General features: G+C 39.6%; 3 protein-coding genes and 1 long non-coding RNA gene across 11 annotated transcripts; 3 read left to right on the top strand and 1 right to left on the bottom strand.

The window, feature by feature from the left end:
* Positions 1–9708: 9708 nt before the first annotated feature.
* Positions 9709–60929, top strand: KIAA1614 (KIAA1614 ortholog). Of its 7 annotated transcripts, none has more exons than XM_039337133.1 (10): positions 9709–9791; positions 13288–14256; positions 16263–16326; positions 31091–31234; positions 32986–34568; positions 39034–39220; positions 45480–45738; positions 47309–47436; positions 49016–49200; positions 59356–60929. In XM_039337133.1, exons 2-10 carry the CDS (start codon positions 13317–13319, stop codon positions 59547–59549), a joined length of 3684 nt encoding a protein of 1227 aa, XP_039193067.1. In that variant the 5' UTR covers positions 9709–9791; positions 13288–13316; the 3' UTR covers positions 59550–60929. The 7 variants fall into 7 exon arrangements, with proteins under 7 accessions (XP_039193067.1, XP_039193069.1, XP_039193064.1 ...); XM_039337135.1 differs by lacking the exon at positions 9709–9791 and adding an exon at positions 11248–11937 and having other exon boundaries at positions 14113–14256; XM_039337130.1 differs by lacking the exon at positions 9709–9791 and adding an exon at positions 11248–11937 and having other exon boundaries at positions 13291–14256.
* Positions 60930–64871: 3942 nt separating this feature from the next.
* Positions 64872–90542, bottom strand: STX6 (syntaxin 6). 2 transcript variants are annotated; one of them, XM_039337126.1, is made up of 8 exons: positions 90277–90542; positions 87422–87591; positions 83211–83305; positions 80918–80980; positions 78929–79051; positions 78005–78111; positions 76685–76779; positions 64872–65110 (listed from the first exon to the last, which is right to left on the bottom strand). In XM_039337126.1, exons 1-8 carry the CDS (start codon positions 90309–90311, stop codon positions 64998–65000), a joined length of 801 nt encoding a protein of 266 aa, XP_039193060.1. In that variant the 5' UTR covers positions 90312–90542; the 3' UTR covers positions 64872–64997. The 2 variants fall into 2 exon arrangements, with proteins under 2 accessions (XP_039193060.1, XP_039193061.1); XM_039337127.1 differs by lacking the exon at positions 64872–65110 and adding an exon at positions 71122–75938 and having other exon boundaries at positions 90277–90536.
* Positions 90543–90594: 52 nt separating this feature from the next.
* LOC120305377 lies at positions 90595–108864 on the top strand. The gene is made up of 3 exons (XR_005556024.1): positions 90595–90654; positions 91374–91475; positions 106782–108864. It is a non-coding gene; the product is annotated as an uncharacterized LOC120305377 (long non-coding RNA).
* Positions 108865–112055: 3191 nt separating this feature from the next.
* On the top strand, positions 112056–114478 carry IER5 (immediate early response 5). Its single transcript, XM_039337125.1, has one exon. It carries the CDS (start codon positions 113073–113075, stop codon positions 113862–113864), a length of 792 nt encoding a protein of 263 aa, XP_039193059.1. The 5' UTR covers positions 112056–113072; the 3' UTR covers positions 113865–114478.
* Positions 114479–130033: the final 15555 nt, after the last annotated feature.

Below are 130033 nucleotides of genomic sequence, written 5' to 3'. Positions count from 1 at the left end.
TGTGCCAATACTGTCGCTGTTAATATTGAATCTCCTTTATGTTACCCCATTGTAATATTGTTTCTGGCACCCTCAGTTGGGATAGGAGCAGCAGAGTAAAACATGTTCTGATCAACTTAATGCATAGAGGAGAATTGTAGTCGTTTGTTTTTAAGGTGTAAAAATATTAAAACAATCATTTAGCACTTGGACACTGTACACAATGAAATACATATATAGCTGTACATGTAAGGCTGGACAGTGTTTTTTCCTTGAAATTTGCATTCCTTGGGGGAAATCTGTAATTTCATGCCAACTATAAAAGGGTCCAGAGACTAAATTGGCATGGGTCCATCGACTTCATCATTTTAACTGTTATCTTTGCATCTCCCTTTTAAAACATTCCTTCAGTCTGTTAATCAATCTCATTGGCCAGAATCTAAATTATTTAAATTGATTATTTGTACAGATAGTCCTCGATTTACAACCATTCATTCAGTGACCATTTGAAGTTATAATGGCACTGAAAAAAGTAACTTACCACCGATTTTCATACTTATGAGCATTACAGCATTTCCATGGTATCACATGATCAACATTTGGGCCCTGGGCAACCGGCATATATTTACTACAGTTGTAGTTCCCCAGGGTCATGTGATCACCATTTGCAACCTTTTCAGCCAGTTTCCAACAACAGAGTCAAAGGGGGAAGCCAGATTTGTCTAATGACTGCATGATTCAGTTAACAGGCAGTAGTTTGCTTAACTACCATGGCATGAGTCGTAGATTTGACTCACTTAACAACTGCCTTACTTAGCAATGGAAATTCTGGTTCCAGTGCTGATTGTTTAAGTCGAAGACTACCTCTGTTGGGGTTTGTTTCTAAAGGCAGAAGTTTCAAAGACTTGAAAGGGCACAGACTTTGATAAAACTTCTTTTCCTTCAGTAAGCCTGAAGGCTGCAAAAATTCCTACTAAAAACTTTGCAGCCAGAAATGAATATTTTATCTTACAAACAGCACATACCTGGATGACAAAGTATGCATTTCTTCTGCCATCCTTATATATTAAAAACCCAAAACAATATTGTAATTTCCCTTACTATTCTGTCACACTTGTCCTCCAACATTATAAGCATGCTGACAAAATTCTGCAATTGACGCTATTCCATCCTCACTTTGATTTGATGACATTTGGAAGTGGGGAGAATACTGGAAATCGAAGCATTTTTTTAGAATTAATGAATGGAGGAAAAGACCTCACATTTAGCAGAATTTAACAGGTTTGATATCAGGCAGGCACGTTTTTAGAAAGCAAAGCTAATTGGCAGCATTTATTGTAGCATTCCCTACACACTGAAGTCAACAGTCATGGAAGGGTCAGGAGTGGATTAAAACAATTTCATAATCCTAGTGATTTTCTTTTTTTATAAGGATTATGAAACCAATCATGAATATCAAAAGCCACAGCTTAAACCAGCCCCTTGGGACATATGCCTTGTAGTGATGGGTACAGGAGACAAAGCAACCAGTAGGGCAAGAATGAAAAGCTACTCACTTTATTTAGTGAGATTCCTCTTTTGAATTCAAAACAGTTTGAGGGTTGCTGATTTAATTGAGGTAGCTGATGATATCCAGGTAAGACACTTTAAATTATTACATTGTTCTTCTTGCAACAAAGCCAAGGCCCAGAATGAATATTGCTTGCTGAATTGTTTTGCATTTAGGATTTAGGAAATCTAAACCATTCCACAAAGAGTGATCTTTTGATATCAGCTTATCAGTTGTGGCAAAGCTACTGATATAAGCAAAATATTTCTATACTGAGTCTAAAAAATAAATAATGTATCTAAATATTGGGGCTATGTAAATATACTTGTTAGGAATAATCTAGACATTACAACTTAAAATATTGTTCCCACATTACACCATCTTAATTGATCACTAACAAACCATACACATATTTTATAGCTGACTATGAAATATTACCTTACATAAATGCCTTATTGTCCTACTATTTTTTTAAAAAAATCTCACTCTTACTGTAGTATACTTTCCTATGGGAGACAAACACTGTACAGTAAGAAGATGAAAATGCCAAATTGAATTAAGAGTAAAAGGGAGGATGCATGCAAAGTAACCTCATCTGGTCATTAACACTGTTTGCTAAAATAAATAAATAAATTTGAGCATTGTTTGTACCCTTTTGCCTAGTGTGAATATGACTACTGTCTCTATTGAACTGCTGCCTTTAAAAGTTAGCTCTCATAGGAAAGGTCCTCATCAGTGTTACTCGAACAGCACTAAAACCTCTTATTAGGGTTACATTAGGAGGAAGCGCATTTAGACATTTTAAATACTACTGTACATTAAGTGTTGATTTATAGCCCACCTTTTTTTGTACAAGCAAAGTGGCTTCTAAGAATGTTTTTTAAATATCATATCAGCAAAACCAATGCAATTAAAATCAGCATTAAATCAGTTAATAGGTAAAAGCCTAACAAAAGAGATGGGTTGCTACTGTTTTTTGTTTAAATATTAGGAGGGCAGGATCCATCTTCCACTGCTTGGGAACTCCCCAGGAAAATGCTGTCTCTCACATACTTCAAGTAACTCACTTCTGGCAACAGCAGAGGCATCTGAGAAGAGCCTCCCCTGCTGATCCAAGGAATCAAAAAGTTTCATAAAGGGAGAGGGGGGCCTGTAGATAGTAAAGCCCTAAATTAGTTGGATCTGAAAATTAACACAAGCATTTTAACATGTACTTTACAAGCAAGCAATAGTCAGCACAGATCTTTCAGTGTAGGCATCTGTTAGCTCTGAGCCTTTTACTGCTGTCTGCACCAAATACAATTTATAGACTCTTTTCAAGGATAGCCCAAAGTAAAATTTACTGCAGTGGACAAGGTAGGTTGCAACCAAGGTATGGATGTCTGTTGCTGAGTCTGAATGACTGAAGAAGGGTTACAGTTAGCACTTTATGCAAATGCATCCTTGCTGTAACTGCTACCTTCCCATCCACAGATAAGGGATGCTCAAAGAGCACTCCTAAACTTACCTTGCTCTTTCTGGGGCATCCCCCAACTCAGATTAATATTTGGTTATTAACTTCTATACACTGTATTTTATGCATCTAAACATGGAGAAGAAGCTCTGTGTTCAAACTCAGTAAGTTACTTGAAGCCGGATGAATTGTAAAGATCTTGGTGTGAATCTTATCTGTGCTGTGGTTTCACTAGAAGTCATTTTGCGTTACAACCCCTGAAACTCATAACCGAATGATACCTAGCCTAAGTATGTGCTACTGAAGCAAATGCATTATTTCCCTCCTGAACACTCTTGCCCCGGCTCCCCTTTCTTGGTGATTTCATTTATCATTCATTTTTTATTTTAAGTTACTCTTAAATCCAAGACACACTAATGTGTACTTTTAAGAGATCCATGGCCCCAAATGTAACTTTCTTTTCCATTTACATGCCTAATATTGCTATCACAAATTTTCAGATTTTCTTTGCAAAGAGAAACCAAATTAAAATGTTACAGATCAATACCTGCTCCTTCATTTGTTTTAGAAAAATGCAGTTACTTAAGAAGGTGTAGTATTACATAAACAAGCCTTAGTTGTTTCAGAATACTACATTTCTTTTTGAAACAAAGTCTCAGAGTTGTGTGTATTGTCATTTAGTTGTTGCCGATTTTTCATGACCCAATATGGAAATAATTTCATCATATTACTAACTCTTTGTGATATTTTGTAAGCTTATGCTTAGTTATCAATTGTACAATCTAGAAATCTTTTCTTCTGTCAGACTCTTCCAATTGCCTTCTATTTTCCCCAAATCAGGATCTTCTCTTGCATTTGCATTGTATATCCTAGATATCTGAGCTTTAGCTTCATTTAGCTTTTGTTTAGCTTCATTTTTGGAGAAAGCTACCGAATGATTTCTCCTTGTAGCACAAGGTATTTGTCAACAATTTTCTTTAAGTACCATTTTTTTCTTCATCTAACTTTGTCTTTTAAATAGTAAATGTTATTAAAAATAGAAGCAAAACTAAAAAAAATGATTTAAAAAAGGAAAATGACTACCCTTTCATCACAAGTATAAACAGTTTTGGTAACATTACCTTCTCTTAAAATATAACAAATGAGCTTTTCTTCCATATCTCATCTCTTATCTATAAACAAACCTATAAAATCTCATTATTTAGTCCTAATCAGCAAAAGTCCAATAAGGCTTAGCAGAGTTAACAATATCTCAATTTTAACCTTGATCAAATAAACCAACTTTATATTCCTTTTTATTTTAACAATCTTAATCTTTAATGCTGTAGGAGAAGAGCAGGCAGAGCTGGGGGGCAGAGTAAAACACCTCATCAGTTTTCGATTTTTTGTGTTGTCACAAGAGATCCAAGTCCAATCCCCCCTTGAATTCCATTGATCCTTACCTAGTGCCAATTTAGTGCTTACCATTAGTTGACCAGATATTTGTGTGTAAGCTTCAATAAATTGCTTATGCTGCGATCTACATGAATGGTCCTGATTCTTTACACTGACAAATCCCTTCCAATAATTTCCTAGAATTTGATTTCTTTTCATTATTTTGGTTCCTTTTCACAAAATTCTTCAAAACTTTAATAAGTTTTTTTAACAAGTCTTGTGAATCCAGTTTATTTATGTATTTTGAAAGTAAAATTCTACAGAGTAGTCTGGCTGCCAGCAGTTGCTAGTGCATTTCGTTCCATCTGTCATGCTTTCCAGGATGCACCACGAGGAGGCAAATTAGTTTTACACCCCTGTAAATCCAGTATGGCAACTATCTTTTAGTTTATTATTTGGATATCTCTTATTATGAAAACAATAGTATGCCCTGTATAGCATTTTCTTTCCATATCATTCTTGTAGCCTATTATTTTTAAATCCACATTTAAAACAGTCTCTGTCTTGACTGGTAAAACTTGCTCCTCTTCCATATCATTTTTAAAACACAGTCTACCTACAAGTATAGAAGGACAAGTATAGAAAGTCGAAAGAGGGACACATAACTAAGTCAGAACATCAACAAATAGCCTGAGCCTGCAAAGACGAAGTGAAGTCAAAAATAACAAAAAAAGCTTCTTTCAACATGTAAAAAACAAGAAAAAAGTGAAAGAAATGATTGGTCCACTAATGGGTGAAAGTGGCAAGAAGGTGACAAGCAACAGGGAGAAAGCAGAACTATTTAACTCGTTTTTTGCATCTGTCTTTACACAAAGGGAAAAAAACAGACCAACCTATCAAAAATAGTGCCATAAAAAATAAAATAAAAATGCAAGTTAAGATAGGCAAGAAAATGGTAAGTGAGCACCTATCCAGCCTAGATGAGTTCAAATCACCAGGACCAGATGGATTACACCCCAGGGTTTTTAAGGAACTGGCAGATGTGATCTCAGAACCATTGAACTATATTTTTCAAAGATCCTGGAGCACTGGGGAACTACCAGAGGACTGGAAAAGAGCTGATGTAGTTCCCATCTTCAAAAAAAGGGGGGGGGAAAGGACCCAGGAAATTACAGACCTATCAGCCTGACCTCAATACCTGGGAAGATTCTGGAAAAGATAATCAAACAATGAATCAGTGAACACCTACAGGCAAACAAAGTCATTACTAAAAGCCAACACGGGTTTGTCAAAAACAGATCATGCCAGACAAATCTTATTGCATTCTTTGACCAAGTCACAAAATTAGTGGACCAGAGGACTGCTGTGGATATAATTTACTTGGACTTCAGTAAGGCATTTGACAAAGTAGACCACAACCTACTATTGGAGAAGATAGAAAAATGTGGGTTAGATAGCATCACCACCAGATGGATCCATAGCTGGCTGACCAGCTGTACTCAGCATATGGTCCTCAATGGAACTGCATCTACATGGAGGGAAGTGTGTAGCGGGATGCCCCAGGGCTCTCTTCTGGGCCCAGTGCTCTTCAACATCTTCATCAACGATCTGGACGAGGGGATAGAGGGGGAACTCATCAAATTTGTAGACAATACCAAGCTGGCAGGAATAGCCAACACTCCAGAAGACAGGCTTAGGATACAGGAAGATCTGGACAGACTTGAACACTGAGCACTATCTAACAAAATGAAATTCAATGGTGAAAAAGTAAGGTTCTACATTTAGGCAAGAAAAACCAAATGTACAGGTATAGTATAGGGGGTACCTTGCTCAATAGTAGTAACTGTGAGAGGGATCTCGGAGTCCTAGTGGACAATCATTTAAATATGAGCCAGCAGTGTGCTGCAGTTGCCAAAAAACCCAACACAGTGCTAGGCTGCATTAACAGAGGGATAGAATCAAGATCACGTGAAGTATTAATACCACTTTACAATGTCTTGGTAAGGCCACGCTGGGAATACTGCATCCAGTTTTGGTCACCACGATGTAAAAAAAGATGTTGAGACACTAGAAAGAATACAGAGAAGAGCAACAAAGATGATTAGAGAACTGGAGGCTAAAACATATAAGGAACAGTTGCTGGAATTGGGTATGTCTAGTTTAATGAAGAGAAGGACGAGGGGGGACATGATAGCAGTGTTCCAATATCTCAGGGGCTGCCACAAAGAAGAGGGAGTCAAGCTATTCTCCAAAGCACCTGAAGGCAGGACAAGAAGCAACAGATGGAAACTAATCAAAGAGAGAAGCAACCTAGAACTAAGAAATTTCCTGACAGAACAATTAACCACTGGAACAACCTGCCTCCAGAAGTGGTGAATGCTCCAACACTTAAGAAGAAACTGGACAGCCATTTGTCCGAAATGGTATAGGGTTTCCTGCCTGAGCAGGGGGTTGGACTAGATGACCTCCAAAGTCCCTCCCAACTTTATCATTATAATTATTATTATTACAATGGCAGATATTCTTAAAATTAATTCCTGAGTCCACTGTTTACAAATATCCTCCAACATGGAAGTTTTGTTCCATTCTGTATTAATGAGTCAAATTTAAGTATACTTCTCTTTAAATGTAATCTTTAGTTCCTTCTGATCTTGCTAATATCCAATCTTCAAAATCCCATTCTATCACTTTTTTAAAAATTCAAAACAACCAAGATCTTTTCCAAAATCAAAGTTCTTATCACCATTTGCTGTTTATTTTAATATATATATATATATTAGTCCTTAAGTCTGTTTTTAAAATTTATTTTGCTGGTATTTTTTTAAAAAAAAACTTATCTTTTTGAAGATTCCTAATATCTGAAAGGCAATTAACAAGCAATTTCTAAAAGTGATTAGAAAAAGAAATATGCAAACTCTGTGTCCATAAAGGTTCTAACCATATTTGGACAGAAATGGTATGGGCAAAAATGGTGTTCCTTCATTTCCCAGAGTTCTAAGACCACTGAAGATCACTGTCTTGCGGTCTCCTCATGAGGAACAGCTGTCTGGAGCACTTGTGGGAGATCCCAAATCCTCTTTTTGTCCAGAAAGGTATTTCAAAGAGCTGATTTATTTGCCAGCTTTTCATTATGCCACCAACTTTAGTTCACCACATCTTCTCTTTAAGTCCATCCAACTTTGTCTTATGCTACAACTGGGAAAACCATAGCTTTGTCAATACAAGTAATCTTTAACCGGCAATGATAATGGAGCCTGTTCATTACAGTCACAAGTGTGATAGCTATTAAATGAGGCGCCCACATGATCGCTTTGCTTAATGACTTTCCCCAATGGGGTTATTAAACAGAGCATAGGGTGCCTGGGTGTGGGGAAGACCCTAGGGTGCCTAATGCAGGCCTTGCTCCTGACCTTCCAAGGATTCTCCCACCCCAAGGGACTATGTGCTCCAGTTCCCATCCCTCAGGGTCCCCACAAAGGCCATCCTCTGTGGGCACCCCAAGGTACCACATGCTCAGAACAGCCACAATTCAAAGAGTTTCTTTTTAGCCCAGGATGGGGAATGAAGGCTGTGTGCTATGGGGAGAAATCACTACCATCTCTCCTCTTCCAACTGCCACAACAGATCCCAATCATTCAAACCAAGACTTTGAGAAAGCAAAGGCAGATCACGGGACTGATGGGGGGTGGTAGGAGGAGGCCACCATCTTTATAGGCAGGTGGAGGCAGAGAGCAGGAAATAAGACATCAAATGGATTCAAGTGAATGGCATCAAATTCTGCTCAGGGTCCTGCTCTGAAATTCCTTGACTCTCTAGCAATGGCTTAATGTTTGTAAGCCACCCAGGGTTGCTCAAAGTGAGATGGGTGTCAAACAAATCAAATCAAATAAATAAATAAATATTACTTGGCACTGAAGTAGCAGTTAGGAGAAGTTGGAAGCCTGTCTGCTTTGCCTCCACCAAGTAACTCCCTTAGACATTACCTCTCTTCTTCTAACCTCACGTTCACTAAGGGATGTCTTATTCCCTGCTCTCCATTTGCAGTGCTTGTAAGGAACTTCCACAAGATAAGGTCTGGAGTTTCTAGGTGATGGGGATGGGACGTGAGAAGGTGGGAAGCAGGTCCAAGACCTGTGGGGGCCCCAAATGGCAGAATGGGGGGGGGGTAAATAGGCAGTTAGGGCTGCTGCAACCTCCCTATCATCAATCCTAAGGGCAAATAAATGTGGGGATGCTGCAGAGGCCATATCTTTGAAACCAGGTCATAAGTAGCTTTTTTGGGGGGGGAATATAAGTTTGAATGGTCATTAAGGGATCAGTTATAAGTCGAGGACTACTTATGTATCTTTGTTGTTGTGATATCTCTGCACTTTAATATTTAACAGTTGGAAGGGACCTTGGGGGTTGTCTACTCCAATCCCCTGCTCAAGCAGGAAACCCTATACCATTTTAGATAAATGGTTGTCTGGTCTCTTCTTAAAAACCTCCTATGTTGGAGCACCCATAATTTCTGGAGGCAAGTTGTTCTACTGATTAATTGTTCTAACTGTCAGGAAAATTCTCCTTAGTTCTAGATTGTATCTCTCCTTGATTAGTTTCCATTGCTTCTTGTCCTGCCTTCAGGTGCTTTGGAGAATAGACTGACCTTCTCATCTTTGTAGCAGCCCCTTAGATATTGGAACACTGCTATGTCACCCCTAGTCCTTCTCTTCATTAAACTCGACATATCCAATTCCTATAACCATTCTTCATATACTTTATCCTCTAGTCCCCCAATCATCTTTGTTGCTCTTCTCTGCACTCTTTCTAGCGTCTCAACATCTTTTTTATATTGTGGTGACCAAAACTGGATACCAATATTCCAAGTGTGGTCTTACAAGGCAATATAAAGTTGTATTAACACTTCATATAACCTTGATTCTATCCCTCTGTTAATGCAGCCTAGGACTGTACACATAGTCCTCAACCTATGATCACAATTGAGCCCAAAATTTATGTTGCTAAGTCAGATATTGGTTAAGTGACTTTTGCCCCATTTTATGACCTCTCTTGCCATAGTTGTTAAGTGAATCATTGCAGTTACGTTAGCAACATGGTTGTTAGGTGACTCTGGCTTCCCATTGACTTTGCAGGTCAGAAAGTCTCAAAAAGTGATCACATGACCCCAGGATACTATAACTGTCATAAATATGAACTAATTGCATCTGAATTTTGATCACGTGACCACGGAGATGTTGCAGTGGTCATGTGAAAAATGGTCATAAGTCACTTTTTTCAATGCTGTTGTAACTTTGAATGGTCACTAAATGAACTGCTGTAAGTCGAGGACTAACTGTATTGCCTTTTTTGGCAGCTGCAGCACACTGCTGGATCATATTTAAGTGATTGTCCACTAGGACTCCAAGATCCCTCGCACAGTTACTACTGTTGAGCCAGGTACCATCTATTCTATACTTGTGAAATTGGTTTTTCTTGCCTAAATATAAAGCTTTATTTTTCTCACCGTTGAATTTCATTTTATATATGCTTGTCAGATGCTATATTTTTTCTATCCTGCTCTATGGAGTAGAGAGTTGGTCTCTGACAGAGGGCCACCTGAAGAGACTAGAAGCATTTGAAATGTGGATTTACAGGCGGCTGTTACGTATAAGCTGGGTTGACAAGATCAGAAATGAGGAGGTGATAAGCTCCCTGGGAAAGCCAAGGGAAATCCTCCAAACAATTAAAAAACGAAAATTAGAATATTTCGGACATGTGATGCGACACCCAGAAAAATACGGCATACTCCATTTAATCCTCTAGGGCAGTGGTTCTCAACCTGTGGGTCAGGACCCCATTTGGGGTCGAACAACCATTTCACGGGGGTCGCCAAACAACGCAGTCCTGCCATTTTTTCCCCCCTTTTCCTTAGCTGTGCTACTCCCTTTTATTCTATTGGCTTTTGAAAGCCAATAGACTCTCTTGAATAGAGTCTAATTCTATTGGCTTTCAAAATAGGAGCCAATAGGAATTGTCCAGGCTGTCTCTGCCCTGCTGAGCCCACCAAAAGTCCCATTCTGCAAACGGTGCTGCACCAGTTGAGTAGTCCTCGACTTACGACTGGTTGAGTAGTCCTCGACTTACGACCGGTTGGGGGTCGCGGCATTAAAAAGGTTGAGAACCACTGCTCTAGGGAAAGATTGAAGGCAAACGAGGTCCAAGCAGAAGAAAAACATCGTGGCTTCAAAATCTAAGGGACTGGTTTGGACAAAACTCAGCAGCACTTTTTCGTGCGGCTGCTGATAAAAACAGGATCGCCAACATGATCGCCAACGTCCGATAATGGCTATGGCACAAGAAGAAGAAGATATATATATCTCGCATATAAATTAAACACGTGTATTAGGCTACTTACATATGTTAGATTCTTTCCTTCCTGCAAAACTGCCTCTACGTGTTGTTGTTTTTCTAAATCTTTGAATTTAGAAAAAAATATAATTCTAGCCAGGTTTTTATTAAAAAAAAAAAGGAAGCTAAACTAAAGAGCATTCCTGAATAGCACTCAGAGATGGTCTAACTTGCCCTCACCCCTCCTTTTTGTCTGCTGTATCAAAATGCTCCTCAGTAGACTAGGAAAGAGATGTGGCCTTGAAGTATAGTTACAGGCTGTAAATATGTTAAGAACATTCTTTGGCCAGTCAAGGGGAATATATTTGAATGAAATTCCCTGGGCCACATTGGCACCTTTTTCCCACCCACCCCCGGCCCTCCTCCTCCTTCTTCTCCTTCTTCCGCTGGACGGCTCCACTGAGCCGTCGCCATGGCAACTCAGAGCCCTGCTAAACAGGCAAGGCTTTGGGAGCAGCCTGTTCTTGTGGTTAGCGGGAATGATTGTTGGTTGGATTGTCTGGTATGCAGCTTCCAGCAGTCCAAACGCCCGTTCTGGCTCCCAAGCCGAAGGCTTTCCTTGTACACAGCTGGCTGGCTGGAAGAAGCAGAGGGGGGAAGAGGGGGGGGAAGTAGGAGGAGAGGTCATACTGCTGCTGAGAAGAGTTACTCCAACTCCAGCCAAGGAGGCGGTTCCCCCCTCTCCCCACTTTTGCCTGCCTTCGCATCTCGCTTTCTTTGAGGGAGGCGACGGGCCGAAAGCCCCTGCAGGAAGCAGCGTTTCTGCGCGTCGACACGGGCTAAGGCCTAAAGGGGGCTCTCCTAGTTCACTAACTTTGGCAGAGCTGTAGATTTCCCCCCCCCCCCCCCGAGGATTGGAGGCTTAAGCTGCTCTGTTTTCTCGCTTGTTATCGGCTCCAAACGCTGCGTTGAGGCCTCTTGCCAGGGTCACGGGCACTTTTTCTAATGAACAGCCTGAGCGATCCGAGCGTGGGCCGTCAGCGGGAGAAAAACACACCTCGCTCGGCAATATTCATTTGAAAAGATGATCCGCGTCTCGGAGAGCCGGAAGGAGGAAGCTCGAAGAAAGTCCTCTTTTTCTTGAGAATTAATTTAGTGCCTCCTTTCTTCAGTAGCCAGTCTCTGAGAAATGGGCAGCCATTCTCACAAACCTTTTTGGCTTGGATGAACTTAGGAGAAATGTCTTCCCAAGAAGGTGAGTTTTAGGAGCGGGCGCTGATGCGCTCCTTCCCCTGCTTTTCCTAGGAAGGAACTTCCAAAAGCTGGGTGAGTATTTCTGCTGGTCTCCTTAGGAGATGGTAACGTTGTTGCTCTTCCACTGAAACTTTTCATCTCCTGCTCTTTCCTTGCTAAAGTGCATGGAAAAAGTTTCCCCTAGTTAGAATCTGGGCAAGGATTGGAAGGAGAATGCCCCATAAGTTTATAAATTAAGAATTAGGTTCCCTAAACAAAAGGTGTTGAGTGTTAAACCAATAATTTTGCAGTCCTTTAGAGAAAAGGGAGTCTTTTTAGTGCTACAGAGTTGAGTCTTGCTTAGTTTGGGTGTAGGCAAATTTCCTCTCTAACTTCTTTGGGAGGTAACCTGGCCCCAGAGACAGAGTTGCTGAAATTATTACTGGGCCATATCCAATATTTACAAGAGTTCAGCCCTTATTTCTAATCATGAAGTAGAATTCCTATAAAATGTTCCTCTCTTTTGCATTGCTCCTCGGCTCCAATTCCACACTTTCACATCTTGCTCCTGAAATATGCTTGAGAGCACACTTCCTTTAACTGTTTTCCCAATAACATCCCTTGTTAAGATGGTAAATATGTTTCATCCCAAGGCATCTCAAATGTCTTACTTCTGAGTCACTCTACCTTTGAAGAAAGCTATTTTAATTACCTTATTATAACCTTATAATATGGTGGCCCAGGGCATTGTGTCCAATGGCCAGAAACAAGCTTTTGTGATGCAATAACTTCAGATACATATTTGCTTCAATAACTATAGATATATACTCAGAACCATGCCTGCCTACTGGGTTGTGGAGTGTAGGAACTGAATAAAGGAAAAGCTTAGGGCCCCGAAAAATAATAGGGCTCTGGTTAGCAGAACCAGAGTAGACTAGGTAAAATATTAATATACAAAATAAACATAGAAAATTGGAAGTTTTTAATTTGTATGAGCTGTACAGGTTGTAAAGTTCAGATTTTCTTGGCAAAAATGTAATGTAATGTTAATGTAGTTATTTAAATATTTTAGCATGCAATAGAAGCATTGTTGTCAGCAATAATGAGAGAGGTCTTTAGGGCACCACACTTTTCCCTTTAAGGAAATTAGAATACAGTGTACATAATTAATGACGTGAATTTGCTGGAGGTCAGCTTATATTGTACAGAACTTTGCATACTTGGGAGTATTAGTATTTTTCAATATACAGCTCTGTTCAAAGGTCTTTCCCCAGACAGCAGATATCAGCTCATTCTAGCAGATATTAACTTTGGAAAATGTTCCCAAGCAAAGCAAGCAGGTTTTGCTCAAACAATTTTTGTTTTCCCCCAGAAGGTTTGTTATCAGCTGGACACAAGACCATGGAGGAAAATTTCTCTCCTGAAGAAAGAATAGGCAGCCTAAAGCAGTGTGCTAAAAATACTTCTAGACCCAAACAGCCTGACAAGTGCCCTGAACACGTAAATAATTTTTCTCTTAGTGGGCCAACTTGGATTCCAGTGGGACACAAAGGGTCTGCAAGTAAGTCCACCTCTGTTTTGGAGTCCAAGGTTAAAGCTCTTAAAGAGAAAAGGAACCTCATAAACAGGCGAACTGAAGCAACATCCCAGGAAGAGGCTTCTCTAAAGAAGCTTAAAGCATGTGAGGGAAAGCTACCAACAGACACTGCTCTTCAAAATACAGTAGTGGAGCCACAAGCTCAAATCCGCACTTACTTGACAGATGTGCTCTTGGACAGCACTGAGTACCCACATCAGATGCAGGAGGAATCTCAGGGAACAGTCCTTCCAGAGCCATACATCAATGATTTTGAACCACAATCTGTGGAAACAGGAGAGCCCACAGGCATGAGCTTACCAAAAGAATTCAGGAGGCTGCCTGGAAGAGACATACCATATAAAAAGTGTTCTTTAGAAAATGCCACAAAAAAGGCATCTTTAAGTGCCATCTCTGGAATTGGCTCTTTGAAGGACCTTTCCTTTATTCCAAAACCTTTTGAAGAAACAAATGGTGAAGAAATTCGCCCTAAGGAGTTTGACGGCAGTTCTTTTATGAAAAAGAATGACACGTCTGAGATGGCATCAGCTGGGAGGATTTGGAGAACAGAGAGCTGGGACAGTCTTGGCGGTAGCAGCAATGTCAGTACTTTATCTTTAGCAGAGAGAGTGGAAAGAAACCGGACTAAGTTGCAGGAGATGCTGAACACATCACAGTTGAACAGCCGTTGCTCACAGGAACCACATACTTTGGATACTTACCGGAAGGAAACCCAAGACCTTGGAAAAAATGGGCCTAATAATGGTATGTTGATGTGATGAAAATGGGGTGATAAAAATTGAAGTTTGGGTAGGTGATAAAATGTCTCAGAAACTATTACAGCAAGAACATCTGTAACATAACCAGCTCCCTCTCCTTTTTCTTTCTTTCTTTCTTTCTTTTTGCACAGTTCATCTTTTGAGTTATTCTACTGTTGGGTTTTGATCTAAACTTTGGGGATTTTTTACCTCTTTCTCTGGATCTCCAAGAGAAGTAAAATCTGATGATAAAACCAGAATCCATTTTACCTTGCATTTGACCTTTTCTTGTGTCCATTGTGGTTCTGACCAATCCCTCCATTTAAAAAAAGACAAAAAAATATTTGATTCTAAACTCAATAGGTAGGGAAAGGAAGGGCAACACGTAGACGTTATGAACTTGAATACTGACATTTCCCTGTTATCTTTCTCATGTTATATCTGGGGAATACTTGAAAATGTCGACAATTGGTTAAAATCTTTCTATTCTTTCTAATGGACATGGTCACACACACACACACACACACACACACATGCAAGAGAGTTTTCAGCATCCTTCATATAGGATTATGAGATAAAGTATAACTGTGCAGTTACTTGAGATAATTTGAGTGAAACTTTTAGATCTGATGTTGAAAATAAGTGACTAAAAGTGTGAACTTCTGTTTGAATTTTTATTTATTGACTTGACAATTGACATATAATGTTCTATCTAATTTAATACTTGCATGATCCTTCAGTTCATACCATTCAAAAACTATTCAAAATAATTGCTTCTGTCCACGTCCAAGCATTCAAACAGCCAAATGTTTTCCAGGATTTTACACAAGACTTAAAGAAGGCATGAAAGAAAAATGAGCTGCTTTAAATGTTACAGTGTAAATTCTGAAAAATCTGAAGCACTTCTGAATAATTGTCAAAGTATCAACAGCTCTGATAACAATTTCAGTGGGCATATTGGTAGTCTAACAATAAGTTCCAAGGTAGCTTAGAGGTGAAGACACTTGTCTCCCATTTGGAAGATTGAGAGTTCAATTCTAGGCAGTGACAGATGTTTCTTTATCAGAGCATAAAGAAATATCTGCTAAGTGAAGGAGGACTGATACAAGATGTTTTACTGGTGGTATGTTACTCCAGAATTGGTTGCTGAAATTGACATTTTATTATTTAAATATTTTTGTAGAGGTAATAGGTTGGATAATTTTATCCAAATTTGATAGCAATATGGTAAAATTCAACAATCTTTGGAAAATTATTTATAATAGATTGACACACATTTTAAAAGCTGAATTTCAAACCTTCTATTTTTCTATTACATATTACTAAATTTGACATTCCCACAAAGTATAGTGAATTAGCTCTGTATAAGGCAAGTGCTATAAGGGTACTATTGGAAAGAATGCTAAATTCCTACTGCAGAAGAATGGTTAAATAAGCTGTGAGAATATGCTTCAATGTTTAAAATAACTTTGTATTTCAGAAGTAAATCTGATATAGATTTTAAGTAAACTTGAACACATTTTGGAGTTATAATGTTATATATCAGCTTGTACTGTATGAAATTTAAGTTTCTCTTTACTCTAAAATCTTTTTCTCAGAAAAAACTTACTCTCGCTTTTTTATTTATATTGTATTGACTATACTGTTGCTATTAATGAAATATGGACATGGGTAACCTAATTCTAGGAAATTTAGACATTCCCTGTTTATCTATTTTGTACTTTATTTTTCCTTTTTTTTTCCTTCTTTCTCCTTATCTTAAAAAATCTTAATGTAAATAAAACCAATGATTTAAATAATTATTGTTGGTGGCAAATATCTCCTTTGTAGGGAAATTATTGAGTGTGGATGGCCAAAAAGATCACTAGGTCCACATTCACATTAAAAAATGGAGAAAATATATTGGCATTGAAGAACACTGAAACAAAGAGTATATTTTGAATGTCCTGCTATGTTTCTTCGGATTAAAATTAACAAAATTAATTAAGTACTTCTTTTGTCACATGATTACAGAGATTGTGCCAAACGATGGAGCCTGGGATTCTAATGTCTCCTTACAGGATTCTGAAGACTATCGGTAAGATTCCAGAGCTACTAAACTAAGGTTGTTTGTTTGTTTGGTTATATGCCATGAAATCATTTTTTTAAAAAATTTTTATTCATAGTACAATTAAAACAACAATGGACAAACATGACATTCCAGGGTGAATTTTCCTATCAGTTCCTATCATAGTACAAAAATTTAATACATTGTTCTTAACCTCTATATAAGCCTCATCTTTTATACAATACAATTATATATACAATTATATGTACAGTTATGTATATCTTTTAATTCTACCATTAGCTTGAAATCTGAGCAGTTCTTAATTCATACCAGCGGTAAAATTTGCCCCAGATTTCGAAGTATTCGTGTTCCGTTTTGTCTTTCAGAATCATTGTAAGCCTGTCCATCTCAGCACATATTAGAATTTTATGCAGGATCTCTTCTTCCGTTGGGGTTCCCTTGTTCCTCCAATTTTGAGCAAAAACCAGCCTGGAAGCCATTAAAATGTGTAGCATTAAATAAAGTACGCCTTTGTCATGTTTTTGCGTAGTTAAACCTAATAGAAAGAGTTCTGGTTTTAGTTCTACCGCTTGCTCTAATATTTCTTCCAACCATATTTTAATCCTGTTCCAAAAATCACAAGCTCGCGTGCATTTCCACCACATATGATAGTAAGTTCCACTTTTCAAATTACATTTCCAATATTTAGAGGAAACATTGGTATACATTTTAGACAATCTTGTGGGTGAGAGATGCCATCTATAAAACATTTTGTAAAGGTTCTCTTTGTAAGAGGTGGCCAAAGTAAGCTTCTTGTTTCTTGCCCATAGTTCTTGCCATATGTGCAGATCAAAATTAAGACCAAAGTCCTTACTCCAATTCAACATAGTCACTTTTACTTGTTCCTCGTACATTGCCTGATCTAGCAAATAGTAGTATAATTTTTTAATCATTTTATCCTCCGACCCCAAAATTATTTTATCCAATTCTATTGGTTCTAATTTAATGCCTAACTCTTTTTTGTCTTTCCGATATCTCGCCTGCAGTTGCAGGTATGCCCACCATTCTAATTCTATCCCTTCATCGTGGATGGTTTTCCTGGATTTCAATTCCCCTCTTTCATCTAAGATATTTTTATATGTTATGGTCTTGTCTAATTGAGTAAATTTTGGGTGTACATATATTTCTAACGGTGAGATCCAACTAGGTACTTGGGTATAATTTGGTTGCCAAATTTTTGTCCATACATCAATAAGAGCTTGCCTAATCAAGTGACTTCGAAAATATTTATGTACTTTATATTTATGATCCCATAATATGGCATGCCATCCTATTTGTAGGTCATGGCCCTCCAGACACAATAGTCTCCTATTTTTTAGTAATATCCAATCTCTTACCCATACTAATGCTGCGGCCTGGTAATATTTCTCCAAGTCTGGAAGACCAAATCCCCCCCTTTCCTTTGAGTCCTGCAGTAATTTTAATTTAATCCTTGCTCTTTTTCCTTGCCAGATGAATTTACACATCATTTTATTCAAATTTTGAAAAAATTTCTTGTCTAATTTTATAGGTATGCATTGGAACAAAAATAAGATTTTTGGCAACACATTCATTTTAATCACCGCAATTCTGCCCATAAAAGAGAGCTGTAGGTTAGTCCAAATATCAAACTCTTTTTGAATCTGTTCTATTAACTTATCGTAGTTGTCCCTTTTAAGCGTAGCGCATTTGGCAGTCAGTTGTATCCCTAAATATCTAATTTTATTTGTGATTTGAACACCAATTCTATCAACCAATTCATTTTTCTGTATTTTAGTCATATTTTTGACGAGCATTTTAGTTTTTTCTTTATTTATTTTTAAACCTGCTATTTCCCCGTATCTATTCAATGTTTCCATCAGTCTAGTCCCTGATTGTAGTGGTTCTTCAATTATAAAAACTAAATCATCTGCAAAGGCTTGTATTTTAAATGTCTCTTTCTTGATTTCTAAACCTTGGATCTGTTCATCTTGCCGGATTGCTCTAGTTAATACCTCAAGAGATAATATAAATAACAATGGTGATAGTGGGCAACTTTGCCTTGTACCTTTTTTGCATTTGGAAACTCTCAGTCAATTCTCCATTGATTATTACTTTGGCCACCTGCTTAGAGTAAACTGATTTAAACATATTTAAAAAATTTTCCCCAAAGTCCATATACAATAATTGGTTAAACATAAAATCCCATTTTACATTGTCGAATGCTTTTTGGGCATCAAGAAAAATTAAACACATTTGCTTTTCATTATGTACTTCATAATATTCCAATATGTCCAAAACAGTCCTAATATTGTTTCTTATATATCTTTTAGATAGAAAGCCATTTTGATCAATATGTATAAAATCCACTAAGAACCTTTCCAATCTTTGTGCCATTATTGCCATGAAAATCTTGTAATCCGAATTCAAAAGAGAAATGGGTCTATAGTTCTTAATTTGTGTCAGGTCTGTGTTTTCTTTAGGAATCAACGTGAGGAAGGCTTCTTCCCATGAAGCTGGTATTTTAGCTTGGGTTAAAACCTCATTAAATAAGTCCAACAGCATTGAGCTTAAAGATTCTTGTGCAATTTTATACATTTCTGCAGGTATACCATCTGGCCCAGGTGTTTTATTATTCTTCTGTTTCTTAATTGCAACCGAGAGCTCTAAATGTGTTATCTCTTTATTTCTTCTGGCACCTTGGGTAAATCGACTAATTGTAAATACTGTACTATGTCATAGTTATTTCTCTTTTCATCGTCCTTATATAAATTCTTATAAAACTCATATGCCACTAGCTTTTTTCCTTCGTTCTGGCACACCATATCACCTTTGGCGTTATAAAGGTTAGTAACTCTCTGCTTATTGTTGTGTTTTTTGATTTTATAAGCCAACCATCTTCCTGGTCTATTGGCATTTTCAAAGAAATTTTGTTTAGTACGTTTTATCTGCTATCCTAGATCTTCCTTCATAATAATATCCATCTTATGTTTAATTAAATCAATCTGTTGTTTCAAATCACATCTTTGTGGTTCATTTTGCAGGTTATCCTCAACTTTACGTAGTTCTTCTTCTAGTTGTCTTTGGCATCGTGTTTTGATTTTGTGTTGCCTAGCCATATAAGAAATTACAACGCCTCTCATGTAGGCTTTGGTTGTATCCCATAGATTTTGGCAATTTGTATCCTCCTTCTTGTTTGACTTAAAAAACAGATCCAATTGTTCTTCTAATTTTGATTTGAATTCTTTATGATTTAAGATTGCCCTTTTTAGAGTTCATCTCCTCGTGTTTTTTTGCCCCTTCCATCTAATTCTAATCGGATTGTGATCAGCCCAGGTGTTTGTATCAATTACAATCTCCTCTACTGCCATGAAATCATTTTTGACCATGTAGATTTTTTCCATGAAGATGTGTATCTAACATGGTCTTTCAGGTCTTCTAATAGTGTATCTATTGCACCTAATTTAGTTATAATTAAGTTACTCTGCTGCTGATTGCCCCTCTTTTTTTATTTCTTCCACCTTTCCCAGCATTAGAGCCTTTTCTAGTATTTGCATAATGTATCAAGAATAGGATAATTTGATTCTGGGGATTTGTGTCTTGAGTGGGTTGATTTGTTCAATGATCCATTTATTTGTTTTTTTGGCTGTCCACAATATTCTCAGGAGCCTTTTCCAATACAACGTTCAAAAACATCAACATTCTTCCTGTCCTGCTTCTTCAAAGTCCAACTTTCAACTAAGCTAAGATATTATGGGTTTTCCAGTTCTCAGTTAGGGAAAAAAGAGTTTTTCTAAATGACAGTGGCCACTATACCAACATATCTTAAAACTCATTAACGAAGGCAAATATACGTATCCCAGGATCCAATCTGAGTCGAGAACCGGGACCAGAGATGTAGTCTTCCGAGCTTTCAGACTCATGCTGAAGTCCATCCTCAGGAAATGTCTCTCTCACCAGGATGTGTGGTCACCAGGACGCATCCTGGTGAGAGAGAAGTTCCCTGAGGATGAGCTCCAGCACAAGTCTGAAAGCTCAGAAAACTAAACCTCTGGTTCCGGTGACTGATCCAGATTGGATCCTGTAATATTTTAAAAGTTTTTCAGCTTGGTGTTTGCCCTAAATATACATTTATCATGCAGAAAAAATTGTTTAACTTCTTTCAGGCCACATTAGGAATTCTGAAAAAAGAGAGATTGATGGTCCAAAGGGCATAACTTAGTTGTTTTTTAATGTACCACTCTTCCTTGTTGCTTCTGATTGTTTACCTAATCCTAGGGGGAAAAATAGAACTCTATATTTTAATACAGAGCTGAAAGACTTTGTTCCTGCAATTCTGGAGGGATGGAAACCACCTAATATGTCCTTCATCATTGCTCCTTTTACAGAGACGCACAGATTTATCCTCCCTCTGATCAGCAGATACCCTGGTTATTCAGACTTGACCTATGTCCAGATGCTGCTGATAGAACTCTTTTATTACAAAGTATGTGGTTAGGTTTTGTACAGCAGCATATAACATCTGCTGGAATCTGCTGTGCCAAGTTCCTGCAACACAGATGCATTTTATGTGGTTTTAGATTTTATCATATTTTATGTAATTTTACACGTCACATTTTATATGGATTTTAGATACCATCACATTTTTCTAATTTTAGACATTACTACATTTTATATAACTTTAGATACTTCCTTAAAACCTAAACATAGATTGCTCCTTTTGGACTTTGCTCAAGGATTCTAGTAGGTTGTTTTATAGATGTATTTTAATTTTGTTTTAAAATTTATATATTGTCTCTTAAAATAAATTCACAGACCACTCAAGGGCACATTGTACTTCTTTCAGAGTGTAATGAATTGACTAAACTGAAATAATTGAGAAATAAATGGGAGAAAATGTTTGCAAAGTAGCACCATAGAACAGCTATAGGCAAAGCTTTGATACTAGAAAGCATGTACAGAATTTTGAGAGCATGTAGATTTGACTCCAGAAGATGATAGAGGACAGAAAGACCTGGAGGAACGTTGTCCATGGGGTCGCGATGGGTCGAACACGACTTCGCAACTAACAACAACAGCAAGATTTGCTTGCAGATTGGTTTCCACATAAGGTTGGCAGGCCCAAAATACTGGCATCACTATGAACTGTCAAAGTTGCCTTTTCATGAATGGCATCTAGTTCCCTGGGATGTCATTCCAGATTATTTCAGTCATTTTATTCTGGACAGATAGCATCACTTCCAAACTAAGCACTGAATTGCAGCCATCCACTTTTTATGCATATTAGCAATGTTTAAGGAACTTAGGTCGAATCCACAGCCATTTTGTAAATGAAGATGTTGTCCTAGTTGATATTTTGTTTTGTATCATACCTGTTTCCCATTTAATATTTTTGAACTAAGAAACAGCAACAATAAAAAAAATCAGGATAAGGAGGGGGAAAGGTTAGAAACACTTAAAGTGTTTATGGACTCATTTTCTGAATTTGGGAGACAAGGGAACATTGGTATAGATATTTGTTTATTGAGTTTAATGTATTATCTCAAGATGACACTTCTATAACTGACATTCATATCAAATTTATGAATATGATAAGAGGTTTGTTGGAATACAAACAATTGCAAAATGAGCAAAGGGTAGTATTCTAGAAATAAAGGATATACAATGCTGCAAATACTTAGCATTCATTTCTAGGAAATGTATGTAGAATATTTTAATTGAAATAATTTTTAATATATAATCAAATGTCAAATCAAATATACTGTAGCTCTAAAATTATATAATTCATGCATAGCTATCTGCTATCAAGCACCCTTCCATCTTGAATTTATAAATATCTTCAATTTTTATACTTGAAAAGCAGCAAAGCTTCCAACAAAATATATACATGTGTATCATTTCCCTTTTAAATCTAAAGTGTATCATTGATTAAACAATACTTGGACTTTGAACATTTTATTTAAGATTTTACAAAGTGCTTTAAATGCAATTTTAATATGACTTCATGAGATAATCCAACAAAAAGAAAAGTGCATTCACTAGACACAGTAAAATTACAGATATTAGTATCCAATTTTATCCAAATTGTAGATAAAGAGAAATATTAGTATCCAATTTTACCCAAATAATTACCTAATATATCCAGATTAGTAATCCGGTCATAAAATGGTTACCTTCTGATAGCATGTCCTTATCTGTTTTTAAAATTTTATTAAATTTCAAAAAAGTATAACATACAACAAAGCAAAGAAAAAAGAATTAAAAAGAAAGAGGGAGGGATAGAGAAAAAACAAAATTGGGGTGTGTTTTTTATAATATGTTATATTATCTAACAGACAGTACTTCTATTATCATGAACAAGTCAAATCATTAAAACCCAAGGTTTAATGGGATATCCTTATCAATAGGTAGTAGAATTTGACAATTTGATAGGTAGCTTTCATATTTTGTCTCATATAAAGTAAAATGTACACTGTAAAATATCTTGGGCAGTTTTTTAAAAGTTACTGAAGTAATATTTCTTTTGGTTAGAATAAAATATGCAGCATAGAAAATGCTCCTAAAGCTCCTAATTCAGTTTTGCTTGAGTCAAATGGGCACAATCCCCATATAAAGGATTTTTTCTGAATATATATTCCAAGATTGTTGAGGGGAAAGAGTTAAGAGCTTGCAAGAAGGCCTGTTCATGGTTGGCTTAACTCATTTTGAAACTCAGTAGTGTCAATCCATTGCTTAATTATTTCTTTGGCCTTATCCAGCTCAAATATTAGGGAAAACAGGTGACAAAAGAACATAGTTTACTTGTAATGTTCACCCACCATATAGGTATACAATTGTCCCTTGTGCCTACTGTAAACAGCTCAGTGGAATCCTCTCTAGCAAACAATGTTACCTTGTTGGACCCAGGAATCATGCCTGCTCTGTGGCAACACCATTCCTGTAGAACACCATCCTCCCCGAGACCTTGAGGCTGTGAGGATGGCCACCTATTTATTAGCTCCATGCCTCTCCTGGTTGGTTAAAGCATCTTGGGAGACAGGTAATTGTTCGCTTCCAAGTGGTTGTGAATTCAGCCTTGAGTGAAGGGGTCGTTCCACTGTCTCTTTAAGAGACCCTTTGGTAAGAAGGTTCAAGAGAATGGGATTGGGCTGCAGCTTCAGAGGACCCTGGAGTAAATGATTTATGTGCACTATAATAAATTATACTGTAATCTGCAGCTGACAATTTATCATCTGAGTAGGATGAGAATTAGCCAGAGTGGTCACTCAGAATAACTTCATTCAGAATAAATAAATCTAGTCTGAATGACATTTGCACAATCCATATGGTAGATTATTCCTATTGTCTAGGGAGGACTTTGAAGACAGAGTAGGCCCTTTGCCAGCTCTGGGACCAATTTTGAAAATGCATAAATGATCTCATTTGAAAGGCTCATTTTAGTCTTTAAATCGCCTCTGATAATCATGTAAGTTTGCAGGTGCACTTAGTTCTTTTCAGTGTGTAATATTATATATCACTCTAGGTCATCATTATCCAAAAATTATTGCTGTGAAGAGCTGAGGCTAGAAGCAATGGCTTGCCAAATGCCACAATAGCTGGTTTATGGCCAAAGCAAAATTTCAATCAAGACTTCTTGAATTATTATGTAATATCAACTCCAATGATAAGTCATTCTGTAGGCCTAAAAGAAACAAACATTTTGTGTGAAGAGTCATGTATAATTGTCCATTCCTAAATTCAATGATGCAGAAATAACAAGATCTTTGTTGTATTATTACAATACCAGTTTCGCCCTTTTGTACCTGTGTTGTGACATTGCAAAATAGATTTAATCACTTGCCCCATTCCTGTAATGTTAGTAGTAGTCACATCCTGTGGTCACTAGTCACTGGCTGCGTTCTATTTTGCATAGTATGCCATGGGCCCTAATCAAAAATCAGCAGGGCAGAGTTGGACTGGGGGAGGAAATAATAAGGCGAAGAGTACAGGTTAGAAATTACTATGTAATAAATATAAACATATTTATTTTTGATGCTCAAATATCATCCAGAAGAAATGCATAACAATCTTAGCACAGAAATTGACATGTTTCCATTTATTAATGCAGTGGTTCTCAACCTGTGGGTCGGTACCCCATTTGGGGTCGAACGACCATTTCATGGGGGTCGCCAAACAACGCAGTCTGCCATTTTTTTCCCCTTTTCCTTAGCTGTGCTACTCTCTTTTATTCTATTGGCTTTTGAAAGCCAATAGAATAGACTCTCTTGAATAGAGTCTAATTCTATTGGCTTTCAAAAGCCAATAGGAATTGTCCAGGCTGTCTCTGCCCTGCTGAGCCCGCCAAAAGTCCCATTCTGCAAACGGTGCTGCACCAGTTGAGTAGTCCTCGACTTACGACCGGTTGAGTAGTCCTCGACTTATGACCGGTTGGGGGGTCGCGGCATTAAAAAGGTTGAGAACCACTGTATTAATGTATTCAAGTATTATATATAATTGAAGGTGCAATATATATTTGAAATAAAAATCAAACATAGCCACTATCCATCAAATAGGGCATTTGAAAAACTAGAAAATGTCCAACTTAAAAGGTCAGTTCTAAAATATTTCTGAAATTTGGCTTTATATGAAGTTCATCCTAAGTGTTTGATCAGGGCTAGTTTGATGTACTGATTAAGGCAACAGGTAAGAAATTGGGAAACTGAGTTCTATTCCTGTTTAGGTATGAAGTGAGCTGAATTTCTCTCAGCCTTAGGAAATAGATAAGGGCAAACCACTTCTGAAAAAATTGCCAAGTAAACTGCAAGGACTGGCAGTTGCCAGGAGTCAACACTAACTTTAGAGCAGGGGGTCCCAACCAGGGGTGCTCACACCCCTTGGGGTTGGAGACGATATTCCAAGGGGTGCGAAAACTTGGGTTTTCAAAATTATAGTGTATATACATAATTCATTGCTGTTATTTCGAACTTTTGTAAGGGGTGCAAGAATATATAAGAAGCATTCTAAGGATGCGGGGTATAGAAAAGATTGGGAGCCACTGCTTTAGAGGTATTTTATTGTCCCAAACTAAATAAAGAGAGCTAAGCAAAGATAATAAAATAATATCCATATGGTCATTTCATATAAAGAACAATTCCAAAAATCTGACTCAATTGTTTCTTCTTCCTCTTATCTCTAAACCAGACACCTATCTCAAAGTTAATAAAGCATACATAGCAGCAGTGCAGTGCTGCAGAGATTGGGTGTCTCTCTGGAGAGATGTTTGATTGTTTTTTTCTCTCTTTGTGAATCCCTATAAGGAAGTAATGTACAGTACACCATGAGTTCAATTCCTGGCAGAGATTTGAGCCCCATAGAAAGATCCCTAGCTACTTATGACTGATGAGTCCCAAGTAAGGACAAAAGCTGTCATATGCTGCCTCCTGCCATTGTGTTTGAAACGGGGGAAATTCCTGCCCCCTCCCCAAGAAGGAAAGCGGAAGTCCCATAAAATCTCATAAAACAAGGGCATGGTATATGCGTCTTCTGTATGGTCTGAGAGAGTGCAAAAAGGCAGGTAGATTGTACATGTAATTCTAAAGATGAACTCTATGAAAAGAAGCTTTCTGAAACTATACATTCAAGAAGATTGGAGATCTGGATAGTACAAATGACACTAGAAATTAAGTCATAATATGACCTAGACTAGAGCCTCGTGTGTGTGTGTGTGTGTGTGTGTGTGTGTGTGTGTGTGTGTGTGTGTGAGAGAGAGAGAGAGAGAGAGAGAGAGAGAGAGAGGGAGGGAGGGAGGGAGGGAGGGAGGGAGGGAGGGAGGGATGGGGGTATTTGAAACAAAGTGTTTTGAGGGAAAATGTATCATCATAGTGTTATTTGGGATGATAAAGCTAAGTCTCTCATCTAGTTAGCCTTCTGGAAGACACCGGAATGGCTTTGGGCCATTCTTTCTCTCACCATGACCTACATCCTAGAAGAGCTATCCATTCTACCTTGAGCTGCTGAATAAAAGGCTAAATATTAAATAAACATACATAAATAATCAGTCCCTCCTGGACGCATTGGAGGTGTTTCTTTGGGATCAGTGTCTGAAGAATTTAAAGGAAGTATGATATTTCAGATAGGTGGCCAAGCATCATTGGAGACATGCTTTATCTGTTCATATCTGAACGAGACCTGCAAAAACAAGCAGTATGCATATTACTAGCCTCCGTGTGCAATCACATTCTAAGCTGAAAGAGTTAAACTTGCATCAACCAAAGTGACTCACTAAGCTGATTAAAGTAATTATAAAGATTATGATCAAGACAAATGGGAAATGTCTGAGTATACTGGTAAGCTTGGTAGGGGAGAAAATGGGTCACATGATAAGATGGCAAACCACTATAGGGCAAATGTTTAAAGAAGCAGCAATATGTTTTAGGAACAATGAAAAGCTGAGGTAATATTCATAGGGGAAGAATTAATTTCCTGAAGAAAAAAGAATAATATAATAATAAATTTATAATTATAAAAAGACATAGTAAATGAATATATTGTACTATTCTGTTTATATTTTGCTGGTTAGACAAGCCATACATTACAAAATGTAGAAATAGGCAATATTCAGAAGTTCTCTTTTACATTTTATCTGTGGGAAAACCATTTGTTTTTTAGTTTTATCCACTATTTTATATTTGTTCTTAAAAGATCACAGCATATTGTGTTTGGTTGTCTCTTTGGCTGTTGTGGGCATATATAGATAGTATTATCTGCAAAATACCTGCCAAAGAATATTTCTATGCATAATGGAGCCTGCAATAATGGTCGTAGGTCATGACTGCCATTAAGTGGCTTACCATGTGATCCCATTGATCCTGAGGCCTTAACAATGCCACAGTTGTTAAGGTAAGCCATTGTTTGCTATGTGACAATTTTTGCAGGAAACTGGAAGTAAATGTCCGGTTTCCAGTAAATTTGTTGTAAATTGCAATCACATCACTGCGGGCCCTACAAACAGCCATAAATATAAAGGCACATGACTTCAAGAGAAGCCCAAACATTGGAACTTTGAAACTGGCTCATAAGTCCCATTTTTAGAGCCCTGGTGACTACAAATAATTGCTAAATTTATGTATGTATGTATGTATGTATGTATGTATGTATGTATGTATGTATTTATGTATATTCTTAAGAATGCTAAAAACGAAAAGGTGATTCCTGGGTAGACTTATGTTTAACTAGCAAAAATGCAAGAACACTGGGAAATATAAAACTATAAAAAGTTTTAATAAGTTAAAATACCAAGCTTTCGCCGGCAACTGCCAGCATCATCAGGGTAGCTTCCAGTCGATGGGAGAGGCTATGGATATGGCGTTCTTTGTGCCCAGCTCCTGGACCTCGTTACAGGTCCCAGCCAATCCACTTGCACTCTGATCGTAGTTTCCGTGTTGCTGATTGTTATTTTCTTGCTTTCCTTGTTTGTATCTATGTCCCCACCCCCCTCCTCATGTGGCATGGATTGGGGGAGCCTGTACATTTTCGCTGTTTGTTTTCCTCATCCTCCTTCCTTATACTCCCCCTCCTCGTTCTCCTCCCATCTTCCCTCTTTCCATAGTCCTTTTTCACAGTTGCCACCTCATTGCTTTCTCCTGCGTCACAAGATTTCATTACAGTTATCTTATCGTAACCCCCGTTCTCCAATGTTGCCCCACTAACTTTCATTTTCTTATCAATGGGAACGTTTCCAACGGCATTGCTAGGGCTCGTAATATCTTTAGGTTGACTGCCATTCTCCCCTCCACATAGAGTCCTTGGTATGGTGGTCGTCCCCTCTATCGTCTTCAGGGGGAGGAAAGGGGGTGGGTTTTCCAATTCTCGGTTTCTCACTCCTTGCATGTTTCCAGGGTGGGTCACCCCTCTTAGGTGTTTCCTGGAGTGTGCAGAGGCTATAGCGTTGTGAATGATCGCCTCATCGCCCTCCCATGGCTTACTCACATTACCAAAGTGAAACCACGTTGTTGAAATAATATCGTGGGTGGGATTAATCGCGGAATCGCTGATGGGGGTGGGGGCGATGTTACAGCCCTTCCATTCACGACCACTCCACATCTGGGTGTTGGTACGGGACCGCGTCATTACCCAATTGCTCATACGGCACGGAGAGACCTCAGACCCATCAGCAGTAGGCTCACAGCTGTTGATACGTTTTTCCACTCGTTGGGGGTCAGCACATGCCTCCACACTCAGAGGGTTGCTCAGTTGCAGGCTATTCCCTATCTGGGCACTTTCGGGGCTCTTTTTCTCCACCAGCTCTCCTCCCAGAAGGCACGTTGTGGTATTAAATCATTTCTTTCTAGGGGACTGATTACTCCTGGCCCATGCTCTTAACATTATGTGTACAGGACATAAGTCTATATGCCAGTTGATGGACTATCGTTAGAGAGCCAAGCTTCCTTAAGGAGCCGGCCCCCCTTCGTGTTGTCATTAGCCATCACCTGGACGTTGTCGAAGTTGAACCTATGTCCTGACTCCAGCATATGTGCCCCGATCTGGGAGTATTGTTCGCCTCTCCTTGCAGCCAGCTTGTGCTCATGGATCCTGGTTCTAACCCGTTTGGACGTCTCTCCCATGTAATTCGTGGGGCAATCTTTACAATTAATCTTATAAATGATGCCTGAGCTCTCTCTGATGGGAAGTGGATCCTTTGGTCTCATCACCTTAGATTGTAACATCTGGTCCTTAAGGTGTGCAGACACAATGGATATCCTATGCAATTCATCAGGCACCATAGCCTACCACTTAGACCCCCTGTTAGGTCTCAAATGGAGGAGTCATCACCACAGATTGCCCGGGTTACTCTCCCTTATATTAGTAATGTCTCAGAAGCCACAGCTAGGTTATTGGCATCCTACAACTTGAGGGTGGCACATAACCCGAACCAGACGTTACGATCTAAGGTGATGAGACCAAAGGATCCACTTCCCATCACAGAGAAGTCAGGCATCATTTATAAGATTAATTGTAACAATTGCCCCACAAATTAGTGGGAGAGACGTCCAAATGGGTTAGAACCAGGATCCACGAGCACAAGCTGGCTGTAAGGAGAGGCGAACAATACTCGCAGATCGGGGCACATATGCTGGAGTCAGGACATAGGTTCGACTTCGACAACGTCCAGATGATGGCTAATGACAACACGAAGGGGGGCCGGATCCTTAAGGAAGCTTGGCTCTCTAACGATGAGTCCATCAACCGGCATATAGACTTATGTCCTGCGCACATAACGTTAAGAGCAGGAGTAATCAGTCCCCCAGAAAGCAATGATTTAATACCACAACATGCCTTCTGGGAGGAGGGTTGGTGGAGAAAAAGATCCCCGAAAGTGCCCAGATAGGGAACAGTCTGCAACTGAGCAACCCTCCGAGTGTGGAGGCATGTGCTGACCCCTAACGAGTGGAAAAACGTATCAACAGCTGTGAGCCTACTGCCGATGGGTCTGAGGTCTCTCCGTGCCATATGAGCAATTGGGTAATGACGCGGTTCCGTACCAACACCCGGATGCGGAGTGGTCGTGAATGGAAGGGCTGTAACATCGCCCCCACCCCCATCAGCGATTCCGCGATTAATCCCACCCACGATATATTTCAACAGCGTGCTTTCGCTTTGGTAATGTGAGTGAGCCATGGGAGGGTGATGAGGTAATCATTCACACGCTTAGCCTCCGCACGCTCCAGGAAACACCTAAGAGGGGTGACCCACCCTGGAAACATGCAAGGAGTGAGAACCGAGAATTGGAAAACCCACCCCCTTTCCTCCCCCTGAAGACGATAGAGGGGACGACCACCATACCAAGGACTCTATGTGGAGGGGAGAGCGGCAGTCAACCTAAAGATGTTACGAGCCCTAGCAATGCCATTGGAAACGCTCCCATTGATAAGAAAATGAAAGTTAGTGGGGCAACATTGGAGAACGGGGGTTACGATAAGATAACTGTAATGAAATCTTGTGACACAGGAGAAAGCAATGAGGTGGCAACTGTGAAAAAGGACTATGGAAAGAGGGAAGATGGGAGGAGAACGAGGAGGGGGAGTATCAGGAAGGAGGATGAGGAAAACAAACAGCGAAAACGTACAGGCTCCCCCAATCCATGCCACATGAGGAGGGGGGTGGGGACATAGATACAAACAAGGAAAGCAAGAAAATAACAATCAGCAACACGGAAACTACGATCAGAGTGCAAGTGGATTGGCTGGGACCTGTAACGAGGTCCAGGAGCCGGGCGCAAAGAACGCCATATCCATAAACAGCCTCTCTCATCGACTGGAAGCTACCCTGACGATGGTGGCAGTTGCCGGCGAAAGCTTGGTATTTTAACTTATTAAAACTTTTTATAGTTTTATATTTCCTGGTGTTCTTGCATTTTTGCTAGTTAACATATACAAACAACTTTGGGCCATCTTTACTTTGATCTTTTTATATAGAATAACAGCTTCTTGCCATCATGCATCTCTTTACTCATACATGAACAAATGCTTGCCTTTATATTTATTTTATTAATGTTTTGCATATATCTTTCTCGAACATTTTAGCATTGCTACTGTCTTTCTACTGTTGATATTCTGGCTAGCCTGCTGTCAGATCATTAATCTGCTTGAGAATATATTGGCCATTAAAAATACCATCTTCTACAACTATGTTGTCTTTCCACAATGCTACCACTCTCATCATTAAATCATTCTTAATCTGTATTTTCCCCTCTCCCCACTAATCCACCATTGTTTGTTCCTCATTGCCTTGCCTGCAGGGTTTTTGTTCCTATCCAAAAGCTGGAGCTGAGCCCCAGGCATGAACAGGCCAAGCAGCTGCTACAAAGAGCACGTATGAAGGCCAGGACAAACCCACTCCGAGCTAGCCATAACATCCTACTTACTGCCCCCCCAGAAAAGAGGTAAGTGTGGTCATTTTCATTTGGTAGCCTTGAAGTTCTGGACTGGATTGACATGAAAAGGAAGAAGCTAGTCAAGCCTGTGTGAGTTATTTTTCCAGTATATGCCATTTGGTTCTAGTTGCTTTCCAGCCTCTTTGTTCTTGACATCTGTAACCATTTCAAGTTTTCATCTTACAAATGAAATGCTGTACAAGAATAAAAAAGATAGATTAAAGAAATGTATGTGTGTTGATTCAGAGCTCAAAAATTATGTACCTGAAAGAAACAGTGAAAGTAAACATATAACATTTGATTCAAATTTTGCTACAGAATAGAGTGAGATTCAAATGAAATTATTTGTCATGTGGCTTGATGTCCTTTGCAATATTATTTAATGATGAGGATGCATAAGACTTAAATGTTTTCTGACATCACAGAAGTTTTATAAAATTCAGTTTTTCAAAAATAGTGGACAGTTTAAACTTTATAAAAATTGCTATTTGTATTGTGAACCACATGCTTTAGTGCTTCAATTTTCTTTCTGCACAAACCTTCTCATGCACGAAGTGCATCAACATTTATTTTAAACCCAAATAAAACAAATATTTATTTGCTAATAGTTATATCTCATTCAGTTCCAGAGACTCTGGGCAGCTATCATCCAAGTAAACTCATTAAAATAATCATGGTGACATAATTACTGCAATAATATAAAGATAAGAAATCGGCAAAAACAAATATTAGAGATAATCCTTGTCGCATATTTTAACAACTCCAAATACTAATACTTAAAAGCATCTACAGAAGGGGGAGGCCATATGGATTTCAGGTGATGGTATATTTTACAACAGACATGTCAAACCCGCGACGTCATGTGACATCGCACAATGTATCGGGACGGTTTTGCCATTGCCGGCAATGGGGTGGGTGCGGCTCCCAGATGACGCGTCTGGCCTGTGGGGCGGCAGTTTGACACCCCTGTTCTACAATGACAAAGCAGCTAGTGAAAAAACTGGTTTCCATGTTTTTTTCCCTTTTCCCCTTCTTTAAAAAATGACAGAACACTTCAATTCCTGGAAAAAATATTTTGGAGCCCAGCTAATTGTGAAAAACAAATTAATATATAGCTGTAAAATACACTTCTTTAAATGCATTCACAAGCTTTCATCACTGTAACATATATTCTACCAGAGTCTGATATTTGTTTAGTTTTGCCTATAAAAGTAAATAGATCTGAATTTGGTTTGCAGCTGAATGTGAGCCCTACCTGAGACTATTTTTTGTCCTCAGATATTACCTGATTATGTCTTATATTATTTCCAAGCAATTTAAACTGTTTGTTTTATTACTTTCCACAGCATATCCCTGCCATTTTCCAGTCCTATGTTATTCTTCATTTAGAAGTATACATTCATCTTGCTGATTTGTTACACAGTATCAAGACCAGTTTTAGATTGCGAACAATGCTCCTGACCCAATCAGTTATTTGAGTCAGCAGTTTCCCACGTTATTAGGACTGTAACAAAATGCTAGATCTCTTGTTGATCTGATGACTAGATGTATATTTTTTGTTTTATTTTTGCTCACTGGCAAAATAAGTTTAGGTAGTGAAAACCTGAGCAATGTTGGAAAGCTTGGTTCTTCATTAGGCTGCAATGGGTGGCCATTAAGACAAACAGTGCCTTCTGCTAAAGGTTTATAGATAGATGAAAAGAGTAGCAAAGTGGATAATTTCACCAAGTAATAAAAAATAATCCTTTTTTGTTCATCAGGGATACCTGTAGGTCCTCTGTTGCAGATGCAAAAAATTTTGTTTTGAAGGATGAAAATTTACACACTAGTGGGAACCAGAGTGATTCATCTAGTGGTGAGTCCAGCTATGGGCAGCAGAGGAAGCAAGGGCTATTGTCTCGAGTGCGTTTTGAGGATGAATCTGCAAGGGACGCTGAAGTTCGCTATTTGGAACGTCTGCAGCAACGTCAGAAACGGCCCTTAGATTCAGTTCTGTTATCTCTTGGCCAGGGCCCACTGCTCTCCAAACCAGATCTTGCTGGCTATATAAATGGTGACCTCCAGCGTAAAGAGAGTAGCATCAAGAAATCTAGCTGGGAACATCAAAGCATGGGACAGGGAGCAAAAATGCGTACTCACCAGAGCAATGGAGGATGTTTTGAAAAAGTCAATAAAGAAAGGAAGTGTAGTGCCTGTGGGTCTTATATCAACAATTCAGCAGACACTAGAATCAACCAAAATGGGAATGGCAAATATGAAATTGCCAATGTCCTTCCTGGAGGCAGTGATACTGTTCATACTAACGGAAACAAAGAGCTTGGTGCTTCCCAGGAGAACTCACGGACAAAGCCTCTAGGTCCCAAAAGGACTCCATTGTGGATCCTTCCTTCTCGGCAGCGTGTTTTTGCAGAATCCATCAGGGAGACGTATATTGGTGAAATTACTAGTGCTGAAGATGTGGACTCAGCTTTAGGTAGCACCACTGACACATCAGACAGCTACAGGACAGACAGTGAAGAAGCTGGCATCAGCAGTCAGCAATTTGTAATCAAAAATTGTCATGGTGTCCCTAGGCCATCGTGTTCTTCAGAGAAGAAAGCCAACAGTGTTAACAGGGACAGGGAATGGGGAAATGGCAGCTGCAAAAATAATAAAGAAATTATTTGGGATAACGTTCCTAATGTAAGCAGATTGGAAATTGGGTCAGGTGCTGACGAAGCACAAATTTGTAGCTTGCAGGGAGGCTCTGAGGTAAAAGATCAGGAGACTCAAACAGCCATTTCAAGAAGCAACCAGCTAATGAATCTGTGTCAAATGGAGAAAGAAGACAAAGACAAAGCACAAACAAAGGTACATGGTGCCCAGTTGAGAGAATCTGTATCTTCCATCTATTCTCAGCAGTTGCTTTTTCAAGGTGGTATAAAAATTCCTATGAACAGACCAGTCATTAATTTATGCCAAACCAAGCAACATACAAAACAGATGGCCACTACCAACAATTTAACAAATCTAATACCAACACCCCCTGCTACTGGAAAAGTCCACTCCTCCCCAATGTCTTACAGGAGAGCTGTTTTAACAGGCAGCCACAAATCGATCAAACAGGACCCTGGACATATAAATAACGAACTGTCAGTTTCAGCTGCCTCTCCTGGTTTCCAGGATGTGGGTGTATCTGGGCTAGAGGAGCATAATGGCCAGCAGAATCCAGGGATATTCTCCGAACATTTGGCTTTGTCCTCCAATAATCACAATAACATATCTACCAAGTCAGAGCCCAAAACCATAATAACTGGCAGAGATGAGCAACTTCAGGAGAGTGAGAAGATGGGAAAAAATCAAGGTAAGAGATCATGTTGACTTGGCTGTAAAAAAGGGAATCTCTCCAACAAGGACATTAAAAATGTGTGCTCAAATTATTGTTTTATTGAAAGATACCTATTTGGTCTGAAAGTGAGTATTTGGGATATTTCCACAAATTTGAATAGGACGAAATAGCGAGAGTATATAAGAGGTAAGCAACAGTGAGAAAACGAAGTTAGTAAAACATATTTAGAGTAGTTGGAAGAATATTTAAAAGAATGTAAAGCCCATATCTCATTAGCATCTACTTTCCAAAGTAGATAAACAAAATCTTAAGAATGCCCCAAAGCAAGACATAAGGGCCATAACTTTCTTTTTCTGTTGATTTCCAAGATGCTGTGGCATGCAGCTGGATTCTGAAGATATTAACAATAGGTAGCCATCGATAGTCTTCTCCATTAATTTGTGTAATTTGCTGCTAATTCTTGTTGTAACGTACCCTGTTTTGTAATTATGCACTACATAGACTATGCAAGTACATTAAACAATGCAGTTTTATTGAGTATTTTGATGGTTTCCCAATTTTATTATTACAATCAAAATGATTAGAAAGGTAATTATTCATCATTCATCAAAGAATAAGAGCTAAAATACATATTGCACATCTGTCAGACTATGGAAGATAATTAAATTTTCAGAGTTCAATATCCAAAGAGGTAGTTAGCAGCATCAGTTCGATGTAGCAAAAAGAAAGAATATGATAGGTCCTTAAAGATTAACTGGTTATTAATCTAATAAAATGATTATCTTTTTATGGATTATAAATGCAAATAGTAGTAATGGTATTTTTATTTAGTAGGCACTTAAGCATAGTATAAAGAAGGAAATAATTTGTAATACTTTATAAACCAATGTAAACAATAAAACAATATTATAATCAATTTAAAATATCAAATCCCAACACTATCATACTTTAATTAACATCATCTACTGATATTGAAAAGTTCTTTCAATTGTGTAAAGGTCCTGAAAAAAGAAGCATTTTAAAGTATTTTTTAGATCCTAAGTGTAGTTCAAGGGGGAATAACTTCCAAATGGGAGGAGCTAGATGGGAAAAAGCTCAGAAACATGAGATGGCTGTTCTAAGGCAGAAAAGAACTGGACAGCGCTGATTCTATGTGTGAACTGAATACACAGAACCATGATTTCATATTAGGTTAATCAAGAATTGGATGTTCTTGTCAACACAAGCAATTTAAACTGATAATGTTCCTGGTAAATAACTGATGAAAAAAAAATAGGGGTGATTTAAAAGAGGTCCATAAACTACACAGACCGTTCTAGACCCAACCAGAGGGATGGAGCAATTTTACGAATAGCTATCAAAAAGCTACTTCAGTATTCTTAGCCTTTTCAGTAGTAAGAAATAAATGAATTCAGAAGTTGTACATAAAAAAAAAACCTTGTAGTTTTATCAACTTTAAGTAAGTTTCTCATTCCCAATTATTTTCCCACAGAAGATGCCTACAATTGACAATTCTCAATTTTTTAAAAAAAAGAGGAAAAGGAAAAGAATGTTAATAGGGAAGAAAAACAATAGTTTGTTTGTAAATCTCATTTAAGGCTGGAGGAACATGTTCAGAAAATCTTTATATAAAGGGGTACCTAGAAAGGAACCACGATGAACACTGTCAAATGAAGGAATGGTTGACAGCAAAGATTCTCCTACTTAAATGAAAATGTATGATGGAAAATGTAAGACATGAATCATTGAGAAACTGCAAATCATTGATAAGCTAAGTCAGTCCCAATCCAGTGGAAAGATCTGCACAATGCTTTGATTGAAATCGGTTAGTACAATTATTTGCTGCAGGGATAATCTTAGGCAAAAATAAAAGTGAAGATGCTGGCCAAAAATAAATAAATAAATAAATAAATATTCTCTTCTCTTCATCTTCTCTTATCTTTCCTCAAAATTAAAAATACAAATATTCAAATACAGGTAGTTCTCAACTTATGACTATTCGTTCAGTGACCATTAAAAATTATGACAGCATTGAACAAAGACTCTTCTTTGTTCAATGCTGTCATAATTTTTAATGGTCACTGAACGAATAGTCATAAGTTGAGAACTACCTGTATTTGAATATTTGTATTTTTAATTTTGAGGAAAGATAAGAGAAGATGAAGAGAAGAGAATATTTATTTATGACCCCTGCCCGACGTTACAGCCATTGCAATTCTCCTGCAGCCATGTGATCAACATTTGGGTGCTTGGCAGCACGCTGGCTCTTACAACTGGATGGGTGCTTCAACTCTTCCCTACCGATCTCTACCCCACTTCTCAGCTGCCCACCTGGCCCACTAGCACATGGAAAGTTGCTGATGCCCTGGAGGTCTTAGCCTGCCTACCTCTCTCTATCCCACCACATTTGGAAGGCCCTGGCCTTCTCCAAGCCTTTCTACCCTTCAGAAACAATGCCTTCCCTAGCTTTCCAGCCAGAAAATGTTTCTGAAGGGTAGAAAGCATAGCACACAGAGGAGAGGGGGACTCCTGGAGCGGGGCAGAGAAAGGAAGCCTGGATTCTGAAGGTCTGAGCTTCCTTTCTCCAGACCAGTATAGCGGTTCCTTTCTGCACACAGAGGGAAGGGGAAGGGCCTGTGGTGGGTTGGAGAAACAATGTTTGGCTCACAAAGATCTAACTTTCTAGGTTCCCTTCTGTGCTTAGAGGGGAGGGAAACTTCAGCACTGGACTGGAGAAACAAAACTTAGATCACAAAGATCTGAGCTCCTTTTCTACAGCCCAGTGCAGGAATTCTCTTCTGTGCATGGAGGGGACTTGCTCCACCCACTTAATGACTGCAACTGAAAGAGCCAGGATTGTGATTGTTGAGTGAAGCTCTCATCTGGGCATCTCACTTAACAACCACAATGATTAGAACCAAAATTCCAGGTCATAAATTAAGATTACCTGTATTTGCTTCCCTCATCTACATTCAATTAACATGTTTTAGTTCAATCCATGTTTAATTTATCAGTGTTACGATTGTTTGCTGCTCAGTGTCACCAGTTTGAGACGGGTGACTGTAGAAACTGAATCAATCAATAAATCATCCTGCTATTTTTGCTTATTCCATTTGTAGGAGGTTGAAATTTTGCAAAGCAAAACCTTTTCTACTTGAGTGTAGAAACTGTACATATTTTCAAAATTAGATGATCTAAATTCTAAATCAAGAAAAGAATTTTTTTTTCCCCCAGAACACCAGCCCCCAGGATACCATATGGGGCCACACAAATGGTAATGGAACTTTCCCCATTCTTCTCCTTATGCTAAACAGATGCGAAACATGATCTCATTTTTTTAGACATCAATGAAATTTTATATACTAATATTTTCTATATAATATTTTACACTTGCCAAACTGTAAAATTAATTGTCCAATTTTCTTCAGTCATACATTTCTTGCATTTATGCATCCCTCAGTCTGCAAACTTGAATCAGGATGGACTTACTTATTTCCCAACCTTTTCAGAGAATTTTAAAAAGAAACTTCAGATGAAAACATTTTAATTGGATTTTTTTGTCAACTAATTTTTCTTCAGGCTTATTTACTCCTCTATTCCATGGAAGAGACTGCTTAGAATTAGCTGCCAGAAATTTCTCTATATGCTTGTAGGTTGTTTATGTTATCATTCTGAAAGCCACAACTGTTATATATGTTGTGATGATACTGGTGGTTATGTAGTTTGCATAAGTTTTATAAGCAGGAGAGTTGTTAAATTTTTGTAATATCCTAGTTAAGGTGCTATCTTCAGTTATGAAAACTAGCATTATGTCTTAAAGAAATCTTGATATGGAAGATAGATGAAAATTAAGAATATGATATAATAAAATGACTTTTACCAGTAGAAGAGAATATTTATAGCCCAGGGTTGAACTGTGACGTCCTTAGTGCTCTCTGACCTTGGTTGTTTTCTTGCAGATGTTTCATTACCAAACTAGGTAACATCATCAGTGTGACTTCTTTTACTTCTTCTGGCCTTCTGTATAACAAGTCCATTTTAAACTTGTTTCTAGAGCAATCTGGAAATCAAAAAGCCAGAAAGTTTTTGTGACAATTTAATGCCATGCCTATATTATTGCCAAATTGGATTAATTATTACTACATCTCTAAAGAATGTAGAGAATTCAGAAGGATCTAATGAAATTCTCAGTATCTTCAAAGAACCTCTGTTTCTTAGCATTTTATGTTGGGGGAAAGAGGTACAGTATGTGTAAATGTAAGATCTCTCCCTAGATTTTCCAATTTGTATCATGCCACTGTACAAGGTTGGCATCTGATATATGTTAAGAACATTTTCTTTGATAAAAGGATGTATATCAGACATTATTTTATGTGCTAAGCCACAATTACTTGTTATGTCCTGTCATACTAGCTGAAGGTGGAAGTCCACCCCAAAGGTGTTCTAAGAACAGCAATTGGACGTATCTGTATCGTTGCAGTAGGTCCATCATCCTCAACATGTGGTGTTCCCTCTGTTGCTCCCAATGTCATCAGTTCCACTGCTATTAATATCTCCCTGACAACTGAAGAGACCAACTTCACAATCTCCACTCAGTCAATCAGTAGAGAAGCTCCAGTAGCAACTATGCCGAAGATAAAACCTGGACAAGTAAATATTATTCAATGGTGAGTAGAAATATATTGTTAGAAAGGTTAAATGGGATCTCATAGAACAGGGCTGTTTGTAAGATCAAATGTCATTTTTCTAAAACTAAAACAAATTAATACATTTCCAAATTAATCCCTCTTTACATGTTGGAATTTCTCAGCCAGCATGGTCAAATGATCTGCTACTGAGAGATCCTCCCCATCAGCCTTCCTAACTTGATTTTCTCTAGGTTAACAGAACTTCATCTCCCACAAGTCTGGCAAGTGAGGGGTTATTACTGCCACTTAATAATCCGTTCTGATGAAGGTTAGCCCAAACTGGTTTTTGATGACCAAGACACAGTTTAAGCAAAACTGTTTTTGCTTTGTTCCTACCACAAGCTCTTTCTTTACGATGGCATATACTAAAGAAGAGCCAGATTGTTGTAGTGGTTAAGGCACCAGGCTAGAAACCAAGAGACTGGTTTAGTTCTACTCCTACCTTAGACACAAAGCTGTCTGGGTGATTATAGGTGAATCAATCTCAGCCCTAGGAAGAAAACAATGGCAAACCACTTCTGAAAAACCTTGCTAAGAAAACTGGAGGGATTTCTCCAGGCAGTCTTCAAGAATCAGACACAATTAAACAGAGGAAAAATATAAGAAACATACTAAAGAAAATAAACAGCAGCTAGTTAATTTACAGCTCCTCATCTCATCCTCATATCTCCCTCCCTCCCTTTTATAAAGGAAAGGCCTCCAGAGTACCAACTTGTTGGAAGTGGAAAAGGTTGTCAGAAAGAAAGTAATTCTATTTGGTGTGGCTAGCAAGCTTAACCAAATGCTTTTTAATTTGTGTTTTCCCAGTTTTTATCCTTGGAACAATTTTGCAAGGTAGAGTTAGGATTTGAGGTACTTCTCCAAGACTACATAGCATCTGAACATTATTTGTGAAAGATATACTTTCCATGTAGGATACACATTTCCTTCAAAAGGAACCTGGACATTTTCAGTTAATTGATAGAGTGGATTGGTTGAACCTCCCTATGTCTTGCTATACTGTCTCATATGGTGGGAGGTGCTCGTAGGAGGGATGAACAAATAATGCTGGGAATGTATGCCAAGAATAATTACTCCCATCAGGGTCATCCAAGGCTTTTAAACCACTACAGTTAAAGCAAACAGGGACCTATATTGGCAGCAGCAAAACATGAAGAAGATGAATAGGCAGATGACAGCTTTAGTGACAGTAGCAAAGGCATTGTTACACACTGCACATGATAAGGCAATGGTAAATAACTCCTGTAATTTTTTCAATAAAACCGCATGGATAGACAATATAAAGTGACTCGTAATATAGTGCCAGATGGTGGCCCTTTGGATTGTTCTTGAGCAGGGCTTTTCAACCTTTTCACCCATTGTACCACTTTTAGGATATGGCAATATCTGAGTACCACCAGTCGCCTAGTAAGGTGTCAAAAACATGATAACCCCCCCCCCCAAAAAAGGAAAAAAGTGATAAAGTACAGGTAGTCCTCGACTTACAACAGTTCACTTAGTGACTGTTCGAAGTTACAATGGCATTGAAAAAAGTGCCTCCCAAGCCACAGCCGAGCAAGACACCTGCCTGCCCACCCAGCGGCACTCTTCCTCCTGTCCGAGGTTTTCATTGTTGTGAGCATTTCTGTTGAGGATTGGCAGCGCAGGTGGGTGGGGGATATTTGGTTTTTATTCCCCCTATCTGCTGGGTAGTTGCAGCAGGTTTTGGTCACTTCACATGACCCTGGGACACTATGACCGTCATAAATATGAATCAGTTGCCAAGCATCTGAATGTAAATCACAAGACCCTGGAGATGCTGCAACATTCCAGCTGATTGGCGCTTCTTCTGGGCTCAGCAGAAGCATCAGGATCAGCACCAAGCTCCAGTTGGAGCCTGGCGCTGATCCTGGTGCTTCCACTGAGCCCTGACAGGCCTGAAGCTCCAGCCATCTCTCACTCAGGCTTGTGCAGTGCTGCCACCGGTTCAGCTCATTCCCCTCCCCTGCTACTACTTTTCTAAGATGGTCACGTACCACCTGCCAGGTGCCAATGTACCACAGATGGTACCTGTACCACTGGTTGAAAAGCCCTGTTCTTGAGGATCTTTCGGAGTGTTAATAGTGTAGTCATGTTAAATATTTTCTGATAACTTGGTGCTGATATTGTTATGCAGGAAAAGCTCAATCTGAGATCAACAGATTATGCAAGCTTTCTTACTTGAAGTTGGACACTAGAATGTTAGTACTAGTTGGAAATAGTAAAGAGGAAAATGTAGTTGTACTGGCTTAAGAAATGGGTAAGTGGGAGAATGATTCGTCTGTTTCTTCCAATCTAATTATTTCTGAATTACTACACAGTGTTTAAATAACCAAAATTATATCTACGTACCTGGACATCACAGTTAAATAAATCAATTTTACATTAATCGATTAAAATGACCAGGCTCAATTTATCGTATTTTCAACACATTATGCAAAGAGCTTCTCTGATGAAGTCTGTGGTAGGGAGAAAAGTTGAAAGAAAGGGAAGAGAGATCAGCAACAAGATAGATGGAGTCATTTACAGGGGTGATGGGTGCGTCATTGAAGGGCTCTGTTGGGGAAACATTATCCTGGAGAAGGACTATTTATGTGTTCACTAAGAGTGAACCTCAAGTTCACATCCAGATTCAGCCATAGTTTCATTCCATACAGCATTAAGCTTGTGAACTCTCAAACTTCCTCCTTCCATTATATATTCAAGCTGGACCGTATTTAATATTTATTTGCTATGTATATGTAGGGGTGCGGATCTATACATACGTTGTACATAGTATGTTTATGTGTTGTGTCATGTATGTGTTTCACTTTGAGAGCGGGAAACTAAATTTCATTTTTGATGCGTGCTGTTGTGCCCACAGTAAAAAAATGACAATAAAGGTTATCTTATCTTATCTTATCTTATCTTATCTTATCTTATCTTATCTTATCTTATCTTATCTTACTGTACCATACTTTACCTTACCTTACCTTACCTCTTATCTACAGCAGTGGTTCTTAACCTGGGCGATGTTGCCCCCCAGGGGGCGATTTCATTTTTCAGGGGGGGCAATGGAACAAAAAGGGGCAACACGGGGGCGAAGGAACGAAAAGGGGGCAATATGGGGGCGATAGAGTGAGAAGTTTTGGGGACACTTTTGAGACTTTTTTGTACAGTGAATACACATCGCTTATCTTCATGTGCGTTGCACAGCAGCCTCTACCCATACAGTGGCATGCCATTGGCCAGAATATGGGTGATATGGGAAAAAGACTGGAAATAAATTATTTGCATCGATATGTCCTGATGACAATTTGAAAGAAAACAAAAAAAGGGTTTGCATAAATTGAAAAATTATTTCCTATGTTGTGATTGAGAGGTTATGTTGGGGAGGGGGGCGATGACAACTTCCTCATTGGCTCAAGGGGGCGATTCGTTCAAAAAGGTTAAGAACCACTGATCTACAGTATGTTCATAAGGCTCCCGGGTTCTGTCCTGTAATTCCTTGTGCTGGTTTTAACAGAACAGAATAACAGAGTTGGAAGGGACCTTGGAGGTCTTCTAGTCCAACCCCCTGCACAAGCAGAATACCCTACCATTCTGGACAAATGGCTGTCCAATCTCTTCTTAGGACCCTTTTTCTCCCAGGGAATGTAGCAGTACAGACTGAATCGCACTTTCAGTTTGTTTGTTAGCAACAAATGCTTCCCGCTTTCAGCTCTCTGTGATACAATCTTTCCTCTGGTGAACTCCACCGAGGTCTGCTGCAGTTCTCCCCATGGGTACTTTCTGTTTTTTGGGGTTTGGCTTTTCACTCTCACAGCAGGCAAGTACTGCCTTGTTGGTGCTGCCAGCAGGCTTAGAGCCCCAGTTGCCTTCCCTGCTGTTCCCCCCCCCCCCGCCTCTTAGCTCTGAAATCTGCTTTGACCTACTTCTCCCTTCCTGCCCAAATCCTCAGAAAGTTCTTGTTATGGCTAGATATCTCAGTTGACAGAAATTAAGCCGCCTCTTTCTAATCCAGGAATTATATCTAAAATGCTAAAATGGCATATTATTGGTTTCTTCAATACATCTAAAATATATTTTGATAACTCGAGTAGCTGCATTAATAATATCAGCAATGTGATTAATTTGGACTCTACTGCTTTCTTATTAGTTAACCAGCTAAATAAAATAATTTGATCTGATGAGATTCTGTCCAGCATTGCTAGAAACAAATTAATGTAAGCCAGCACAAGCTTGATAGATTTACTGAAAAGTAGGTTGAGAATAGAGATGATTGAGAGAGAGAGAGAGAGAGAGAGAGAGAGAGAGAGAGAGAGAGAGAGAGAGAGATTATTTTGTATACAGAGGGCACAACATTCTATTTTTTTAATTAAAAAAGCATAATTTAATATAATGGACTTATTTCTTTCTGCCCACTGTTTGTACAATTTGGTTGAACAGTTGTTATTTCTTTAATACCAGGAGTGAAAGGATGATGTTTGATTCTCAATAGCATCTCTTACTCCAGTGATGACTCTTAGGTGTTGTCATTCTGGAGGCTAAATGTCTATAATTTAGTCTTATAGAAGGCAAAGAAAATAAATGACTGCTTTTGGGGACATTGTTACTCTGTTCATCCTTGACATAGTGTCACCTGCCTTGATAGAAGTAGCTATTTTGGAAATATTTTGTAAGACCTGATTTACAAATCTGAGAAATGTATATAGAGGGGGAGTTATCAAGTCTGAGTTTTCAAGAGTGAAGAAAGAAACACATTTCAAGGCAGGGTGATGTAAAGAAACATATTTATATTTATTATTTATTCATTTATTTCTTTATTGGATTTGCAAGTCATTTGTTGTGCAACTAACAGCACAATGTAGCAGTTGGATCTACACAGTTTTCAGCTCCCACTGAATTACATGTGACACTGGATTGTAAGAAAGATGGAAGATTGCTATAATAGGAGCAAATAGGAAGAACAGCACATTGAAGCTCACAAAGCCTGTCTTTCCTGGGCCATGTGGGCTTTCCTTCCTACCTAAAAGATCACAATGATGTACCATTTGCTCTGTTGGCTTGTATTAAAAAAGAGCCTCAATTAAAGCTTAAACTCTTTCAAAATACCTGCTTGATGTTGAACCCCTTTCTCTGTCTCTCAACCTTCACATTTCTGAGTGAGGCATATGAATTTATTTTTATTGTTAATACCTTGTTTTCTTTCTTCCTTTCTCTTCCTCCTATTTTCAAGCTGCTTATAATCTCTTTGGGGTATACCTCTATCCTTGACCTATGTGAAGTCCCCTACATATTAATGATACTACATGGTGTACGTCAGCCTTTCCTAACCTACTGTTCACCAACTATGTTGAATTTCATTTCCCATAATTCCTAGTCAAAAAGGCTGATTTTGATAAGCAATGTTCTGATCAAAAGCCCACTTGCTGCAATGTATTTTTCAGTATTCGCTTTTTTGACAGCACCCCAATATATTACTCTTCTTTGACAATAACCAGAAGGTATATAGCTGTCTATGAAGCATGTTTACCAGAGATATAGTAGAGTACAGCTCTTTTACTTAGTCAAAATATTGATAAGATTGGAGACCAATCCCCTTACGCTTTTCAATACCGCATATATGCAATTCTTGCTCTGCAGTTTGAAATGGAAAAATCCTAGTTATAGTAAAATGAAAAACTTAATTACACAAAGAATGAACTTCACAGAAAAATAAGCTCAGTTCTCCAGTTATAGAATTTCTCTCTATAATTTTTTTAAGCAAAAACAAAACAAAAGTGGTACATAAATAAAATAAAAATAAATTAATATTAGCTGGGAAAGAAGTTTTTTAGGTTAGAATTGTGAAATATATTGATAATAGTAATAGTAGTTTCTCTGTTTCTTGGGTATTAATGCAGTTAATTTGAAAGTATAGATAAATATGTCTACTTGGTCTATTAATTTTTTATTTAATATTTGTAAATCTTTTTAAAACCCTTTTATCATTTATTATCCTTGGGTTTTTTGTGTGCCTTCAAGTCAGGCAAGATTTTTGGAAGTGGTTTGCTGTTGCCTTCTTCCTAAGGCTGAGAGAGAATGACTGAAACTTAAAATCTCTCCTGGTTTCTAGTGTGATGCCTACTAACCACCACACCAAAATGGTTCATTGGGGCGCTGCAAATTGTAAATAAAGTTGAAGGTACTCTTGCTTTTTAATTTGTAATTCTCTTGGCTGGTTTGTTTTGCCTTCCAGCAAACACTTAGAGGTCTACCCGCAGCCAAAGAAACAGCAATCCACCAAGGAAGAAGTCTCTTCTACATCAGGTTTTAAAAAATTCTTCACCACTCTGAGTCAGAGCACGAAACAAAAATTGGGCAGATTCCGATGTTATAGCATAGAACAGATTTCTATGCTAGAATCAGGAGCTGCCAAGCCCAACATGGAAACTGGTCCAGATACCATTTGTTCTCCGAAAATGAAGAAAGTATCTTCCTTACAATCCTTGCAGATGGTGAGTTGAAATTGTGTTTTTAATTCGGTTTTATAACAAACCTGGGTATTTTACAGCTTGTGTTGAAACTGTGTTTTTATTAGAGTGCGTGACAAACCTGGGTATTTACAGCCTGCAGGTACCATCTGGCCCATGAGTGACCCCAGTCCAGCCCAAGGCATGGATAATAATTGCAGAGTTTCCAGGGTGGGGGAATATTTTTCTTTAGTTGGCAAGTAAGAATGGAAGAACAAACAACTATTTGGTTGTTTGCCAGGTAACATTATGTAATTTGTTAGGATGTTCTAGTGGCATTGTATAATATAAAGCTGGTTTATTTGACCAAGATTAAAATAGATTACTAGTTGCTATTTCTGGAAATTTTAATGGATGTTTATTTTCTGGCCGGACTGGATAATGATGTTTTAAGGTTTTGTTTATAATTAAAAGTTACATGGGAAAAATTTTATTAGCTGTTATTGTAAATTTATCTGAGTAAGATTAAAACTGTTAGGTTATCTGGTACCTTTAGTGTATTCTAGATTTGAATGATGAGTTTGGAAGAATTGTTTTATTATAGAAAATGAGATATACCTTAAAACAGAGCTCCCCAACCTTTCTGGGTTGGCAGCCCGGAGGGAAAGGGAGGAGCAGGGAAATGTAGACGTATGTGTGTGCATGCATATGCGCCACACTTGCGCAAAATGGGCATGCACATGGTGGCGGCACTAGTGCCCGCACGCATGTGCAAGTGGGTCACGCACACCCAAGGCTGGACATGCTGGTGGTGGGGCTGGTGCCTGCACGCCTATGCAAATGGGCCACTAGTGTCCGTGCATATGCGCAAATGGGCCCACTAGCCCGTGTCACGGCACTAGCGCAAGTGGGGAGGGTGTGTGCACATGTGCGCGCACTTGCCAGCCATTCCCGCAGCCTAGTGGCCAACAGGCCATGGAGCAGGTTGGGAACCCCTGCCTTAAAAGGAAGAAATTCAAGAGGGTTTATTAGATCAAGTTTATAATAGATAGGCTATTATTTTTGTTAATAGACATTTGCTGATTAGGATGGATGATGAGGTTATAAAGATTTGATATTAAGAATGAGGTGAAGACATTGTTCTATTTTAACAGATAAGTTGCTAAAATTGTTTGTACATGCTGGGACAAAGGGGGAAGTTATTTTTATTTCTCATTTTAGTCTTTTTTCCCTTCTTCGCAGTTTTTATTTTTTATGCATTGTGTTAGCTTTTTCTGCGTAATGTAATCTTTGAGACAATTATTATAAAATAGGAAAAAACCACTGAGTTTTTTAAATATCTACTAGTTATCAAAAGTAAAAATTTCATAAGTCCGTATGCATGGTATTTAATTATGTGATTATGTTGTGGCAATACAATACTCTTGAAACATTAGAATTTAGGTCTTTGAAACAATCCAGTAGCACTGCTCCCCTTTTTTGTTTTTGTTTTTATTTCTTTTGGTTTTCAGAAGGATTAAGCTTGCAGTCAGAAAACTTTATTCCTTTTTGTCCAATATATCTGCAGTTTGATTCTTTAATACTCATTTTGATTTTCAGTATTTCCTCCCACTAGGTGTCACCTTTTAGCCAACCAAGAAAAGCCTCTTCTGTTCAAAATCTGCATTCCTTTTTGGGCAAGAATAATCGGTCCAATGTCTACCTGGTGGGGGAACCTAAGGATGAAGAAGTTTCTTCTAACAGGTGAGAATTGTGATACTTTAGGTGACTGTTGTGACATATCCTAAATGGCTCTTTTTATGTGTTGGATGGTGGATAATCACGTAATCTGTTTTTAGACACTGATTGCAGCAACTTATCTCTGTCTGTAGACCCTGTAGTAGGACCTTCACATATTCAGTTCACAGTATCCTGAAGAGTGGCTAGCTTTTCTGTAGTAGACATGAATCGAGATCCAATCCTGTCCCTCACTGCTGTTACTCAGGAGAAATGCAGAGTTTTTAAATACATCCATACTGAAGTTAGACCGCTCTGGTCGCATCATTCTGTTTTCTCTCCATGTTTCTATTGTATGTGATTTGTCATCAAGGCAGCTTCATCTTGTTTTCATTTTAGTATGCAGAACTAATCCATACATGGACATTTGTATTTTCCAGGTTCAGCTATAATGCTAATCTACTGCCTAGTGTTCTATGCACAGAATATGGGCTTAATTTCTGATACAGATGTAAATAGGTTATGGACGTTGTTGTTTAGTTTCAAGTTCAAGTTCACATTTAGCGTGACATCTATTTAATAGTAACTTTGTGAATTCAAAGTGAACCTTGAATTATTAATACTAATTTTGATTTATAGGGAATTATCTGTTTTCATAAACAGAGTGGAATTGCTTTATTTTGCTCTATCATAATTATAGCAACCACATCAGACATTGTGATTGCTTCATGATACCTTCCTGGGAAGAAGAAAACTTATAATGCTACATAATTCAATGTGAACATACAGCATGTTTGAACAAATCCATACAAATGTGTCTGAAAAAGTGTGTTTTAATATATATTTTCTCATTCTTGAAATACATATCAGAGTATTTGAGAATGTGAAGTTTGGTGGCTAAATAGTCTGATTTGCTTGCTATTCATGGTTATGCAACTGAAATCAAATTATATTGGGAATTCAAAAAGATGGACTTTCCGACATCCCTAAGAAGAACGCACAATTGCTAGAATAACATACATATTTTGCTTTTTACAATCAAATGCTTCTAGAATTGACTTCAAGCAATTTAAAAAAAAAAAGCCCTGATATAGGTGGATGATGTGGTCAGAATTTTAAATGTAGGATAGCAAAAAGTATATTTGCAGAATTGAAAAGTTACTAATGAATAATGCTGTAAACATAGCATATTTCCTTTGTAGAAATTTTCCTTGTGCACATGGGACATGCGTAAACTTGGTCTCCAAGGCCAAGCAAGATAGTTTCCAAACTACCTTATGCTGTGTCAGCTTCACTTTTTCAGAGTTCCCATCATCATCATGTGAGCTGTAAATCTGCTTTCATTTAAAACCAAGATGTTATAATGAAGTTAGATTAGACCAGGGGTAGGCAACCTGGGCTCTTTTATGACTCGTGGACTTCAACTCCCAGAATTCCTAAGCCAGCCATGCTGGCTCAGGAATTCTGGGAGTTGAAGTCCACGAGTCATAAAAGAGCCCAGGTTGCCTACCCCTGGATTAGACGATAAGTGAAACAACCACCACCCTGTTCTTTGACTTCAGATTATATATTTGTCTGAGTATGATAATATTTTCCCCATTCTTAGGAAAACAAGGATTCCACATAGAAGATCCCTCAGTGTGGAGGACATTGGGCCCCCTAACTTGGCGAGAACTGTCGGCCGGGTGGTAGCTGTTTTTCCAGATGGAACTAGTCAATTAGAATTGCAGCGGTCCCAACAAGGCAACTTTGGGTTTCGTGTTTCCTCAGGGAATGGTCGTCCTGATACAGGTAGGAGTTTGGTAACCAATGGCCTGAAACTTTGAACAGGTAGACCCCCTGGCTTGCTTTTTAAAATTATGGTGTTGGAGTATCTCTTTAGTTTTTTAAATTGTGCACTTTTTTTCCTTTGCTGGGGTGGAGAAGGATGCTGGCTTACATTTGTTTTATTTGACAATTTGTACCCTTAATCTTTCAACTGAGAAACAAAAACAGACTTAACATTACGAACTTAAAAACTAGCTTTATATATTTTTAGTATAAAGAATCCAGGAATAGTCAAAATATTTTGTCTTTATCCACTGTAGCTTTCCAGATAAAGGAAAGGAAGCAGGATATGTAATATTTCCATCTATATTAGGCCTTCAGCTGGTTTGGGTTGATAGAAGGGAACTCTTATTCTTCCACATTAGTATTTATTGTCCTTGTTATTTTGATGATCTACAGTCAATTAGGAATGAAATTTTAATTGCAGGTCACACACAATACTTCATTCCCGAAAACACATTGTATCTTAACTGTATCATAAAAGCATATTAGCACAATATTGCTATGTATATTTACATACATTAAATATTCATTCTTCCTTTTTTATTTTTTTAAAGTTTTAAAGTTATTTTTATTTTATTTTTTTATTATTTTTAAAATTATATAAAAAAATAGTAGGGCACGATTTTGTCCAATTATACAAATAGGAAGTGCAACTCATGCAGGAAAGGTTCATGTGGAGGTACTACAAGAGATAAAAGAAAGTTTGGGAATAGATACCGTAGATTTATCAGGCATTATCTATTCCTATTTTAGAATCCCTTACTGTAAAAGATAAAGCAATGGTATTACACCCATGCACGCATGCAAATCAAAGTCATGATTTGAGAGAATGGAATGCCTATGGTGGGCACGGGATGCAACAGAGAAACTGTAGGACTGTAATAATATCACAAAACGTTCTTTGTACATACCTTGACAGGTTCAGAAATGCTGTGATTCCTAAATCATAAATGCCAGTGTGTGTATGAGAGTGCATTCTTGGAATTATATAACCTTCCTGAAATTCTTCTGCATGACTTTTATTCCTCTTCTCTTGCATATTCTCATGACATTTGTGAACATGCCATGACCCCGCAGAGTAAGAATTGCCTATTTCTCTTTATCAGAATGTCTATCACTTGCTAAATATAGGACTTTGAAATAGGAATTCTACAAGCCAAAGAACCAGTCTACAAGGACTGTCAATAATCTCTGGAAGCTCAGTTGCTAAAGCAGGTCTTATATATATTATTCCCTGCTCCCTATAACATCTTCCAGAGGGAGATTTGCTCAGTATTCTGAGCAGCAAAAAGACCCTCCTCCTTGACTTTTTTTTTCTTTCTGCCTTGTCTTCTTCATTTTCATATTACAGATAGAAAAACAGGAAGGGGCATTCCTCAGAGGCATTCTTTTTTTTTTTTTATTGAAATTTTTCAAAAGTTTTACAAATAAAAATCCACCCCCCCCTCCCCAACCACCCCACCCCCCCCCCGACTTCCCAGAACTGAATATAGGATTATTTAACAAATATTTTAAAAATAACATTTGCAATTTATAAAATAATTAATAATAATAATAAAAATCACAGTAATAATATATATAATAATAATATACATAACATAAACTTTAAAATGAATAATATATACTAAAAAAGAAAAAAAAAATAAAAAGAGAAGAGAGAGAGAGAAAGAAGAAAGAAGAAAGTAGACGAAGAATAAAGCATATATATATATATAAAAAAAAATATATATGAATAATAATACATAAAAAATGTATATATATAAAAAAGAAAAAGAAGAAAGAAAGAAAGAAAAAACAATCATTACAAATTATAAAAAGGCTAAATAATATTTTTCCATATCCAAATTATGTTGTATAAAATTTATCCATTTTTCCCATACCGCAAAAAATTTTTCTTGAGATTGCTCCTTTAAGAAAGCCGAAATCTTTGCCATTTCTGCCAAATACGAAACTTTATGAAACCATTCTTGTAAAGTAGGCAAAGATTCCTTCTTCCAATATTGTCCTATTAACAACCTAGCGGCTGTAATCAAATTTAACATCAATATAACCTCCTTAGCATCACAGTCAATAACAATACCTAGTAAAAATAATTGCGGAGTAAATTTTACCCTCCTTTTAAAAATTCTTTGAATATTCCACCATATCTTAATCCAAAAAGCTTTTATATGCTTACACGTCCACCAAATATGGTAATAGGTAGCATCCAAATATCCACATCTCCAGCATTTCGGCTGTAGATTAGGGTACATAATGGACATTTTCTTTGGGTCAAGGTGCCATCTATAAAACATCTTATAAAAATTCTCTCTTAAATTTTGCGCTTGTGTGAATTTAACATTTCTTATCCAAATAAGTTCCCAAGTATCCATTGAAATCGTTTCACCAATATTCTGTGCCCATTTAATCATACAATCTTTAACTAGTTCAAGTTCTGAATCTAATTCCACTAAAACCCCATAAACTCTCTTAATATGGGTTGGCCTTTGATCTCTTACTTGTTTTAAAAAAATTTCATCTTCTCTAAGCCAGCCCATTTTACAATCCATCTTCCATCTATCCACTATTTGTCTATATTGGAACCATGAATAAGTTAAGTTTTCATGTGTTAATTCTTCCAAAGATTTTAACTGCCAGTCTTGGCCATCCCATCTTAATAACTGTACGTAAGAGACCTTGTCCATATTTACCCCTTTCCTTATACCTTCTATGGCATGCCGAGGTATAGCCCATAATGGTATTTTGAAGTCACTTTTATAATACTTTCTCCACACTCTTAGCAAAGAGTTTCTTATAATATGAGACTTAAAAACCCAATCCACTTTTTTATTAAATATTAAATAGGCATGCCATCCAAAAAATAGGTCCCAGCCTTCCAAATGAAGTATTTCTGTATTTGTTAAATTCACCCAGTCGCTAATCAATGTCAATACTACAGCATCATAATACAATTTCATATTTGGTACCTTGAGTCCACCTCTCTCACGAAAATCTTGCATTATTTTAAGTTTCACCCTTGGTTTTTTCCCTGCCCAAACAAATTTATTAATACCTTTTTGCCATTCATCTAAATTACGTTCATTCTTTAAGATAGGTAACATTTGAAACAAAAAAATAAACTTTGGCAGGACATTCATTTTAATAACTGCAATTCTGCCCATAAGGGATAACTGTAAATTATTCCAGTTTTTTAAATCCTTCTGTACCTCCATCCACAGCTTTTCATAATTATTTTTATACAATTTTACATTAGAAGCAGATAATGTAACCCCCAAATATTTTACCTTATCAACAATTTCAAAGTCTGTTAAGTTAACTAGAGCCTGTTTATCACCATTAGTCATGTTTTTAGCTAATATTTTGGTCTTATTATTATTAATTTTAAAGCCAGAAACACGTCCATATTGTTGAATCAATTGTAATAATTTCACCACCGAAGAAACAGGTTGAGACAAAGTAACAACCAAGTCATCTGCAAAGGCTCTTAATTTATATTCTTTTTTATTAATTTCTATTCCTTTTATTTCTTGAGACTCCCGAATTTTAATCAACAAAATTTCCAGTGTTAAAACAAACAATAACGGAGACAACGGGCATCCCTGTCTTGTTCCTTTTTCTATTACAAAAGCCTCTGACAAACCCCCATTTACAATAATTTGAGCAGTCTGTTTTTGATATATATTGGATAATACTTGTAATATATTTTGTCCAAAATTCATCTCCTTGATTAAACACAGCATAAACTGCCAATTCACTTGATCAAAGGCTTTTTCAGCATCCAAAAATATCAGGCCTGCAGAGACTTGGTTATTCTTTTCTAAATACTCTAATAAATTAATAATTTGTCTAACGTTATTCTTCATATACCTTCCAGTTATAAAACCCGATTGATCCCTATGTATAAACTGCTGCAAGATCCCCATAAGCCTGTTAGCTAAAATTTTTGCAAAAATTTTATAATCCACATTTAAAAGAGATATAGGCCTATAATTTTTAGGCAAAGTAAGATCTTGACTATCTTTTGGAATCAATGATATAAATGCATTACGCCAGGATGGAGGGATCTCTAACCCCTGTAATAAATTATTAAACAGTTCACACAACGGTTGAGTCATCTCTTCTACTAAAGCTTTATAATAAATAGATGTCAACCCATCCGTACCCGGCGCTTTGCCCAATTTCAATTGTTTAATAGCTGTAACAATTTCTTCCTTAGTAATTAAACCGTTAATCTTTTTTTCCTGATCTTCTGTTAATTTAGGAAAGTTAACTTTGCCTAAATAATTATTTATATCTGTAATTTGAATATTAGTACCCTTATATAATTTTTGATAGTATTCTAAAAAAGATTTCTTAATCAATTCTTTCTGATAAACCAATTTACCATTATAATTTATTTTATCTATATTCCTCTGTTTCTGTTTTTTTCTTAACTGATAAGCCAACCATCTCCCTGGTTTATTAGCATTACAAAATGTATTTTGTTTCATAAATAGCAAATTAGTTGCAGCTTGATCAGCCATCAGCATGTTAAATTGTGTTTTTAACAATTTTAAAGCTCCTTTAACCTTTTCATCTAAGGGATTTGAAATTAAAAGTTTCTCTTTTAATTTAATCTCCTCTTCCAAGTCTTTCCGTTTCTGAGTCTGTTTCTGTCTATGCAAATTATTCATTTTTATCAAAATACCACGCATAAAAGCTTTACTTGCATCCCAGACCATTGACATTGATGTTCCCTTGTTCATATTTAAAGTAAAATATTCCTTTAAACATTCCTTTAATTTATGAACATTTTTTTCTTGTTTAAATAAATTCTCATTCACCCTCCAGGATCTCCTATCTTCCTTCTCTACAAACAGTTCCATCCAAACTGGACTATGATCGGACAATGTCCTAGGAAAAATTTTTACATTCTTCACCCTGTTGTATAAATCTGTTGTGATCAAAAAGAAATCAATTCTTGAGAAAGATTGGTGTCTATCTGAGAAAAACGTAAAATCCTTTTCTTCTTGATTACGTTCACGCCAATAGTCTCTCAATTCCCAATCTTCTTTCATATCAAAAAAGGCTTTAGGTAATTTAGCCTGTTTAAAAAAGGTAGAAGAGCCTTTTTTGTCCATTTGTATATCTAAGACACCATTCCAGTCTCCCATTAAAATCACAGATCTATAGTCCAACAAAGTTATTTTCTGATGTAGTAACCTATAAAATTGCTCCTGTTGCTGGTTTGGTGCATACAACCCCACAATAAGAATTTTCTTGCCATATAAACCAAGTTCAAGCATAACATATCTTCCGTAAGGATCTGATTCTAACAAGGTAGCGGATAGATTCTGTTTAACATAGATTACCACACCCCCTTTCTTCCCAGGGGCGGGAGATACAAAATGAGATCCCAAGCGAGGATTATTTAAATATTTTTGATCTTTAGCTGTAATATGAGTTTCTTGCAAGCAAATAATATCATTGTTATGTTGTTTCAAATAGTGGTAAATTTTTTTTCTCTTTTGAGGAATGTTTAATCCATTAACATTCCAAGACAGGAGCTTTGCCATCTCCCTTGGCCTTCAGCCTGGAGAAGATCCGCTCAAATTCTGCTGCTGATGAATATGTAGCAGAGCTTTTGGGTCTTGCTCCTCCCACCGGCACTGAAGCAATTTGCTGAGTAGATTCTTCAATTTCTTTTTCTTTTTCTTTTTTCTGTTGTTCTTTTTCTTTACGTTTATGTGCTGCACGGGTCATTCTCTGTTCTTTAACCTCTGGTTGAGACATCCATACCACCTGTCCAGCAGTCATCATCCCTGTACCTTCAGATTTCTGTTCCATCTCTTTGTCACTCAAGACTTTATGCATCATGGGCAAAGGAGAGCCTGCTCCCAGGACCGTTTTATAAAATTCCTTAGCTTTAGCAACTGTATTAAGTCTATAACGTGTCCCCGCATGGCTCAAAACAATGCCCATCGGAATCTCCCATCTAAATGGCATTTGTCTTGCTTTAAGTTCATTTACTAAAAAAGCAAAATCTTTTCTGCTTCTTAAAATTTTAGGTGGAATTTCCTTTAAAATAATAATATCTTGGGCAGCAATCTGAAATCTTTTATTATAAAAAGTTTGTAGAATCTGATTTCGCAAAGACTTCTTAGCAAAATATATCACCACATCTCTAGGCAAATTCCTCTGTTTTGCAATCCAAGAATTAACTCTATAAATTCTTTCCACATCCCCACGTAACTCTTCTTTATCAATATTCAAAATAACAGCCAAGTCATTAATCACCATTTCCATCAAATCTTGAGTTTTATCTTCTTTCAGACCCCTTATTCTCAAAGCATATTCCATCTGTCTATACTGGAACATAAGAATATCATCTTGTGAAGTCTCCACTTTTTTCTCCATATCTTGAAATTTATAATCCAAAAGTTCAACTGTTTCTTCAATTTCCTCTACTCTGGAGTCCAGCTTCACAACCACTGAGGCCATTCCAGATAGAGCTAGAAGTATATCATCCCTCAAAATAGCATTATTCTGTTCCTCAGAGGCATTCTTAAATAACCAGTTTCAATCTAGCCCTCTTCATTGATCTGTACATTCTAAACTAACTTAGACTTAAAACATTTTTCTGGACCTGGAAGTTATTTTTTTTTTTTATTTTGCACATGGACTTCTGCATCTAGGTCTTATGCCAATTATGAGAGTGTTGCTTCTTTTATAATTGCTTTGCCCTGAAAGCCAAGGATGATAACTTTCTAATCGTAAATTAGCCACAAGATATATGTACCCAAGCACTGTTTTTGTAATGCCAAGATTATCCTTAGTTAACTTTTCTGAGTTGCAGCAACAAAACACAGTGATGTTGCTCTTTCAAATAAAACAGTTGTGCTGATTGCTAATTCATTTAAAAAAAAAAAATCCAGAACCATCAAAAAGCATCCTCTCAAAGCATATCATTTTTTAACGTGGCATTATCTGTGCTGCCATGGCTGCATGAATCCTTGTAATCCTTGCTATTTATGATTTGGTGTAGTATTGAAATTAACAAACCACATGTATATCCAGGAAACCATGCAGCCATACCAAAAAATAGGAATGCTACACAAATGGAAGGTAAAAGCAGCCCTGCCATTCAAAACCAGAGTTGCCTATATCAGTTATACCAGTGATTCTCAATCTTTTTGTCACCATGGACCTTTTGTGGCCACAGACCACAGCCACGGACATTCAAGACTTAATTCAAGATTTAAATAATAACATTTCTTCAAGCCTTCGTGGACCCCCTGTAATGACATTGCAGCCCTCTCCAGCGATCCGCCAACCACAGATTTAGAACCACTGAGTTATACTGTTTGGTACACATCTATTATTGCTTTCTTCACTGAAATCATTTCCCTGTTATTTTTTGTTTCTGAAGAAATAGATTTGAAATATTCAGCCACATATGTGCTCCTCACTAGGCTACACATCTACTTTGATATCCTGCTCTACAACACTAGTTAAAAGTAGGCTCTGGAACACAACCAAATATTTGGTAGAATCTCACTGTTTTTATGTTTTCTGTTTTTTTTTTCTTAAGAGAAAGACTATCTAAAGTAGGTCAAATGGCGGGAATAATTTGGAACATGTGTTCTTAGGGATTTTTGTCCCCAGGCAAGCTCCTGGGAATGTTGCAGTGTTTGTGACTGAGTTGACAAATGTTTGTCCTGGCTTTAAGCACTCTGGTTCCAAGAATACACTGTTTCCATTACACCTCCACCCTAAAAATATTTCAAAATAAATTGGAATATATCTCAATTAAGCAATTTCTTGTTCTGAGCTGTCCTTCCCAGGAAGCCTTGAATAACTAATAACTACATTTAACAAATGGATTTAGACTATTTTTTCTTAGTCATTGTGCTACTTCTCTGGATGGATTTTTTTTTTTTTTGTTTGCTTGTGCTAGTGCACTTGAGTCCTCTTTTATAAATTGCCAGTAACTACCTATAAAATAGCTTCCAGCACAAACAAAAACATAAGTTGTGTATTGATGTCCTGACAAATGTGAAACTCATTTTAAGAGAGCAAAACATAATTCCTTTATATTCTGCTGTATTTGGGGATCTAGGGTTATAAACTTTTTGGATTTTCTAATTTAAAGTATAATAGAAAATCCTGCCTTATTTTAAAAAAAAGGGTTCATCATTGCAGAAGTATTTTTTTCATTTATTTAAAAGGTGTGTATTGCTGCCCATCTTGTATAATAGGAACCTCCAGATTTCTAGGAATTGTAATCCAAATTGAAGGCTGGGCACCTTGAATTAAAATGAAAAATATTTCTGAATAAAGATACAGAAGTGTACAGTTTTCCAGCAATGGATCGAAACTGAGCTCTGGCAAGACCAAGTGGTTCTGGGTTTGGGGTTCTTTGGCCCCTGGAGAATTGCCACCTTCAGTCTTGGATGGAGCGGCACTGCCCCAAACAGATCCTGTGTGTAATCTGGGGGTTCTCCTGGGCAATTGTGGCCAGGAAGGCCTTTGCACAACTGCGGATTGTGCGACAATTATGCCCTTTCCCTACTCACGGTCACTCATGCCATAGTCACCTCCCATCTTGACTATTGCAGCGTGCTCTACATGGGGCTGCCCCTGAACAGCATCGGGAAACTCCAGTTGGTGCAAAATGCAGCGAGCATGGTTTTGTGCAGACCTTTGTGTGCACATGTGTCACCTCTCCTGTGGGAGCTCTATTGGTTGCTGATTTGCTTCCGGGTAAAATTCAAGATGCTGGCTGTCACCTTTGAAGCCCTTCATGGCTTGGGACCAGGTTATCTGAGGAACCATCTCTTGCCGGTCACATCTACCTGACCCATTAGAGCAGGGAGGCAAGGAATGTTGCGGGTCCTTTCCCCTAAGGAGATGCATCTGGCGGGACCCAGAAGAAGGGCCTTCTCCGTGGTGGCTCCCTCTCTCTGGAACATCATCCCCCAGAGATTAGATTGACACTCTTTAGGAAGGCACTGAAAACATGGTTCTGCCAGTGGGCCTGGGGAACCCAGAGCAGGATGGAGCCCATCAAACGGCTAGTATGAATGTGCTGGGGTGGGTGTGGGTGGGTTATTATTTTATTATTTTTATTCTTGCTATTTTTATTCTTTTTATATGGTGTTTGAGTGGCCATGTGCAAGTAGGCGGCAATATAAATTTTCTAAATAAATAAATAAATAACCCCAGTTTTGGCTGACATTTATACTGTGATGTAGAATCCATGGCATTATGGTTAGTGTGCATCACTTGACCTTTTAGCATGAATGGGATTTGAAATTTTGCGTTTTAAGAACAGATTTAATGTGGCAACTGCATGACAAAACACAGTTTATTTGGTCAGAACTAGCATAATATACAGGTTCCCCTTGTTTTAAATTGGGGTTATGGTCCTCAAAAACCTCACATAAGGTGAGACATTGAACAAGTGGATAAAAATGGCCAATTGCAAGATATAGTATTAAAATTTTGTAACCCAAATGTGCTAATAAGACACATTTAGAGGCCTGTTCTTAAGCAGTACATCACTCCAACACGTTTTCTAGTGTATGGTGAAAACATTTTTTCCATTTTTTCTAATTGATGAATTTCTAATGCCTGAGTTAGAATGCATCACGGCAGTAGAAACAGTAATAGTAATTGCACAGTACAACAGTAAATGCATGAAGGCAGAAAAGGTTTTGATGGCAAAAAGTTTTGTCATGCTTCCAGATTTTTGGTGCAAGTTGATTATGCTGAAACAAACCTAGTGGCAGATTTTTTTTTTTTTCAATTTCTTGTTGCAAAAGAAATCCAGCAGATTTTTGAATGAAAATGCTCAGTTGCATAAAAGCAGATTCACACAAAGCAGGGAAAATGGTGACTTTCTATTAGAAGTTCTAAATGATTAATAAAGGTCTAATAAACGTAGGTTTTTAATAAAGGTCTAATAAGCGTAGGTTCAGTGAAGAAGTGTTATATCTGTCTCTCAGTTTTCCCTCAAGCTCTTTTCTGGTTTTGCAGAAGGAACGCTTTCCCCATTCCATAGTTGCAACATTTCAATAAAAGGCTACCGTACTAAAGCACTAAATCCAATTTTTTGTTATTTTCTTTTCTTACAAGGTATCTATGTCCAGGAGATGGCAGACACCAGTACAGCTAAACTCTACGCTGGATTCCTAGAAGTTGGGGATGAGATACTTGAAGTAAACGGTGCCAAGGTTGCTGGGCTGGGCCTAGCCCGGATCAATGAACTGCTGCTGTGGGCGGAAACGCTCTCCCTGAGAGTGCTGAAGCAGAGGCCTCTTCGGCAGTAGCAGAAGAGGAGACCCTCGGGAGGGAAGCTTGAAGGGGCAGTTTGCCTTGTGAACAGGGCAAGACAGTTCTGGTGCTTACTAAGCCTACCTGAGACGTGGAGTTTGCATCCTTGTCTCAGTGCTTGGATGTGGATGGAGGCACAAACCAACCCCATGGGTTATTCTGTAATGGAAGCTGGTATCTGTTGAATATTTAATTTATGCAAAGATTGGTCAAGGAATAGGAATTAGTTATCTGGCACCTCCCTATGCAAAGAATCGGGGGAAGGGGAGGAGGATCAGGTAACAATTTGTGGTTAAAGACTTCTCTTTTGACCACCAATATCCCCACAAACTCTTTACCTAAAAATTGGAGGATGCTGGATCATCTTAATTCTTTAACTTGTATTAAAGGTAAAGTACCTATAACAAGTTGGGTGTGTTCATAAAAACTTTTTTTAAAACATTCAAGCTGATAGTTTTTCTAGAAATGCAGACATTATTGACTGAATTGGAGAGCTGCTAAAGCATAAGTAATCCCTATTATGGAAATCTTATCTCCCCCCCCCTCTTTATTTACAAGGAAAGATTCTATGACTTGAGAGACTTTAAAGAAGTTAGATATCTTTACCAGAAAATCTACAGTTCCTTTACAAAGCTTAAGAGCCTTTACAGGCATCCACAAATTCTGAATCAGTTTATGTGCTACTATATACAGTATATGCCCAAACTTACTCATGCTGCAGTATTTGTAGACAATTCTATTTGTTCTATTTTAAGTGTTTTATGTTTGCAGTGAAAGCTATTTGACTTTGGATTTTTTGCTCCTTCAGCAGGCTGGAGCTGAGAATTCCTGATGTTGGCAGATTCCCATAGCTTCTTAAAAATACTGAATTTAATTTTTGGAGAAAGATTTCTCAGTTATTACCAGAGAAATTCTCCAGCTTGCCATTTTTCGAGCCAGTTTGAACTTCATATTCCTGTATCTCTCATGTTCAGCTCTTTTCAAAACTTGCTTCTCATAAAGCAGTAATCCTGGGCCTGGAATGTACCATTCTAGAATGCACATGGAGTGAAATGATCTTTGATTTGGTTGTTTGTAGAAATATTCAGGTATATCAGTTTCTAGCTGCAATCTGAAATGGTAGAGTTCACAGCCAGGTCTGTCACCACTCATCATCTTTTGTGTCTATCTTAGAGCCATCTTCTAGTCTCTATAGCTGCAAAGACCAGGTTATCTGTACCCAGAACATGATTGTGACAGGAGAGGCTTCTCTTTTTGATGTATTCAGCCCTGACCCACAACCATGGGTTGCTTTTGACAACACTGGAAAGCCTCTCTACCTTGTTTCACTGTATTTTCTGATTAAATTATTTATTAAAAGCAGTTATGAATTCTTGGCTTGCATCTATGATGGGATAGCTGATTTGTGAAATGAATGAATCATATAGGGTTATATAAAATCAGGATGGCCTACTTTAGAGGGTTTCCACCCCAACTAATTTCAAGAATGCCATGTAAACAATCAGGAAAGGGAGTGGTGACCTAATCCATTTAGCCTTGGCCTCAGCCCATTGCTCACTTCATGTCCAACTAGGCCATGGGTAGGCAACCTTGGCTCTTTTATGACTCATGGACTTCAACTCCCAGAATGGCTGGCTCAGGAATTCTGGGAGTTGAAGTCCACGAGTCATAAAAGAGCCAAGGTTGCCTGCCCCTGAACTAGGCTATGCTTTCCCCATCAGATTAATTCAAGCTGATGTGGCCTTCAACATGATTTAGAGGAAACCAAAGTATTTCTGTATTCTTCCCAAGGGAGATAAGAACTTTCAAGCCATGGCCTTTTCTATCAGCTGAGAAAAGGAAGGAATGAGTAAGAAGCAATTGCCAATGGGCAGGCAAACTCAAAATATTGTTGTGTTTGGGCAGAAAATCTAAAATACATATTTTTAAATATTCTTTATATTTCAGATAAAGCAATTTCAGTGGGAACAAAATCAGCCTCACTGAAAAAGAATTGAAACACTGTGGTTATAGTGGGAGGACTGTTGATTACAAATCCTGTAGTAGCATCCCAATATTGGATATGATTGGCTTCAGCTTACAACCATCAAGCAGATTTCTAGAAAGGAGGCCTTCATATCCTTTCTAGGTCATTATAGCTTCAAATGGTTATAAAATGACAGGTTGTAAAGTGAGGACTATCTGTAGCAGACCAGGTGTAGCAAACCAGCAGGTCAAGAACATGAAAAGCTGGATAGCACTTGGCAAAGACATGATCCACATCTACTGACTAAAAAATCTTAACAGTAGTACAAAACACTAGCGCCACAGATGAACCAGCCACTAGCAAAAACTGGACTGTTTTTTCCAGTGCTTTTTTTGAGAGAAAAAAAAAAAAGGTGCCCGAACTCACACATGTCAAGCAACCCGCCTTGCCTACCATACAAGGTAAGGCTAGCCAAAAAAGGTGCCGGAACTCCGTTCTGGGTGATCTATGAGGAAAAAAAAGCCCTGTTTTTTTTCCTTCCTCAAGGAAAAAAGAGTCCAGTTGCATTTTGAAAAAAAAAAAAAAAACACCTTTGAGAACTAGCAGCAGGCTCCCACCTGGACTTGCTAACCCAAAGAAGGACAGTGCTGATTATGAAAGACCCCACACGGCAACAGCAACAGCCAAAAACCTGCCTCTCTACAACATGGAAAGGCACTGATCACTTCTGTCTCTCTCGGTGATCCTGTAATGGTGGGAGAAAGAGGAAGGGAATATATGGACTTATCTTCATGCTGACGTTCTGAACATCATACGCATGTCAAATAAAATAACTTTTTTATAATTGTCATCTAATTGGGTCAGCAGATATGCATGGTATATTCTCTCCTTTAAAAAGCTTCCTCCCCCCCCCCCAGCTTTAATATGGATTGCAGAACTGTCTTCATTTGTTAGTGAAAAATATAATATTTGGCGCTATGTTAAAAAAAAGTGATAAATACAAGAAATAGGATAGCACTAATTTTAAATCAGATCTCTTTTGCCTTTTAAATGCCCCTCCCAAAATCTAGTATGTATATTTCTGAACAGTACAACTTCAATTCTTGGATAATATAGGCCATGTTGTGCATTATGTATACAGATATATACATATGCTTGCATAGATACTGTAGATTATGTATCTGACAGTAACCTGGCTGAGGAATTCTGGGAGTTGAAGTCCACAAGTCTTAAAGTTGCCAAGGTTGAGAACCCCTGGCCTAGGCAGCTTTTTTTCCCCACAACACTGGAATGTAAAGGGTTCCTATTTTTGTGTTCTATACATAGTATTTTATCATACATTTAATTCTTCTTTTCACGATTCTCAAAAAGTGATCAAATTTCAATCTGTGCTGACTAAGCGTGCTATGCATCCAGTTACTGTGCCTGTTGGAGCGTCTTTTCCATTTTCCCCAATGTTTTTGGAGAAACTTATTGCAACACTTCTCTTTGCATCGATTGTGGAGCTTTCTTGGCAACAGCTTCTTCTGAGATGGCTTTATGACTTCTCTTGTGAATGAATTGCACCCAATGACTGCAGGGGATCTCTGGCTCTACAGCAGTGGTTCTCAACCTTTTTAATGCCACGACCCCCAACCGGTCGTAAGTCGAGAACTACTCAACCGGTCGTAAGTCGAGGACTACTCAACTGGTGCAGCACCGTTTGCAGAATGGTACTTTTGGCGGGCTCAGCAGGGCAGAGACAACCTGGACAATTCCTATTGGCTTTTGAAAGCCAATAGAATTAGACTCTATTCAAGAGAGTCTATTCTATTGGCTTTCAAAAGCCAATAGAATAAAAGGGAGTAGCACAGCTAAGGAAAAGGGGGGAAAAATGGAGGACTGCGTTGTTTGGCGACCCCCGTGAAATGGTCGTTCGACCCCAAATGGGGTCCCGACCCACAGGTTGAGAACCACTGCTCTACAGTCTCGCCCCACTAATTGGACAGGGGTAGGCAAGAAGCTAATGCTGGCTCAGGAATTCTGGGAGTTGAAGTCCACAAGTCATAAAAGAGCCAAGGTTGCCTACCCCTGAGCTAGGAAGTTCCTTAAATAGTGTCCTTTCTCTCTTGTTGCTCCCTCTGGCAGCACCATTTGAGCTGCTGTTTCTCACATACGTCTTCTCTCTCTCTTCTTTCCCCACTTTGCCTAATTTGGCTGGCTTTTTTCAAAGCTCTTCCAGCAGGGCCCAACAGCAGGCGAACATCTTGCTGCAACTGCCAGAGGCTTCCAATAAGACAGAAGAGAGTTGTGATGCAGCCAAGAATATTGGGCTGGCAGCCAAGCCAAGAAGCCACCTGCCCAGTCCCAGTTGTGCTTTAGCTCTTCCAGCTGCCTGCCTTCCCCCCCCCCCCGCCCACCAGTAAGGTTCCTGTTCCCTTGATGAGTAGCTTTACCTTTTGTTCTTCCAATGCTAATTACTTTAGTGTGTCTGGACCGGTTGCCCACAAAGTGTGTGGAGAGAAAGCAGAGCACAGGACCGCCTTTGGCTTCTTGTGGAGCTTTTCTTCTGGGAGCAGAGCTTGTGAACTGGCACATAATTGCTTCCCACTTTTCCCTTGAATGACATTTGGCTTTTGCCAAGCGAAGCCCTCAGGAGGGCAGAGAACTACCTTTGGAGAAAGAGTGGGGGTGGAGGACAGGATTGCCATCGTAGAGTTTATTAGAGACTCCTGTGGTGGACTTAGCTATCCTATTTCCACTTCAGAGAAGGTAAATCGGTGAGCTGAAAGCTAAACAACTTGTCCAAAAACTTGATTGTAAGGCAAAGGTGACAAATAAAGTCCAAAATCTAAAACTACTCTTTAAACCCACTTTCCTTTCCAACAATTGCTGATCTCACAAATGATGGATTATTTCCCCCTTGCCCTCCAGCAGCCATCTCCCCCTCAAATTCTCTTTCTTCTTGGATGCACACATAGAAAGGGTAGGATGGGCTGACTCATACGGACACCTAGGGAGAGAGGAAAATGCACACCAACTCAAATGATGCCTTGCCTCTTTGGCATTTCAGATCTGTTGGAGTTTAACAACAAAAGCAGGAATAAGCCAGATTTTGCTGGGAAGACCCTGGATCAGTGCAAATACAGTAATTCTCTCCTTTATCACCTATTCAGGATAGGCTGGTTATCCTGTGGACTTCATGTTGCCTCGTGCCTCGCATCTATGGCCCTCCAAAGGGCTCCAAGATCACACTACCAAAATTCAGCAGCAACACGGTCAGATTTTTTTTTTTTTGCAAAGACTCTTATTTTGCAGGAACCTTTATTAATATATAGGGCCGTGCAAATAAATTGAAAGAGGTGCTTTGCAAAGCACTTGTGTGCATGAGAAGAGAAGCAGTTCTCCTTGAATCAATAAAGCAGCCCTGTCCTTTTGAAAGCTTGCTTGGGTATTTTGAAGACAATTCTGGTTATCCACGAGTGCTTTGCTGGCAGTCTCAGACATATGAACTGGTCTTTTTTATTGCAATGAGAAACACTGTTCTCCTAGCATTTTTGTGAAGTACCTTCCTCAGATGCTTTGCATAGCCTGCTCCTATGTTCAGTGGACCTAGAGATGTGAGACATAAAAAAATAAGAATAACTGCAAAATGAGTGGTTGAGGGTATTTGGAGACATGTTTTCCCATTAGTCTTGTAATCAGAAGAAAAGAGTTTCAAATGTCTTATGCCCCAGTATTTCTTCCTCTCCACAAAAACTGTCCCCCCACTCCCTCTGCTCTCCCCATAACAATCATTCTAATGTTGCTCTTTTTACAATGCCTCTTTTGTTTCTTGGTGGGCATTCCCCTTGAGATTTCTCCACAGGTCCCTGCCACGTCATTTGCATTAGAAAACAATTCAGCAGCCCAAGCAATGTTCCGCTCACTTAGCTAATTTGCAAAGCACCCGACTGTCATCACTCTGTGGGAGATGTGAACAAAGGGATTTTTGTCTTCTGGCCTGTGACCCAGTCCAGTCGCAAAGCAATAGACTTGTTTTGGTTTCCCCACACATTCTAGAGCCCTTCACTTGTAGTCACACAGGTTTCTTCACAATGTGGAACCAGATTGCCACTGCCATCAGCAAGCAGTGTTGTTCAATTTTTTAATCTAGTTTACAGACTGGAATCCATGGTGGTGTTGCATCAAAGCAGTTTAATGCTGCTTAGGTTTCTCTGAGATCAGTCAAGGTCACCTGTTGCCCTGCATGTTGCACCCAGATAGGTTATTATTATTATTTTTTTGCTACTTAGATAAGTTTAGTAAATACCTTTTTGCTGTCCATTTGCTTAGAGGGCGGATATGTAAATGAAATTATTTACAATGTCCAGATCCATGGATAACGGTGGTGAACAGGCACAAAGGCCAGATTGGTCCATTTAGGGAAGTGGTTCCTTAATGTTTTGTCATTGATTTTTTTATAGGAATATACTTCCTCTAAAAATCCAAACACCAAAGAAGAACAAATGAACAATGAAAACAGTACAATGGAACCTTGGGAAAGGTGACTTTATTAGATTATTTCACCACAAAATAATTACTCATGAATGGTGAGGCTGGCTAAGGAAAAATGACAAATGGGCGGGAAGGCCAAATGAATGCAGACTCTACTTCCAAAAAGCCTGGGAACTTTGGGTGGTCAACTATGGCTTGATAAGTGCTATTTGTCTATTGAATGTTAAGCCTTTCTAGAAGATACAAATACAGCCCTTTCTCCCCCCCCCCCCGCAATTCAGTTATCCTTTTCTCATCTCCATTCACTTTTACTCTCCATTTTATATTCCCTTCGCAAGGCAGCTGCCCAGTTTTTCTCCATATTTCTGTCATGCATATTACAACAGTTTATGCATACCAGATGGAGAAAATGCGCAGATAACAATTGTAATAATGGGGTACTTTATTTTTCAGGAAATCAATTTTACTCAGTAATGCTTTTTAAATTTTGGCCTGGCTGTACATGCTTTTGGAAGGGGGTTTCTTACAAGTATATGGGTACACATTAAAAATGTGTCCTAGGCACACATCTTTGATTGCGAGGGGAGCCTCTGGGAGCCTCTGGGATTGATTTTCTTTGTAGCTGGCAAGTCAAAATTGACAAGAAGGGGAAGGTGGAATATTGCCCAGGATTTTTCTTTGTGTTGTTTTTCTTGTGTGCCTTGGGGAGGTGGCTATCTTGAACTCAGGATTGTAATCCTTTCAGGTAATTAATATACCGTCTTGTATCAAATGAGTGCACCTTGGTTGGCATAAATTGCATTTGGGACCAGATCTGAAGAGAATCCATTTTGTGGTATAATATCCTGGTAAACTGAAGATTCAAATTCCCATTCGATGATGAAGAGGCACAAAATCTCCACCCACCGGATGCAAGAATATCTTTTAAAATAGGAAATTGATGACCTGTGCTCTAAATAATGTGACAATATCAGGATTTATTATTTATTATCTATCCCCTGAAGTGGTTGGAGCAAATGAAAAAAGCAAACTAAAAGAGATCCTAGCCTGTTTTCCAACCAGCTGCAACACGCCTGCCAGTTGAAATCACAAGAAGTCAATCTTTTAAATGTTGGAGTAACATATTTTTTTTGTTTTAATATAGCCCCTGACCCAACTGCACAGCCAGGATAGGAATCAGGGCTTAATCTTTCAAAATTGTGCTATTTATGGAGCAGCTTCTTTGCCTTCATGTCAGCATGTTTTCACCTATGCTGCATTCTCTGTCCTCACCAAAGATAACAAGGCTGTGTTTATATCTTTCACCCAGATTTTCCCACTAGAAATGTTGGCTACAGTTTAACTCTGTGAATGTTTCTTCTGCTATGTTTGAATTCACTGCTAAGACATTTAAAATGCAAAGCAGACAAATGGAAGGTTCCTCTCAACTTCTTTTGGGTGAACCTTAAGTAGCAATTAAAAGAACAAACATGTTCCCAGTGTAGTAAAGCAAATTAAAACAAACATATGCAAGCCAACACATAAGTTGCACCATCACAGCCTTAATCAGCATACTTTGATTAGCTTGCCATATAATGGATAAATACAATATGATCTACAATACTCCCAGCAAAGATATGTAGGGGAAGATCACAATACTGTTACAAAAACATTAATTAATTTGAAATTCTTTTATATGGGAGGGAGGAAGGGAAAGATTTTAGTCTCCATATTTTAGCTAACTTCTCCTTTAAAAGGAATTGAAGATAGCTCAGGCTGATGGGTATTGTCTTCCAAGATGGCTGTATTCATGATGCAATAGGCTGGTGAAACTCTTCAAGCCACTGATAACTATCTCTTTCTTATGATTCTTGGGGGTATACACGACACTGCCAGAAGAGGTCTTATATCAATTTCCATAGGCTATGATTTTATGGGCATTAAGAAGAAAGATTGGGAGCAGATAAGTGTCTTGGTGAATTCAGCTGGTCCAGTTGAGGATCAAGACATAAAAAGAAAAAACAGAATCTTGGATGTGAACAACTGGCTACATAGGTAGTGCGGCTGAGAAGGGTTTGGGTTCCATGATTATAGACGGGGCTATTAGATGACAGACTTTTAACAAGGTTATACCTCATAAAGACTGACAAGGATGTTTTCAATAAGCACCACATGGTGCTCATCATTAAGGGTGTTAAAGAGCAGCAAATGGAAGAGGATGGCAGCAGCCCAGAACCTACTATGCTGTTAAATCCATGGCCAACACCACAGGAGAGAAAGGAAAAAGTGCAAGACTGGAGTGAGAGACTTAGAAATTGGCAGGAAACTATAAATATGAAGCCAGTGTGGAATGATGAAACTTGGTGGGATGCCATGTGATTGGAAGAGTCTGGAAAAAGACAGTTTATTCAAAAGGAACAGGCTCAGTTAAAAAAAGGTGTACTGTGCGTGCAACAACTTTTGAATGTACTTTGATTGGTCCAGAACACAGTGGTGAGATTGCTGGCAACATTGCTCCTTTTGAAGTTACTGCATTGATTACCAATCAGTTTGCCCCTCCCTCCCCCCAAAAAGGGCTGAATACAACTTACAAAGCTTTAAACAGCGTGCCAACGGGCTAGTTCAAGCACTGCCATGCCAAAATTCTTTCTTTGAGCCTTCAAATGATTTAACGGTGTTCATTTTGTACCAACCCATATATAAAAAGGTTGCTTTATATATGTATGCTGTTTCATCATTTTACTCTATTGTGATCCACCCAGAGTCTTTGGACTGAGGTGGGTTGTAAAAATTATAAAAAAGCTTATTGTAAACTATCCAGATAAAAGATATGGACGAAGCTTTTGAGCCAGATGATCACATTTTCAAAGAGGCACATAATAAGGATGATAGATTTCTGGTGGACTGGATATCTGCTGGAAATCTGTGTCTATCCTTTTTTGGCACCTCATTGTCAAAACAAGGAAAGAACAGAGTTGGATGGCATCAAAAGTTAAAAATAAACGTATGTATTTATGCATGTAACCAACTGGGAGGAAAGTGAAAGTTAATGAAACTTTGGAAGAATGTTTCATTGAGTTTCACAATTATAAGGGGAAAGACTAGTGGTTAGCTTTGTGTATTGGATTTCAGAAAAGCAGATTTTAATGAAATCAGATGGAAGGTGGATCAGATTCAATGGCTGGAGATCCTGAAAGAGAAGTGTTCAGGAAAGATGGGAAATCCTGAAAAATAAGCTATGGAAAATGCAATCATGCACAATTCTTACCAGAAGGAAAAGTGGAAGACCAGTGAGGTCACATACATTTTCTAACACGCTAAAAGAAAAAGGGACTTGTATAGGAAATTAGAAGAAGGGCAGGTAACCCAAGGAGGATATAAGGCAATTGCAAAAACAGACAACAAAAACAAACTACAGGGACTATGTCAGAAAAGTTAAAATTGAATCTAAGCAAAGCTTTTAAGAAATGCCACCGACAAAGCAAAGTTTTCAGATACTCAGAAACAAAAGAGATTAAGGTTGTAGGGTTTTTGTAAGGTGAATAGGGTGAACTGGAAATAAGTAAAAGAGCAGAAAATCTTAACTTGCTGTTTACATTAGTCTTCTCTCAGGAAACAAAATTCCAAAAGGCCATCAGTGTATCACTTGTGAAAGAAGAGAGCTTCAATTTTGAAAAAAGAATATTTCACTAGTTTAAATTAATTTGGGTTTCCAGGACCAGATGAATCTGACCCACCTTCCATCCGAGTTCATCAAGAAAGTAGTGTAGGAGATCTCAGAACAGCTAACTATCATCTTTGAGATGTCCAGAAGACCTGGATAAATTCCAGTCCCAATTGTGATCATAAGTCAAAGATTATCTGTATTTAACAGAAACACAGGATTCAAGTCATATATCTCTTTCTTTTCTCCAGGCCCAATTTGGAATACTAAGTCCAGGTCTGGGCACTGCAGTATAAAAGGACATGGACAAACTAGATGCAGTGTTTCTCAACCTTGACAATTTTAAGGCATGTGGACTTCAACTCCCAGAATTCCACAGCCAGCAATGCTGGCTGTGGAATTCTGGGAGTTGAAGTCCACATGCCTTAAAATTGTCGAGAAACACTGATTACTAGAGCAACTTTAGAGGAAGGCTGTGAAGATGGTGAAGGACCTAAAACCAAATCCCAAAAAATAAGGGAGCTGCAGAAGAGATGCAAAAGCAGTATTAGGGTTATATAAATAGTTATCATATAGAAGCAGGAGACTAACACTCTCCTAACACTCTAGTAGGGAAGGCAAGACCTAATGTGCTGGAACAACAGAGGATTCAGATTAGATAACAGGGAAGAATTTCCTGACACTGAGCAACCAACCAGGAGAATAGATTGCCCAATGAAGTGGTATTATGTCATTCACTAGAGGTATTCAGAGCCTTAACAGCCACCCATTCAAATTGTTTTACTATATCTTGCTCTAAGCATGAGGTCAGTTTAGAAAACTTTGAGGTTCCACTGAACTGATTTTTATATCAGATGTATGTATATAAAAGAAAGGAGCGATTTCTTTCCCTGACAGCATCTTAAATATGTAGTAGTATCTAGCCACACTTGACCCCTCTCCCCCTGCCAAGGAAAAGTTTGTTAATACTTGGATGGAAAGAAATTCTACGGTTGCACGACAATCTGAGTAGTTGCAAAACATCCTGGAAGAAGTCAATTGTAAATGACACCTCCGTGAAGGAACCAAAACTCAATCTTGACTTTTACTTTTAGGAGCAGCTTGCAACCCTTACAGGATTGCACAAACTGGCATTTCAAACCCTTACCTGCTATGCTACACCAGCTCTTAAGGCAACTTTGCCAGGTGTAGCATTTCTATTTCCCATACGACAAGCTGAAGGAATCACACTTGTCAATGTCTTGAAAATTTCATGAGCACTTTTCTCTGCTCTATTTACATTTTCTGTCCAGCTAGGTGGGGAGACACCTAGAACATGGCAACTGAAGAGAAAAGACACCCCCACTTCTATAGCTGCTCCTGGCATCTGATCACATTTTCTTGAATCCAATTGAATGAGAAGGTAATTCTGCTTTCCTCTGTGGGATCTTCAAAGGCAGTAATGAATAGGCCACCATAATTACCAACTTAAGCCAAACAGTAGGAGAGTAGTAAATATGTTTAAGCAGCTTTGTACACCTCTCACCTTGCAAGAGAACCTCTCAGTCACAATTCAGTCTAATGGCACTGGGAACAAGCTCCTTCTGTTATAATCAAAATATAACATAAAGGCCTCACACACAAGAATGAACAGCTGCTGTCTACTGCTGCTAGTAGAGTCTTTTGATATACGAAGTAAATGAAACAATAGTGCTGTTCTAAATTAATGGTGAGAGCAGGGGAAGGGGAGGGTGGAAAACTACAGTATAAATAAGCAACTATCCATCCAGTGATTACTTAATGCATGTTAATACACCAACTGTGCCTTAACATTTCTGGGAAATCTGCACGAACATACTTTATTAAGCTGTTGGGATGTTCTTGCCTGCCCCTAGGTTCTATTGCCTGACGTACCTCTAAGGATTCACACGTTTAAGTTATCAAGCAGTCACCATTTCAGGGTTAGAGGCCACTCATATGCCTCCTTTTTAATGGAAAAAGGCATTTCCCTTGCAGATCCTTCAGCAAGTATGAAGATGTCAGCTACCTTTGCAAATAATCTGGCACATCTCTGCAGCAAAAGGGGTTGAATCACTCCTGGAGTAAAAATCCTGCAAAATCTATCACTAGGGAGTTGATGTGAAAGAGGCCAGCACACTCAAAGCCTGGAATGATGTCAGCCAGTTTAGTAGTGTTTTCTGCAAGATATATTTAAATGACCCGGCACACAATATTTCTTTCTAAAGCATGTTGTCTTTTTTCCTGTAGAATCCATTGTTCAATTCCAAACATAGAACATTGAAACAATCGTTTTCTTTGGAGTGGGTCCACGTAGGCTGTCATCTTTTAGACTCGGATGATTGGTTTGCATCTTCTGCCTGGAAGCACCTGGAGCCATGAAGCTTTGTCCTCCTGTGGAAGTGGCACGGGGTGAAGATGCTTCTTTTGGTTTCTTAAGAGCAGCACTTCTAGTCTCGCATCTCAAAATAGTCGTTTCATGGAATTTAGTTCAAAACAAAAACCCAGCTTATTCTGAAGTAGCAGCCGAGCCAGAATTGTCCAGATACACAAAGATATTCTTCATTATGGCGGTACTGAAAAGATAGCCATTCAAAGAGACTTTTGTTAGCTCAATGCTTTCCGTCTTTAGAGAAGTGTAAGGGAGTGGGGCAGAAGAGAGATCAAGTACAAGCAAGATTTCAAGTCAAAACCCACATAAGTCACACAATGATGGAGTGTCAGCACTCCCCTGAAAATATTAAGAGCTTAAGCTTTACAGAAAACGTTTGGGATTTTTTTTAAAAAAAGCATTAAAATATTCTGGTGACACATGCTGCAGAATGTTAAAAAACACACGTTTTGAACTAGGTTCAATTCTTATACTGACTAAAAGTGTGTAACATACAGATAGTCCTTGACTTATGGCTGGTCATGTAACGACCACTCAAAAGTTACAATGGCCTCGGAAAGGATGTTTTACAGCTTGTGAAGCATTTCCAGCCATCATGAAATGTTGCAATGCCTCCCTGCAGTTCCATGACCACTTTTAGGGCACACGGCAACTGGTTCACATTTACCACCAGTCGCAGTGTCCTCTGGTCATGTGACCCCAATTTGCAATGGTTTTTGTTTTGCCAGTTTCTGGCATTTTTCCATTGGGGAAAAAAATCAGGTCAGTCAGTGGTGCGTCGACTTCTGGTCGCAATGGCTTACGACCAAAATTCTGGTCCCAATTGTGGCCACAAGCCGAGGAGTAGCTTTACACCTTTAAGTAATGGTTAAGAAAGTACATTTAGATTTTAAACTCAATCCTTACAAAACATTCAAGAGATCACGTTTCAAAGCATTATTTTCCAGACAGATTTACTGCAACACATGGGTAGTTGAGAGTGAAGAATTGAAATTACGTTGAGTGGAGGGGAAATTACGGCACATAAATAAAATCCCAGGCTTTCTTAAATGAAAAAAAAACTCTCTATGGCTGCTAGGGAAGCCTGACAGCAGGGGAGTTCTTTTGGTCCTGCAAGAATCCATATAATTCTTAGCTGGCAACAAAGAGGGGGTGTTTCACTTGTTGCCATCACTTAATTTGGATATAGTATATTCTTTCAACATGCTGCAAAAAATTCTGGAGCATTGGACAGTATCACAGTATCTTTTGACTTTATTTCTCTATTAGTAGAGAAATATGCATAGACGTGTCTCAATTGGCTTTCAAAATGTCTTTAATTTTTTTTCCAAGCTGTAAATGCTATCCCATTTGCCTAGGATTAAACCAATGTTTTTCAACTTTAGCCATCTCGAGATATATGGACTTCAACTCCCAGAACTCCCCAACCACCTTGAATTCTGAGAACTGAAATCCACATATCTTAAAACTGATAAAAGTTGAGAAACAACTATTTAAACTCTGCTCAGAATACTACTTTGTTGCTCTTACTGATGTTTTTGGGAGCAGAGAAGATTAGGCAGCTACTCTTGAGATTTGCCTCAATCAACTTCTGATTACCTTGTTAGAATATGGACATCAACTAGACCTCACAGATAATTGGACTTCCTCACATGCTTCTGAACAGCAGGTCAATAAGAAATTGAAAACTGGGCCTACAACGCTCCCAGCTATTCAAGAAGACCAACGCTCCTCGTGATTTGAAGAAATCAGGCTTTCATATTGGGAAAATCAAATAGGGAGATCAGAAACTTCTCCCACTCAAAATGCTGGAAGAAACATATTTTCAATCCATGTATCTCCACCCAAAGTCAGTTTAGCAATTGCAAAACTGAAGTTCTGTTAGAAATGTAATCAGCAAAACTTCCTACAAGTGCTCCTTTCTAATTAGCCTAACTTAACACAACAATAGATCAGAACAGAAAAACAAGAACCTACAGGCTCTACGTGCTCAGATAAAAATCTTCAGATACTTAAGATATTACAGCTGTAATAACAGAAATGCAATATCTGAATCTCATTGGTGGTAGGGAACTGGGTGCAAATGAAACTCAGCTTTTGACATCAAAAGCCTTGCCAACTTTAGCATGGGGTTTCTTAATGGAAAAGGAGTCCAAATGAGACACATTAATGCTTAAAGGAACTTTGGTGGAAATCCAAAATCTCTACTCCCAGCAGAATAAGTACAAGGGAACCACAAAGAACAGCAGGCCAAGCTTACACACTTTAAAGTTAACAAAGAAATACACATTACCTTCCAAAATATTCCCTTTCTTGTTATCATGATGTCTGGACAGAACATCCCAAAATTTCATACCACATACATTTTAGGAAGAAAGTGATGATCTTGTAGAGTTCAAGTAAACCACCTTATGACAGAATCAAGGGAAATGGAGCTTTCTTTGTTAACAGGCTGTCGTGGGGAAATGTCCAAAGGTAAGATCCAGGAGAAACCATGATCCTATCTATTTATTAATCTGCAGTTAATTCCACCAAACTATCAAAATGGTAAAATAATGGCAACATTATTTTATCATAAAAGAACTAGAATACTTCCGTATTCTTTTGGAGTGAATTTTGCTACACACTTTTAAGTTCTGGAAACAATAAAGGAGTTGTGCAATTTTGTTTCCTTGTGTGTTTGTGCATCTAGAGGAGTATATATTCTCCCCAAGATGTAAACACAAGACAGAAGGAAGATGCAGATTGCCATTCCCCCCCCCCCATTCCTGCATTTAAATCTTGACATCTATCCAGCAGAAGCATCTCTTAAATTAGCAGAACTCAAATATAAGCTTCTCTTTTCAGATAACTGATAATCAAAGCCACAAAAACACAAGATTTTAGCAACCACAGTATGCCTACTGATTTTGTCTTCTACACTGCAGTAAAACTGAGATTACAGGTCTGAAAAGTAGAGTCACTACAGCTGTCTGATGTACAACACAAACATGCACATATTTTACTTATGGCCTGTATTAGCCTGCCAGGGCCAGTCTGCCTCCCTGTAGCAAAACTGAATTCCAGCCCTATGCCCAGACTTGCTAGGACTCTATTTGCCATTTCCTCTATTTTCAGGAATGCTGAGTATTGAGACTGACTTTAGTTTAGATTTAGGCCTGCAGCTTTCTGTGTATAACATTCTATTGTTCTATTTAACATTAGTTAGCATTACAACAGTGGGTGCAAACTATGTACCCTTGACATTTCCAAGTGCACAGTTCTACTCTGGAGGAAAACAAATATTCTCAGTATGAGTGGCTTTTCCTCCTTTAAAGGTCCATGATTATTTGGCAGGCTTGGCTGTGCTGTAAAAGGCCTGGGAAAGGAATCTTGTAGGTGATGGAATAATTTCTGCAAGATCTGCTTGTGAGTCGACATATATATGTATGTTCGTTTAACACTGGCAAGAGTCCTGTTATGATAAGCAGAGAAAAGGCATCTGGTGGCTCTGCGATGTGATGGGAATGACCGCACAGTGGTTTCTTCCAGTCTAAACCACCTGTCCCATAGCAGAGCATTTGTAGAGTCCAATGTTACAGCCCAGGGAATCCACTTCCAGTGTAAGTAGTATTTGTGTGTATGAATGCCCCATTTCTTCCTTGAGCAAGATAAGGAGGATATGAGAAGAAGAACCACGAGGACAGAGAGTTATGTCACTGATAGCCATCCACAGCAGAACACAGTATCAAACTCTCTTAGGGTATTTTCCGTAAGAGTTTTCTCTGGAGGACAGGAACAGCGCTAAGATGTCTGCACAAAAGGAGCCCAGAAAAGAATCCGAGCCCCAAACTATCACAGCACAAAAAACAGAATAAGCACCACCACAAGGATAACAAGGAGGATGATAATTGCACACCACTGTCTTCGATCTGCCAGTAAAAACAAAATCAAGAGGAAGAGAAATTAGCTGTATACTTGCCAGAGATGCTACTTTTTTCACCGAGAACAATGCTAGAGTTAAGTTAGGACTGGGGGGAAGGGGGGGAGAGGGAGAGACAGCAGTAAGAAAAAACATGATGTTAAGGGAGACCTTCTGCAAAACAACCCACTTAGATATCGGGACACGTCAATCAATATGGTATGCACCACAAACAACTCACTCCTTGATATATCAATTCCCTGAATCAATGGCAGCATATTGCTTTTTACCAGCATTTTTTAATTAATTGTTCTTTGTTTATTACATCATTTTATATGGCCACCCATCTCATAGATGCAACTGGGCAGCTGTCAACACATGAAAAACAATAAAAACATTATCAATAAAACCTAAAAACTTACAATGGACATCAAGAAAAAAAATCTAAAGCCAGTAGGCAAGGCTTGGGCCACCTAAACCTACGACTCTTCTGGTCTGAAGCACATGCAAGTCTTCCATGCTTTGCAAAAGTGTCAGGTGCCAAATTAATCTCTTTTTTATTATTTTAATTTTCTATCTTCTGACTTTAAGGTTGCACTTTTATTTTCTCAAACAGTACAGACTTCGCAGGTCTGAAACAAGTGCTTTGAGACATCCGACTGATGTAGAGGCTGCAGCTGCTGAAAACTGTCTTGCCTTGCATGATGGAAAAATTGACATTTTATTACATTTTTGTTAAGATTTCAGGCTACTTACCATTAGTCATATGGGATACTTTTGCAAGTTTCTTCATAACATTATCTAGCCGAGACTGGGTGCTGTCCACCTCATGAGAGAAATCATCCAACATGCTGCAAGCATAGGAACACTGCATTGATTATGTTCTGGATGGATGTTGTTTCTTCACTAGCATTTTATAGCATCGCCTAACACTGTTCCTGTATTCATTACTGATATAATGGCATACGCATGAACTGAATATTAGAAACTTGAGGTCCCTATGATGCAATGGCCTATGTGCTGAAATTTGACATAAGAAAAGTTAGGCAAGATGTTACAAAAAGTTGTTACCTAACAGAGAAGTAGATATAATTTGGAAGAGTCTTGGAGTCTATTTCCTCATGAGACTTGATTGTAGCTATCATTTCTCTTTTCTCTCTTTCAGTCATTACTTTCTCCACAATTTTCCCTTCTTCATTTATTCATTCCGTCTCTCTCACACAAAGTTCACACGCTCTTTCACTTATATATAAATTTTCTTATACCACAGCCTTCCAAATCAATTATTACAAAAAGTTCCAACTATAAGTTACATAAGACACACGTAATTATCTCCTAACAGTATTAGTAATGGTAAGGATACAAAACCCTTTCCCATTTCAGCCATCTGTCTGTTCGTTACCGTTCTACTCTTATCTTATCTATTGGGGTAATCAGCAGGTATGTTCAAAAATATTTTGTCTTCCTGATGAATAGAAGAGCAACAAGGATAGGGATAATTTCAAATGGGAAATAATTTCTTAGTTCATACTGGCATCTTCCTATCCCATAACTATTTTTATTTTCTAAAAATTCTTTATATACTTAATATCTAATTTGGAAAATAACTGACATTACAAAAATACAAATTGAGGAGTAGTATACATGTTTGTTTTCAAACATTATTTTTTCAGATGTAATAGAAAAGCAGCAATCTTGTTTTTTTAAGCTTAAAGTTAATTGGACAGGATTGGGAGAATTGTAATAATGAATTACTGAAACTCTTTAAAAAGCAAGCAAACTGATTGCTTGAGTCTATTTGTGAGAAGCAATTATCTCCAGAAATAAAAATATTATCATTTGAAATGGTAGATTCTATTAGTAAATTTCCCCTTTGTCTGCATTGGTACTTTTTATCAATGTCTACCACCCTGAATGAATAGTTTCTTTGAGTTCCATTTGTTCATTCCAAAATGTGTTTTAAGGATAAATGACTTTGCTTTTATTTTATTTTTTGTTTGTTTGTTTGTACAGATAAGGACTCATGCTGCTGATTCCGTTTCATGCAAGCAGGGTTTCAATTTGCTTAATACTCACACAGCTTGTTCATCCAACTCCCCTCCAATGCGTTGGGACATATTCTTTAGTACTCCAATACTTCCAGAGACCAGCTCCAACTGTTCATCCTGTTGATCAATGATTAACTGGAACACAGAACAGAGAGGTGGGTGAGGGGACAGGAAGAGAGGAAAGAGTTATGTAGTTCAAATTATGCATCAAAAAGATAATTGGCTTCTGACTGCAAAATGCTCTATCTTCTTGAGCATCCAGAGACTACCTTGAAGAAAAAGTTCATCTTGCCATAAAAATGACTGAAAACTTATCCTTCCCTCCTCTGAACATTTTTTCCTAAAGAAAAAAAATCCCACCTTACAGTCCTGACCAGATCTGAAAAGGAAAACTGAATTCCTTCACCCATGGTTTGTCTAGCTAGACTCTCAGTAATACTTTTTAATTTAAATGGGTATGAGTTCTTGATAAAGTGGAGAATGACACGCCAACATTCAGAGAAGGGACTTCCTTGACTCAAAGCCCAGTTCAGGGATATCTTTAACCCTGAGAATGTGTATCTATGTGTGGGAGAGGAGCATCCTCATTTCTGTGTCTTCGTACAAAGCAGAAAAGGTTCATTCATACTTGCTATCGGTACCAAATATATGTGTCTCCCTGGATTTCCCTTGTTCTTTATTTGGATACTGTGTCAGGTTGTGTATGTGGGACGAATATACAACTGGCCACTCCCAGACACTCTTTGAGAAAGAAATGCTCTTATCACCTTGAAGGCATGATGCTCACTGTCACCTCCTGACTCCCCCAATCTGAAATACAAATGCGAATGCATATGAATCTCACCTATTATCTTAAGAGCCTGTGAGATTTCTGGGTGAAAGCCTCATCTAGAAATCCTATTCTATAAGTGGCTAGTTGGAATCTTTGCACAGAGAGACAGATCCAGACTACCTGCTGCTGTGCTTGCTGATCTTCAATGAAGTGTGAATTTGCAGACTGCAGTTCTCGATCCAAGCGGCTGTATTTATCCGTCCTGGAACTCCAGCTGTGAGTTCTACTTTCTCCCAGAAGCACCTGCATAAGAATAGGAAATACAGGGTCAGTTATTGCATGTTATTGAAATTGAACCCTTGCAAGACAGAGATGCTGTTTGTCCAAAAACACGTGGATCTTTTGTCATCTCCGGATTAGATTCTAGATGGGCCGGCACTCGCTTGAAGCAGTAGACGTTATATTTGAGGGTTCTCCTGGATCCACAGCTACTGCTGGATTTGCAGGAAGAGACTAAGGCGAGGGGATCTTTGCTCAGCTTTGACTGATGCGCTGGTGGCAGTCCAACCTTGAGTGGGACGTCTTGGTGCCAGTAACTCATGCTCTCACCCCCTCTAGGTTAGACTATTGCAACATGCTTTAATGGGGATGCTTCCAAATATTATTTATAAACTGCAACTGGTGCAAAAAGTGGTGGCCCACATACTGACACGTGAGAGTAATACCTACTACAGCTGTACTGACTTTCAGTTGGCTTCTTGGCTCAATTCAAAGTGCTGCTTTTAATAACGTGAAGCGTAACATAAAACATAGATGCCTCTCTGCTATCTACAGGAGTCTCTTTCAGGGAATACTGCACATCCCAAGAAGGGATTTTTTTTAACATTCTCCCCATCTAAGAAGTTGGGAGGGGGAGGGGGAAAGAGAGAATGGAGAAACAGAAGCAATGTTTCTCTGTGCAGCCCTTTTGCTTTTGAATAACGTTTTCCAGAGAAGATTTATTAGGCACTCACTAACTTTCTTTTAGAAAGCCATTACAATAGTATTGTTTAACAGAAATTTTTGGCTTAGGGCTATCATCATCGGTTAATTGACACTTTTTAATCATTATCAATTGTATGAGGGGGGTTTGTTTGACTGTTGTATTCCATTCAGTCTCTACTAAGGGGGATGGACTATTAACACTGTAAATAAATCAACAAACAAACCCACTCTGTTATTTTAAACTGTTTATTAGCTATTTTGATTGTATTTTTTTTATTTAAAACCTCCAGAATGTATACTTGATTATGGGGCATGCAAGAATGGTAAAGCAAATGGACAAATGCAGCATATAAATCTTATGACTCAGACTGATTTCATCACATTTCCAAAATCAGATGTTTAAGACTCAGTAAGTTTCTATTTTCAATGCTGCTGCTGCTGCTGCTATAGCTCAGTTTTCAAGCAGATTATTAAGAAGCAATCTCCTTCTTTCTCTATAAAAGGAACAGTGGTAACAGAAAAAAATCATACTAGTTTGAAACTAAGTTGTTAAAGAGAAGATGAACTATAGTAATGACAAATGGCCAAGAAGAAAGCTCTGCTTATTTTAATCTACATTTACATCTTAACTTTGCTGTTTCCGAACTATGTCAGATCCAGAACAGTATGAACATACAAGATTTGACTATTAATTTTTAGAAAAGCTTATATCTGCACAGTTTATCATGTACAGGCAATACTTAAGAATAATATTCTGTTTATATAGCTTTAAAGAGCACACAAATAGATGTCTGATCACTTGAAATCCAATCAGTCTTGAGCTCTTAGTATGTCCAGGAGAGGCTCAGGGAACTGATTGGCTTACCAGCATCTCTTCTCCATAGCAAGACAAAGGTACTGCTGCTCCACAAACTCATCTTCCACCAAAGCTATGTCTATATTTGGAAATGTACGGTTTCTGTCTTCAGCAGCCCCAGCATTCACTTCTTGACGGATTATCAATGTGAGCATAACAATAATTCCCTCCCATCCATTAATCTAGGGGGAAAGCATGAACCAAGTCCGGTATGCTTTCTGGACTAAGGGAACCTTCCCTTTTAGGTGGGTACAACTAAACACCTAGTCCAGTCACAACTAACGAAGTTGGCATCCAAGATGCAAGGTAATCCAGTTATTAGTACTTACCTGCCTGTTTTTCTTTTCAGCCAGCGCTTGAACAGAAGTATTTGACATTTGATCCTTCATATCCTATTGTTTTTTTAAAAATATATATATATATATGAGTTAGCATAATTGACTAATACGGGTAGTTCAATCACCATAAAATAATTTATGTGACAAATAAAACCCAACTACATTGTCTTTTTCTTGCTTTGTTTTCTTTGGGAATGTTCCAATAACAAAAAACCTTGTAAGTATTAATTCAGGGTCAATAAGCAGATATTCATTTGCATATTTATTTCAGGAATCAAGACTAAATATAATCCACTGGAAAAGGAAATGGCGATGCAATACCAGTATTTTGCCAAGAAAACCAAATGGACATTCACGAACAGGACAATGTCAACATGATGTTGGAAGATGGGCCCTTCAGCTAGGAAACTATTTCACAAGTGCTGTGGAACAGTGGAGGGCAAGTACAAGCAGCGCCAGTGTTTATCATGTGGCTGAGTTAAAGCTGAAAGAATGCCAAACTGCTGATACGGCAAGAGGAAAAAAAAAGTTTGATGCTGCAAAGATATGTACATCACTAGTTTATGGAATGTTGTCAGGTTTACAATCAAACTAAACTTGATATTGCACAGCAAAGTCAGGATTGAATACTGACAATGTAGGAATTGGCAACTTGGAATGCAGTGCACATCAGTGTCAAATCCTTGATGAACAAAAAAAAACATAGAAAAGAAGGAGTAGCCAATTAGCTATCATTATTAGAAAAAGATATGAAACACAGTACCCAAACACAACTTCCCAAGTGACAGAATAATCTCAATTTGAATCCAAGGCAAGCTAATCAGTGTTATAATTCTAAATTTATGTTTCAGCCATAGATGCAAACAAAATATAAGTTGAACAGTTCTATATGTCTGGTAACATCTTGATAAAAAAACCCACCCAAAAGAGACATCATATTAGCTATAGGAGACTAAAATGCTGAAGTTGGAAATGAAGTAACATATGAAATAATGGGGGAATTTGGCTTTGGTGCACAAACCAAAGCCGGAAACAGAATAAAAACAAAAGATAAAATTCATAGAAAAGAGGTAATACAAATGTACAGAAAAATTCTACAAAAAGCATCTCAAAATTGATATGTCTAAAGATTTGATCATGGAACTAGAACCAGACATTCTGGTCAACAAAGTTAAATGAACCCTAAAAATTATTTCTAATGCTAAAGTTCTAGAAACCAATGAAATATTATTTTCAACATCTTACAACTTGATAAAGATACAGATAAAATATTACATACAGTAAGTACAGGTAGTCCTTGACTTATAACTGGTCACTTAGTGACCGATCAAAGTTATGATAGAGTCCCCAAAAAGCTCTTATGACCCAGTTCCAACAGCTGCCAACATCAGCATTTGGGGCACATGGCAACTGGCCTGCGTTTATGACCATTTTGCAGTATCATACAACAGTCATTTACAACATTCAGTAACTGTTACTAAAACACAACTTAGCCAAGAAAACAAGGAACCAACAGAAAGGAACTCAACCCTCCCCCGCATGACTCTATTTCATTCAAGGGGAAGAAAGGGGAAACACTCTCAGGCTTTTAAGATTCCGTTATTATGGCCTACTACATCAATAAAGTAAAATACTAGTATTTCTTGTGGTATCTCAATCCTGACAGGGCTTCTTGAAGACCTCATAGCCAGATTAAAAAAAAGGTTGACAAAAAGCAAGCTGGCTAGTTATTATCACTGATACCTTCTGTTTACAAGAATTCAAAGGAGCGATCACTATTAAAGACAATCTTGGAGAAATAATGTTCACTATGACATAAAGAATTAGAAATGATTGACAAATGAGCAAACTACCACAAATATGGAAACCCAGAAATAAAATACTTTTAAAAAATACTTAAAGCAGGCATCTTGAGAACTACTGTAATGCCACAGTCTAGAGACCCAATCCTCCCTAACTGGTATAAAGGCATTTTGTTTTTTGCATTTTCATGAATTCTGCCTTACAGTATTGAGGAAAGTGATGGATTGTCATTGTAGAAAACGAGAAAAATCCTGTTTTATTAAAACAGAGATAAATATTGGAAGCTATTTTTATGACCTGCCCTCAGAAACATTGCATTGCAGGACCAAAATTCTGTTTTTGTTCATGAACAGCAATTTTGTGAGATATCTTCATTTTCTGTTTAATTTCATGATGAATTAGGCTGTTTATGCTGTAACAAATAGGTAGAATTTTTTTGCACTATATCATAGCGTGGCCTCAAGAAAGCCAAGTGTCTTACCCTAACCACTTGCCGAGTGCTTGTGATGAAGGCTTTTCTCACATCTAGTTCTGTGGCATCAAGATTGAATTTCCGAGGATTTGCTTCAACAATGCGTTGAGAATAATCAGTTAAGGGATTACATTTCAAATGCAGTTTTTATTTATATATTTTCATGAAACCTTTAAAAATTAATAGTGTTAGTACACAAGGAAAAACTGTTCTATTAGCATTTTTAAAACTGCTATGCTCTTATGACTTGCTTTGTTTCCTGTTTTGTAAGATCCTGGGCTAAAACCATTATTAACAATGCTACATAATTCAATTTTGATGTCTTTTGGTGGCTAGGTGCTTCTTAGAGTTACACTATTAAAAGTATTTTCCTTTAATAAGGTTCCATTTGTGACTACAGACTGGGTAAAAGGAAAGCAACATATATATATATATTTGTTTTCTGAGGTTTTCGCGGGTATTTGTATATAGGTCTTTGGTTGTTCGGGTTTTCTCCCACGTAAAATTGGAAGTGTCTTGGCGACGTTTCGACGAAGTCCCATTCGTCATCTTCAGGCTGGTGCTTTCAGCTTCGTGCTTTGAGCAGCAATGTGTGGTCTTAGCTGTTTCTTCCTTTTAACTGCCAGTGGGGGTATGAACTGATTGGGTGGGAGCTTGGCTGTGTTCTGATTGGGTGGAGGTGTGTTCTGAATGGTTAGGGGCTTGGCTGTGCTCTGATTGGCTGGGGGAGTGTTCTGTTTGGTTGTGCTCAGGTTAGTCTGAGTTGCAGAGGGGTTTAAGATTTTGGGCTGCCTTGCTATTTTCTGGCTTCGCGTTCGTGGTCGTGCCTCCTCTTCATGGAGGGTGTCAGTTTGCTTCATGTATGGATTGGAGGGGTTTAAAGTGGCTAATGATGCAGCTGTGGTCTGGCTTCTGGTTTGTGGTCGTGCCTCGTCATCGGTGTGGCTTTGGGTTTGTTTTTTGCGTGGATGTGTGTGGTGACATCCTGTGTGGTTTTTGTGAGTGTGGGTCTGGTATCATTTTTTGTGTTAGGGAGTCGTTTGTCAATAAGGGCGGGTTTCCAAATGGCTGGTAGGCGGGAGGTATCATCTCGCTTGTTCATGCTGTGTGGGCGTTTTTCTATCTCGATGGCTTCTCTGATTATTCTGTTATTAAAATGTTCACTTTTGGCAATGGTTCTGGTATTTTTAAAGTCAATTTCATGTCCTGTGGCTTTAAGGTGTTGGACCAGGGAAGATGTTGGTTCCTCTTTTTTGACTGAGTTCTTATGTTCTTCAATGCGTGCACTTATTCTTCTGTTGGTTTGTCCGATGTATGTGGTGGGACAAGTGGTGCATGGGATTTCGTATACTCCTTGATTTTCTAATTCAATTTTATCTTTGGGGTTTCTAAGGATGGTGGATATTTTTCTGTTTGTGCAGAATGCTGTTTTGATGTTGTGTTTATGGAGGATCTTACTGATTCTGTCTGTGGTGCCTTTTATGTATGGGAGGAGGGCTTTGCCGTTTTCTTGTTCTTTGTCTTGGATTTTAGTGGGGGTTTCTTTTTGGATTAGGTTTGTAATCTTATTTCTATGGAATCCATTGGATGTTAGTACATTGGTGAGAGTGTGTAGTTCGGGTTTTAGGTGTTGTTCGTCAGCTAAGCGTTTTGTTCTGGAGATGAGTGTCTTGGCTACAGAGTTGATCTGTGCTGGGTGGTGGTGTGAGAGAGCGTGCAGATAGCAGTTTGTGTGTGTTTTCTTCTGGTAGATGGTGTGTCCTAGGGAGCCATTGGATTTCTTGTAGACTAAGACATCCAGGAAGGGAAGTTGGTTGTTAGCTTCTGTTTCCATGGTGAACTGTATTTTGGGGTGTAGGCTGTTGAGGTGTGTGAGGAAGTTGTCCAGTTTTTCTTTCCCATGTGGCCAGATTATGAAGGTGTCGTCTACGTATCTGAGCCAGAGTTTGGGTTTGTGATCCGATTTTTCTAGAGCTTGGGTTTCAAAGTGTTCCATGTAGAGGTTGGCAATGACAGGTGAGAGGGGTGATCCCATGGGTGCTCCTTCTGTTTGTTTGTATTTTTGTCCATTATAGATGAAGTATGTGTTGGATAGGCAGTGGTTGGTCAGAATCCATCACCTCACACGTAAAAAACTCATTCCAGTTTATAGAGATCATAAAGAAACAAAACTTACAGCCCAGCGACCTACTAGTGAGCTTCGATGTCATATCCCTCTTCACCCAAGTGCCTATCAAAGAAGCCTTGACAGCTATTCAAAACAAATATAACCCCCCCAAACACATCTTAGATCTGACCAACCACTGCCTATCCAACACATACTTCATCTATAATGGACAAAAATACAAACAAACAGAAGGAGCACCCATGGGATCACCCCTCTCACCTGTCATTGCCAACCTCTACATGGAACACTTTGAAACCCAAGCTCTAGAAAAATCGGATCACAAACCCAAACTCTGGCTCAGATACGTAGACGACACCTTCATAATCTGGCCACATGGGAAAGAAAAACTGGACAACTTCCTCACACACCTCAACAGCCTACACCCCAAAATACAGTTCACCATGGAAACAGAAGCTAACAACCAACTTCCCTTCCTGGATGTCTTAGTCTACAAGAAATCCAATGGCTCCCTAGGACACACCATCTACCAGAAGAAAACACACACAAACCGCTATCTGCACGCTCTCTCACACCACCACCCAGCACAGATCAACTCTGTAGCCAAGACACTCATCTCCAGAACAAAACGCTTAGCTGACGAACAACACCTAAAACCCGAACTACACACTCTCACCAATGTACTAACATCCAATGGATTCCATAGAAATAAGATTACAAACCTAATCCAAAAGAAAACCCCCACTAAAATCCAAGACAAAGAACAAGAAAACGGCAAAGCCCTCCTCCCATACATAAAAGGCACCACAGACAGAATCAGTAAGATCCTCCATAAACACAACATCAAAACAGCATTCTGCACAAACAGAAAAATATCCACCATCCTTAGAAACCCCAAAGATAAAATTGAATTAGAAAATCAAGGAGTATACGAAATCCCATGCACCACTTGTCCCACCACATACATCGGACAAACCAACAGAAGAATAAGTGCACGCATTGAAGAACATAAGAACTCAGTCAAAAAAGAGGAACCAACATCTTCCCTGGTCCAACACCTTAAAGCCACAGGACATGAAATTGACTTTAAAAATACCAGAACCATTGCCAAAAGTGAACATTTTAATAACAGAATAATCAGAGAAGCCATCGAGATAGAAAAACGCCCACACAGCATGAACAAGCGAGATGATACCTCCCGCCTACCAGCCATTTGGAAACCCGCCCTTATTGACAAACGACTCCCTAACACAAAAAATGATACCAGACCCACACTCACAAAAACCACACAGGATGTCACCACCACACATCCACGCAAAAAACAAACCCAAAGCCACACCGATGACGAGGCACGACCACAAACCAGAAGCCAGACCACAGCTGCATCATTAGCCACTTTAAACCCCTCCAATCCATACATGAAGCAAACTGACACCCTCCATGAAGAGGAGGCACGACCACGAACGCGAAGCCAAAAAATAGCAAGGCAGCCCAAAATCTTAAACCCCTCTGCAACTCAGACTAACCTGAGCACAACCAAACAGAACACTCCCCCAGCCAATCAGAGCACAGCCAAGCCCCTAACCATTCAGAACACACCTCCACCCAATCAGAACACAGCCAAGCTCCCACCCAATCAGTTCATACCCCCACTGGCAGTTAAAAGGAATAAACAGCTAAGAGCACACATTGCTGCTCAAAGCACGAAGCTGAAAGCACCAGGCTGAAGATGACGAATGGGACTTCGTCGAAACGTCGCCAAGACACTTCCAATTTTACGTGGGAGAAAACCCGAACAACCAAAGACCTATATATACATACATACATATGTATGTATATATACATACATACATATATATATATCAACTTTATACCCTGTGTAAATGTACAAAGGTATCCATTTATAAAGTGTATGTCTTATACTTTTACAAAGGACAGAAGTTATATATTTCTGGGTTCAACAACTGCTCCAAAATAAGTTGGATGAGAACTTGTAATTATTATACTGAATAATTTTATAGAAAAACCATTTGGTTGCTTGCCTAGATACTATGTGAGTTTATTTAACTATTCACACCAAGAACAAAAAGGATATTAATTGTTTCATCTAAATCTTCAAGATCCCACTCAATGCTCCTTAAATTGTTCCTTAGCTCATTTGTGGTCCAGTCAATTTCTTCTCTTGTAGCTGTTGACGGATCTTGTAGGAGTTCTGTCCATCTCTGGAACAACCCCTGAGCAGTATTAACTGCCTTCTGAACTTCCCTGGAAGTGAAAGGAGGAGGAAAATCCTCATGAGTGCTCACATAGATAAGGTGTCATCATATAAACTATAAGTATCATGATATGAGACTGTATGTTTCCAGTAAAACTTCACTTTATAGACTAGTGCAGGGGTAGGCAACCTCGGCTCTTTTATGACTCATGGACTTCAATTCCCAGAATTCCTGAGCCAGCAGTGTGTTGGAAGGATCTCATGGAAGTCCCTTCTTAGAAATAATGACACAACACACAGGAATGCCAAGAAAGAACTTGGTCAGATTAATTCAATCCTATGGAAGAAATTCTGAGGAGAACAAACAAGGAAGCAAACTCTCATCAGTTTCAATTATCTTGGTTGCAGGAAAAAGAAAGCAACAGTAAAAGATGTCTTTTTTCCCACATCAACAAAGTACAGTATAGACTTTTCTCATTCCCCCCTCCCCTTTAAAATGTCTTTGACTAGAGAGACCTTGGTAACAAATTAGAAAAAAGGCTTCTCCAGTTTATAACACAGGGCCTTTAGTTCCAAAAGGACTCATTCAAAATTAGCAAAACATTCACAGAATGCCACTTACGCAGTAGCTTATGGCTGTTATGCACATACTATAATGAATTCAGCATGCGAAATAAGGAAACAAAGTACAGTATCTTTTAGTAACAATGATAGCGCATTCAGTATGCGGCAATAACAGCATTCCACAACCAATTATAACTTGTGCAAAAGACAACTGAACAAGCAACAAATCACAAATTACTATATTTTACTGCACCATACAAATTTCCACCTGGAAAATTATATTGAAAATCAATATATCATTTCAAAATGTGGGCAGAGAAAATAGCATTTGTTAAATTAAATTTGAAGAGGCAATAAAAACATGTAAACTGTACATTTACATCATAACATTAATTTCAAGGAATTTGCTGTATGTCAACCTATATGTGAAGCACATCCTCTATCTCAGCACAAAAGGTGCTTCAAATCATAAGAGGACAGATTGCAATGCTTAGAAGACACATGATCATGCTACCAAATGTTATTGTTACTTCTTTTAATATAATCTTGCACATAAGTTTTTGATTAGCTTTTCCTCAACCTAATGTCTTTCAGAAGTCTTAGATTATAACGTTTATTATTCCCAACCGACATACTAATGATGGCTGGGGATGGTGAGGGTTGGTGTCCAACACATCTGGAGAGGATCAGGTTAAGAAAGCTTAATATAGTAATGGAAAATAAAAATAATTGAAAGGTTGATTAAAACTGAACAATATGCAATCTTCTTGCCTATCCACATATGTGCACATATTGTACTCTCTATTTAATGCATTCTGAATGTACCAATCTTTCTTTCTTACAGTAGCTTGTTTGAATGCTTCAGCTATAACAGTATTTTAAGGCAAAAATATTTAAATGCATATTTAAAGATATATGCTTTAAAGTTGTATATTTATGTATATGCCATTGAAAATGACCAGGATATAAAAGTATCTTGCTGTGCAAATGGAAAGCTCATAATCCTGGCCTAAAGACAATATTGTAGCACAATGATCAGTAACCTTCTGCTGACATGAAGCCAAACAATGTTGTAGGATAAGAACAAGACTCATACTGGAATGATGATATGGAGGCAGGACCATGATTTTCTTCCTGGGAGTTAAGGGAGATTTGGGAGGAGGTGCAGCGTTTGTTTTTAATTCTCTTAAATCATTTTGGGAGTTGAATTATATTTGTATGCATTACACATCAAAAGGTCAGGAAACCATTCTTTGATTTTTGGTAACCTTATAAGGAGAAGGCCAAGTGGTATAAAATAGGGAGTAGGAGGACATATGAAGCCCTGGTACCACCCTATTCCATAGTGTGCCATTCTGAAATATTGTCTCCAGATATAGCACTGTCATTTAACTATCTTTAATAGATATTTACTGAAACTTTCTTGCATACATCCAACCAGTTTAGGAAAATAAACTGCTACATCAAACTGAATAATTTGGTATGTCCTGGATCAGCTATTACCCAGTTTAACTGAGAGAACTCTCCTATTTAGATTGTTTTCCCCATTTCCACCATTCTTTTTCATTGTTTAAATCTTGCATTAAGGTAGTCAACGGTACCTGTACACATCTCCATGCTTCATAACGCAGACTAATAAATCAAAGAAGACAGAGCCAACCTACCACCCTCCTTAGGATTTTAGCTAGCACTGCTGCAGACAAGTTTGTGCCTGTAACTTTATCGAGGTGTTTGCCAGATAGCATGGAAAGTTGGCTTCGACAGACGAAGATTTGCTTCTACAGTACTAGCGAGCCGATCCACCGAAAAGGAAGTGACACCTTACAACTGCATGGACCATTTTTACAACATTTCCCCTACCTCTTTAACTAACCGCACGTACTGTGTACACTGTAACATGGAAGAGAAAAACCCAGCACAGCAGGAAGATTATCCTGCACGGAGGGGAACAGGAAAACCCTCCGAGAAATAAAGACAATCAATGGCTTCACGTCCAACGGGGTGCAAAGTAAAACTGGCACGATTTCAAAGAAGAGGACCGATCCTTCTTCGACTAAGACGCAGGGGAGAGGCAAGCTGGACTAGGCCGGGAATACCACCCACACCCTGGCAAGGCCTCCTCTTCCTCCACCACCGCACCGCCCTCTCCTCCTTGCTGTCCATCCACCCACCCTTTCACCACAAAGAAGGGGTCCTCCATGGACATGACGCCTGGCGCCCGTCGCTGAGCGGGCTTGGCTCGTAGTTGTCCCCCACGCCGTGCCGAGTGCTTCCAAGGCTTGCAACTCCCCGCTCGCCCCTTCCTACGGGTTAGAGCGGCGGCAGCAGCAACACCTCTCTTCGCCCGCTCGCTCCTCTCTCCACTCTCAGCGGGTTTCAGCACCCTTGGCCCTTTCAGGAGCCCCTTTCACGTGAGGAGGGAAAGCGACACTCCCTATTGGAGCAGAAGAACGTCCACCTCGCCCCACGTGATGATGTAACACGGGAGGCTCCGCCTTCCCGTCTGAGCGTGCGGTCGAATGAAAATGCGCCGGGGAAAGGAGGGGTTCGTAAGTAATCTGGGGGGGGAGGGAGGAGGAGGAGGTATTTGTTGTAATCTCAGTTCATTGGGTTTCTGTGACATGCAGGCAGGTTTTTAAAAGTTCTCTTTCCAAAAGAACTTCTAGGGCCCCAATGGCAATTCTTATATTTATTTATTGCATTAATATCCCACCTTTCCTCCTGGGCTTAGTATAAAGCATTTCTTCCAGTTTTATGTTCAGGACAACAGCCCTGTGTGGACTAAGAGAGAATCACCTAATGAGTTTCCATGACTACAAGTGAATTTGGGTTTCCTGTGTCCTAGTCTAACAATTTACCTAGCCAAATATAAAACTACTGTATCTCAAAAGGAAAAGGTAATTGGTAAGTCCTGGAATTGGACTACCATACTGGACATGCAAAATTCTGGACTACTAGTTAACAGCAGGGACTTAAAAGCACTTTTGAAAAGTACTTTTCATTTTTGTTGCCCAGTTATGGTATCTTTATAGACATTTTAAATCTCTCTTTAAATTAGTTTTATTCTTTCTATAATGTCTCTCTTTTCTGATACATAAAACCATGGTATATTTAAGCATGGTTTATTGAATAAATCACAACAGCTGATTCATGCAATTACTTTATGAACTGCAATAGCCAAATTCGCACAATACTCTCCAACATATTTTGACTTAGAATATTATGCAAACTTAGACAATATATCATTCCCAACTTTTGTTTTGTAAAGAGCTGCTGTCATTATCACATCTTATCCAACCAGAAGATATATGTATTGGATATTTACCCTCTAACTCAGGGTGATGCTTCTGAGGAAATGGATTTAAACTATGTAAGTATTTCTCAGGCTTACTTGCATTTGTGGACTATTAAATAAGAATTAAGAAAATATAGAGAGACCAAAATAACAAAATGAGTAATCCCTCCCTGCTTTTGATTTCATCTAATAATTATAATTCCATTTGTTAATATTTTCCTCCCCCTGCATTTTAAAAGGCCTTTTATCATTGCAACAGAATGCTTCTCTCCATTTATGTTTTACTTCCCCAGCAGCTACTCCTGGCTTCAAATTTTGTTTGCACAAAACAAGAGAATTTCCTATTTTTAATATATATTGTTTGTACATGTTTGTTTCACTAACCTGTAGTTTGTTTAGTTATGGTTTGTTAAATTGGATGCATTTGCCTAACACAGGGGTAGGCAACCGAAAACGCTCAAAGAGCCACTTGGACCCGTTTCCCACCGAAAACAAAACACCGGGAGCCACAAAACCCTTTTGATATCTAAAATGAAGATAACACTGCATATATCCTTTTTTACCTTTATTATAGGTGTGTGTGTGTGTGTGTGTGTGTGTGTGTGTGTATGTGTATATATATATGTATGTATGTATGTGTGTGTATATGTATGTATGTATGTGTATATTCCATAAATGGAATGAATAAAGCGCGTTCACCAGGAGAGTTTAAAGTTAAAATACTTTAATTAAAGTATTTTACTATATTAAAAGGTTGCCAAGCTTTCGTTGGGAAAACTCCCCAACATCTTCAGGGCTGAGAGACCGTTTCTAACAAGGTGATTCAAACGGGTTCCATAGACGTCTGCACGTGGTTCCTAGACTGTGCTAGCATTCTCTGCTGAACAGCTGATAGGTGGGAGGGGGAATCGGAGTAAAGATTTCTTCCGTCGTTCTCTCGAGCACTTTTGTTCACATTTCCGTCGACCTCAGGGGGTATTGTTAAAGTTATGTTCCGCCCTCTCCCGGCAGTACTGGCTCTCGTTGCAGTGGGGGGATTTAGTTTGATGTCATTGTGTATCCTACCATGGAGGCGGGGCTTCATCGGCTGCAATTTAACATCTTTCCTCTGCTGCGTGCTCCCGTATTTATCTTCGCTCGCATGTACAAGCATCAACTGGATGTGGTATTTTTCAATGTTTGAATCATCCTCCTCCATCATGGTGTCCCCCATGCTCATCTTCCCTCGTAGGTTAATATTCAAGTTAAATCCCCCCCCATTTCTGTGAGCAAAAGTCTGTTGGTATTTGGGCAGATTCCCCGCTCATGTTACTTTCCCTTTTATCAAGCGAACGGGTCATCATCACATGTTTTTTCTCCCCTCTCTGTATGGGATATCCACCTTTATTATTATTATGGGTAGTGCTAAATTTAGTGGTTCTATCCTCAAATTTCTTAAGCGCTCCAATGTCATTATTGTTGTTTTCTCCAATTAAACGGGGTGTGGTTTCCCCTTGATATTGTTGGGAGGTTTCTGGGTAGTCTATATCAGATTGTTTCTGGTAGGGAGGAGGTGTAGCTCCTGGTTTAGAATGTTGTGGATGTTGATTGTAAGGTTTGTGATATAAAGGATGATGGTTTGAGTTCCATTTTCGTAGCGCTTGTTGTGCTGGGTGCAAGTCAATGTGACGATTGATTGAGTTGTTATTCGAGAACCAGGCTTCTTTTAGCAGCCGACCTCCCTTCGTGGCATCACTGGCTATGATAAGGGTGTTATTGAAGTCAAACTGATGGCCTTGTTGTGCCATATGCATCCAAAGTTGTGAGTGTGGTTCGCCTCGTTTTATGGCCAGTTTGTGTTCGTGGAGGCGAGTTTTCAAGCGTTTGGCTGTTTCTCCCACATAGTTGCCTTCGCAGTTTTTGCAGTTGATCTTATAAACAATAGAAGATTTCTCCATGGTAGGTAGGGGGTCCTTTGGACGCATAATTTTTGATCGTAGGGTTTGGTTAGGTTTGTGAGCTACTTCTATACCATGGGGTGCTAGTAGTCTGGCTGTGGCCTCTGAGATGTTACTTATGTATGGGAGGGAGATGCGTGTTTTTTGTAGGGGGGAATCCCTTCTTCGTTGGGTGGTCTGGTGCTGGAAAGTTGTACAATGTCGTTTGATAAATTTTAATGGATAACCGTTATATATGCACGTACGGAAGAGGTGTCTCCTCTCTTCTTTCTTATATTCATCCGTGCTGCAGTGGGAGTCAACGCGTTTAAATAACGTTTTTATGCAGCTGATTTTATGGGAAACAGGATGATTACTCTGGTAATGGAGGATTCTATCCGTGTGGGTTGGTTTACGGAATACCTTCGTATGTAGGTATCCATCTGGTTGACGGTGGATGGGAACATCTAAGAAGGCAAGAGAATTGTGTCTTTCTTCCTCTACAGTAAACTTTATGTCAGAGTAGATGGAATTTAATATTCCCATAAATGTAGTTACATGTTGTCTTTTGACAATGGCAAATGTATCGTCCACGTATCGAACCCAAATTTGGGTTGGTATAAAGTCATAGCCTTATGTTCAAGCTGTTGAAGGACTACCTCAGCTATAATACTGGAGATGGGGGAGCCCATCGGGGTTCCTTTTATTTGTTCATAGATGGTACCTTGGAATGTGAAATAAGTCTGGAGACATATTTCTATCAATTTCACGAGGTCTTCCGTCTGAAGGGAATCTTGGTGATGACTTTCACTCATAGATGTCAAACGTTCTTTCAGGACAGAGATGGCTAAGTCCTGGGAAATGGAGGTGAAGAGAGAGGTGACGTCGAACGACACCATCATCTCATCATCCTCCACCCTAAGGGTCTTAATTCTAGTTAGAAATTCTTCTGCAGATCTGACCATGGTGTTACTGCCATCTACGAAGTGGTTGATGCGGGTACTAGCAATTGCTGCTCGAAGCACAAAGCTGAAAACACCAGCCTGAAGATGACGAATGGGACTTCGTCGAAACGTCGCCAAGACACTTCCAATTTTACGCGGGAGAAAACCCGAACAACCAAAGACCTACATATATATATATATATATATATATACACACACACACACACACACACACACACACACACATTAAAAATAAAAGTAAAAATATGACTCTTGGGAATATCCATACTATTAAAACAATGATCACCAAGAGAATGCTTTAAGAGAATAAAATTACATACACACAAAGGTAAAAAAAGGATATATACAGTGTTATCTTCATTTTAGATGTCAAAAGGGTCTCTCTCTCTCTTTGTCTCTCTCCCTCCCTCCCTCTCTATCTGCCCTTGGTCTGCCACTCCTCTTCCCCCACTCTCTTTCTTTCTCTCTCTCTCTTTCCTCTCTCTCTCTCGCTCCCCCTCCCTCTCTCTCTCTCTTTCTCTCTCTCTCTTTCTCCCCCCCCCATCTGCTGCTCACCTGGCAAGCTTCAAGCTGTTGTCCAACAAGCTCAGGAGTATAAAACCTCGTCTCTTTTATGACTCATGGACTTCAACTCCCAGAATTCCTGAGTCAGCCTAGCTGGGCTAGCTAACTCTCTCCTGCCCTTCCTGCTTCCTGCTTCCTGCAGAGAGCAGCAAAGGGAGGAGCTGCTTCCTGCTTCCTGCAGAGAGCAGCAAAGGGAGGAGCTCCGCCCACTAAGCTTCTCAGCTCCTCGGAGAACACTGTGAGTGCACTCTCTTTTACACACACACAGAGAGAGAGAGAGAGAGAGAGAGAAGAGAGAGAGAGAGAGAGAGAGAGAGAGGGAGAGAGAGAGAAAAGCAGGGAAGCGCAATTGCGTCTCTCTGTCTCTGTCTCTCTCTGCAAAGGCAGAGGAGGCTGAGGGGAAGGCTCAAAGAGCCGCATGCGGCTCCGGAGCCGCAGGTTGCCGACCTGTGGCCTAACACATTAAGTTATAAATTATGATTTAGAAATCAGTGTCCTGGTTCAACATTATAATAAGACTAGCCTCTTGAGCTACTTCATACCATCAAGATACTGCACACACACACACACAAACATTTTTGAGTCAGTTTTTGGCTTCTGGGCTCATTCCTGCAATTTTTTTAGCAACATTTCAGAAGTGGTTTAAGTTGCCTTCTTCCCAGGGCTGAGAAAGAGTAACTGGCTCAAGGTCACTCAGCTGGTTTTGTGTTTAAGATTGGAATAGAACTCACAATCTCCTGGATTCTAGCCTGATGCCTTTTAATCACTATATCAAACTGGCTCTCTAAATAAAATGCACTACAGGGAAAAAGAAGATTGATTGCTCTCCCTGTGAAATTATAAAAATCTGCCTTATCCAATTGTATCTCCATACTGAATCCACTCCAACCCACTGGCACAATGCAATCTGCCTCGGGGCTTCATACCTCTTTCCCATGGACAAAATACATCTAGCCTGCTAAAATTAATATTACAACATCAATGTCTCTCATCATCAATAAAAACCAAGGACCAAACTGTTACACAGTAGGATGTATCTTACTAGATGTTGTTACTCTCATTCATCAAGGAGGTCAGCATACAGCCTTGACTGTATGTCCATCTTTTACCAATGCACAGATATGCTGTCTCTTGACATCAAAGGCACTTTTCAGTCATTAAACTTGCATCAGGAGCAGTTCCACCATGCAGCACCAAGGCTGCCCCAGTTTCTTGTTCATACCAAGGAAAAATTCCCGAGACCCTCTCACTCACTTTTTTCTCTGTTCCTTCCCTGCTTAAGCAGCTTGGATTTCTGAATGAGGTTCCTACTTTTACTAGGAGGCTACACTGTCATAAAACAAAAAAAAATGGTGTCTTTGTGCCTTTTTTTTTTAAAAAAAGAACAAAAATGGTCAAAAATTACTGGACCTTCCTTCATTTTACAGGGCACTGTCTATTCCAGGGGTGTCAAACTCAATTTCATTGAGGGCCACATCAGTATTGCGGTTGCCCTCAGGGGGCCAGGTGTGTGTGGCCAGGATGAGTGCAGCCTACTGGGTAGGCGTGGATGGAGTGGGTGTGGCCTACTGGGTGGGTATGGCCAGCTCTACATCATTCGCATCAAGGGTGCCTGTGGGGGCCTGGGCAGGAGTGAGATAGATCTCACAGAAGGTGGGACCAGGGCAAGTTCCAAGGCATGATCCACTGGAAGAGCCTCACTGTTCCTCTCAGGCCATGGGGGGGTGGCTTATGGAGATAAGACTGAATGCATTTCAGCATAGATGGCCACCACAAAATTGTACATTGGCTCCTGGTTGGCCGTTCCCTCACTGTTTCCAGGATGGCTTCATGGGCCACATGAAACCACTTTGCAGGCCACATCCAGCCCACGGGCCTTGTGTTTGACATGTCTGGTCTATTCTGTTAGCTTCTTTTGTTACATTTTTGCCTGACCTATTTGCTTTTGGTGTGAATTGAAGCGGAATTCCCAAGGCCTGGGTCCCACTGTCCTCTCCCTCAGGTATTCCATTGTCACCCAGCACTAGGTTATTAACAGCAGAAAAACTGTTACTAAGGCTTTTTCCTCCCAAGTAAAGTTGAAAGAGAGGGGGACTGTCTAACTCCTTCCTCTCTTTATCTTCCAAAAACGGTCTCCTCTGTTTGGGCTTCTGCAATATGCTTTCACGGGATGACAAGACTGCAAAGATGCACCGCAATAGGATTCCTCTCATTGGTAAGAGAAACAACAAAACCCAGCAGCAGTTCAAGAAGAGCATCGTGTTCGCTGCTCTGATCTGGTTCTAAAACTTTTTTTTCCCATTACAGAAAGGACTTAGTAGGAAAGATTTGGTTGTTGACATATTACCAGAGATAATTCTTTCATCTTCTCAGAGATGTACAAACACCATGGGAGCCCACATAAGCTCATTCAATCAGACTTGATCAACCAGAGATGCTTGTTAGAAGGCTTTTGCCCTGCAAAGCAATAGCTTTTATTAGCTGAATAAAACTGATTTATTTTTTTTACATTAAGCCCCGAGGCAGCCCCTTCTCTTTGCAAGGTTGCTTCAGGCAGCAAAGATTTTCTTTGCCTTTGTGGAAAAAGGGAATTCTCCCAGCAGAGGGATAAAGATTTCACCTTGCCTAAATTATCATACTACACTACTGATGGGTGCCTTTCATGCTGATTCTGCCCTTCTCTTTACAGATCCAGAATGTATTACTACAAGAGACAATACAGAGAAAACTTTAATATTAATAATACTAGAACATTATTAGGGTCACAATACAGGTTGTAGAATAAGGAAGTTAGGCTCTTGATAAATCAGGATTAGGCTACATGCCTCTAGACACTTCCTATTTATCTCCGGTGTCCTGTAGAAACTAGGGATTCATTATTATTTTTTGGATAGATGGAAATGCCTCAGACTGACATGGATTTCAATTACCAGAAATCTTTTTGAATAACTCTTGTTATTCAAGAGGAAAAAGAACCATGGGCTCAGAGAAGTGATTGCAGGCTTTGGGGTTTGCAACAGTGAATTTGTGAAGTCAGCTCCTAAGAGAACCATTTGGTGATAGCTTCCCTGAGACTTTTGTTAAGATTCCAAATGTTCAAAATTTCAAGTTGCTTCTCAGCAGCTCAACATATCAAAAACAAATATAATAAACCATGGTTTATTTTAAATAACCACAAACCTGCAGGAGAGGAACTATAGGAACTGAAATCCAACATATCTAGATTACTAACATTGTGGTGTTATGCAGTTCATGCTGGTTTTAAGACACATTTAATTTCTGGATTCCAGTGGCTTTTATAGAGAGAAGAGGAGGATCTATTTTGGCAGCAACATCAATACATTGAAACTTTGAAACCCACTGACCAAATAACTGTAAAATCTGTGGTGCAAACCTTGAGAGAAGATTTATAAGAAGATTTTATTCTGGGCATCAATACATCACTGACACGCTTGGATACAATATTGAAGTTGTAGCTCTAGTCCAGTGATGGCAAACCTTTTAGAGACTGAGTGCCCAAACTGTAACCCAAAATCCACTTATGCATCGTCGAGTGCTGGGTGGGTGTGGCCCATTGGGCGGGCGTGGCTGCGGTAGTAACAGCAGACTGGGTGGGATTAAAAAGTTCAATCAATCAATTTGTAAGGACCCACCCCACTTTGCATCTTAAGAAGTATACTGAAGGAAGTGAGGGCCATAAAGCCCCTTTGTTCTCCCCCTTCTCTCCCTCTTATGGCAGAATCCAGAGAAGGCAGAATTGGGAGTTTCTATATTTGATAATTAAAGATGAAATATAATTGGATTCTGACATCCGGCCCCTCTTAAAATTAAGAGAGATCCACCTGAAAGAAAACAAAACAAGTATAAAATTTAGTCAGGCTTGTTAGGATACTCTGTGTGAAACTTCTTCAATAGCTTTGGGGCTCTGACATGACGTTTATGGACCCACTCGTTTTGTGAGGGAGGGAGGTGTTTCCAGGCAACTAGGTACTGAGTTGCTCCATGATATCTCCTAGAATCAAGGATTTCCTTTATTTCGAAGTGTTGTTCACCCTCCACCATGAGTGGAGGTGGGGGGGGGGAATTTTTGGCCGTAGAGGTGACTGATGCTCTCTTTTCAGCAAGCTGCAATGAAAAATTGGGTGTATTTGCCTGAGATTTTTGGGTAATTCTAATTCTACTGTTACTGGATTTATGATTCTTTTAATTGGAAAATGTCCTATATATTTTGGTCCAAGTTTTTTACAGGGCTGTAGGGACTTTAGGTATTTTGTAGATAAGTACACCATTTCTCCTATAATGAATGGTGTAGGCTCAACCCTTTTTTTATCGGCTTGTGCTTTGTATGCCTGCCTAGCTTCATCTAGTACTTTTCTAACTATTGGCCAGGTGTTTTGTAATTTTTTCATCCATTCTTTCAGTGAAGGGATCGTTGGTTCGTTTGGGGTTAACTCTGGCATGGGGTTGAAACTTTGACCAGTGGCTACTTGAAAAGGAGTGTAACCTGTGCTGGAGTGGACTGCATTATTGTAGGCAACTTCTGCAAAAGGGAGTAAGTCTGCCCACTCAGTTTGCTGGAAACTAAGAAAACATCTTAAATATTGCTTAAGTATGGAGTTCATTTTTTCAGCCCCCCCATTTCCTTGTGGGTGGTGGCTAGATGTCAGTCCCTGAGTGGTTCCTAAGAGGGACAAAAATTCCTTCCAAAATGCAGACATAAATTGCACCCCCCTGTCAAAGATGATGCGTTGGGGTGCCCCATGCAATCTGTAAATGTGCTGGATGAAAAGTTTTGCTAAGGCTTTTGCAGTGGGAATCTTTTGGCAAGGGATAAAGTGCACCTGTTTGGAAAACAAGTCCGTGACCGTCCAGACCACAGTAATCCCATTGCTTTCTGGCAATTCCACTATAAAATCCATGGCTATTTCTCTCCAGGGGGCTGAGGGACTTGCCACTGTTTGCAATAGTCCTGGCAATTTCCCTTGCAACCTCTTTGCCATGGCACATTTTGGACAACTGGCTACATAACTTTCTATGTCCTTTTTCATGGATGGCCACCAAAATTGTCGTTTAATTAAATGTAAAGTTTTTACAAATCCAAAATGCCCTGCTGATTTTGTGTCATGGCAAAGCTGCATGAAAGTGACTCTTTGAGTTGTTGGTATATATAATTTTTCCCCTACCAAAGGCAACCTGTCTTTCATTGTGCACACATTTTTGTTTTTCTGGAACCATTCATCTGTTTCCAAACTTTTTCTGAATTCAATTCCAGTTTGGCTGTCCAGTTGTGGTTTTAATTTGGCTTGGGTTCTTGTGGTTACTGGTGCTGCCAGTTGTGACTCTGCCATTATTGGTCTAGAGTCTGTGGTTCGTGCGCTGTTATATTGGGGCATGCGAGATAGTGCATCTGCCAGGAAGTTCTTTCTTCCTGGTAAATGTTTGAGCTTAAATTGGAACTGGTGAAAATGCTGGGACCAGCGGGCTTGTTTGGGATTGAGTTTCCTGGACGTTTTCAGGGCTTCCAAATTTTTGTGATCAGTCCACACCTGGAAGGGGATTTTGTTGCCTTCCAGGAACTGTCGCCACGTGAGTAATGCCCAACGTATCCCATAAGCCTCCTTCTCCCATACGGGCCAGCGCTATTCTGTTTCCGTGAGTTTCTTGGATGTATATGCACAGGGTTGCAATACTCCTTCATTGTTTTCTTGTAATAGAACAGCCCCCACTGCCACATCACTCGCATCTGCCTGTATTACGAAGGGCTTGTCCATGTCTGGGTGCCTTAGTACTGGTTCGGCAGAAAAAAGTCTCTTTAGTCTCTCAAACGCTGCTTGGCACTCCATTGTCCATGTTAGTGGCTGGCTAGGTTTTACTGAGGATGTTCCCTTCGTTTTTAGCAAGTTAGTGAGGGGCAAGGCTATCTGGGCAAATGAGGGGATGAATTGGCGGTAAAAGTTTGCAAAACCCAGGAAGCTTTGTAGTTGCTTTCTTGTGTGGGGTGGTGCCCAATTTAATACTGCTTTGACTTTCTCTGGGTCCATTTCAATGCCCTGGGGGGATATGCGATAACCTAGGTAGTCTATCCTTTCCTGGTGGAATTCGCATTTTGAGAGTTTGGCATATAGGTGGGCGGCTCGCAGCTTCTTTAAAACCGCTCTGACAAGGTTGACGTGTTCCTCTTTTGTTTCAGTAAAGATAAGAATGTCGTCCAAGTAAACAAGGACCCCCTTAAACAGGTGCTCCCTTAGAACGTCATTGATTAATTGCATAAAGACTGCAGGGCCCCCTTGTAATCCAAATGGCAAGACTTTGAATTGATAGCACCCCATGGGGCAGTTAAATGCAGTCTTCCATTCGTCCCCTTCCTTAATTCTCACGCGATAGTAAGCTTCCCTTAGGTCTAGTTTAGAAAAATTTTTCCCTTTCGATAGGTGTGACAGCATGTCTTTCATGAGGGGCAGAGGGTATAGGTTGCTTTCACTGATTGTATTCAGGGCCCTATAATCCACGCATAAGCGTAAAGAGCTATCCTTCTTCTCTCTAAAAAGGACCGGGGCAGCCACTTTAGGCTTGGCTGGCTCAATGAAACCTCTCTCTAGGTTTTTTTTTATAAATCTTTCCATTTCCTCCTTCTCCTTTGGGCTCATGGAGTATAATCTGGGCTTCGGGAGTTTTGCCCCAGGCTTGAATTCAATGGTACAGTCTGTGGGTCGGTGGGGGGGGGAGCTCATTCGCCCTCTCCTCACTGAAGACTTCAGCAAGGTCTCTATATTCCTCTGGTATTTCTGTTAATCCTTTTTCCTCTCCTATGGATGCTTTTTCTATTCTTGATTCTGGTAGCCTCCCTTGGGGTTTTAAGTCCATAGGGTCCCCCTTCGGGAATTTGATTTCTGTCGTCCTCCAATTTACCCAGGGGTTCCATTTTTTCAACCATTCCATCCCTAGAATCATTGGGCATTCCATACCTGGGGTCACCACAAACGTTATGTCCTCTTCATGTTCGCCCAGGGAGAGGTGTATTGGTAGAGTGGCTAGGGTAGCTGGCACCCCCCCTGCTATGGATCCATCTAACTGGCCAAATGAGATTGGTTGTTCCAGTCTCCTGGATGGGATGCCCAGATTCCCCACTAGTGTTGGGCTAATGAGGCAGCGGGTGCAGCCAGAGTCTATTAAGGCTTTCACCTTCATAGCTTCGGGCATGGGGGGGATTAATATAGTCACTGATTTGAAGATGGGTGTGATGCATCCACTTACCAGGGGTTCGCCCTCCGAGCTGTCATCTGAGGCATCCACCGGCCCTGTGGTGTAGGCTGGAGTTCTTTCCCCTTGGTGAGCAGAGGTGGGGGGGTTCTGCAATTTCCATCATTCTCATGGCCGTTTCTTTTGGCTTAGCTGAAGACTTTCCAGATTGGTTGATTGGGGATCTGTCTGGGTTGTGCTGGGGGGCCTTTGAGCGGCATTCTACAGCTCGATGCCCTTCTCTTCCACACTTGAAACACTCCATTTGCTTCTTGGCTGTAGCCGATGATTTCACCGGTTCGTGCGTCAGCTCAGGCGGGGGGCGGCTCCATTGTTTTCCTCGGCGGTGCCTCTTCAATATGTCGATCTCTGCTTCCTCTGCCAAGACGTACCATTCCTCAAGTCGATGTGGCTCCCCTCGGGGCAGGCAAGCGTCATATAGATCATAGTTTAGTCCGTCTTTGAAATGGCTAAGGAGGATGTCTTCTGGCCAATTCAGTTTGCTGGCAATGGCCCGGAATTCTTGTGTATATTCAGCCACCGGGCGTTTGCCTTGCCTCATCGTTTTTATCCTTTCACGGGCTTTGCGATCTGCCAGGGGGTCTTCAAATCGTCTTCTCAAAGAGGACATGAAACGGTTGAAGTTACTGAGTTCTGAGGCATTGGAGTCATGCAAGTTCACCACCCAATCTGCAGCCGGTCCATCCAGGGCAGATTGCACGATCCGGATACGGGCTTTGTCGCTGGGAATGTCCTGCCCGTATTCCTCCATGTAGCTGAGGACTTGGGTTAGGAAAAACCCCAAGCGTGTTGGCTCCCCTTTGAATTTCACCTCCAACGGTGGACGTCTTGGAATGGATCGGTGCCTCCGTTGTGGGTGGTAGTGTCGTCCGTCCAGATTGCCATCTGTGGTCCGGTAGGGGGTGGGGGCTCCTGGATCAGTAGATGTCCCTGGGGTTGCAGGTTCCACGTCCCCCTCGGTGTCTCTCCCTTTGTGGCTCCAGGAGCTGGGGTGGCCGTAGGGTTCAGGATTCTCCTCTCCTAGGGAGCTGAGAGTTCTCTTCATCAGGTCAATAGCTTTCTCTAGGATCCAGTCTGAGTACGGTGCCCAGCTTCCTCCCTCTTCACTTGCGTGCAGGGATTTCTCCATCTCCTGCTTCCATTCTGGTTGCTTGGTCCCCTGTCTCAGGATCACCTTTCTTGATTCCTTTCCCCACTCACTTTTCTTTCCAACGCCCATTGACCAGCGAGGCTTGTGGTCCCGTGTCTCCACCACTTCTTCCCCTGAGGAATCTGACCTCTCGGCTCCCAACATCTGGCAAGGTTCCAACTGGGTCAGCGGCTCTCTTTCCAGGGAGTTTTCCCCCTCTCTTGCTCCAGTGTCTGACATTGTAAATTTTTTGCAAAATCCCCCGGCAAGGGTCTCCCTTCCAGGTGGATTAATTTTGCAAGTCCTGTCTAATGTAAGGACCCACCCCACTTTGCATCTTAAGAAGACAGAACTCTTGGAATAATTCTTCCAGCAGGAATCCTTTATTAAGAAGAAGTGGTTGCAGGTGTGCTAGACAGGACTTGGGGTCCAAGCCCTCCCATTCAAGGTTTTAAGGGGTTCCCCAGTAGTCCCACCCAATCAAACCCCCTTCCAGTGATAGTTTCAGGTATCACAATTCCACCCCCTTTTTTCTTTCTTCCGTCTGGATGGAGACTTCAGATAAACTACATGAAAGGCAAATACCCTTCTTTGTTATGGTAAGGTTCTTTGGTGCTAACGCTTTGAGGTTACAATACACACACATTCAGCATTCAGCTCCTTAGAAGTATACTGAAGGAAGTGAGGGCCATAAAGCCCCTTTGTTCTCCCCCTTCTCTCCCTCTTATGGCAGAATCCAGAGAAGGCAGAATTGGGAGTTTCTATATTTGATAATTAAAGATGAAATATAATTGGATTCTGACACAATTCCAACTTTGCAAGATCTTTTTTTTCCCGTGAGAAGTTAAAATTGACTGCTTGAACCTTTTTTTTTTTTTTTGCACATGGCGGCGAAGGCCTAAAGCGGAAAGGTTTTATAAAACCCAGCTGAAGGCCTAGGACTGGGGCGACGGTGCGCGTGTCCACAGAGAGGGCTCTAGTGCCGCTTCTGGCACCTGTGCCATAGGTTCGCCACCACTGCTCTAGTCCTAATAGAACGTGATATCTTAATGCAAGAGTGAACCCTTGCAGACATAATATTTTTATTCTGCTCAACTGTTAGGTGCTCTAGTAGAATATTCTGCCATCGACAGCAGCCAAGAAAAGGCCTCTGAAAAATGCAAAAAAGTAAGAAATAATGTTGCTCCCTGCTTTAGTAAACAGTGAGAGAATACTTCTACAGATAGAAGTTTCATGTTGCTATTATGAGTGTAGAACTTCAATAATTCATTTAGGATACATTGTTAAGTAGATTGATTAGATTTATGTTTCCTTGATTAATATATGGAAGAGAATGCAAAATGGCATACAAAAATTCATGTTTAAGGCTCACCCTAATAAAAATGTGTATTTTATGATAAAATATGTATTTTGTTATCTTAATGCAGTCTTTGAGTATCTTTTTTAAAACAATAAACGTTTGCAGCTAGAGGTGGAAACAAGGTGGAATGGATTTAAGAATATATGCAAATCTGACAATCATCCAGGCAAAATAGCTTCAAAAATCCAAAGCAGCTTAATCTTTTTTTAAAAAAACTTAAATTAACAGTGAATTTCATACTGTATCTTGTAGAAGATCTTTGTCCACCAAAAATAATCCAACCACATTTAAGAAGACTGGATATAATGGAGTGGCATCTTATCCATCCCAAAGCTGTTTTTTAAACTATGGCAGAGCATTGCTAATATTGCAAAACATTTACTTTACTCCATTTAAGTAGAAATGAATAAGTAACTGGGACTTTCTGGCAGGACAGATATGTGCATATGTCTCAAAGGGACAAATATTTGGGAGGGGCCAATTTAGATTAAGGAAGTAGCCCTCCATGTGAAATCCTAGAATTCTAAGCCATTTTGGCCAGTGATGGCCCTCCTCTCCATCCTCACTCTCATTGGGAGGGCTACTTAAAATTTGTTCTTACAAGACTCTTATAATCACCCTTTGTATCTTCGTAGCAGCACTTAGCCAACTTTGGTTGATCTCAGCAAGCTCAATTAGGGTCCAGTCTGAAAAGTGTGAGAAAGTGGGCTGGCCATGGCCAACCTTGAGCCCACCAAATTGAGTGTAGGTGTGACAGAGACTACTAAGAAAATATCAACATAGTGGGCTAGACAGGGAAATCAAAAAGATACCCAGAAGGTATGTCAAGCCATTTATGTATTGTGGCCAAAGTAACCATCTCAACTCAAGAGACACGACCTCCTTAATCCTGTAAGTTTGATTTGTAAGTAGATGGAACAGTATCTTTTTGGTCCATCAGTGTGGGAATTTAAATCTAGTCCTAACAGCGTAAGTACAGTATTTTGGAAGCTTTGTATATAAAGCACTCAACACATTGCTGAATAGAACTGCCCATCTTGAATTATAGTTTGCATCTACCCATTTGCATGAATTCACAGGCTTTATCTGTGAATTTTGGTTATTGAGCAGCCAGGATATGATGCTGCACAGTCCTACCAAGCCATACCCACTCCCCAATAGTTACACTCAGGGCTTTTCCAGTGTCTGATAAATATAAACTCAGAACAACAAATCATTCATGGGCAGCAGGCACACCTTTGACAATTGTAAATGGCTTTCACAAGCTGTTTCCTGTTCCCTGTTTTTTGCAGGGCTGTCTGTTTTCCCTTCCTAACAGGGAATGGTTCCCTGCAGATTTGATGTAGCCCATCTGTGAAAAGGTTTCCCTTCTCCATCATCACCTGTTCTGCAGTCACCCCCTAAAAATCAAATGGAATTGAAAATGAATACATAAAAGCCACCTCTTGTCAGCTTTCCTCCCTCTGCCAAGGAGCTGTCTTCGGAATGAGCAGCTGAGCTGCTGGAGAGATTTGTCAAATCTTTCCAGACCAGCGAGATTAACACACATGTACATCCTTTCTCACAGCCTATTCCCCCTCTCTGTGTTGCTCTGTGACCCCAGCTGAGCAAGGGTGGTAGGTGGGGCCATTTTTATGGGAAAATAGAGGCATCCAGAGAGACCTCATAGACTAAAACAAGCAACCAGAAAAAGAAGAATATGACATTACGGTAGCAGTCTGAGTCTGATTACTCGTCTCCAACATTCCCCTGGGGGTCTGTGTGTGTGATAAGCCATCTTAACCAATTGTGGTACAGAGACAAAAATAGTCTATAACCAATCATAGCCACTGTTTAAGAGCAACACTGGCACATGTGTGCCTGCAACCACAACCCTTTCGTGCACACCCTGGAAATCAAAGCAGGTTGTCGCTCTCACACAGGGGCAAGAAAGTGGGAAGGCAATGCAGCTGCCTAAGAGGCAGTTGGCCTCACAAGCAGCCATGTGACTGACTGCCTCTGTTTGAAATTTACTAAAGAATTACATCAGTCTGGGAAGGTGGGGGGGAGAAGGAAGGAGGAGGATGAAATCACAGGGGAGAGGAGAGGGATCTAGAAAAAAACATCTGTGTTCTTAAAAGGGTAATGTCACAGCCTGTTTTCTGCAATATTTATCTTCTCTTTTTATTACTTTCTCCAACTGTTTAGAGCACTTCATGTCTGTCAGATATTCAGCATAGTTCCTTCGAGATGCCAGGAGGGAATTTCAGGATCTGGACCCTGTGCAACATGGACATACATCATTGTTTGCCTATTGTCCCTTAGTCTTAGAAAACAAGGCTGATTGTTACAATGATGGGGTGAACAAGAAGCAGAAACTTACATATGTGGGGACTGTGGGAGTAACTCCTTAAAGCAGCTAAGCCTTTCTACAGGTTCTAGTGGTTGAACTTTGCATATATATGTCAAGCAGAGTTTTTGCATTTTGTTTTGTTTTTGACTGTTGGATTCCACTATTAACATTTTTTCCTATACTGTAATGCATTCTTAGGCATATTTATTAAGAAGAAAAGAATAGCAAAGCTGGAAGAGCATAGTAATTGAGCCTTTCTGTCTAACCTCTGGTGCATACGGAATCCAAATGAAAGTATCCCTGATAGATGTTTTTCCATTCTCTGTTTGAACATAACCAGTGAACTCACCTCTCTTTTCAATAATTGGACCCAATGTTTAGCTGTTCTTGTTAATTAGAAGTGTTCCTAATAGTCAACCAACATCCATCTTCTATAACTTAAAGACCATTATTCTGAGTCCTGCACAATGGAAGGAAAGAGAACAGATGTTGATCATCTGTATCATATTCTTTCAGGTACTTGGAAAGAGCTACTGTGTACCTTGTGAGTTGTCTTTTCTCAAAGCTAAAGTTAACAACTTAGCTCACTGTCTTCTTGCAAAATGTTTTCAGTCCCCTAATCATCTTCGTTGTCATTATTTGCACCTATTCATGTTTGTCTGAATTTTTATTACCATATGGAGCTCCTTGCTGGACACAACACTTGTGATGCAGTCTGACCACTATAGAATAAAGTGAAATATTCGTTCCCATGATTTGAAATCTTTTAGTGATAGTGATACTGCCTTTTCAATGTTACCTGTTACCTTTTTGCAGTGGTGGAATTCAAATATGTGAACAACCAGTTCTCTGTGTGGATGCCGCTTCCAGAAATCCGTTCTGGGCCTGGGCAACAAAAAAATAGCTACCGGTTCTGCCGAACTGGTACTAACCAGCTGAATCCCACCACTGCCTTTTTGCCATTTTCATGGAATTTGTTTCTTGATTACTAATATGCTTATTTTTATTTTTTTTTAGATACATACAGTACATATAGAAAAGCAGCTTGGATACATTTGATGTTATCCAGCATATTCTGTCATTACATTTTCCCATTAAGTTTATTTATCTTATAGACTATATTAATAGAAAAAATTCTATTCAGTTTTCTTAGTGAATTGGTTTTGTTTTTTTATAGGTAGAAAATATCATGATGGCTTATAGTATTTCCATGCTTTCTTGAGAAAGGGTCTAGCTCTGTTTAATGCAAAGAATCCAGAATCTGGTTTGGGAAAAGGATTCTTGTGCCTTAAAATAAACATTTCTCATGGCTTGTGTTTATTTTGAACTATTAAGAATGCAGACATCTGTACCAGCAACAGTTAGGGAGAAATAGTCTTTCCTAACCGATCAACAGTGCAATTCTCTACTGCCTTCCCTAAGTCATGAATCCAGTGAAACGTATTAGATTTTTATCTCACCTTTATTATTTTTATAACTAACGTAAGTAGTGAACACACCTAATACTCCTTCCTCCTTCTGTTTTCTCCACAACAACCCTGTGAAGTGGATGAAACTGAGAGAGAGAATGACTAACCTAAAGGAACCCAGCTTTCGTGACTAAAGCAAAACTAGAACTTACAGTCTTCTGCTTTCTAGCCTGGTATCCCTTTATGATTATTCTTCTGAGCGTGAGTGAAGGGATTTAAATGGAAGCTTGAAAATGAATGTTATTTTTATAAATAACTTAAGGTGGCATTTCTTCTCAGAAGTGAGTTCAAGTATGTTCTTATTTTCAAATTATGTCCAGCTTCACTACTGTTGTTTATGTACATTTGTCAAATCAGAAATAAAATCCGACTAGAAAAATAAATCAATGTTGTGGCTAAAAAAACAAGGTATGTGAGGAAATGTGGTATTGGTCAGCAAGACAAATACTGAACTCCATTTAAAGTGTAATTCTATGCTCACATATTTGGATTTAATTGCCACTGAACCTCTAGGTCAGTGATGGCGAACCTTTTAGAGACCGAGTGCCCAAAAACTGGCCCCGCCCCTGCCCCATTCCCTGCCCCGCCCCCACTGCCTTACCCTGCCTGCCCGCAGGGCCACTCACCACCTCCAGGGCCCGCTGCAAATCACCCAGGCAGTCCAGCAGTGCCATGGCAGCCACGCCCTCTGCCCGCGCCCTGCAGTATCAACTGTGTGCGTTGGGACATGAGGGCAGAGTCTTGTCTACGCTGCCTGGCTGCCATGTCCTTGGCTGAGCTGCTCTGCATGGGCCACGCTCAGGGGTGACTCTCCTCCAGGGGGTTGCTGGTGAGGAGGGGGTCACGGGCGGAGGCAAGACTGGGGCAACGGCACGTGTGCCCACAGAGAGGGCTCCGAATGCCCCCTTTGGCACCCGTGCCATAGGTTCGCCACCACTGCTCTAGGTAAATACATACAGGTTTTTTGCAATGAATTATTTGGACAGCAAGCAGATAGGTTGCACTTTATAGATGGCATTGGAATATTTATTTAATAAGAAAAAATAGTTAAATGATTTCAGTGAAACTCGACTACAGATAAAGGCAGAAATTCTTCTTAAGACCACTTTTTAAAAATAGATTAAAATCTGGCTTTTGTGAGGGAGTTTGGGTGTAAAGTCCATTAAGTCATTGACACATTGTTTGCTTTATTACTTAAACTGGGAAACTTTATCAATCTTGTTTATGAGTGGCATGCGTATTTAGTTTATAATAAAAAGGTGGATAGGGTTTTTAAGTCCCATGTTTTAAGAATTGCTTTATTGCATGTCTGGAAGAAATACTATAGATTAAATTTCAGAATACCGTTGTGGGGAATTCCTGGACACGCAATAGAGGGGATAAGGAAAGGAGTGAAAATGGATAGGATTTCTTATAAACAATTGCTTAAGTGGGAAGGGAATAATTGGCAATTAAAATCTATGGAGGAATTAATGCAAGAAAATATTATTTATTCTTGGTTCCAGTATAGGCAATTATTAGAAAGATGGAGTATAGATCAAAAAGTGGGTTTTGCTACGGAAGATGTGAATTTGATGAAACAAATTAAAGATCAAAGTAGAACTCATATAAAAAGAGTTTATAATGCTTTAGTGCAGTGGTTCTCAACCTTTCTAATGCCACGACCCCATAATACAGTTCCCCATGTTGTGGTGACCCCCAACCACTTATACATCACCGGGTACCAAGGGCGTAGCCAAAGAAAAGGGGGAAAAAATGGCGGACAGCCTTGTTTGGCGACCCCCGTGAAATGGTCATTCGACCCCAAATGGGGTCCCGACCCACAGGTTGAGAACCACTGCTTTAGTGGAATTGGATTCAGAAACAGAATTAGTTAAAGATTGTATGGTTAAATGGGCTCAGAATTTTGAAGAGACGATTTTATTAGATACATGGGAGATAATTTGGGTGAGGAATGTTAAATTTACTCAAGCTCAAAATTTACGAGAAAATTTTTATAAAATGTTTTATAGGTGGCACCTTGATCCACAAAAGTTGTCTCGTATGTATCCGAATGTACAGCCCAAATGTTGGGAGATGTGGTTGTCTGGATGCAACATACTATCATATTTGGTGGTCATGTAGAAATGTAAAGGCTTTTTGGATTAAGATTTGGTTGAACATTCAGAAGATTTTTAATAGAAGGATAAAATTTACACCACAATTATTTTTGTTAGGTATTATTGTAGACTGTGATGGTAAAGAGATTATCTTAATGTTAAATTTTATTACGGCGGCAAGGTTGCTGATTGGGCAATATTGGAAGAAGGATTCCTTGCCTACTATAGAAGAATGGTTTCTCAAAGTTTCTCATTTATCAGAAATGGCAAAAATTTCTGCTTATCTGAAAGACCATTCACAAGAGAGATATACTTCAGTGTGGAAAAGATGGGTAAATTTTGTACAGATTAAATATGGGATTAGGAAGTATTATTTAGCTTTTGAATAATTTATAGTTTAAACTTGGTATGGTTGGATTTGTAGTTTTTATGTATTGGAGTTAAAGTACTTTAAATTTTTTTGGGATGTATGTATAGTGGATTGATGTTCATTTAATTTGTATGTTTTTTTTTCTCTTTCTTTAACCCTGTATTCAGCTCTGGGAAGGAGGGGGGAGGGTTATGGGGTGGGAGGGGGGATATTTTATTGTAAAATGTTTATAAAAATTTTCAATAAAAAAAATCTTGTTTATGAGTATGTATGTATAATAGTCATGAAGTGCTTCCCTAGACAATATACAAAATTGATATGAAATTCTATTTTATCACATTGCTTCAGTATATTGATGCTGCATTTTGCCCTAACTATGCTTTGCAGACTAAATATAAGGACAGCATCATCCAGTATACATGATAATAATAGAGACAGGGCATTTTTTCTCATAGAACGCCCAGAACGGAATTCTGACACCTTTTTTGGATGGAATCTTGTAGGGTAGGCAGGGCGGGTTGTATAATGTGTGTGAGTTCCGGCACTTTTTTTTTTTTAAGAAAAAAAGCACTGAATAGAGGCATGCTGTTTTCACTGCCTAGGATCCTTGAGCTAAGCTATTCTTGTCCTGGTGATTCAGCTGAACATAGTAAAATATGTTCTTTATCACTATGGCACTTGGTTCTTTAGGGACAATAATCTCCAAACTCCACTTCTACTTCTTTAAAGAGGATTGCAATCAAGGACAAGTTAAAGCACTGATTTCTTGGTCCTTGGAACTAACATCCTACAGTACCACCACTTACAACTGCATTCAGAAACTAGTCTAGGAGTGTACAGCCTCTTCCTAAATGTAATGGAAAAGGTTGGGCACAGTAGAGGTAGTGCTTGACTTACGACCACAATTGAATCCATAATTTCTCTTGCTTAGTGAGATGTTTGTTGTGAATTTTGCTTTGGAGGCTCCATAGAAATTGGAATAACATTGGGGAGAAAATAGTCATCCAGTGCTCTGCTACTTAGCTTCCAGTAAGTGGAACATGCCTTCTATAACAACCTCCCCCCCAAGCTTAAAGTGAGGCAATCCAAAATGAAATCAAGCAAAAATAACTGAAGCAATCAGGAATCTATTGATTTCCATATATTCTTGACCTTTACTAGATATATTCTGTATTGTTAAATGCAACCAACTTTATTATTCATATGTTGCTTGTCCAAGTATTACAAAATATATTCAAAACGTTTTGAATAAGCTCTTCCCAGAATGATGCAAAACCAGTATTATTCCTCTGAATAATCTCCGCAGAAAGGAATTATTCTATTGTTACAGTGAGAGTAAAGGTTTTAAGTTGCCACTTCTTGCCACAAGGTGGCTTTAGAGCGAAAATTTGGGAGACGGGAAACCGTTGACGGTTGGACTAACAAGAAGTAACCAGCACTGTGTATCTGAAATAAAGGAATATTCCTCTAGCTTCGTAGCAAACTCTTCAGTAATCATTCTGCATTATAGTTTTGTCCTCAACCGTCCATCCACGCAGCTTTATTGGTAAACAAACTCTGGATCACGTTCGGTGTGCCTAATTGAAAAAGAAACGTGCAAATCAACGCATCAAATCTTAATTAAAGAATTCTATGCGATGGCCGCGGGATTTACGAATATTTTTGCCTTTGTCGCCAGGATAAAACTCGGAACACTCGTGTCCAGATAAACCCCGGTTTCGCCACAATTCCCCATAGCAGCGAACCGCAACGCCTAATCAAGAACCCACGAGGTTTAGCGTTGCTCTTTTAAAAACAACCAGCCAGCGCTGGAACCTTTTCCTTTGCAACCTTCCTCATTGGCCAAAGGCCGGGAATAGGAGCGCGCAAAGAGGCGCGCGCTGGAGATTCACTGGGGTTGGCGGAAACACGATTCAAGCACGGCGGGTACGGCCGGGTGTTCTGATTGGTCGGAACGCAAAGGGGCGATATAAAAATCGCGCGTCCCGAACAGGCTTGCATTTGGCGGCGGCGGCGGCGGCGGCATGCAGGCGGGTGTCTCAGTGTGGCGATGTTGTGATTTTATTCTCGCTAATTTAAGAAACGAGAAACGCCTCCGAGTTTCGCGCGTGTGTCTGAGCAACGTATATTTTAAGGGAAGGCTTCCTTCGCCTCTTCGTTGAAGTGGGTGTCCGCTGATTCCCTGTAAGTTGTCTGCAGTAAGGCGGCATGGAGTGCAAGCTGGAAGCTCACCGTATCGTCAGCATCTCACTAGGCAAGATGTACAGCGCGCGAGGTCAACGGGGCGGCGTGAAATTGCACAAAAATCTTCTCGTGTCGCTGGTCCTGCGCAGCGCCCGACAAGCCTACCTGAGTGAACTCGATTGCTCACCTTCGCCTCCTCTCGCTGCTGCTGCTTCTTCCTCGCCAGCAGCCGCTGCGCTGAATCCCCTCCGAGATGGTGGGGAAGAAGGAGGGCGCCCGCCGCTGCCCTTCTCTCCTCCTCGCGCCTTTCTGTCGCCGGCGCGGGCGATCTTCCCGTCTGATCCCCGGACTTCTGCGTGGTGCCGGAAGCTCCCGTCGTCTGCGAGGGAAGTTCCGCGGTTGCCACGCTGTTGCAGCTGCTGTTGCTCCTCTTTCGTGAGCGAAGCTGGCAAATGGCCGGCCGAGGCTCCTCCTGCGCTCTACTGCTCCCGAAAGCGGAACGCTGCTGTGCAGCCAGATGGCGGGACGGAGGAAACGTCTCCGGGGAGCTCTCCGCTGAAAAAGGTCCGCAGGGAGGAAGAGGAAGACATGGAGACGGGCAATGTGGCCAGTCTCATCAGCATCTTCGGCTCCAGTTTCTCGGGACTACTCAGCAAAAAGTCCTGCGGGGGCGAGAGGGAGGGCAGCAATCAACGAGGAAGGCGGCAAGAGAAGGAGGACGCAGGAGCGGGTAAGGCAGAGGCCGGACAAATCTGTTGCGATGGATCGGTGCTGCGGAACCTCAACCCTTGGAGTACGGCTATTGTGGCTTTCTGAACGTATACCTTCCTCCCCCACTGATCCCGGTGACACAATGTGGGGCAGCTTTGGTTCAGACACTGAGGGAGTAGGCGCTTGGGGCCCGTCCAGGTGCTGTCCTCCTCAAGGGTTGTGCGTGATGATGGGACTGGAGCAAACCCCCAGCTGCCCTTCACACTTCTTTTCTGGACGCCCTTGGTGGCCAGTGTCTCATTCTGCATGAAAGTATTTCAGCTTGTTTCCACCTGCTCAGAAGTTTCCTTTCTCTCTCCACTACCTGCAAACTTTTGGAAAGATTAGAGTAGACCTCTTGTTATCCTACCATGCAGAGCATGTTCTGTGAGTTGCAAAAATCTTCAAATGACATTTAGGACCAAAAGGGGGGGGGGAGAGTTTTCTTATCCTGCTAGGCTGTGTTGATGATGAGTGTTGCTGAGGTGTGTTAACAAATCAATGGTTTGGAGTTCTCTGGGACATTTTGTTGCTCCTGGTCTTTGTTATATAAAGGCCCTTGAAGGAAAGTGGGTCTTAATGGATGTTTTGTACAGTAAGCTCTTTCTCTGGTTGTGTTTTGTATGAAAATGTAACTGCGTGTGTGACACGTATTAAAATATTTTGACATTGTTACATTACACGTGTGTTTCTGCAGTCTCTGGGATGGGGAATTGGGCAAGGATTGGGAGCAGAGGCATAGGACAGACTTCTCCACGCCAACTGGATTGATGACAGACCCACGTATCAGAAGCGCATCCAGTTAGGAAAAGGCAATTTAGGATGAACCTCTTTTCTAAAGGATAGTTTAGGGCAGTGATGGCAACCCTTTTAGAGATGAGTGCCCAAACCGCAACCCAAAACCCACGTATTTATTGCAAAGTGCCAGGGTCGCATCAGCGTTGTGCCCTCGGGTGGAGGGAGGCTCCTCTGAGTGCTGCCTCTGGCACGCAAAAACCGGGGGGGGGGGCACAAAAATGGGCCACAGTGTTGCAAGGTGCAAAAACGGCCATCACTATGCCGCGGTGTGCCAATACAAGGTGCTGTACCACGTAAGAATGTAAAATGCTTCCTCCCTTTTCTTCCAGTCCACCAATCGACAATGGTTGGTGACCTCTGCTCTACCACCTCTACTCAAGCTTGCTAGTTGGCCACTTTGCCCTCTTTGTGCTGGGTGGGGCTCCTGCTCCGGGTGGCGGTGGTGGCCTGATGGACCTGCTGCTGGCGACAGTGGTGCGCGTGCCAACAGAGGGCTCTGAGTGTCACCTCTGGCACACATGCTATAGGTTCGCCATCACTGGTTTAGGATGAGAATTGGAAAATGATAGTCCTTGACTTACCCATTTTGCAAATCTAATGAAGGGAAAACTTAATGTGTGAATTATGTTTCAGAAGCCATAACTGAAACTGACTGAATTGCCTACCTCAGAGTGTAATGTGATAGATAAAATTTCTTTGCTGATAAGCCTTGATTATATGCAAGTAATCACTTCATATGATGGAATTATATCTGACTTTGATAGTTGCTATCTTGAATTTCTCTGTCCATGAAGAGTCTAGTACTCCAAAGTACTATTTGCAATCTTGGCAACCTGAAAATTATATGGACTTCAGCTCCCAGAATTCCCCATCCACTGCTCAAAAGCCCCTTACGAGATTGCTGTTTTAATCAGTGCCAGTTTCTCATTTATGTCAAGAGAATGGCTACCCTTTCTTGATCTGTGGCATAACATGGATGAAGGCCAGATTGGTACCATGGATGGTTTTACTCAAAGGAAAGCATAAGTATTTCCCACTTGGGATACCTGTCTGAGAGTTGCAAACTTAGAACAGCTCTTTTGACCAGACACGGGACAGGCTATCAGCATCATCTTAAATGTGGCTAATGAAGAAGCTTCGTGTTGTCTGTAAGTTGAAAGAGTGAATACTGTTCATACTAATTCTCATCTCTGCCTGAGAGATTTGACGTTTGCAAAACTACTAGGCTTCCTCATCAACATAAATTTCAAAGTAAACCCAAGGATTTCATTGTGAATTCTCACTACTTAGAAAAGTTTTACTCATCCCTGAACCATATACTTTGAAAATAGTGCTTGCTTTGAATAAGCTAGCTTTATAGAATAGGCAAAATGATTAGTTTATACTCACTCGGGAACATTTCGTTTTTATTTATTATATTTAATATTTATTACAAAGAATAAATGCAGAATTCTGAGAAATTAGGCATGCTTTCTAGAATTTTTCTTTTGAGCAGAAATACATCTGTGAGGGAAATATCCTTTTATGTAAACCTCCACCTGAAATGGTGGCCTAGACTAATAGGGTGTCTCATTGCCATGGCAACTTTTTGAAGTTATGTCAGATGTAGGTTATTCTTGGCTGTGTTTCCTTGACCCCTTCACATGTAAACTCACAAAAAAAGACAATTCAACAACTGCCTAAATAGTCTGTAAATACACTTACATTTCGCTGTAGTTGGGCACAGGGACTAGAGAGATAAGTCAAAGTGCGGACAGTAACCATTTATTGACTTTTTGCTGAGACTGAAAAGTTGGTGATTTATGGATTTTAAGGATGGATTATGGTAAGAAGAGTAATTTATCTGTATCCTTATGGTGGAGAGTGAAGAGTTATCAAATTCATTTATACTTGTGATGAAGATCGGAACCCACTTCTTTATATACTTTTCTTTTTGTTTGCACTCGTTATTCTCGATTTATCTGAATTTAATTTGCATTTGTTTTTTCTATTTTAAAAACTTTCAGTAAAAATTATGGGGAAAAAGTGCAGACAGAAGAGACTAATAAGGGTTATAAGTTAGTCATGGCCCAAGATTCAATGATTTCAATATAATCTGTGCCATTGAAATTAACTCAGATTTGAGAGAGTAATAATTTTCATTGACAGTCAAGGTAGATTAGCCCCATATACTTTTATTTTCCCTCTTCATAACTCATATCCTGAAGTTAGACACATTACTTACAAAATAACATTTTAGCTTCACTATTTTCCTTCCTAAGCTTCCTTCCCTTCTCTGCATCTTTCTATGCCAGACTGTCATTGAGGGTGTAATTAGATTGAAAAATTAATGACAACCATAAGAACCATAAGAGATTTTAAGTCTTAGAATATTGAATATGTGTAGCTGGCTGCTTATGTAATGTTTGTAAAATAATTTCTATCACTATAGAACAAAAAGTTGTAAACTATGTATCTAATTGCTGTCTTTGCTTTTAGATAGAAAAAGAAAGCGGTATAGCATCCTACAAGCTAGACTCCAGCAGTATGTGGATCGAGAACTACCAGAAGTACAGAGAATGAGGTGGCTGGATGGAGTCACTGAAGCAGTAGGTGTGAACTTAAATGGACTCCAGAAGATGGTAGAGGACAGGAAGACCTGTAGGAATGTTGTCTATGGGGTCGCGATGGGTCGGACACGACTTCGCAATTAACAACAACAACATAGCATATTTTTCATTCTAGCACGTCTATTCATGGAATACCTTAATGGAAAGAAATAATTTAATAGAAGCAAAATGTTTTCTATTTCAAATTGAGCTAATGATTTGCTTATACTCTTCCCTAACATCAGGAAAGAAAGAAAAGTTGGATGGTTGCTGCTTCCGTTAAAGGTGGAATATCATGGAAACCACGTGGGATCCCAGATCATGTCCAGAAATCTTATTCCACCATGCTAATGGACAAATTGGCTGGGAATGGTAGAGTTTGTAATCTAAAACATCTGGGCAGCAACTGTGTGGGGAAAGCTGTACTAAGATTTTGATATTGTGGAGGGTTACTTTTTTAAAAGAAGTATGATTAGGTAAATGAGTTGTTTTAATGTGCCCATTTGCCATTTTACTAGTTCTGAAACGGATGACTGAATGAAAGGACATTGTAGGTAATTTATATCTCGGGACATTTTGTGTCCCATTCTTTTTGGAGGAGAAAAGAAAACTGCTTGCAATACAATGGTTTGCTTCTAATGTTCTGCTTTTGTGTTATTGTCTTGTTTAATAGTGGTGCAGGAGAGGGTAGCTGGTTTTCTCAGGAATGCCTTATTGACTAGTTAAAAATGTTGAGATCTGGAACTTCACGCAGGCTCGCATCTGTAATATTAGTTAATCACCTCAATGAGAAGTAGGCTAAGCTGCTATAGTAACAGTTCTCAACCAGGTTTCTTATTCAGCTGTGAATATGGGGGGAGGGAGGCTAACAATAACTATGGGAAAGGTGGAGTCTCTTCTGTGGAAATGACCAAGGATATTGAGGAAATAAAAGGGTCCACCCAATTACTATGAGTAAATGTCATTCCACCAAAATAGGTTTAGCTGTTCTTGCTATAATTGACTTTCTAATTTGTATGTGTGTGTGCTGAAATCTGGGGATGTAAATTGACAAAAAAATGTCTAATATTAGTATTATTAGTGCCATTTAGCTTTAACAACTGCTTTCAGTTTAAACTTCACCTGCCTATGACAAATGGATTCCTTAGCTGTCACCCCAGGTTCATAATTCTGCTGGTTATGGATGATAGGATCTATAATATAATATGTCTGGAAAGCACCAGGATGAAAATTATCTTTGATTTGAGCATTTTCCTCCAGCTGTGGAATAAAATACTTATTTTTGTAAGGCAAAGAAGGATTTCTTAACCTGTTTTTTTCCTTTTATGCTGGACACCACCTCCAAAATATCCCTGATTGTTATGGGTGGGAATGATGTGATCCATAGTCTTCATCTAATGTTTAAGTGTCCAATCTTGGCAACTTTAAGACTTGTGGACTTCAACTCCCAGAATTTCCCAGCCAGCATGGATGGCTGGGGATTCTGGGAGTTGAAATTCACAGGTCTAAAAGCTGCCAAGGTTGGACAACCCTGATTTAAAGATTACTGATTTGGTTTAAGACCAGAATTGGGTTGTTATAAATAAACTATAAAGGAAACAGCAAACAAATCTTTAATTACAGTATGACCTAGAAATTACTTCCCCATGAGAGGTAAACAAAATCAACAGAATTGCAACTGAACAAAGAAAGTCTCTTAGAATGAGTAAAATTAAAATGACAAAAAGTAAATTATGACTATCTTCCAGGTTAATTACAACAAGCCTATTTTTCAGAAATAAGAGTGCTGTTAGGCTAAGAAAAATGTCTTCAGATTAAAAGGCCCCTGCTTATATTTCTTTAAGAAAGTTTGTGACTGAAGGCTGGAAGAACTTGGGCTGAGATATTTCTTCCATTTCAGCTTCTCTGCTATGGTGGTTTTGTGTCTGGAAGTACCCCAAGCGTCTTTGATGTCCAGAAAATCGAAAACCATTTCTGTTTAAGAGTTTCAAATCTTTGAACTAGACCTTAATTATTAACTACAAAAAGACCTGAATGCCTAATGTAGAGATAGATTAGAAATACTTTGGATGAACAAAATAAATGTGTACTAGGCACAGGGCTATGCCCAGATCTATGATCAGGTGACTGTTAAACAGGCAGATTCTGGTTAGCACTTGGGAATCCAGTAAGCCACACCTGTTTGCAAATTCAATGAGTTAGCTGCAAATATCCCTAAAGATGACAGAAGCAACTTGTTTCCATGCTGGGTATTTGTTTACTTATATCCCATCTTTATTACTTTTAAAAACAAGCCAAGGCAGCAAACATATCCAACTTATTTTCCTCCTCCTATTTTGCCCATGACAACAACCTTGTGAAGTGGGTTGGGCTGAGAATGAATGACTGAGCCAAAGTCATCCAACTGGCTTTCAAGGCTAAGGCTCATGATCTCTAGCTTTCTAGCCTGGTTCCCTAACCACTAGACCAAACTGGCTCTTTATGTTACCAACAAAAATTCATGGATGTGTTCATGTAGTAATCAAGGCCCTGGCAACTTTGAAGAGTCTTCCTTTTAAGTGTGAAGCAAGGGAAGACACCCCCCCCCCTTATACTCTTATTGTGGAAGACACTGCAACGCTTTCTGATTTTTCAAGTGGAGAAACTAGCATGGAGAGGAACTGCAGATTTTTCACAAGTGGTCCAATGGTTCTTGGGTTGCTTTTGCTGTGGTCTTCAACCTCCCTCAATCAATAGCCTGTCTTAAGAAAAAAGTTCTCCGATATCAAATTTACACATGCAGAACTTCCATGTTCTGAAGCAGTGTATCTCTAGATAGCTGTTATGAATAAACATTCCCATTTTCTCCGACAAATTTCCCCAGAGCTCAAAGCTAGAAAATGAGCAAGGAAATACACAAAATGTAGCTAACTTTATTTAGGGACAATTATTGGGAAAGACATGACCTTAGGTGACCAGCTTGGGAAAATGTAAACATTATCTATACAAATCTCTGTGGCTTATCTCAGCAGCCTGGAATGTTGTGAGTCTCTTGAAGAGAGAAAAAAAACTTCAGGGGCCTGCATTCCTTTATGCAACCTTTCTGCAGTTTACTGAAAAACAGCTGGCTGTCCACTTTAGAGGCATGAGAATGACAGTAAAGCTGTGGTGTGGGTTAAGAAGGGGGCCATATCTCTGGCTATGGTGAAATGTTAAGTTGCTGCTACTTTCAGAATCACTGGTGAGATGGAGAGTCAACTTAATGGTTGTCTGAATAGGAATCAGTTTGTGGTTTGGTTCTCTGGCCACTCTAATTGAAGAGATTAAATCTGACCTGGCAACAAAAGTTTGGGATATTCTCTATTTTGCAGTATAGTTGCTTCTCTTTGGGTTTTCAGCTAGCTTGGCACAAGAGCTTTATAGTGGTGTGCAGCAAAGAGGGAAATACCCTTCTCCAGAAATGTACAGTGTGCTACATGGGCCTGCATTAGGCCTAACGTATGCTGTACTTGGCATGTTATAAATGGGAGTTTCCCTGCCTGATATCATCCAGGCACAGTGCTAGTTAAGGATAACAGATGTTCTTAGAATCATAAAATGTAAATGGTGGACGGGACCTTGGAAGAATGCAAACCTCAACAGACTGCCATCCAGCCTTTGTTTAAAGTTTTAAACCCTTCTAAGGAATGAAAGTCCACCATTTCCCAGGGTAGTCTGTTTTGTAGCCTAATACATTTGAAGGACATCAAGTTGGAGTATTAGTATATTGTCACTTTGCTCTTTAACATCCTTTTTGTTCTTCGGAGCAGAACATTTTCTGGATAGAGAAAAAGGGAAGGTAGATTTTTAATCCCATGATGTGAAATACATTAGTATTATTTTCCATATCCATCACACTGTAATATATCAAATCCATTCCATCTTCTGAAATTGTTCAGTTAATGTCTGTGTTTGAGGTATTCCCAAAATGTCAAATGTATTTAGGTTTTAAAGGAATGTGTGCCTTTGGTAGAATAACAGCAAACTGAAGTTTAATTCACATAAAATAGAATGGTCTCTGATCGATACAGTTTTGTCCGGATTTGGTTTCAGCCCCATGGTTAGTCTTGACCTGAATGCTTAGCTTTATTCCACATGAGGTCCTACTATATTGTCCTATATAAGCCAGGTTTTAAGACCTTTAGAAAGCCTCTTACTTCTGTGTAATTATTAAGCAAAGTTCAAGGATCTTCTCAGGATTCAAGGGAAGTCTGGAACTAATGAATTCTATTAGGAGTAGATCCTTGATTTCATTAAGTAATTTATGAAAGCTGTGGTAAATGTGCTCCAAATGTTATATTTATTCTATAGTTTTTAATATTGTCTTTTTAATTTTTCTTTTATTTTGTATGTTATTATTATTAATCACCTTGAGGGCAATTTTGTACAAGAAAAATTAGGGTTAGGGAATTTTAGCTAACCAATTAACTAAAACTAACAAGAGGTAGCCCAAACACACTGGGATTTCCAGAAGTACTAGAAATCTACATATTACATCCATGGAGATACCCATCATTGAATTGACTCATTAATACTGTTTGCCTCCCTGCCAGAGGAATGCTAATTTGTGCAATTATTTTGCATTATTATCAGTGGGACACACATTTGAGTTCCCTGAGAGATCAGATAAATTCAGAATTAACTTTAAGATTTAACACCATCCTTAGCAAATCTTTAACTACTGAAGAGGAGGTGACATTTGTGATAGAACTGATCTGCCGTTTTTAAAAAAGGTATGGCTGTACTTTGAGTAGCACTCTGAAGTATAGTAATGGAAGATTTTTCCTGACCCCTGTGCTTTTCAGAATATTAGGGAGTAGCTTCCAAGTTCTGTCAACTGAACCTCTCTGTCAAAGCAAAAATATTCAATATTAGCAGCGACAATTCAGGATGTGGGAGCCTTTTCTTCTTTTACATTTGGATGCTGGATTAAGCTCCTGTAAGACAAGCAGGGCCAGTCTGTGTACCAGTCTAGGAAGGAATAATGACCTAGGATAGGATAGTAAGAAAAGAGGACCTTGCTTCTGACTGATAATCTCAGTTCTACTCCTACAATTTAGAACCCATCCACTCTGCAAAGCACTGTAATGAGAAACAGAAATCCTTGGCTGAGCAGGTCAAAATGTTTCCATCTTCCCCTCTGTCCAACCAGCTGCTGTTCATTTGCAAAAAGGCAATTTACTAAATATGGGTTTTGGAAGTAAAAACAAGTAAGGATGAAGTCCTCCACTGAATTCTCTGGGAAGGAGTGATGCTTGTTAAACTCAGCCGAACTTTTTCTGAATTGAAATCTAGGATGGAACTGTAAACAGGCTCAGATGGAAGCAGAATGAGATCATGTGCTTAAGAACCATGAAATAGTGTAGGAGTCAGGTAGAATGGAGTAGAGCAGAGAGGGTGGAAGAAAGTGCTTATTTTTCCAGGATGTTGCTTGAGAACAGAATGAGATTGACTCTGATTTTGCTACACAAGCAATCTGGATTTTGCCATAGTTCCTCTGTCTGTTCTAGTTCTATATGAACCAGATGGAGTAAACTTCTAAAAAATTGCTCAACAATGTCTGGGGTGGGTGGGTGGGTTTTTTTTTTTTTTTAGTACATGGAACATTGCACATACGGAATCCCAAAGCAAGGTTCCTCCTTTCTTTGGAGAGCATGTGCCAGATTTTAGCCTGGAAACAGCTGGATTCAGAAATGGAAAAGGGAGGAGCTCTAAAAGGGAGCCAAGTTTGATGAAAATGCATAGGAGGCATCTGTCAGCTTTAACAGCCCTGGGACTCTCCTTGCAGATGCCTGCAATGGTTATGACTTGCTCAACCCAAAAAGTGAGTTATCAGGATTTTTTCCCTAGTAGATTGTCTTTTAATCAAGGAGTATATTGCATCAAACAGCAGCTGATCATGAAAATAGTCTACTATTTAGTCATTATCAAAATCCTGTTCCACATGAGAAAAATGCATGGCAAAGACTAAATTGGAGAAGGAATTTTGATAAAGAATTAGTGTCTGAGCTCACTCTTTGTGTGAAACCCTGGCTTTTAAAACCGGTTTATAGAATTAGCCACAGATGATTAGATTCACACAAAATAGGTAGGCAAACATTTGTGGTCAGGGACTACATTTCCTTGGCTGGCTTCTAAGAAACAGAGGGATATGGACAGCTAAAGACTGATGTCATTGGAGCTGACTTTTTTCTTCAGATAAAGTAGGTGATGATTGAAAGCCTTAAACTGGAGCAGGAAAAATTGTGCCACCCAAATTGCCATTTTTTTTCACCCCATTTCAGCGCATAATCCTGTAGTATGTAGTTCCACCTTAGAAACAAATAATGCATACAAGCAAAAACCCCATTAATTGACAAGGAGCAGATAGGATCAGCCACATGGTAGGGCCAAGTAAACATTGAATTCCTGTTAAAATAGTGGAACTCCCCCCTACACACACACACACACACACACACACACACACACACACACGCTAACCTCAACACTCCCAAAACTTGCGTTGTTTTCTGTTGCACCACAAAACCTGAGCTCTTCAGATCCAATAAATAGTGAGAAATTGCATTTTCACAGTATTCCAGGTTGCACTGCTTATATCTCTGGGAAAGAAACACTTTAGCCCCTGTCCCTAATTTTAATCTTTGTGAAACAAACAGTTCTAAGACACAGCAGCATCCATCTACAGCAATGACCTGTTTGTTATTGCCAACAGTGACTATTTTAACCCTCAAGTTAATGCCACCCAGGGGTACTCCTGGCAGGTTTGTTTCCAGCTTTCAAAGTGACCCCAGATGCCAAGAAAACAATAACTCTATAGTCCCCTCCCCCCTTTTTTTGTTCAAAAGCAAAGATACTGTATTTTGGCACACAATGGCACTATGTATCCCCTGCCTTCACATGTGTGCTGGGGCCGAGTGAGGTTTTGGCTCTGTTGCCAACAGTTAATAAGGCAGCCATAAAAAAAAAAAACCCACCCAGCCATCTGCTCTTTGCAGCTATGGTTCTAGCTTGGGGAACACGTGAAGCTTCCTGGGGATTTTCCCCCCCTTCTTCATCCACACTGTACACACACACACATGCACGCTTTCTGCCAACATTGACCTCAGCTGTCATCTTTGTTTTTGGAGAGGATTAATCTTGAGCCTAAGGATAGGTTTGGACATGTCTAATGCGAAGGAAAGACTACTGAGATTGGAAGAACAATGGAGCATTTTATTGCAACTGCACAAACTGCTGTCAACAAAGGGAATATGGGTGATGAGACATAGTGTGGGCTAGAAGGCAGATGTAGCCTCCGCTCTCAGATCAGACGGTTGCAAGTAAAGCAAGGCTTGTAAGCAGATTTTTATAGTTAAATCTAGTTTTCAATAGTTAAGTATGGAAGTGTGCATGAAGGTAAGAAATTAAAGAGGAGGATATCTGAGGAAGGGGAAAGGCTGTAATTTCACCCAACTGATTCTGTGCCTGAGACAAGACTAGAATTCAGGGTCTCCCAGTTTCTAGCCTGGTGCTTTAACCCAGGGGTCCCCAATCGCCAGTCCATGGACCAGTACTGGGCCGTGGCATGCCAGAAACTGGTCTGCACAAACAAGGAAAGCCCCATCCACAGGATGCAGGCAGCACACAAAACCACGCCCCCTCCAGTCGGTGGAAAAATCTCCACGTAACTGATCCCTGGTGCCCAAAAGGTTGGGAAACCCTGCTTTAACCGACACACCAACTGGCTCTCTTGTTTGTCTGTAGGTAGCTTCATTCCCAAGCATTTTTCTCCGAGCCAAATGGCAACAGGGCCAGAATTATTCTTAGAAGAGGAAAACCACAATTCAGAGAAGGATTTAATGTTGTGGTTCTATTGGTTGTTAAATATTGGGCTATCCCAGCTTCCTTTGAAAACACTGGTGCCCATCCAGGTTTAAGAATATAATCTGTTGTAGCTAGAGCTGTCTTGTTTCATAGGCCAGGTGCTTTAATTGCCTTTTTCAACTCAGTGCCTTTTAGATGTGTTGAGACTTCAACTTCCAGAATGCCTAGCCATCATGACTGGGAATTCTGGGAGCTGAATTCCCAACACACCTGGAGGTGCATGTTAACAAAAACTGGTCCTCAGTTTCCCCTTTCTCCATCTGAAATATGTGGATAATAATCTTTGCCTGCCACAGAGTGTTTTTAAAAAGAGGATTGTAGTGTAAGTGTTGATTGGTGGAAATGCATTATATAAATTGATACTTTGAAAGATGTGTGAATTCTTCGCAAAACCCAGCAGGTGGGAGGGTCCTGTTCAGATGCTTTGCATGTTTGGAAAAGGGGACAGTGAAGTTTATGCTACTGCCTGCACCTGTAATGTCTTGTTTATCAGCACAAATATCCCTTAGTGACATCTACAAGGACAGGGTAGGACAAGTAGCCAAAGTATAACGACATAGAACATCTGCATTATATTCTCTGCAATTAATTCTTAGACCTTTGAACATTTAGGGATGTCTGTACTCATACTTAGAAATAAAAGCATGCATAAGCTTTCTGGGGCTAAGCATAATTCAAAATTCAATCTTCTTGTCTGGGGTGCATCATTCACTGCCAGAACGGGATGCTTGTCTGGAGATGAGATTCCCAAACCAGATGTTTTTGGATAGCAGAACCTTCTGTGTATACAAGAAAAGATAAGGATGTGCAAGAACTGCCATCATGGACACATCTTTTCCTCTATTCAGACAGTTTGAAACAGACCTGTCTCTCTTGCAGACCTTAGAACACTGATAATGTAGTGGGCCAATCAGTCTTTGCTCTCCAGTTGGCTAATAGAAGCCCGCAAAAAAGGGCATTTAGTCAGTGCCCTGACTTGTATATTTGCAAGACCTGAGCAACAGCTACAACAGCGGCAGCAACAATCCCCTAGCTGCACTCCATCCAGAAAAAAAATGAAATAAATTGGTACCTTGCCTCAGCCAAGGTTTTCTGTACCTTTCTGGTGCATTCATTTAACACCCACCCCCCTCTGAAAATTTGGAGCAGGGTGAAGCTGTCTGGCTCCCAAGTCCTGACGGTGTTATGATAACATGTCCACAGTTCTGCACCAGACATTGTCCCTAGTGCTTTTAATTATATCTGCAGATTGGAGGAGCAACTGAAATGGGGAAGAACGGGCAAGTTCTAAACAAAATGCACAGTTTTTTGGATTGCACAGAAATCAGAACTTATTGTAAGGGCACTTGTAGACTCTGTGGAGGTAACCCCAAAACTCCACACAAAAGGAAGGGAAATAAAAACACATGCAGCCTGGAGCTTTGCACCTGCGCTATAGAATGGAAGAAGCAAACATACAGGGGGAGAGAGAGAGAGAGAGAGAGAGAGAGAGAATGTTTTCTTTTCAATGTCAAACCAGAATTCCTCTTGGGAGGTAGAGGCTTGGAGAAAAGGGGCTGGCCATAAATTCTGCACTGCTTCACCTTTTCAAATATAACATTGTATTTCCCTGCTGCTGGAGGCCACCGGCATGGGGTCCCAGATATATGGAGCTGCTTTTGAGTCCTCACATGGAAGGACTTTGTGACTGCTGAGGTTGGCCAGAATTAGCATATATACAAGGAGCTTGATTTGATACACAAAATATGCTGGCAGTAGCTTTCTACTTGCTTCTCCAGCTTCTTACTAAGATTGCCAGCTCCCATGGCTCCTTGGAAAGTATACTTTCTACATCTGCTTCTCATGATCCCAGGCAGGAAAAAACACTCTCTTGGTTTCCAGCAATTAATGACTTGAGACCTTCAGATGTCAAAGGAACCATATCTCTAAAGGGCTTACACCATAATTGCCCTGGAGTTATCTAACACTTGCCTAGGATGCTAGGGCAAGTTTTATAATCCTAAAATTATATTCAGAAATTGTCCTGTTTCAGCTATCTTTGTTCAAATGGGGGCAAATTTATTCTTGAAGAGGTGGTAATCTGTTTCCTGCTCAAGAAATCATCACAGGTGAGATTTGCTGAAACCATGCTGTTAGAATATTGTTGGGCTGTAGTTTGTAAGAGTCCTGGAGGAATTGGGTTATTTGAACCCATTTTAGTCAGGATTCAGTGCTGGACATACTTGGTAGTAGCATTGATGGTAGTGTATTTGTACTGATACTTCTTGATCTCTTGGAGATTTTTGATACCATTAATCATGGTATCCTTCTGGACCAGCTCAGGGAGTTAGGATTAGCTCAATAGCTCTGCATACATAAAGTTGCAGTGATCTTCCTCCTTCCTCTGGGGGGCAGTTCTTTTTGAGATGGTAGGAGGAAAGAGCTTTTGGCAAGGTTATCCAGCAGCATGGAGCTGATATCCATATGCTTTTAACACCCAATTATTGTATATATCTCAGCCCAGAATGACTAAGCAATGCTGCTACTGTAGATTCTCCCTCAGATTTTGGAGACTATGAAAGTCTGGATGGGGATGAATAGGTTTAGTCTCAATCACAGCAAGACAAGGCTGTGGGTTCTGGTGCCAACAATCTTTGAAACCTTCCGTCAATAATTCTGGATGGAATGGCACTACTGCGGCTGCAAATGGTGCACAATTCAGATGTGGCTCTTGTTGGAAGAGCAAGAGCACCTGTGACTAGATGACCTTTGCACAATTCATCTTTTGTACCAATTGCAGCTATTACTGGATTGGGGGGATAGAGTTACTTATATTTTAGTCACCTTGGGCCTGGATTAGTGCAATGTGCTGCACATGGGACTGCCTTTGAAGCCCACTCAGAAGCTGTAGCTCAGTGTTTCTCAACCTTGACAATTTTAAGGCATGTGGACTTCAACTCCCAGAATTCCACAGCCAGCATTGCTGGCTGTGGAATTCTGGGAGCACTAAAGGAAAGAGCCTCTAAAGGAAAGAGCACTAAAGGAAAGAGGCGTGAGTAGTTATGGACACATCTTTCAACGCCCATGTAATATCAATTCTGAATGAGCTGCATTGGTTACTGATCAGCTTCTGGTATCATTTAAATTGCTGGTGACCCTTCAGTGACTCTGGTTATTTATGGAACCATTAGATTTCAATAGTCTCTACTCTTCTAATATGATATGACAAGGTTGGGATGTTCAGGTTCCCATCATTTAAACATTACCACTTTATGAGACCCAATGAATATGCCTTCTCTGTCATAGTGTCTCCCCTAAGAAGAACCTCTTCCTTGTAATGTTGTTGGCCTTGTCCCTGCTGGCCTTTAACAAGGCCCTGGAAATCTGATTCTTCCCCCAGGCTCTGGGCCAGGAAATTGGATGAGCTGCCTGTAGAATACCAAGTTGTGCATCTGGTTGCTGGTGCAGCATGTTTTGCATTATTAGGTTTTATTATTGCTATCCTTGTGCTGGATGCTCTTTTTAGCAGTCCAGGGTTGCTTGGTGAGTGGGTGGCCATATACAGTGATGAGAGGGGGAGAGGGAGAGAGAGAGAGAGAGAGAAATGACATGTGAAGTTGATATAAGTCCCTAATGGAAAAGTGGCCTATGATTCCACTTAAAGGAAGAAATACTTTCAGTGCCACCTCCTTATGCATCTCTCTTTATTCCTTTTCCTTGCTAGTTGTTTTTTCCCTAGTTTCCAGCTGATTGGAAGGGTCTGTATCTTCTGCACTGGAATATGAAGCAGAGCTCCTTTGCCTGAAGGGTGCAACTCAAATTCCATTTGAATTTCTAGCAGGCAAATTAATTTTCCAGTCTCTCATAGTCAGATGGATGTACAGTAGTGTGACTGGAATTCTTCCAAGAGCCTCCCAAGGCTGGGCTACAGCAGATGACTTGTCCTAGATGAGGTTTACTGGAAGAAGCCACATGTCTCTGGGACAGGCTGCTCTAATTTTATTCACCCTAAGCCAGGAGTAAGCCCCAATGACTTCAGTGGGATTTACTCTGAGTAAATGTACAGAGACTTGGATGGTGAGTTTCTTTCTGCCTGAGGCTTTTGCACTCCACAGTGGGATTTCTTCATTTAAATTATATGACAGCTCCGTAATACTTAATCCTTTTCCACTGGCTTAGGGGCCTGAGTAGCTATAGATTAAGGATGAATGCTGTATGTTAATTTCACCCTACTTAAATTTTGACGATGTGGTTAAGGCAGAACCACAGGTTAGAAACTGGGAGACTGTGAATTCTAGTCCTGCATTAGGCATAAAGCCAGTTGGGGGATCTTGGGCCAGTCATCCTCTCTCAGACCTGGAAAGCAGGCAATAACAAACCACTTCTGAAATCATGCCAAGAAAACTGCAGGGTCTTGCCCAGGCAGTCACTGAAGTCTACTGACTCAATTATAGATCTCCCACAGTATCTGTGCATTCAAGCAACTTCCAAAATAACTGACAGTAAATTGCTATTTTTTTCAAATAATACACACAGTAGTTTTCCTCTGTCGTGCTTTAACATGAAAGTAATAAAGACAGAATTACTCTTAGAAATCTTTTGATAACATCCAAACTGAATTCATGAGGACAATATATCGTATATTATTGTCATAAAGTCACCAATATAAGAGCCCAGTAATTTAGCAGGTACAACAAATAAAACTAGCAACATGGGAGTACTGATGGGGCAAATCCAGTGTGACTGATATGAATCTGAACTCTCATTCAGTGCTGAGTGTGTGTTGAAAAACAAAACAAAACAGTTTAGTGGCTTGAATGCAGTATGTATAGCAGGGGTAGTCAACCTTGGCTCTTTTATGACTCGTGGACTTCAACTCTCAGAATTCCTGAGCCACGAGTCATAAAAGAGTCAAGGTTGACTACCCCTGATGTATAGTAATGCCACTACAGAAAAAAGTTATTCTGGACAAATTAACCTGGCATGAAA

Source organism: Crotalus tigris, unplaced genomic scaffold, assembly GCF_016545835.1.
Source record: "Crotalus tigris isolate CLP2741 ecotype Arizona unplaced genomic scaffold, ASM1654583v1 scf7180000017668.6805642782:7212621, whole genome shotgun sequence".
NCBI lineage: Eukaryota > Metazoa > Chordata > Lepidosauria > Squamata > Viperidae > Crotalus > Crotalus tigris.
Note: the sequence above shows the minus strand (reverse complement) of the source record. Positions and strands in the feature narration are given on the sequence as shown.

Bases quoted from the DNA above. Each gene is read 5' to 3' on its own strand.
- KIAA1614 (XM_039337128.1), top strand. From the start codon at position 11,907: ATGAACTTAGGAGAAATGTCTTCCCAAGAAG. The intron at 11,938-13,287 runs GTGAGTTTTAGG...GTTTTCCCCCAG, and splicing joins AGAAATGTCTTCCCAAGAAG to AAGGTTTGTTATCAGCTGGA. The intron at 47,437-49,015 runs GTGAGAATTGTG...CCCCATTCTTAG, and splicing joins GAAGAAGTTTCTTCTAACAG to GAAAACAAGGATTCCACATA.
- STX6 (XM_039337126.1), bottom strand. From the start codon at position 90,311: ATGTCCATGGAGGACCCCTTCTTTGTGGTGAAAGG. The intron at 87,592-90,276 runs GTGGGTGGATGG...TTTCACTTCCAG, and splicing joins CCCTTCTTTGTGGTGAAAGG to GGAAGTTCAGAAGGCAGTTA. The intron at 80,981-83,210 runs GTAAGACACTTG...AAAAAACAATAG, and splicing joins GCACTCGGCAAGTGGTTAGG to GATATGAAGGATCAAATGTC.
- IER5 (XM_039337125.1), top strand. From the start codon at position 113,073: ATGGAGTGCAAGCTGGAAGCTCACCGTATCGTCAGCATCTCACTAGGC.